The 128,303-nt window shown below is 43.2% G+C and overlaps 3 protein-coding genes across 3 annotated transcripts; all 3 read left to right on the top strand.

The window, feature by feature from the left end:
• Window positions 1-6,158: 6,158 nt before the first annotated feature.
• Window positions 6,159-7,565, top strand: LOC309680273 (TLC domain-containing protein 5-like; the record flags this gene model as incomplete). Its single annotated transcript, XM_082493825.1, has 2 exons — window positions 6,159-6,354; window positions 7,027-7,565. The coding sequence occupies 2 exons, from the start codon at window positions 6,159-6,161 to the stop codon at window positions 7,563-7,565; spliced, it is 735 nt and encodes a 244-aa protein (XP_082349951.1).
• A 6,772-nt stretch (window positions 7,566-14,337) lies between these two features.
• Window positions 14,338-15,495, top strand: LOC309680250 (TLC domain-containing protein 5-like; the record flags this gene model as incomplete). Its single annotated transcript, XM_082493796.1, has 2 exons — window positions 14,338-14,536; window positions 14,957-15,495. The coding sequence occupies 2 exons, from the start codon at window positions 14,338-14,340 to the stop codon at window positions 15,493-15,495; spliced, it is 738 nt and encodes a 245-aa protein (XP_082349922.1).
• Window positions 15,496-27,377: 11,882 nt separating this feature from the next.
• ARHGEF12 (Rho guanine nucleotide exchange factor 12) lies at window positions 27,378-102,753 on the top strand. Its single transcript, XM_082493957.1, has 41 exons — window positions 27,378-27,412; window positions 59,934-59,957; window positions 60,668-60,756; window positions 62,305-62,361; window positions 69,692-69,790; window positions 70,241-70,290; window positions 71,150-71,207; window positions 71,923-72,101; window positions 72,843-72,920; window positions 73,516-73,635; window positions 74,234-74,368; window positions 75,962-76,033; window positions 76,841-76,933; window positions 77,467-77,577; window positions 78,093-78,191; window positions 78,772-78,814; window positions 79,200-79,305; window positions 80,073-80,210; window positions 80,637-80,669; window positions 81,418-81,532; window positions 82,639-82,744; window positions 82,973-83,185; window positions 83,645-83,774; window positions 84,105-84,140; window positions 84,748-84,902; window positions 85,452-85,598; window positions 86,405-86,490; window positions 87,963-88,088; window positions 88,898-89,012; window positions 91,470-91,570; window positions 91,824-91,901; window positions 93,427-93,502; window positions 93,907-94,074; window positions 94,581-94,668; window positions 95,597-95,686; window positions 95,839-95,915; window positions 96,298-96,525; window positions 98,382-98,867; window positions 100,542-100,855; window positions 101,655-101,727; window positions 102,330-102,753. Exons 1-41 carry the CDS (start codon window positions 27,381-27,383, stop codon window positions 102,338-102,340), a joined length of 4,635 nt encoding a protein of 1,544 aa, XP_082350083.1. The 5' UTR covers window positions 27,378-27,380; the 3' UTR covers window positions 102,341-102,753.
• Window positions 102,754-128,303: the final 25,550 nt, after the last annotated feature.

Genomic DNA, 128,303 nt, shown 5'->3' with positions numbered 1-128,303 from the left:
TTTTTGTAGGTAAATGTGAGCGCTTTTTTTTAAGTAAAAAATTATCCTTTGACACTTCTGGGGAAAAAAAATATTTGATCCATTGTTTCTCATCCTGCTTATCCAGTCCTGTGTGATGAATTATTGCTATAGGGAGTCTGTGGACCTTGAGAGTTTCTCGGCTACCTTCACACAAAGTATTGAGCCCTACATGCACGTTGTATATAGAACCGCATTTGTTGCTTTGAGTGAGGTTTTGTTATAGAAGCAGACACCGATAATAATGAGAGAGGACTGGAAAAGATAAGGTAACATTTATTGAAAAATTGAAATTAAGATAAATATTTCTTTAATATTTCTTTTTTTTTTTAATACTAAAATAAGTTTTTTCAAAATGCTCTAACAAAAAAGGGAGAAACTGTATTTCTTCTTCCTGGACTCCCCACCACCACTCATTTACCTCTAACTGGAACACTTTCATCATATCTGTTTTTCAGTGGAAACATTAAAATTAAATGAAACTTTTTTTTGACAAAGTTTGTTGTGATTTAAAAAAACATTTTATGTTGGGAAAGCAAGAAATATAGATGGGAAGTATTAATCTAACTCTCCTGATTGCTGTGGCCCTTCTTTCTGCCATTAATTAAATTTTCTTCGTGTTTGGAGGGTTGATTTCAAGCCTTGTCCTCCATTGCTTTCCAACTATATTTAGAGGTGTGAAATGAATTATTTGAATATAATCATTCTAAAGCTAAGCTGTGACAGGTTTGGTACAGCTGCACAGGTGGGTTTTCTTGGCAGATTTCTTAAGGTTCCCATTACTGTCTCTAAGAGGGACGTCCCCGCGAGAACTGCCTTCTACAGCATGCCTTAATCACAGGATTCTTGAAGAAAAAAAACCCAACAAATTCTCCTCCAGCCAAGAGAATGACACTACAACAGTATTTAAAAGAATTGTTCTATGACAACTGCATTTAAACTCAGCTAGTTGCTCGCCGGGCCAGCTGCAGGGACAGACCGTGCAAACGTGCCCTCCCTGTGCCAGCTCAGCCCTGCCGTTTGCCTCCGCGGGATTGCTCGTGCTGGGGGCTCGCGGAAGGAGCAGAGGCAAGCTCTGCAGGCACAGAGCAAGACCTGCTCAGCTCCCCGGCAGCGCTGGCTCTGTCCCGCTGGGAAAGCCCGCGTGATCGCTGCCCAACGCTAGCAGTGGAAGATCTCTAGAAATGAATGCACTCACATGTGCACAGCCAGGGACGGGTAACAGCTTTTAATCGCACGCAAGAGCTTTGTTACTGGATAGAGAATTGGGGTTGATATTATATTTAAATATTTCATCTGATTCATTTCCAGTAATTTCATATAAGCAGCTGAGTTAAACTGGCTGGGGGGCTGGTGGGGTGAGATGAAGGGATCTGTGCTAAAATGGTGGAGGGCAGAAGAAACAAATCAGCAGAAATTTGTTTTGCTTTTTAACTAAAACATGCCAGTGCTTTATTGGTTTTGTTAAAAAGAAAACTTTCCAGAGCTGTGTTTCTCTCTTATCTGGTCTAAAAGATTAGAAAAAAAAGTATACTTTCACATTAAAATTTCAGTTCTTTCATAGTTAAAAAAAAAAAATCCATTCAGAAAACAAAGCATTGACCTGTACTCACGTGCAGATAAAGCATGTGGGAGGAGAATTTTCCTCTCCTGTCTCTGGCTGGGATGGCATAAACCCCACGGTGTACTAAGATGAGCCAGTGTGCGTTGAGGACTCAATCATACCTGCTGCGGCTGAACCCTGCCAGGGGCGTTGCTGTGGGCTTGTGCCTGTGGAGAAGAGATGCTCAAAGTCCTAAGGGAGAGGTGTAGGTGATAACTGGCCAACTCATAACCCCTCCCTCAAGGAGCTGCCTTTCCTCAGGCCTTTCACTGAAACACCTCACTCCAGCTCCTGTGAGGGCCAACCAACACGATGAGAGGAGGATGGAGCATGAAACAAACAATCTTTTTTCATGCCAGCCTGAGAAGTGATTTGCATGTGACTGTTCACTGAGTCTGCTGCAACCCCATGGATAAAGTCAGCAGGATTTGGATTCGGACCAAACAGCAGCCCTGGCTAGGGATGAAAAAGAAAGGTGGTGGCTCTTGCCTGTAATTATAAAGACCCCTTAAGAAGCTTCCAGCTTTTTAAGCAACAATTTTAGACTCCTTATTCAAAACCAGTTCCATATGAAAAAGATGTTTGAGTGGCATGAAGGGATCTATCTCCTAAGATATAGACCTTCTTAAAATTAATACTCTACATAATGGAAACAAGTGCATCACAGGATATCATGGTGCTAAGACAATGACGGTCTCTTACTTATTTTATTTTTCCTTTTTTTTTTTTTTAATTTTGGCTACTACGAGTATTTACAGATTAGTCAATAGGAAGAACAAATTTAAATCACCAATCTGTACCTTTGGGACACCCTGTCTTATTTTACTTCCTGCATGACCTCGGGCAAATCACTTAATCCCCATCAGGTGACGGTGATGATAATCCTTCCTGTCTCCCAGTCCTCACTTGTGCTAAATAGTGTAGTTCACGTGTGATGAACGTTACAGCTGATTCTGCTGCCAGCCATCATAGAAGGCAAAGCTCTAGTTTCCAGCTTGTTTCTACTGTAAAAAGTTGTTTCATAGATTATAAGCAGTTATTTAAAAGCTCAGAAGTGACATTCTGATATCCTTCATAATCCTAGCCTGCAAATTTTACCCAGTAGCTCCTGCATTAATCCTATACCTGGTAGCTGAGCTGTACCTTGGCTACCGATTTCAGAGTCAGTTGACTGTCTGCTGAAACACATGGCAAAGGTTTCCAGAGGTTTGTGAGCCTCTGAGACCAAAAATAAAGTTGTGAAAGGCAGCTAACTACGTACAATAATATATTTACAAGTTACTGTACCTGTATACGCTTTTAAAGTATAGGGAAGACACATCAAGATCAAAATCTGGCTCTTAACTGACGATGGCTGTTCCATTTAACTTCCAGAAATTCCTCTTATGTAATTTGCTCCCAGAAAAGCAGCACTGCATAAATTTTGGAATATTATGTCTGAAAGCTGGGAGAGAAATTACAAATGTATTAAATGCCAAATAACGGTATCTGCACATCAGCATTGCAACTGAGATCAAAGCCAAGCTTTGTGCCAGGTGTTGTGCAAACATATCATTAGAGTTGATCTCCACTGAAAAGTTTATAACCGCAATAACAAGTTTCTCAGATTTATTGACAAACTGGTCCCGAATAGGAAAACAAACACTAGCAGCTTGTTTGTTTCACAAAAAGCTACAGCTGGAAGGAGAGGTCTTCATTCCCCTGTCTTCTAGGAATACTTCCAGTCACACAGGAGCATCTAAGGGATTAAAAATATACAGAGCAGGAAATTCCAGCTTTCCAAGACTAAGAGTCACCTCCCACAGCCATAGATAAACAATGCAGGGAACAATTGCTCACAAGCAGATGTGCCTCACAGTGCCTATAAGAACTCACATAATCTCCTGAACATCCTGATCTGCTACCAAAGCAGCCCTCGTCTGAAAACTGTCTCCATGCTCCCTGTCCCTCTCTTGAGAAGAGCTCCTCTGCTCCTTCACCATTAGGACTTGGGCATCAGTGACGTGAACCCCAGGAGTGAGTGAAGAGCCAGCCTGAGTCCCTGTCTAAAAACACCTCTGTGGGTCCCATCCCTATCGCTTGTGAGTATAAGGGGTGCAACCCCACTCATGTTTTATTTTTATCTGTGGTCTGGACATTCTCAAGCTCTTTGGAGAAATGAGCCAGATCTCACTCAGCTCCAAAATCTAATCAAGGACATGGTACACCTTTGGGAGTTACGGTCTGTCTGTAGGTAGACCTCTCTATTTCCTGCTCTTCTCTGCCGGAGACAACTGAACTGGCATCCTCAGAATATAAAATGGGCAAATACTCCTGACTTTCCTCCCTGCTGACAGATGCTAGAGTGCATGTAGGAGGTGCACTCCAATTAATGACTGGCATCAAGGGTGACTTTTCCACGTAACTGCTGTAGCAACTGCAGAGCTCTAAGTGAGCCTGCAGACCAGGTAGGAGATGGGGTACCTGATACATCCACAATGTTTAGCAGTGCCCAGGTTCAAGCAAGACTGGGAAGGATTGGAAAATTAACAATTTACTGTTGGTATTTGATTTCTTTTGTTGTTCATTCCCCTTTCTTTCCCTTTCTTCCTCTGCTTTCCACCTGTTAGGAGAGCGAGTGCAAGCTGGGAGAACAGGGCTCTGTTCCTTGCCCTTCCCAGTTTTCCCTGTGGCCTGAAGGGAGACTTTGAGCATTTCTAAGTGTCCAAATGAACCCATCAAGTGCCCTCATCATTCCTGATGCTCACAGCCTTGGGACTTACAGTCCTGGTAGAATTAGCATAGATCCTAACACTCCTGTACAATGCCTTCAGTAGCTGTACTTCCATTCAGGCTCATCTTCACAGATGCCAACAGGGACTAGTGCCTGAGCTGCCCTGTTTTCTGTGCCTGGGGCTCCCTGCCCTCACAGACTGCAGAGTAGGGGCCAAATTGTTGGCAAAGAGGAGAAAATCAGGAAGTTTTAGCCCAAATATAAGAGCAACATATATATCTACAGTCCAACTGGAAGCATATTTTAATGTGTTGCCAGAGCTTTTACAACAGAGAAACATCCTACGGAGCGCAGCACAACAGAACAGACCTAAGTGACCATAGATGAGTCCTCACACGCTCCAAGTGATTGGTTTCACTCCCAGCGCAGAGCTCTGTGGCTGTAGGGAAGGTTTGGGTTGTTTGGGACACACAATTTCCTGTAGGCAGTTTTTAAGGGAAATCTAATAAACAGAAATTACACAGTACTGACCCCGAGTTCACCGTCACGGCTTGTAGGAAGCACAGCCCTTTCCCGGTTACTCACTCCTGCCGCTGCCCGGCCCCAGTGCTCGGCCCCAGCTCAGCTCCTCGCTCACTCAGCCTGTTCTGCATGTTCTGTGTCACATCTCCCTGCGCATCCCGCACCACTCCCCAGCTCCGGACCCAAGCAGTCCCAAACTCACCCACCCCTGCCCCAGCCTCCCCTCCTGGCAGTCAGCAGAGGACAACACAGAGGTGGGCACCATAAGCCCGCCCACCGGGCCTCTGCTTTCAAAACCAGGTACAAAACTTGAAAGAGGACTCCAGGACACTCCTTAAAAACAACAACAGGAAAAGGACAAAAGCACCTCCCCGCCTGCCTGATCCAGCTTTATTCTCCACTTCATTCTCTTTCATCAGAGAGGAAAACATTCAGCCAAATTGAAGTCTGGGGGCCCTACGGGGCTCTTCCAGCCGGGAGGGCTGAGGCTGGATGGAGGTACCAGCCCTGCTGACACATTCCCAGTGCCCGTCCTTATTTCTCCCACCCAGTTCCCCCTTCCCCGCAGCGTCCCCGGCAGCGCGGCGCTCTCCCTGCCCCGGGGCAGGCAGCTCCGCTGCTGGCAGCCCTTTTCGCCCCCGGCGTAGGTGAGCGGGGCCGGGCGAGCGGGGCCGGGGAGCGGAGAGGCCGGGGGACCGTCCTGCGGACCGCCGCGGGGGGAGCTCGGAAGACCCTCCCCGGCAGGAGCTGCCCCGGCCGGGGGCGGGGAGGGGAGGGAGGGGAAGCTAAAAGCCCGTCGGGGCGCGCTGGCACCGCCTCCTTTGCCGGGCGGCCCCGGAGCCCGCAGCCGGGCGGCGGAGCCGGGGTAAGGAGCGGGCGGGCGCCGGGCTGCTGGGGAACTGCCGCTCCGGGGGCGGCTGCTCTGCCGCCGGCCCCCTGCCCTGCTGGGGAAGGGGGTCCCGGTCACCCCCCCGGGCTGTGCCGGCGTTTTGGCTGGGGAGCGGTGCTGGCGTCCTGGTTTTCCCCCAAATGCAGTGGGGCGTTGGAAGCGGGGAGGGGCTCGCAGGGAAACGGTGCTGCGGAGGGTCTCGGGAGAGCACCGTGCTCACGGGGAGGGTACGGGGCGTGTTTTGGTGGGGTTGTTGGATTTGTCTTGCTCGTGTTGTGTTTTGGTGGTCTGGGTTAGGTGGTTTGGTGTTGTTTTTTTGCTTTGTTTCCCCCCTGGGGTTCCCACGAGCGGGCTGGGGTGGGTGCTGAGGCAGACGGCCGCGCTCGTAACATCCTCGCTCTGTGTTCAGCAGGATGGTTTCCGTCGCTCTCGAGGTGACCTGCAGCCTCGTTGCCTGGCTGTCTCTGTATGCCTGCTTCTGCCGCTGGAACAAGCGCCGTTCCCACGAGTGGAACTGCCGCTTGGTCACCCTGCTGCATGGGGTGATTGTCACCTGCCTCTCGGGTTACGTTGCTCTCTCGGATGGCCCCTGGCCTCTGACCCACGCAGGTATGTTTGAAGGCTTACCCTGACACATGTCCTTGTCATGTAGTGTGGACACCTCTGGTTACAGGTGGAGTGGGGGGCTGATTGCTTTTGCTGTCTCTTCTCTTCTGTGTATGCTTTTGGGGCATGTTTGGGGCAGGATTTTGTTTAACTCCTCTGCTTCTTCTCCAGCCCTTACCACTTCTTGCTGTTAATCTTTTTGTTTGCTTTGTTTTATCCGTGTACATATTGAAAGTTTTCAGGTTGGCAGCTTGAGTTTATTGCAGCATTAGGTGTAGCAGTGTGTTGAGAACAGACTAAGTGCTGTTTGCACCTTTAAGGGTGTAATAATTCCTGGCATTTGGCTGTGGTGGTTTGTTTGCTGTTTTCTACCATTAAATCTCAAATAGTTCTGCTGATGGGGGTCAGGCTTTCCACCCCTGCTTTTTAAAATGGTGGAGGCAAAAAAGAGGAAGAGAAGCATGGCAGGATGGGATGGCCTCCTGCATCTGCTGGGCAGGCTGAAGTGTAAAGGGAGAGCGGAACCAGACATCCAAGTGTCCAGCCTGGCACTTGGCCCATAGGATAAGGCTGGAAACTAAGGCGGAAAGAGGCATACTTACAACCTATATTGCTCCATGTTGTAGAAGAATGTCTTAAGTAGGACCCCAGGCTTATGTGCATCTTTTATTTCAGGTTCACCAAACACATCTCTTCAGATCCATGTGCTGTCCCTGACCTTGGGTTACTTTATCTTTGACCTGGGCTGGTGCCTGTATTTCCAGACAGAGGGGGACCTAATGCTGTTCCATCACACGCTGAGCATCTGTGGCATGATCATGGTGCTGGGACTCGGGAAGTCTGCTACAGAAGTCAATGCTGTTGTATTTGTTAGCGAGATCACCAACCCACTGCTCCAGACCCGCTGGTTTCTGCGGGAAACGGGGCGTTACCACACTTTCCTGGGAGAGGTGGTGGATTTCTTCTTTGTGTTCCTCTTCCTGGTGCTGCGAATTGGAGGAGGAGCTTTGATCATGTATGCGATGGTGACATCCCCTGATCCCAGCTGGCTCCTCAAGGCTGGAGGCCTGGCCATGTACATTGTATCTTTGGGGTTCATGGTTGAAATCGGCCGCTTTGTCAGGAGGAAAATGTTGAAAAAATATCACTCCTGGACAAGCCTGAGGAGTACAAATGCACCTGTGAAAACTAATGGGCATTTGACAGCTCATTGATGGGTTGTGGATGATAATCCCTTGCGCTAGGGTCCTGGCTACTGATGCCTATTCCTGTGAAAAGAACTCCTAAAAGTTGTGTGGAATTGACTTTCTGGCACTGGCAGTGGTCTGCTACACCCGGAGGAGATGAATCGGCGCTAGGAACACAGGAAAGCTGGCAGAAGGGGCGGGTTGAGTGGAAATCTGAGGAACCTGGCATGTCCACTGAGCTCTGATTCCCTGACTTTGCCAGCAATGGTACAGTCTCAAGGAGGGTGGCCATGTCAGATCTATTCAGTCTGCAACCAGTAATTGCACCGTCTGTATGTTCTGTAATCATTTTGGAGGTAGAATTATTTTACAGTGTAGAGCCAGAAAATCAAATCTGAAAAAATCCCATCTTCCTGCCAGTGGGACTGGGTATGGGTGTGACCTAGCAATGATTTACTGAGCCTTGTTCTGCCTTAATCCTGGAGTTGGACAACACGCTTGACTAACTACTTGGATGAAAGCCTCTGAACAAGGTTCAAGTGCTTACAGGGGTATGGTGGAGTTGTCCTTTGAGTGTGTGAAGTTGTGGTACTTGAGGCGAGGCAATGTTTTACCTCATTGTTTTTAATGATACATTTCTTTTTTTTATTTTTTAATACTTGCATTCAAGCAGATACTGATCTTAGAGCAGTGTGACTTCACTGGGATTGACTCAGGCCCTTGCCACCAAAAGTCAGGCATTAGACTTGTGCCAACAAACTCCACAAGCAGGTGTTCACCTAGCCTTGGATTGCTTTAAAAGTACATGAGACATTTTGTGGGTGAGAGATGATAGAGAAAAGCCCTCTCTGGATCCTTTTTCTGTTCTGGGGTTGGCTCATTTACAAGCCACTTGAGCTGAATGCATGGCAACCAAGTCTAATAAGTGATTTTCTGGGGTGACAGTAATGTTGAGGCAGATCTCAGTGTAACATCTGCTCCATACCAGCAGGTCTTAGAGTATGGACCAGTTCTCTTGTGTTCTTTACCTCTCAGAATTGTGTTCTGACATTTCCCCTTGGCTTTTAATGTGAATTTTCCCCCTATTTAAGGCTGCAGTTCAGACTTACTCTCCCATAAAAGCCTCGCTTACAGCTGAGAAACAAATGGCCTTGTGTTGCCCTCAGGCTTAGCAAGGCCGGTTGCCTTTCCTTCCTGCTTTCAAAGACCTTGTTTAGGAGAGCTTCTTCATGGAGCTAAAGAGCCCCTGAGACAGCCTGTGTGGCTCTTGCTGAAGGGAGGTGTCACCCCTGTTGCAGAGGTGAAGGAGGGGAGGTGGGAATACAGCTGCCGTGGGGATGCAGCCTTACTAGCTCCTCCATGCCTCTTATCTCACTAACTTTGGCACTGTTCAGGGCAGATATCTGCCTTGGCTGGGGGTTGGAATAAGGTGTCTTGAGAGATTAAAAATGACATGAAATAACCCAATGTTTTACGTGCTCTCCAAATGCATTGCATCTGTGAATCCAGGCAAGTGAGCAGGCTAATACAGTTAGAAAAACAGGAGCCTTGCACTCCTGATACCTTGCCAGCATGGCTCTGGGGGCCTGGCCTCTTGCCAGAGTCGCTGTGCTCTCCTGAAAACTCCTATGAGTGATGAGACTTCTAATAAAGTTATGTTCTCTTTTAAAAAAGTAATGATTGCTGTAACGTTCTTTTGCTCTGGGTCTTAAGGAGGCAACTGAAGTTAATGCTGAGGAAAACAGGCTTGAGGGTAGCCTAAGCATGCTAAGGCTAGTAGTCACTGGCAAAGCTCTGGCTCATGCCCTTCAGGAAGGAGTGAGCTGGTGGGGAAACGAGCACAGACTGAGCCATGTGCTCTGGAGCTCAGGCTGGAGAAGGTCAGCCGAAACTCAGATTTGTGACTAATGTACCCATAACCTGCCATGCCAATGAGTCATGTTGCGTATCACAGGGATGTTAAGAATGGGACATTAAACAGAGGTGTTTGCTCTTGATCATTTCTGCATTGATGCACGCAAGGTCACAGGGTGACTGTTAAATTCTGGTCATGGCCTACATTCCAGGTTGCCTTTTTTTGATCTGCAGCACCAATGCCTCTCTGCTGCTGCGTTTCATCCTAGGAATGACCAATTTGGAAGCCTTGGGTTGCAAGGTAGTTTGTCTACACCATCTTTGGAGAACCAGTTGAAAGTATGAGAACATTGTTGGTGTTGTGAGATGCCCTAAGCCACTGCTGAGTGGCTGTTTCCTGCTGAGAACCTGCTACCGCTGGGCTAGGACTCTGCTGCCTGGAGTGGAGGTGGGCCTGGGCTTGGCTTCCAACATGAAAACTCTCTCCCTTCAGCTGAGGGACAGTAACGCAGTGCACTCAGCCTGCCTGCCTGCAAAACAGAACTGATGGTAGTTACCCTGTGAGATTTGAAGCAAAGTAACTGCCCTCAGGTGGTAATGCACCACATCTCATCTAAGGATAGTTTTAGTGTTAAACCCTCTAGTCTGATGCTAGAAAGGTAACTGGCTGTGCCCTCAGTATCCTGTTGAGCTTCTTATTTGCTAATGTTTCAAATAATGTATTTTTTAATACTGGTGCCTGATTTTTATTTGTCAAATATCCTTGAGGGCTTTTACAGTCACAAAAAGTGTCAGTCTTGGCCTATCCCTGGGCGAGGCTATTGGACTCTTGTCTATTTCCAGTTCTTGTCTATTCCCAGTTTATTTTTGGACAAGAAGTTTCCCAGTGTTGGCAAGCTAATACATTCTGTGACCCTTCAGTGTCATAAGCTCTCGTTAGAACAGGTACAGGAAGAAGACAAGAAGAAAGCATGTACTGCTGGGGGAGGGTATAACTGTACTAAAATGGGTAGCAGCGTGCAAAGAACTGTTAGCAGAGGTTCCTGTCCTGAGCTGTTTTGCTGAATGCTGTTTGTCTGCAGGCAAACCGAGCCAGCGCAGCTCAGCCCAGCCTGCCTATTTAAATGGCTGACTCTGCACAAAGCAAACAAGAAAATTAGTGTATAAGCTGCACCTAACTTCTGGTACAATCCACTGGGAGATGATTTAACTTGCCACCTTGCATCTCAGTAGATGCAAATTTTGCACATTGTATGATCTAGAACAAAAAAAAAAACAAACCACCCACCCACAACTCCTCTATATTCTGCCTTGGGCGTTAAATGGTCCTTGCCTTGCTAGGGCTTTTGGAGGGCTTTTCTGTGACCACCTCTGCTGCTCTTCCTGGCAGCTCAGTTTCTGTGTTAGGAGTCAACGTTAGCCCTATAGTTTTCTGTCTGTCGATGTTGTTCTGTATCCAAAGCTAAGTATTAGAGCAGCTCCATCTCAGTTGTTACGGAGCCTATTGGAGGGGGCCGGTGCCTGGCCCAGCAAAAGCGGACAAAAGTGAGATGAGACCCAAGGTTTATCAGAGAAGCATACGCACTATTAATGTGAGCAGGGATGTGCTGGTATAGCTGAAGAATGAGCATCTTATAACAAGAGGAACCTGTGCCTGGCCTGAACTGGGAAGGTAAGATAGAGAGCTACCCAGCTGAAAACAGGCTCATTACGAGTGCTGCAAGAAGCAGGACAAGACACTCCCACCACCTGTATTTCAAAAGGTAAAACTTGACAGGACGAAGGGGAAAAAACCCACCCTATTTCTGGGTGTGAGAGGTTGTTTTGATTGCAGCTTACGAAAGGAGTAAGCGTGTTGGTTGGAGGAACGTTTCTGCGAGCTACTTCGTGTGTCCTACTCTGTGGACGTAGATGAAGGGAGGAGGGGGAAACGATGCAGTTTATGACTGAATGCCCGCAGCGGGAAGAAATGGCTAGGCTCCCTAGCTGCAGCATGAGCACTGGATGAGAGGGTACGTTCAGGGCAGGGCTCTGTAAAGCGTCGGTTCGCACCGGGCGCTGCCTCGGCCGTGAGCAGAGCGAGCCTGAGACGGGCCGTGGGGGCGTGGGATTAAAATTTCCCGTGCCCGCAGGGGAAAGCCGCGCTCTGTACGTCTGTGCCCGGCGGGAACACCGCCTGCCCCTTGCTCTGCCGCCGGCAGCCGGCTGGGCCTTGAACCGCGCTGTGTCCCCCCCCGCCGGAGAGGCCGGCGGACCCGCGGCCTGCAGTGCTCGGGGCCGGCGCCGAAGGTTCCCCCCTTCCCCCCCCGGCTCGGCTGGGCTTCGGAGGGATGCGCGAGAGGCCTGCGGGGCGAGGCGGGAGCGGCGCTCCCTCCCCCCGGCCGCTGCCGTCCCTCCTCCCCGCCAGCAGGTGCCCCTCGGCCGCCGCCGCTTCCTCTTCCCGGGCGGCGGCGCGGCGGCGGGCCGGCCCCAGCAGCCGCGTCCCTGCAGGTGGGTGCGCGGGGCCGGGCCGAGGGGAAGGGCGCGGCGGAGGAGAGCGGGCCCGGGCGGAGCGGAGCGGAGCGGAGCGGGGCGGGAGGCCGCGGGCAGGGCGAGGGCGGCCGCATCCATCCCCGGGAGCGGGGCGGCCGGAGGGCCGGGGCGGGCGGGCTGTGGCACCTCGGGTGGGCTCCTCCATTTTCTCATGACGGAAACAACGGCGCGTTGCTGCAGGCCCCCATCTGGTTTTTTGTAGCTCTTTCGGGGAGAGCAGGGCTGTTCTGGACTAGGTGTGTAGGCACGTTTAACTGCTGTAGAGCCTGCCTTCATCCACGACCCTCTTGCTACTGGTGCTGCAAACGTTATTATAATTACTGCGGTTTTTAAAGGATATTGCCCTTTCTGGAGTGCGAGGACGGGCATAATTCACAGGTGCAATAGACACTTGCATATGCTAATGACAAATGTTGAGCCTTGATATGCAATTGGAAGATAGCCCCCCTTTTTTTTTTTTTTTTTCCCCAGGGGATGGAGAAGTAGCTTTTTCATAAGCAGGTGTGGAAAACACCTCAAAATGTTTAAAAGGTCATTCCTCTTCCTCCTGCCAGCCTTCTCCAGCTGGTTAGTCCCTTTTGTCATGTCAGAATTCATCCTGCCTTATCTGCCCTGACTGAATGCGTGCAGACCTCAAGTACCAGGGATGTCAATGGAAACACCTGGTCAGAGCAGTTAATCACATCCTTATTTCATCTTCCCATGTTCCCGAGGCCCATTATACCATAATGGTTTTGTTTACCCAGCTTCCCAGGTCATTCCTGGTGATACTTGCAACAGGCCAAACAGGAAGGTTGGGCATTGCAACGCTGACTCCTCATCACATGGAGTCCTTTTGGTGTTCCCCAGCCCTGGGTGTGAATCCAGCACGCTGGTCAGCAGGTACCAGCAGGACCAGTGGCGCTTCTGCTGTTGCACAACTGGAAAGTTGCGTATCCCAGAGCGTGACTCAACTTCTGATGCACTTCCCTGAATGCTCAGGAGTAACGAGGCACATCTTATATTTCATGGAGAGGTGTTATAAGTATGAATGAGATTTAGATATTGGAGTATTATGTATTTGGGAGGCTTTTAGCAACAAGAGCAGTATCCTCCACAGATGTTTATGCGCTGTAATTTTGTTCTGGCAGTATATCTGTGCTTGTTTGAGAGATTTTTATATTGCGCTGTGAGTAAAGGAAGGTGTATGAAAGAAATACTACTGAAAAATTCTTTATGCGCATAGCTTCTAATGCTTTTATCTCAAAAAGATTTGGAGGTCTTGGTGGCAGAAAAGGTGAAATGAAGTCTGCGGTTAGGAGAGCTAAGTGGTTTTCACCTTGTCTCACTCCTCTCAAAGTGCAGAGGCGGGAGCATCCAGCGCCTTGCCCAGGGGAGGTGTGGGGTGGCAGGGGGCTGGCGGAGTGCAGTCAGGGGTAGGAGAGGCACTGGCTGTGTGAGTGCTTGGCTGCTTCCAAAGGTGGTGGGCTACTCTGTCCGATCACCATTTGCTGGGAGATGCTTTGTTCTAATCTGAGCTTTGTCCTCACATGCTCGTGAAGAAGCTTTAACTGTATGTTGTTCCACTGTAAGGTTTCCTGGGTAGGACAAGGGGATTTTACAGTGTTTTTTTTCCCCAAATTGTCCTGGAGATGTGTTAATGCTAGAAAGTTAAAATTTAGTAGCAGGATGAGATGGCAATGCCTTTGTGTTTCTCTTGACTTATTTGTAGTTGGTGTCACTACACTGGGAAGATTGATTAGCAGCAAACTTAGCAAAAGACTGTGTGTTTTGTTTTTTTTTTTTAATTTTTTTTTTATTCCAGGAGAGGAGGAACCAAGCTAGCAAACAGCATGACAGGATGAGTAGGTCAGGTGGGGCAACACAAGCAGAGCAGTGAAATGCAGATATATGGGAAGGGAAGAAAAACAAAGGGGCAGCAGTAGCTCTGGATCAAAGCCTTATTGCTGGATGTGGTACTCCTCTCAGCCTGTCCCTCAGGCAGTGTAGACGAGCACTATCATATCCCAGCAGATCCTGTATCATAGACTGGCTGGGGAAGTCCTCTGAGATGTGTTACCAAGTTGTGCTGTTTTCTGTTCAGCCAGGCTAGGAACTCACTGCCTTACAAAGACATTGCTTTCAGTGCATGTTCCCACAGCTGAGGTGACACTGGTGGGGGCCTGCGTGCTGGTGGCCACATGGTCAATCTGCCCTAATTCTCAAGGATACCCTTCTTTGATGTAGGCCTTTCCCCAGAGAAACTGCAGTTCCTCTGCAGAAGAAATTTGTCAGGAGCAAGCAACACCATCAGGAAGCAGCAGAGTACTCTCAGTGCTGGGATGGTTATGGGTGAAATGCTGCACTGGGTTGTGCTAACACTGCCGAAGGCTAAATCTTCTGATGCATTTTGTCTTTCTGTTCCTGTGACAGGATGCTGTTCTCCCTGCCTCTGCGGGTAGCCTGCAGTCTGCTTGCCTGGCTCTCTCTCTACGCCTGGTTCTGCCATCGCTACAAGCACCGGAATTATGAATGGAGCTGCAGGCTGGTCACACTGACGCATGGCATCCTTGCTACCTGTCTCTCTGCTTACATTGGCTTTATTGATGGTCCCTGGCCTTTGAGTCACCCAGGTAAGTCATGAAAGTTGTGGTCCCAAGTCCCCCAATGGGTGGTGGCACAAAGTGGGGTTCTCCTGCCACCTCAGTATCCAGCCCACTTGAGGAATGATGATTGTAATGATATCTGAGCTGCTTTGTGATGGAAATTACTAGCGAAATGGAGAGACTGGTATTGTTTTTTGCTAGTGTAATGGCCCTCCCCAGCTGCAATCTGGCAGTGTGTGATCACGTTGTGTGGCCATGACGTGTGTGCAGTTGTTAGACTAACAACTATAGTATTGTGACTTGTCTGACTTCTCCAGCTGAACTGCGATCAGTACAAGCTCATATCAGCCTGCCAGTGCTGAAGGTGAATGCCCCTTCCTTGTCTTGGATCCTGCCTGCTTGTTGCCTCCATGCTTTAAAGCTCTGTCTGGTGTCTGTATGTTTCAGGCTCACCAAACACAACTCTTCAGGTACATGTGCTGTGCCTTAGCTTGGGCTACTTCCTCTTCGACCTTTGTTGGTGTGTGTACTTCCAGACAGAGGGTGCCCTGATGCTGGCCCACCATCTGGTGAGCATCTTGGGCATCACAGCGTCATTGGCACTCGGGGAGTCGGCTGCGGAGGTCAATGCTGTCATCTTTGGTAGTGAGATCACTAACCCACTGCTGCAGGCCCGCTGGTTCCTGAAGGAGACGGGGTGTTACCACAGTTTCACAGGTGATGTGGTGGATTTCTTCTTTGTGGTCCTCTTCACTGCAGTGCGGATTGGAGTGGGGGCCTGGCTGATGTACTGTGAGCTTGCTTCTCCCAAACCCAGGTGGTACATTAAGGTGGGTGGCGTCATCATGTATGCTGTCTCCTGGGTTTTCATGGTCAGCATCTGTCGCTTCGCTAGGAGGAAGAGCATGAAGAAGTATCACGCTTGGAGGAGTCGGAGGAGTGATGAGTTATACTTGAAAACTAATGGACATCTGAAAAACCACTGACTGGATGCAGAGTAAAGACTTCCTTGAGCTCACAGTCTGGCAAGAAGGGGATCGTGTCTGAAATGCCACTGTCGGGAGAGGAGCCAACACACATTAGCAATTCTGGAGCCAATTTTATCCCTGGCATAACTCCATTGAAATCCATGGAGCTATGCCATGGATTCATTAGATCTTCAGTGTTTGGCCTCACAGAGGCCGTAGTATGTAGAGTGTGTACGTAAGAATATACTAAACGATACGAGTGAAAGAAGGGCTAATTTTACAGACTAAACATAACTAGTCCAGCAGTGCAGGTGTAAGTAGTAATGTTAGTAGCTAACTCCTTCAGCACTGGCAGAATCTTGGAAGAGAGGAGAAAATAATACTAGATCTTCATGTTCGGTGTCCTGTACAGTCTAGACAGCTAGAGTGATTCTTCATACTGTTAGGAAGAAGCATGTTCTAGTGTTTCATCAGAGTTGAGATCCCTGTCTCTTCCACCAACTCGTTATGTGACCTTGGGCAAGTCACATAACTCTTAACTCTGTGCCTAATTTCCCCATCTGTGAACTGGGGGGTGATGGAGCTGATCCATCTTTGTTATGCACTTTCAGATCTTTACTTGAGAGGTGCTATATTAATGCAAAATGATGGTTGTTATCTGCACTTTGTTTGTTATACCTGTGTTTCCTTTGGGAGAAACAATTTTGGTGGTTGAGCTAGAGTGTGACTCTAGAAAGAACAGCATTTTAGGTAGGTCGTTGTTTCCTACCCTTGCTAATTCCTTTTAATAACTTATTTAATAACGTATTGATAACTTATTTTTCAGTAGTCCAGAAGCTCTAATCAGCACTGGCGCCTTGCAGGACTAGGTGCTCTGTGAATACACCCAAAGACAGCCCCTAATGTGAAACACTTTTCTGACTTTTTCCCTCTTTTTCATCCCTGACTGTTAAAATTCTGCTCACCCCCTCCAAACACTGCTTTTAGCTCCTTGAGTGACCAACACTCTCTGTTAGGAGAAGCCCCATCAGGACTTGCCAGTAAGTGGTTTTCTGGCTGATGGACCAAACCCTAATTTGTCTGCAGAATTCCCTCTGCTGTGCTTATTGACCCAAATGCAGGCATAGTGTGGAGCCAACCTGAGACCAAACGACATGCCTTGAGATTGTCAGACCTTCCCCAAGCTGTAAGTAACTTTTAAAAATAAAAACAGTAAATGCAGAGTGTTTTGCTGCAGCAGTCTGCAAACAATCTGTACTTGCCGGTTTTGGCAATCTAAAGGGAACAGGGGCCAGAACCTGGTTTGTACTGAAGGCTGTGTATTTCTGTTGCCCTTGAAGTGTCATCCCAGATTCAGATCAGTGTATCTGAACCCAGAGGCTGCCACAGTGTTTGGGCAAAATGGGAAAAATGATTGAAAAACACTTGAAACTAGCATTGATTTTTTTTTTTTTTTTTTTTTTTTTTCCCCAGGACCGTAAATACCGGTTTTGACAAGAGTGTTTCCTCAGATTGAAATTGGGATTTCTGGTTGAAAAGTGGCCAATGTGCATCTTCAAAACTTGGTGGCTAAGGTGGAAGAGCTACCCAGCTTCAAATCTGTCCTCTGCCCTGCTCAAGCCAGGGACCTAACCTTGGCACTCCTTCATCTGAATCGATGCCTTGATCCCTGGGCTTTAAATTCACTTCTGTCTCCCTAATTGGATCCTGGGTCACTTTATAAAAGTGAGCATTTATAGGGTAAGAGAGACTTATTTTACGGCCTAATAATTAAAGAAGTGAGAGGCACAGAATCTGGCCTTTTTTAAGCAAAAAAGTGAACCTGACTGGGAGAAAAAATAAGCATTACTTATCTGGTCCCATTTGCAGTGAAAAACTGTCTCCCCGTTGGCAGCTTCTGGTGTTTATTTCACTGTGTGTTCTTAGGCACTGTTCCTTTGTTATTGCTGTCATTATTATGACCATTTATTTTGAGCCTCGGCCCCAGGCCCCCAGTGCAGCTTAGGTGCCAGTTCTGCTGTGAGCCTTGCCTGTTGCAGCCAAAGACCTGAAGAGCCCAAAGCACTGCAGATTAGCAGAGCCAACTGATGGGCGAGCTGGTCCTGAAAAGGAAACTTAACTTATTTAGCACAGCGCAGTGATGTGACTGTTGAGCCTTGAAGGGAGACAAGAAGGGCTACTTGGGGCTTGCTGGTTCTTTCCCAGCGCTGCTGCTGCTGCGGGGCCTGTCAAGGAGCCTTTTTGCCTCAGCTTACCCAATTTATTAAGTGGGTACAGTATTATCTACCTCGTGGGGTGTTTTCATTTGTTAACACTAAGCCACCTTTGATGAATGCTTGGTGGTCTGTGTCAAGCTGTGCTGTATAAAGGCAAAATGCTGTTGCTTTGAGTGAAGCACTTCTCACTATGACCCATCATCATTATCACCTGAACATGGCACTTCCCAGTATCTAGCTTGCCTCAACAAAAGCAGGAATTGAAGATGTTTTGCAGTACTGTTTGTAGGTAGGAGTCCAAGGAGTATGCTAGACACGTGCATAAGGATCAGCCATGCTGCCTCTTATCCTTTCTTCAACTTGGGAGTCCACCTGAATGTGTGGTGGATTTTCCCTCATACAGATTGCAGTAAATCTGGAGCCAAAACAGTTTCAGCAGCCAGCCTGGCCCAGGGAATAAGGGCTTTCAGCAGTAAGTCCTGAAGAAGCGTAGGTGAAAACAGCCTGTTAATTTGTCAGCGCAGCTGTTCTCTTGCCCACCAAGAAGAGTTTCCTGAGCAGTCCTGATGATTTGGACTCTGACCTCTGGTGAGGTTTGGTGTGCAGCTTAATGCATGGTTTACAGCCCTTCTGTGGGGGCTGTACAGCCCATACCTGCCCAAGTGAATAAGGATTTAATTTAGTGACTGGAGGTATCTATGAAGCACCTTGTGTGAAGATGTTTTGAAAGACAATGCAAACTTAATGGCTGAGTGGTCCCCTTCTTTGAACTGGGGGGAAACTTGCTTGGAAGAAGTAGAGCACTGTGATCAGTGTTGAGGCTTTAGAAATTAAAACAAGGGCAGCAGAAAACAAAAGAGAATTAGGAATGGCTTTATGAGGTAGAGCTAGCAACGATGTCTCAGAGCAAGTCCTCGTAGTCTCTCTAGCGGGCTCCAGCATAGAATCACGGACCCAGAAGAAGTATAACTTTAAAGCTATGGAGCACATGGTGGGACCTGTCCTCAGGCTAGTCCATAGTGGCTAGAGCAAATTATAAAAAGAAACTGCAGAACTAGTGTGAAATGATAATTTGTGTTTGAATTACTGTGTAATAGCAACTAATGTTCCACCAGTGAATGGTGTAGATGCTTTGTATTATGTTTTATAAAATAAAGATTATTTAATATACAGGGAATTTGTTTTCTCTCTCTTGGATGAAGGTCTTAAGTTGTATCATGCATTACTGGATGCGTTGGCATTGCCAGTGTAAATGAAGAAAGTGATGGTCAGTGGGTGCTTTTTAGGGACTGAGCCAACAACTTGTACAGCTTTCACCATTATTGCTTCTTAGACATGTTAACAGGCAGAGAAGCCACTCTTTGCAAGGTTGTCTGAGGAGTACTTAGTAGTTTGGTGTTTGCTAATAGATGCTTTCACATTGTTGACTGGCTGAGCAGGGTGCATTTCTTCCATAGAGTTTGTTCCCAGGCCTTTCACGCACCTATCCTCAGGCAACTCATGGAGCAAAAATGTTTCCTTTGTTTTCCATGCCCTGTATGCTAAAGGAGAAGGTTCTCCTGTGTTTCCACACCAAGAACCATGAGCTCTTTTCGTTCATAAACTAAATGTTGTGGCCTAGGAATTGCTTCATTGCAAAGTCTGATAGGAAGAGTATGTTTTAGCATTATTTAATGTTGTCTTGTGGGGGGGTACTTGAAGCTGTAGAGATGAGCCAAAGTCAGCACTGTGCAAAGGTGCAGCTTTAATCTGGGGTCCGAGTGGTGCTAGTCTGTCTCTCCATGTGCCTGCTGTGATGTTATTGCTTATGTACTGGGGGCTGCTTTCATTCAGAGCCAGAGGGAAACTGTGGGGCTGTGCAGCTGTTGGGAACTGTGTATATCATGTTCTGTCCATGCCCTGAATCTCCCCTGGGCAGGACTGACTGTGCCACATAATCTGTTGTGCGAGGTGTGAGCTGCTGGGAGATGTTGTGCAGGGCCCTTGGGTCTGTTTGCACAGGGGCTTCTTTTGCCCTTGATGCAACAGCTTAGCACTGGGAAAGCCACCAACAGACAACAGCTTTGTCAAGTGATGCAGAAAGTTGTGTGCTCCTTTTAAAAGCTCTGCTTCAAAGGATGCTCCTAAAATAAGAGGATAGGAAAACATCTATTTCATTGATGCTTTTAGTGATTGCAGTAAGGGACCTAGGCACCAACAAGAATTTTTGTGAGCCAGGCACTGTACAGACCCAGAGCAAAAGATAGACCCTGCCCTGCATGGCCTATATCAGCAGCTCTGAAACTGTGTGCAGCCAAGCACTGTTCAGGAAAGACCTGAAAGTAGTGTTTGTGTGTTATGTTGGTAAAGAATAGCTACTCTGCTTTGCTTATGGTCACAGCATTTTACCAGAGGTCCAGCATGCCAAAAGTCTGTTTTCTATAAATAGTTAAACCAATTTCGTTGTTTGGATGTAACCCTTAAATGTACCTCAAAATCCTCCAGTGCTGGGGAGCAGCTGTGTAGTGTTGAGCTCTCTAGAGGTGCTGGCCTGTTTATACTCTATAAGCAGCCTGGCTGCATGATAAAGGGGTCTCAGGGACTGCAGTAATTTATCCTGGGAATTTGTTTAACCTCTGAGGTAGTCCAGAAGCAGAAAAGAAAGTACAGCAGCATTCTGAAGCTTTGCTGTAGAGCTGCAAGCATCTTCCAAGTTTCATGTCTTCAGGAATGCCATGCCAGAATCTAGCCTTAAGTCAATGGGCAAATGTGCTTTGACTGCAAAGAGAGAAATCTGCTCCACCCCCCAATTTATTCCATTTTTTATCTTCCCATTATTTCTTTTAAAGGCATTCCTTCCCTGCTGCCTGCCTTTTGCTTCTACTGCTCACCCTGAAGAACTTTATAAAATTAACCTCCTCTTTCAGTCCTCTGCCCTCTTTTTCTAGCTGAACTCCTTATTTGTATTTGAAGAAATTGCAATTTTTTTATATTCAAGGCTTTATTTCCTTGCAACAGTAGTCCAAGCACTTATGTAAGAGCATAGCATTTTAAGTCTTTGGAGTCTGCTATTAGATTAATACCAGCGCTGTCAGCAAGTCTGTTTCTTGGACAAAAAAGATGAGAGAGAGCTTTAAGCTTCATGGAAGTCGTGGATATGTTCCTGATACTTGCAGGCTTTGTATAGCTTGGTTGAAAGTAAAATAACACATCTGCTGCCATTTCCAAAGAAATCCAATTTCAGAGACTGAGAGAGAATCAGTCAGCATTAAGCTTGTGTTGCATAAGCAATTTCTGGGCAAGGAGCAACTCTGTTTTGGATATACCAATATACCAGCACTTTTTTCTTTCCAAGTCAGCTTCAGTATGTGCTCTAGTAAATCTGTGTAAGAGAAGGTGTTAGCTTTTGCTGGCTTTGTCCTGTTTCCCTCAAGTTCCGGGGGGAGTTTGGCAGCTGGTAAATTGGCAACATGGCAGATCTTTAGAAAATGACTTTAAGAAGGAACTGAACGGTTCAAGGTGTATGGAAAAGCTTTTGCAAAGTGAGAAGGGTTTACCAGTAGTTAATTTCCTATGGAAAGGAGAGCATCAGTTTCTGTGGCTTCTCAAATGTTACTGGGTACAGGTTTTCAGCAATGCTTGTACTATGTTGCTGTTTGAATTGTGTGTTGTGTCAGAAGGTTGAGTACTGCTCAGTGTAACTGATAATCCTCAAACGTGATGAGAAATACCATCTCTTTAGATCTTTTTAGATTTTAGATTGAGAAATACCATCTCTTTAGATTTTACCCTAATAACAAATACCTCTTTTTTTTTTTTTCTTTTTCTTCTCCCCGCTACCCCTCCAGTCAGAGAACATTGATTCTAGCAGAGAGCGAGAAGGAAACTCATGACAGAATGTACAGCAGCTTCATCTGTCCTTACAAAGGTTGCTGCTTTAATTATGCTGATATGGAAAGAAAGCTTAGTGCTATAAAAATGCTTACTGCAATGTGGATTATCCAGGTTTAGAAACTAATAAGCTGTCACAGTAGAAGCTCTGATAGATTAAGCTATGTGTGTCTCAACAAAGTCAGCAAAGCATTGCATTTGTGTCCAAGTGACTTAAAAGCATAGACCGACCCTGTATGCATTTCCAGTGAACTGGATGCAGAACACGCTGCCTGTCTTTAGGTAGCAAATTATGTGCCTATTTTAAGGTATGAAATAGTAAAAGGCTTTGAAATTGTATAGCAATGTGGAGCACAGCACAAATTCACGGTTTGTTTGTTTGTTTTTCACACTAGAATTGCATCCTGGCAGCTGTTAGTGGCCTTTTGATCAGTCGTATCAGTTTCTGAAGCAGGTTGCATCCACATCGCAGTGAAGCCAGTTAGCACCAGCCCAGCACCTGGCTGGAAAATACAGTGGATGGCCAAGGAGATGGGCATGTGTCTGGATTTGAGTCAGGGTATCATTAGTATCTCCAGCTCCCTCAAAAGCAGAATCTCAGCAAATCACAAAATCTCACACACATTCTTAGCTGGCTCAGAAGGATCTCATGCCAGAGCAGTTCCCTGGGATCGAAGGATGCTGAACTAAGCAGCAGCTGTTAGCGATTAGGTGAGTTTGATTGGATGGAATTGCAGGGCACTACAAAAAATCAGTAAGGCATGAAGGTTTAAGGTACGCTAAGCTTGAGAGCAGACCCAGGCTCACCCCAGTCCTGACACACAGTCAAGGTCCTATCCATTCCTCAGGAGTCACAAATTCATATGCGCATTTGGGAAATGGGGTGTCTTCCCTATTAGTCTTGGGAATCGTTTTCCCTGTGTCTGTCCTCTCCAGCTGTCCAAGGCTCAAAGGTTGGCTGTTGCCTTCCAAAAGCAGCTGATTTTTTTTTTTTGGCCAGAACAGCAGCTGGCATAGCAGTTTATGGTAAGTTTACTTAACAGTACAAAATACTGGTGCGTTCTATCACTGGTTTAAATTGATTACTTTTAAGTAGCAAAAGTTAGAAGACTCTTTGTCCATTTTATTTTTATGACAGCGGTCAGCAAAACTCAGCTAATAGCCCATCATGTCTAACCTACAGCACACAGTTTTAGAAAGCTATCCGTTACTTGAGGTCTGCAGGAGATCCATTGCACTCACAGGTAAGTTGCTGTAATGGTTGATAATGGTATCTGAAATGTTGTGAAGGGAAGTTTTCCTGAAAGAAAAATTATTACATTCACTGTTTGTTCATCTTTAAAATCTGAAGTATACCAGCTATCAGAGCCAAGGCAGGATGATACCTCTGGCATCGGGGAGTAAAAAACACTATCATCTTTTGCTGATTTCCTACCTTTGATTACGCTGAGCCCATAGTGGTGCAAACCCTGATCAGACCGCCACATCTGAACCCTTCGGTGGTCAGAGTGGAGCAAGCAGAGCACCCCAAAGCTCCCCAGTCTGGCACCGCTTTCAAATGCTTGTTTCAAAAGGGGACCGAGGGTGTGAGCAGGACCTCGCTGAGAACTGCCGGTGGGGACGGTTTCAGACGAGAGGTGCCACACAAGGACTTTCCAGCAGATGGCAACAGCTCCTCAGTGAGCTTCGGGTGCGGGGATGGAAAACTCGGTCTTTGCAAAAAGAACATCAATGAAACCTTTCTCTATCAGCCTGCCTTTTCAGGAGTCCCGTGTAAGGCACCTCCAAGGATCTGTCCTTTTTGCGCCGTCCTTTAAGGCAAAGGAAGAAGTTATCCTTCGTAGGACTCAGCCTTTGCTGCAGGGTCCCTCTTACTTGAGCCACTTAGCTCTGCTCTGGACTGTAAAAAATAGACTGGTGGGGATGTTGGTGCTTTGCCCTGGAGATATGGACTGATGAGGTTAATACGCAGTTTCCACTTCTGGCATCTATGTCTGTATGACAGTACTCTCTGTAAATTCAGGCTGAGGACTTTATAGCTACCAAAAAACCCCACCTATTTTAATTGGTACTGCACAGTGTAATTGTTTATTGATTTCCCCATCCCTGACCCTGGATTTCACACTGTTACTTCTGCTGCCTGGGCAGTTTATCATAAACAGGCATCTATAGTAACATGACTACGCAATCAGCTCCCACCAAAAAAATCATTTGGAGAAAAGAGAAGCAGTTATGGTTTCAGAGTCTATTTTTGAATTGTTTTATTAGTGTTTTTTCTTTTTAATTGTTGCATTAAACCTTTAAATGTGAATGCAGCCCATTATGAGCAAGAGTTAATCTACTGAACCGTGTGGCATAAGTGTTTTATGCTTCCATTTTGTCATTGGTGTAGTTTTGTGTCATGCTTCCTCTGGCAATACTGAGCAACTTTTTGGCAAATGTTAATCACTCTCACTCCACTGAATTTTACCTCAATTTACTGCAGCAGGGGATAAGTTTCCTTCTCGTTCCTTTTTTTTTTTTTTTTTTTTAGGATTTCCTCCAGCTAATTGTTATTGTCATTATGTTGTCGTGCACAATAAAATATAATTAAAGTAATAAAAAAGCACCGAGGCCTGATATGCAAATTCTGAGCCTGCCATGAAACAGAAGGTCTCCCAGGAGCATTCCTCTCTCAAAGCACAGTACTTGATGTTCCCCAAATTAAAATTGGGGAGAGATTTATAGCGGAGAAGGTGCAATAAAGAGATATATAATAAATATAGCTAGAGAGAGGTATTCAGTCACTCTGTGATCACTGACCGATGTATTGCGTACAGCTGCAGAATGAGTTGTGGTTGTGTGTCTTGCACCCCCCCTTTTATTTTCTTTCAAGCCTCTATCTTCCTCAACAGGAAACCAAAAGAGGAAGTGTAAATGTCCTGTGTATATATGTAAAGTATCATTTAGAAAATTATTTCATCCCACGCTTCCCCTCTTTGCACTGAACTTCTTCAAAACAACAAATTCTGCAGACTATCAAACAGTCTCCTGGCTTCCTGATTCGTGCTCACTTCGCTCCAGGGAGGAAAAAACTATATAGCAGCAGGGTCCTGGATATATCTTCAGGCAAGGTATGGTCCTGTATGCTTAATGATCTGGTCCTGAGTTCCTAGGAACCTGTTCTCCAGACTCTTTACAAGTCCGGTGTCCTGGCTTTGAAGAAGTATATCAAGGTAAGCCTAATTAAAGGGAAGGGGATGTTGTCCTGTATGATTTGGATTAGCTAATAAGATTATTTTGGTCTGTTGGCATTTGCTAGGAAAGGCTGATGTTCCATGAGTTCCTCTGCGCTGGGCGGTCAGGTATTAATGCCCACCCTCCCTGGCAGCGGAGCCGTCCTGCTTTCCATGCCACTTCTGTGGTGCTCATGAGCTTTAATTCCTGGCAGCATGAGGCACAGTAGCATGGGGGGGTTCTGAACTTCTACTATATAGATGCTACTCCTAGGTGTTTGGGAACAAAAGTGCCCGGCTGGAATCTTATTTATCCCCTTGTGTCAGCAACGAGATTTTGGGATTAGGTACTGTACCTAGAACTCCGCTCCTGATCTGTTACAATTTGCTTCGTTCATGCACGGTCAGAAACAGGCTCTGCTGTTTAAATGTGCGTGGAGTTGAGACAGGCACTTCTGACAGCTGTGTTTTATGCGGCATAAACGGCGGGGAGTTACAGCAATGCGTGTTTCTGTTGTGAGCTGTGGCCGAGGAGAGGGAAATCCACGTGTTGAAATTTGAATCTCCAAATAGTCTTTATTTAGTAGGTATGGTAATATACAGTCACCTTTTCCTATCGGAGGGAGTTTTGCATTAAGAGATGGGGAGCAGGAACAGGCCCTTGGCTGCGGTGTTTCTGGCAGGTCGAGGTATGCGCAGGCAGGCATCAGTTCTCACTCCTATTTCAGACCTTTGTTGACCTTCACCTGTGAAAAAAATTCCTAATGAAATGTGTTGTGGAAATGCAGGGAACGTGAGATTCAGTACGGAGCTCTGAAAGGTCTGGGAGGAAGCAGTGACTCTCCGAGGCTCCAGAGCTGCACAGCTCCCGGCACGTTACTGTTCTAATTTGCTGCGTATTTTCTTTCTGTTACAAGTTTCTTCGGAGTCATATTTTCCACAGCGCATACCGTGCAGATGGAGGCACGGACACTCCCTGCCCCCAAGAGCTTGTGACAAGACAAAACAGAGGAGCGGGCGGGGAGGGGAGGAGGAGGATGGCTGGCGATGGAGCTCCGGCAGGGAGGGAGGGATGGGGAAATGGAGAAGGACACCACGGCAGGCCCGAGTAGGAGCAGGAGTTGTGACGGGAAGAGAAGGAAACACGCCGCTGGCCCGGCGAAGGCCGAGGCTGGCCCGGCAGGGCCCAGCGAGTGCAGGGGAGCCCGGCCCGGCCCCCGCCTCCCCCCCGCGGCCGGGGCAGGCCGGGGCCGGCACGGCGGCTGCTGGGAGCGCCGAAGGGGGGTGGTGGGGCCGTGCCCGCCGCAGACGAGCCCAGGGAAGTGAGGAGAAACCCCTTCCTGCGCCGAGGGGGAGAGGAGGACGACCCCCGGCACCCGAACAGCCGCAGAACCCCCGCGGGAAGGGGAGGGACGGCGGCACCACCCCGCGGCAGGGCGGGAGGAGGGAGGGAGGGGCGGCCCGCTCGCTGCCGGCGGAGGGGTCGGGCGGGCGGAGCGCCGGCGGAAGGATATCGCAGGAGTGGCGGGGGAGGGCGCGAGGCGGCCGGAGGTACAAGCTCCCCCCGGAGGCGCAGCGGCGGCCCGGCCCGGCCCGGCCCGGCTCCCATCGGCGCAGGTTCCGCCCGGGCGCGCCGCTTCCGCCTCGCAGCAGCGCAGCTGGGCCGGAACCGGGCTGGGAGGAGCGGAGCGGCGGCAGGAGCGGGCCGCGCCGCCAGCGCTCGCCGCGGGACTTCGCCCCGAACCGGGCCGGGACCGAGGCGTGCGCAGGCCGAGACCCGCCGGCTCCGCGGCTGCGGGGACCCAGCCCGCCCCGGGCCTCGCCGGCAGGCCGGGCCGCCGCGCCGCGCTCTAGCTCGGGCCGAAGCGGGGCAGGCGGAGCAGCGGGGCATGGACCTGCGGGCCTAAAGGCGGCGGCGGCGGGGCGGCCGCCCTTCCCGACCCCCCTGCGGGCGAGCCGGCGGGCGGGGGGTCGGGGCGGGCCGGCGGCGGGACATGGGCCCCTGCGCGGCGGCCCTGAGGACAGCGGCAGCCGGCGGGGCGCGCCGCCCGCCCCCCGCGGGCGAGAGGCCGTAAACAGCGGAGGGGAGGGGGCACCCCGCGCCCGGCGGGCACCCCCTCCTGCCCAGCGCCGGCCGGGGAGGTGGGCGTGCGGCCCCGGGGAGACCCGCCAGCAGCCGGCCCCGCTCCGGCGCTCCCCGGTTTTCCCTGCCGGCCTGCCGCCTGCGCGGACAGCTGGGCTTCCCCTCAGCCCCGAAACTGCGGACCGGTGAGGATTGGCTGCTTCGGAAGATTTTCTTTCTCGGCCTGCGTTACTTTTCCCCTCTTCCTTTGGGGAACAGCTTGTTTTGTTGGTTTTCTTTTCTTGGAGTTTTTCTTGAACATCCCCCACACCCCACTTCCGTGGTCTGGATATTCTGGGTGACTGCAAGAAGAGGGTTTTTTTTCCTGCCCTTGAACTGAATTTGCCCCCTGTGCATGCCTCTTCTGGAGCAAGGCTGGATCCTGAACCTCAGTGCATGTGAGGGGCAAAGCCTCATTAATATTCCTGCAGTAATAGTAAAATGTAAATTGGATAATACGACTTCTTGCCAAAGGCTCCAATGAGTGGCACACAGTCCACAATCACGGACAGGTCAGTATAAAATGAGATTTTTTTTTTTTTTTTTCTTTTCTGAAGTCTAGGCTTTTCCCAGAGCTCATCACTTTGCGTTTCGACTTCAGTGACAGCGTGACAGATGGGATCAGAAAAGCAGGATTAAATCTGAGTTTCTGGGAATCAGTACGTACCTGGGGTAGCTGACTGTCAAGGCGACTGTGGTAACTTTGAAACTGGAGTATTTCAAGTCCAACAGCTTTCAAGCCTTCCAGGCTCACTTTGTAAGAACCAGGGATTGTAATTCATCTTACAGGATGGGTTGGTGCTGGGAGGAACACCAAAAGGAACTGTTTCTGTGAGAAGTTAAAGCAGGAAGAGTGACGAGTTTAGGATACAGCTCAAGTCTGAACTCAAACGGTGTAGGGGATGCACTTGCTTCTCCTTAGGTCAAGCATTATAGCCTTCCAAAGAGAGGTCACTTCAGGTGAGGGCAGGAAGGATAATTGATGAGCAGGAATGTCTGCTGGTGTCTACACTAACTTAGCAGTAATTCCTTACTTTTAGATACCTGCTCAGGCCTCTGGGTTTCTCTGCAGGTGCTGCCATGTACATTTCAGTAGCAATCCATGATTCTCTCGCTTGTACTGGGATGCTTCAGAGGCAGGGGGAAAAATGTATTTTCTATTGTGAAAAAAAAAAAAAATCTAGTGTGAAACTTCTTGTGCTTTTGAAACAGGTATGCAATGAGTGTTTTCAGTTTTTTTGATGAGAGGAAAAGATACCTTTTTGTAAGCTGAAAAACCTCTTTTATTATGTATTTTATTATATTCTCCATTATTGTGCATATTTGGGGGTTAAAGTGTGAATGTCTGTGACAGAGGCCTCCCTGCTTAGGCGTTTCATGACCAATACAAGCAGTTCTGGCACAGGAGAGAAACCAGAGCTGGGACAGGGGGATGATGCTTTTGGGTGCCTGAGATCACCTTTTAGACTCCAGGTGTGGGCAGGAAAGAGGAGTGTAGTTCTCACACTTAGCCCTTGTCATGACTCCACAAGTCTTAACAGACAGTACAGTGCCTGAGCAGTGTGGAAGGGCGCTAGGGTGGCTAGGAATCACATATAGTCTGTGTTTATGACTGTGCTGTTCATAGAGTACTGAGTCTTTGAAATGCATTGTGTACTATGTTTGTACTAGCAGAATAGGTGACAAAAGAAAACTCTTAACTTTTGTCTCCTCTGCAGTGCATGTGCATGAGGTATTCTTGAGTTGAAGGATATTTTTCTTCTGTACCAGACAAGTCAGTGACAATAAAAAGAAGGTGGTATTTCAGATGCTTTGTGAGAATTTTGTCAGCACTTCAGAGCATATGTCTCACGGCAGGTTGCAAGATATCAAAAAGAATGACAGGTGATGCATGGGAAGGAAAAGTACAAGGACAAGGAATTTAGTTGGCTTGTTCGTAAAACAAAATACTTTCCGTTATTGAATTGGAGCAGCCAAATTGAAAATGTAGTAGAGACAAAAAACATCTCAGTTCCTTTTGCTTTCAGTCATGTCAAGAGGATGTTTCTGTTTGGTATTCCATTAAGGTTTTGGTTCAGAAGACTTTTGATGTCAGGTAAGGAGCTGTCTCCGCAACCCTGGCAGCTGGAGCTTTCTAGCAGCAGGGTTGTGTGGTGGTTGGGGGAATGCAGGGAAGCAGGGCCTGGCTTTGCCACTGCTCTTCCCTCTGGCCTGAAGGAACCCCAGCTCTGGGGATGCGAAGGGAGTTCAGTCGTCATGGCCCATTTATTCCTTGGCTGAACCTTTCAGCAGAGTGCCGGATGTGGCGGTTGTGCATGTTCTCATCATGTGGACGTCTGCTTACTAATGTCTGGAGCAAGGCTGCTCCTTTTCATCTACAGCGTTATGCAGGATCTGGACGGGGGGTGTTTTTCGGTCACTGTTGTCCTAGCAGTACACTGGTGAAAAGCTTCCTTTCCCATTAGGCCCAAGAAGGCTCTGTGTTGCCTCTTTAAATCTGGCTCTTAAGCTTGGAATGTAAAGCAGGTGCAATATAAATAAACTCAATGCTTCTAGTGTCATTAGATCTACATGGTATAAATCATAAGACATGTTCAATTCTCTCGGTATTTATCAGTGACCTTCCTTGGTGGGATCAAATTGGGAACTGCCTTAAAACAGAAGAACCCAGCTTGCATCTGTGCCAAATGGTATTATGAATATAATAGGGTGGCATGGGCCTGCATTTTTCTCCATATTAGCTTTACATATTTGCATTTTACATATGTATAGCTGCTTAAATCCTTGCTACAGACAGCAAATATTTCCTTTTGTATCCCCTGAGTTTAAGATGGCAATTGTACCGTGTGTTTTGATAGCTGTTTGACATTTCTTTGTCCAGGTTGCACTTGTCCCATCCTTTGTGTTTTATGTCTTTTACCTTCTTGTTGATGATGTCATCATTTCTAGTTCCATTTCTAGTAACATTTCTAGTACTATTCTGTAAGCGGTATGATAAATGATGTTTTGATTAAGCCCCCTTCTTTTTTTTTCTTCTTTTTTTTCTCTTTTTTTTCTCATAGTGTTTTCTTCTTTTTCCCAAGAAAGTTCAGTGGAGTTTAGTGTCTTAGACTATGCTGAAATACAGTCATGCTGGTTCACATCTCGCTTGTCTGGGATAATTTTCTCTGTGGACCAAACCTTAACCCAGTTAACTTAGGTAATGATTATGCTTCATCCCTGAGTTGAATTCTGTTATCAAGATGGCTCATGAAGCAACGTCGTTTTCTTGCACTTTTTCCTCCAGTGTCTTAAGACTGGAGGGAATCGAGTGCCTGGGGGAATACTAGGTATTAAACAAAAAGATGGAACAGTTGTTAAGACTTCTTAGTGTGTAATGACTGTTCAGCAAAGTTACTGAAGAAATGTCTGACATGTACTGTTCCCAGTCTGCTACTCAGCATTTGGAGAAATGTGTGAAGGGTGCTGGCAGAAAACAGATTATCTTGTGATGTAGTACTTGAGATTTAGAAATACATAAGCAAAAAGTGGTCCAGGATGCACAGTGCCCTGCATGGCTTCTGATGGTACGAAAGAGGTGGAACTTTAGGCAGTGACATTTACTTCCTCTTCTTTCTTTCAAGATGTTCTTTTACTTTGTCAGCTGCTTCTTTTCATTATCCTGTTGCCCAGTGGACCATATCAAACAATTAATCTTCAGCCTTATTGCTCTGACACTTTATGTTTGTAAACATTTACACCCTCTTAATTTAATCCTCTCTTAGCTATGCTGTATTTGTTTAGAGGCCTCATAAGGTGGTGTTTATCTTACTTAAGTTAAGTCTTTGAGGTAGACATCTCTATCTGAGCTGTTCATCTAGATTGCCTTTATAATGAGTGGAAGAAAATAGGCACATCTGGAGGACCATTTCTTATCCTAAAGTAGGTCTCAGAAACTGGTCAGGTGAATGGCAAAATGCTTGCTTGTCTTGATCCAGCCCTGGATTTTGGTGAGATTTGCCATATCTTTTAGCCTGAAAATTTCTATTTTTATTCTTCCTCAAATTCCTGTCTAGTTACTAGTGCTGGGTTGGATGTTTGTTGCTGGATGCTGTTTTGGGTTGTCAGCATGAGGATTTTGGAAGGGGAAGATTGGACTACAGGAACTATTTAAGGCTAGCTTTGGGACCTCGCCGTGGGTAGTGGGTGGCTGGGTAGGCTAAGTCAGAGGGGGTGTTTTCCTGTTACTTCTGTGAGACTGCATATGAGTGTGCCTGCATTTGCTCGCTTCAGAGCTCTTCTGGCCCAGATGCACTCGGGCAGGCCGGCTGGCTTTGGGCGTTGCTCTGTTCTGCTGTTTGTGGCAGGCGACACATGGCTGAGTGAGATAAGGGTTTTATTCTTTGCAAGGACATACCGGGGCCGGGATGAAATTTGGCCATTTGCAAGCTCTGGTTGGCCACAAAAGGATGATCAGAACTCTGCTGTATCCTGTTATGACACTAAAGAAACATTTGTATGCGATTAATTTTTTTCTTTTTTTTAATCTCATAGTTAACTGTATTTTTCTTCCTGTGACCATTCCAAACACGCTGCAGAGTTGAGCAATTGCACGGCTACATAACTTGCTTTATGTTTCTTTCTGTTTATTAAAACACAATAAAAGAATGGAAGCTCTTGCTGCTTTTGCAGTACCTCATTGAGGAACTGATGACTCTTCCTATGCAGTTGCTTGCAAATGGGTGTTATTTATAATAGTGCTGTAGTTTCTGTTGCTATGATTGGAAAATAGGAGAGGTAGAATTTACACATAATTACCCTTGAGAGGTTTTAATTGCCAATTTGCTCCTGACTTGGTACTAAAATAGACCCTAATTGTTTCTTATCTGCTTAGATGCACTTTCCCTCTCTTTCGCTATTTGTAAGTCACAGTAGTAACTGGGATTTCTTTAACTGTGTGGTGGGAAAAAGGTTGTGGTTTTTTTTTTTTTCCAGCAGAGTAAGGGTAAGAACTCCATAGAAAGTCATGCCTTAGTGTTATTGAGTAGCTAGATGTTATTTTCATGCATTTATTTCATTAGTAGAGTTTGTAAGATCTAATATTTATGGAAAGTGGGCTGCAGCACAGCATCTGTTTCTATGGACTAAAAAGCGTAATAGTCGTTGAGGCAAGCCTCTTGTGCCTTCCACCATTGTGCCTTCACTATGTTTGCAAACCAGTCGTTGACATAGTCTGTGCATACATTCATTTTTTATTTTGCTTTTATTGAAGCTGTTAGAAGACAGTACTGTCTGTAATGTTTACTATTGGCTAGGAAGCAAATGCTACCAGTTCATGCTGCATAGTTTATTAGGGTTTTTTACTGGAGACAGAAGTTGAGGTGAGCTTGATTTTCTAGTTTTGAATAGAGCTGTGGGCGTCGAGATTATTTGGGTGGAGGCAGGAGTGATATTTCATCTGTTAGCCCAATTGTATAATTCTCCCTGTGCACATAACTCCTCTTATGGCATTTATTAGTGTTTTGAATGGATAGATTAGGAATGGTACTGGGATGTAGGCTACTTCAGTTTTAGACTTTTTAAAAATCACAGGAGTCACGGAGTGATACATTTAGCAACCAAAAAAATACTTGCCAGAGCTAATTATGGAAAGCCTAAAGGGTGTGAGGGATTGCATGAAAAGTCTGAAGAAATGGCCTGATGATAATCTGAGCTCTCAGATACTGTTCCTGTCAAAGTGATATCCATAGGGGCCTAGGTAAATGTGAAACATGTAAGCCCTGCTGAAAGATGGAGGGACCTCTGATTTCTTCAGCCTTATATAGTCTGTTCTACATAGAACTCTTAGACTGACTTATTACGGTAGTGTTTGAGTGCTGGTAGTGCATTGACACAACTAATGGCTGTCATGTATGGGTTGTCCTTCTCTGTGTTGTGCCCCTCCCCTTTCTTCCTGTGGACAATTGTTTGCACATTGGAGCGCTTTAAGATCACTGTTCTGTTTTGTTAATGCCTGCTGCTGTCCTATTTAGAGATGCCTGAGAAGAAACGTGCATCTTACCCTTGGAGCAGAAGTTACTGAAGTCACCGGTGAACTTTGTGGGTGTTCATTTGTTATCTTCTCAGGCCAGTCTTTATAAAAATGAATTCTGTATCGATGAGCATGACCCATACAGGAGAAGAGGTCCTTGAAGGTGGCAGCATTGACCACAGTCTTCCTACTGGAAATCAAAGTAGTCTTCTATATACTCTCAGAACTATTCTGTGTCATATTGTAAAAGTAGTGATTAAGGCATTGAAGATTATTTGGCAGCCCGTCTGAAGGTAGTGTAGAACATTCATGTATTTACCTGGGGAAAAGCAGTGCAGACACCTGTACCAGTTATTTTACATATTTCATGACTATATCCCAAGGTCTTTTGATTATTTCAAGAAGTGGGGTATCCTAGTGAATTTGTGCCTTAAGCATTTTGTGTGAATCCTGTTCAGTCAGTAGCTTCAGTGCCTGCTTCTGTTTCTGTGCTTTCCCAATAAGATTTGTATTATAATCAACAGGATTTTTGACATTATCTGTTTGTTTTTTTCTCCATTTTTTTCCACAGTGTTCTGTGTAGTATTTTTTGCCTGTTGTGGTTACAACCTTCAACCCCCACCCTGGCCAGCCCAGTGTGATAGCTTGTAGTTATGCGAAGTGCCTCAAAGAAGAGCAGTGTTTTCCTTGATCTGGAGACTGAATTCTCCATTTAAACCTCTAGGTGGTCATTCTGGGTCACCAGGGAAGCAAGTTGGCTGTGCTGCTTGAAAGATAAGCTTAGGCTCTTGCTTTCAAGGCTTTATCCTCCAGGTTTCTCATTGAATACCTCTTCCCTCTGAAAATTAGCAGGAGACTTACTAATGAATCCCATTTGTGTTATCCTTGAGTTTCTAGACTGGGTGATCTGAGATGCTAATAAAAATGCTTCTTGTAGCATTCCTAAGGCTCCACAAATATTCCTCTGCCTAAGTACTCTCCCTTCTTTCACTCTATTCCGTATATTTTATCTGCTTTGAGATAACTAGATCTTTCTTGTGCAAGAGATGTCAATAGCAGTAACAGAAAATAGACCTGAATGCATGCTTTCTGGTAGGTGATGCTACGTTCTGTTCTGTGGCCCTGTTCTGGATAATTACTAGGTTTAAAGAATAGAAATGTCAGTTCATGTCTCAGCTTGATTAAACTAAGCATCAGGAGCCTGGATGTAGATAATGTCTTAACGTCAGAAGAGAGGTCTCAAAATAAGGACAGAGGAAGCAGTAACAAAGTAATTAGTAAAATGAAAAGGGATGTAAAACCTGCAGTGTTTGATTAAGAATGTACAAGGGATAAAGTGCAAGGCAGGATACATACAAAATAGGGACAACACACTTAGAAAAAGACAGGAAGAAACACGGTTTACTCATTTTTCTTTTAAAAGAAAACATTTTAAAATAAATGTATTAAAAATGACAGGAAAAAGCAGTGTCCTTATGTTTCAAATGTAAGCATAAGTATAAATAGTAAAAACAAAACAAACAATGTTCAGACATTCACAAATCATCTACTAAACATCGCTTATGCTTTGTTGTTACTCTGCATCCTTTCCTTGAGTATTTTCAGTATTGTGTCTGTTTAACTTCTAAGACCAATGGGCAGGAACTGTTTCTTGCATAGTCGCACCGTTTAGCCAAGTCTGATGGTAAATTAGAAACCTTGCTGTTTACATTTGTTGGCAAACGCTTAAATATTATCTGTGTGGCTATTTTAAGCTTTGTTTTGACAACACTGAAACTTCTGGGCTCTGTGATGTCAGTTGGTAAGGTACTTCATTAAATAGCTCTGGCACTGGAAAAGCAAATGAATGGTGTCCTTCCTGGGGCTGAATATGTGAGGTGGAAAGATCCTAAGGCATAGCACATGAGTTCCTGTACTTGAAGTGATTTGGTTGTAGTCTGTCTGGATCATTGTTGTATTAGTTACTTGGGTACTGTCAGATGTCCTGCTGAAGACAGGCAGTGTCCCTTGCAGGACTCTGGCCTGCTAACAGTGTGCTGTCCTCGAAGTGGCACTTGGGTCTCAGTTCATTTAAGGGTTCAGAAAAACTAAATGTTCTATTATTGGGGGACAGAACTATGTAAAAGATGGACTGAACTGTGTGAATTGAACAAAAGGGACTCTCTTGGTGGTTATAAAGAGGTTGCAGTGTTGATGCTAGAAAGCTAAGGGAGAGTCCCCAGGTTAGGGGAGTTCTTGGTTGCTCTCAGTTGGCACGAGAAATGTGTGTGCAAGGGCAAGACTTGAACTGGTTTCCATCTGCTCCTGAGCTCTTGCAGTATGTATTGGAAGTTTTCAGAAATATTGGTGGAAATCTTAATTTTATCCTTGAAACCATGAGTAGCAGCACAATTATTCTTGTTTATGTGAGAAGCTGATCTTGAATTTATTTGCGGATTGTGAATCCTGGTTTGTGGTATCACAGGGAATCATTTTGCCAAGAGCTTGGGTGACTTCCCAAGATGAACCAGTAACCTATGAAGAGTTAGATGCTCTTTTATGGAGTCCTGAGTGAGCTGTACTGCTGGCAGGGGGTTGGAAGGCTTAGGTGGGATCCGAATTGACCTGAGCAAGCATTTCCCAGTCTGGAGCAAAAGACCCATCTATTTAATAAGGCACTAGAGTGATCCAAGACAGGTACAGGATTCTGAGTCCACCACTCCCATAAACATACAAGCCTTAACCTGCAGGCCTACCCAAAGTGTCTGATGGCTGCTTGAAAGTCTTTTTACCCTGTATGATAGTGGCTGTTAGTGTAGCTTATTGGCAGCACATCAGACAAGGCGTCTCCTCTCAGTACTCCTGTGGCACAGAGGCACCGTTGCGTGCCTCTGCCCAGCTGCAAAAGAGTATTCTGATGAGTAGGGACTGAAAGCAAAGCTACCAGAAAAGTGTTGGAAAAAGGAGAAAAAAGAATTGAAGGAGGGAAGCTATAATGAGCAAGGAGAAAAAGGAAATAGGAAAAAGCTGCAATGTAAGACATGAGAAAGTCAATAGGAAATGAGCAAGAGGGAGAGAAATAAGAGAGGTGGTGGCAACTGCTAGATAGGAGAGAGGTTTCCTGTCTACCAGTGTGTTCTGAAGGCACGTGTCAGCCGTAAAGGATTAAGACGTGCTGGTGTAAGGCAAAACCCCCTGACGGGCCATGGCTACAACTGTGCTGAGTTTTCTGTGGACTGGAGGTATGTGCTTGGTGTCTGGGAGTACCCATCTATTTCTTGAGGAGGCTGAGCAGATACTGCTTGGGACCAGAAAACACTTTCAGCCATTGTAATGCCTTTTAAAATTTTGCTCTGGTTTGAGGGACAGCAAGTCTCATGTGACAGTATTTGACCCATGATGATAATAATTCCTGCTTTTCTGTTAAGTGGCTTTCAGAGTTGGTGCTTGCAAGTAAGAAAACAATGTGGTTTTCTGATCTGTGTCGATAGGATAGCCTTTTCCGCCTTCTGAAGAATTATGATTATGTGAAGTCCCAAATTAGGCAATGACTTCAGCCCAAAGTAAGCTGTTCTCCTCAGGTTGTTTGTGTTTATAAAAGAGTGATTTTCCCCGCTGCTGCACACTGCTGTATTGCCATCTAACCTGACTTAGGTCGACAGCATCATAACAATTTGACAAAATATCCAGGGGAACTGTAATAGAGAGAAGGCGATGAATTTATATAATGTGACTCCCTAAATGTAAGGGGGGGGGAAAGATGGTTTATCAGAAATACTTCTGTGTCAAGGATAAAAGTTCTTAGAGATCTCAAAATTATGAACTGCAGCACTCAAGTTGGCAATTTGTTCTTGCTGTCTGTTGAGAGACACAAAATGATAGGTTGTGGTTTGCCCTGCGTAGTCCCTGCGGTTTCAGTAGCGGAAGTGGTTCATGTGGGTGCAGATCTGATCTTAACAAACCAACAAGCTCAATCACTTTGGGTGGTGAAGGTGGTATGGGGATACTGCAGAGAGCTGTTCGCAATTGTTGTGGGATTTTCTTTGTTGTAAGGATGCGTTGAAGTCTGTAGGGCACTGGTAAAATGAATACCTTTGTCACAGACTCTTCTGTTCCCCATGAGTTATAATAGAGCCTTCAGCAGTAAAAGAATATCTTGTAATAGTTTGGAAATAGGTGCATGATCTAAAAGAACTTTGCTCTGTATCTGGTCTAGTTGCTTCAGCAACAGGTGCCTTGGTGTATGAGTTTGATAATACTTACTCAATGGTTGGTAAGTATAATGTTGCCAAGCTCTGTAGCCCTTTGAGTAGTATTGAAAGCCCAAAGATTTACACTCAGATATGTCAGGTATATGAAGTTATGTAAAATGTTCGCCCCACTCACATTATGGAAATTGTTGTGAGAATAAAACACTAATACTTTGGACAAAAAAAAAAAAGCAAGCATACTTTTCTGTTCTTCCAGTGTGGAAAGATGTAGGAATGTTAGTGATAGCTTTAAACGCTAGAGTGTTATTTACTTTGGCTGTTAACCAGTGCAACTTCAGCTGTATGTATTGCATAGCAAACCTTGACCTCCTCTCCCTTTTCCTTTTGGTAGACTTATTATCAGGTTTTGCACTCATCAGTGAGACATTAACTGTGTTTTTTGGTGTCTGCACCTGTTCACCCCTGCCTTTGACTCCCCTTCTGTAGGTGGGGTATCTCGCTGTGCTCTGGCCCTAGTAATCCAGACATGCAGTCCCTGGTTTAAGCCAGAAAAACTCTTCTTTCCTGGTAGTGTGAGACATGCTTGCCCGGTTGTGAGCTACAGTGATGCTGCCTGGCAGGTGCCAGGCGAAGGGGAAGAGTCACTGTGTGCTGACCAGGGCTTGTTTTGACAGTTAGCACCAGCCATACTGGAGGAGGCTCTTTCTCTCGGCAGAGCTCCTGGTCATGTGTAAAGCAGAAGCAGATAATTAAGCTTAGCTGGAAAGGGGAGAGGAAATAGCCTTGCACCAGGTTTGAGTTTTGGGCAGCCTGCAAATATAAATGCTCTTGTTGGAATTCAGCCAGATGGAGAGAACCTGCCCCTTTCCCTCTCTTTTTTTTTAATCATCATGGCACTGTGGCTGCTGGGAGACAGCTTCACTGAGCCTGCTTACTGCAGTGACAAGAACATCACGGTAGCTCAGAGTGTGCTGAAAATCTTGCTCCATCTGTTGCTCTTCATATATGGAGAAAATGGCTCCTTCAGATCTATAACATGCGGCTTGTAATACTGATACGTTTTGATCAGCTGTTGGATCAGCAAATGACTTCAGAAACTTGCTGAAGTTTACTCCACCAAAATAAGTTGGTTCCTCTGCTTTTATTGGCAAGTGGGAATATATTTTCCCCAAAAGTGTTCATTTTGAGTGTATGTAGGGATTTAGGGTTTGTTGTTTTGTTTTTTTGGTAATGAAATGTCTTTCAGATCAAAGCTGTAATTGGCCCCAAAAAAGCATTTCAACAGCTAGGTAAAGAGGAAAAGGAAATAAAAACGAACACAGAAATAATGAGATGGGCTTTAGTTGTTTTTTTTTTGTGTGTGTGTTTTTTTTTTTTTTTTTAAATATTTATAATTGGTTGTGAGGACAGGCACAAAGGGACTCTGGACACTTCAAACAAGGACTGTTCTGTTCAGGGACCTTGTTTATTTAAATCCCCATGTGAAATCTCTTCATCTTCTTCTCAAAGTTGTATTTGGATCGGTTTGCTGTGGTAGTAAATTTGAAATACAATGATTAGCTGTATGACAATGAAAAGCCTGCTCAAATATCTGGGACCCAAAAATGGAAAGCTTGTTTCCTGTGGGATTTTAAGAAATACTTTCTCAGTCATGCTGAAGCAAGTAGCATTCTTGAAGGTGGTCGCGTACTCCAAGAATCCATGAGCGCTGCATCCTCCCTTTGTCTCTGTTACCTCTCCAGCTGTGTGTGCGCTGGTATAGATGTCAGGCTGCGTGAATCTGGCACAGGAATAACAGATCTGTGGGGCAGCCCTTTGTCAGTGACAAATACTTTGGCTGTCACCGTGGCCCCAGGAGCTGTTTCTCAATGGCAGTCAACCCAATTCAGTTGCTTGATAATGGGCAGGAAGAAATGCCCAGCAGTAAATGAATTTCATCTTGTAAGATAGCGAGCTGCCTCTGCTCTCCCCCTCCTCTCTCTTTTCCATCACGTGGAGATGTTTGCTTTAGATTAAAGCACTTCTGTTGGCATCCTGGTGGTTTCCATGCTGCAGTGGGTCTGATTACATATAATCCATTTCAGAACCCTGAGGCAGAAAATACCTTAGGAGAAACTGCCTTACTGTGGGCCATTCACAAATTTAACGAAAACTGTATTTCCCCCACTGATGTAATACACTGGGTACTGATGTTTTGCTGGTGATCAGTACTTAATTTTTGTGTTTGCAAGTTTCTTGCGTATGTAGTAACTTGAATCATCTCAGTTACTTAAACTCAGCTGTTGGTTACGGTGATAACAAAACATTTTGTTTAATCCTGTGAGGATATTTGACTGTGAACAGCTGCTGATGGGTAGTGAACATGTTCAATTAATACAATATAGTGGAATTTGGAGAGGGAGGTGTGTATATTGGCATTTGAAGCATGCTTTGATACAACATTGAGGGAGTTGTGGTTTCTTGCAAGCATGGATGACTCAGATTTAGCTGATAAGAAGAACAAGTACATTAAAGTTTCTGTAGGTAAGCTGCATGCATGCTGTGCTTAAATGGAAATGATAATACTTAGTTTTGTATACCTGATGATCAAATGTTGTCTGAAAAGTAGCTGTGATTACTATGTGAAAATTTGCCTGGTTTTAGCATTGTTGCCCCTCCAGAGGCTAAAGCAGGAAGCGTCTCGTGAAGCTGCAGCAGTGCTCAGCTTGTGAGCAAATATTAAAAAATTCAGATGAATCAGCTACCAGGCCCCACTAAAGAGCTGGCCTGCCTCTTTGAGGAAATGTACTGTCATAATTACACTGGTATAACTAGCTATGTGAATGCTCTTGCTTCGGAATTTCAAAGTAAGGGGCAGGTGCGCTGCTGTAGTTACAATGTTAAAGCTTTCTGGGAAGATCTAAAACCTGCTTTTGCTCCCTGCCCATCTCCTGACCCCTTGCGTGGCTTCGGCGGTGTGCGTTAGGCATGATAATTGCTGTGAAGGGGGAGATGGAGAGCCCTGGAAAAGACTGTTGATTATGCATTGGCTTTAGGGCAAAGGAGAAATTGTCAATAGGACAGACTCTGAAATAAAATTAATTCTAGGGGAGGTAACTCAAACTGGTATTTGGCTTATAGACAATGTCTGGAAACACTGCGAACTCCAGTATCAGTGGTTGTATGTTCCTTGTCACACTGAAGTGATGACAGAACGAAAGTACGCCATAGTGCATCAAGGAAATGGATCTCTGCATTTTCAGAGGCTGGGGCTATGAATACAGGTATTGCTACCTTGCTTTTATTTGTAATGATAAAGCCAGTGATGACTTGCTTATGGGGTCAACATTTTGTTGCAGTTCATGTCTTACTTTTTTGCACTGTAAAGCTGGGGTGGGATGAAATCTATAGTCAATTGAGAATGACCTGCAAAATCCTTGGGAAAGAATGAGTCAAGTTCCCCACCCCCCCAGTTCTCAATAGGTAGTAAGCAGTTGGTAGAGGTTTTTTCTCTAGGCCTGAAAGTGTTTCTTGCTGGAAATTTCTAGCATTAGAGTGTAGCATAACAAAGTGTTGAATGATAAAGCCATGTTATTGGTCTTGTGTTTTTATCTCTTTGAATCATGAAACAATTTTAGCAACTATGTACTTGTCTCTCTCTGTAGGTTAGAATGATGGTTTTGCATTGATTCAAGTTTGAATTTAGTGACTGGCATAAATATAATTTTGGAGCTGTTTTGGGGGGCTTTTTTTTTTTTCATAGCAGGCTTAGTGGAATTGGTTGAACTTAATTCTATAACAGAATAAGCAAAAACTTGTTTAGATAGGCTGTCCTGAAATGTTTAATGCTTCTAAAATTGTTCATGGTAAAAGATCAAGGAAGGAAACAGTGTGACCTTTTAAATGAAGCTCCATATATCCCATTTTCCTATGCCAGAAGTCAGCCCAGACAATGAGAGACTGAAAGAATTAGGGCTCTCTTTCATAAAGGATCTTTCATTTTCTGCTTTTACAGATAGGGGTTTTTTATTGCATCGCAGATTTTACAGCTGTCTTTTTAATCAGTTTCCATATTTGTACCAGGACTTTCTTATCTTAATTACTGTCTGTAGGAAACTGTCCAGTAGCATGTTGTGTGTCACAGTAGAAAATGGTGGGTAATTTTTTCTTTCATTAGCAGGTTCTTTACTTCAGTAATATCTATTATTAGTAAATTCTTGCAATTAACAGTTGTTCTTAAAGTTTTAATGACTTCAGTGTTTTCTTATTCAAAGATGACTTTTTAAGCACTGCATTTTGCTTAGGGTTGGTGCAGCCATGCATTAAAAACAGACAGATGTGGTTCAGTCTTGTAATGATTGACTCTGTAAAGTAGGTTGCCAGTCTAATCCTAACTTGTGCTGATATGTGATTTTTTTTTTTTTATTTTTTTTTTAAGTCAGTTGGTTGGAGCTTGGTAGGTGGGTTTTGTTCAGAGCACTGCTGGAGGATTTATATGGTGAATCATTCAGTGAGATGCATAATGAATTGGGTTATATCTCAAGCAACAGAGAGCTGTTGTATTTTCTTTTCCTCTACCTCTGCTTTTGTATTTTCCCCACTATGCTCAGTTAATCATTTTCTCTCATGCCTAAATCGTCCTTGCTTTTTCCTTTGTGGGTAGTACTTCTCTGGATCTTGTCCTACATTTGATTGGATCTCCTCTTGTTTCTTCTATGCCAGTTTTTAATTCAAATTTTTCCTGGCATTCTACAGATGCTGTCCCTTGAGTTTCACATAGTGACTGCTGAAGCTGTGTCCACTAATGTACTTAGAAAGTTGGGGATGTTTTTTAGGGGGTTCTCATCTGGTATCTAGGATCCTAAAAGCATTTTGTTAACTTTCATGTATCAAAATGCTCTGAAACCTGAAAGCTTGCAGGTCTTTTTGCTTACTTGTATGTGCATTGCTAGCACTCGGTTCAACTTTCCTTCCAAAATATGTTGTATATGCCATGTATCTGTGATTTGGTTTCTGTCCCTCATAGGGTGCCACGCAGACTTCTCTTAATAATCTTTTAAAAAGGGAATTATGGTGTTGATTTAAGATAGAATGGCTGAGTACTCGTCAAGGTAATCTGAATAGTATTTCTCCTTCAGCAATTGTTGATCTACTTTTTTACTGCAAAACTAATTTCCTGTTTCTGTTCTTCAGTTTCCTATTTTTCAAACTAAGGTCCAGTAATTTAAGACATGTTTCTAAGGAGCTGAAATAATGAAGGGTTTGTATATGTGAAGCAGAGGTTTTGTAAAATTATTACTTTATCTGACGCTGGCTCTCCTTAAATTGTCTCCTCTGGCTTGCAGAAATTCCCAAGAGGAAGTTTCTGTATCTTTAACTTCCACTGCCTATTATGTAATGCAGCATACTTCAGATACTCAAATGAAAGATTAACTCATTTATTCATCAAGTTGTCTTCTGTTTTCCATAAAGCATGCCCAAAGTAGTCAAACAGAAGACTACATAGTCATATGCCACTTGTGAGTTGTTGATGTTTCAGGCCAATAAAAGTTCATGAAAGAACGTGATCTGTGCTGTGAAGGCAGAGATGGTGAACTTACCCACTCCATGTGCGTTGAGTCTGCGCAGTTCTGCCTGTGGCAGAAAGGAATCGTCTGCAGGCGACGGAACAAGTGTGTGGGTAACGGCTTCAGGTCAGGCAACGTTTATGTGCTACTGCTGTCAGAAACTGTATTGAAGGATCAATATCAGTTCTGTAAAGACAAAAGGTCAAAGACCAAGCTGCATCTAAAGCAAAAATGAAATGTCTTGATGTCAATGACTTGAAAATAAGAAAGCAGAGGCATAGAGGGCAAAAAAAAGGTATAATTTATAGTTCTCTTCATGACAAGAAAGACGTGCCATTGTGAATGAAGTATGAGTTCTGACCTTTTCCTTTTTATTAAAAAAAAAATGACATTTACCATACTTTCTACTACTAAAGTGAAGTTCAATGTTTCTAATGTCTTTGACTTCACAGGAGGTATCTACATTCTAAATACTGGCCCACTATTTTTGTACTTGAAGAAACTCAGATGTTTCTCAAATGTGTCTGAAAGACACAGATCATCCAGTGGACTCTGTGTTCTCACAGTATACTGCGGAAATGTGAGAATTATTGCATATCTTCTTGTCTGTACTTTTATATTTACTCTTTCTCTCTCAAAAAAGACACAGTAGCTTTTTGCTAGTTCCTTTTTATTTAAGATGCACAGGATGGGTTTTGTTGCTTTATATAAAAGATAGGAGAAATTAACATCCTGAGCCCATCAAATGAAAGAGAGAGAATGAAGGTCAGTGTTCATAACATATGGCTGTATAAAGTATTTAGATACTCTGGTGGGGGAACTGGACAGCTCTTCTGCCTATCGTTTATGATTTTAGGGGCTAAAGAAGTGCATTGGCAAGCTTTTTGTATATTGATGTGATGTGTTACAATGTTAGGGATTGACTGATTAAAAATGCATGTATCCATCTATCCCATACTCTGACAGTAACTGAAATAAATCCATTTTCAAGAATAGATTTTTTTCTTCCACGACTCTCTGAATTTCCCAAAAATGGTGAGTGAGGTTTGCCTCTTCAGCTGCAAACAGGCTGCTTAGCGCTCAGTGTGTTGAGGCCTTAGGTTTTGTTGCAGAAACTCAACCAGCAGTGGTAGTGATTAGATGCGGAGCTGCTCTTGCGTCCCCATGGGTTTTTTTCACAGGGGTGTGGACTCCATTCCTTGGGGACCACTTTGCTTCCGCTGTATGGAGCTCTGGGAAGAAAGAAAGCTGTTCTTTTCCCATGCTTGGCTCCTTATTGGGGTAAAGGTCTGTGAATTCTGCATAAATATTTACCATATCCCAGCCTAACCAGCTGAGAGCTGCTGATACTGTTATTGAACAAGGAGAAGAGCTTTGCTTATGTTGTTTGCAGGGTGTGTGGTTTGTATATGGGCAAGAAGTAAAGCATCCCTTAATCAATAGGGAGTGTGAGGGAGGCAGTAGGGACCAAAATTGTGGTTACTTGACAAAGAATGATGGAACAAAGAGATTTGAAAATTCTGGAAAGTGAAATCTGAAATATACAGGCTTGTAACTTGCAGTGTAATGTTTTAGAAGCACTGATTTAACTTAATTGTCTTATGTTTTATTACACTTTTTCTAAAAGGACAAAGAAATCTGTCTAAATGAGGAGTATCTACTTATTTTTTTTACAATCTTTATATGGTCTTAGGAGAGATTTCTTTTTTAATGATGTGGAAAGGGGCATCTCTTTTCTGTGTTTTCTTTCCCTATCCTCCTTTCCTGCTGTTGTCCAGGACTGTAGAAATCCCCGCAGATTTAAAGTAGCAATACTACCTTTACAACCCTAGCCATATCTTACCTATCTCTAATTTCTTCTAAAAACCTGGTTTCACTAGACTCCTTCTTGCCTTTTTTTTTTGTCAAAGATTTTTTTTTTTTCTCTCCAGATTGTTTTCTTCTTATGTCCTGTGGCTGAGAGAGTACAGAGGGAAGGAAATCTGGGAAATCAGAGTAGGAAGCAAGATATAAGCTTCCATTCCTGAATCTTTCTTGTTTTTACACTATTTCCTGGCAGCTGCATTGGTTTGTACTTGAAAGAAATCCATTGTGTTGCTTTTTCCCAAAAGCTTTAGATAAAATATAAGTAATAGTTCTGCAGTGATCATACTGGATAATAATCCTGTTAAAAATCAGTTATTCATAAGCCCCTTCCCATTCTAAGTAAGAAAGAGAACTTTGTCTCAAGTTGTGATACATACCATATTTCTGATATTTTGAGTCTGGGGATAGTAGGCTCCAAAAGGTGGTCGGTGCTTTAGAAAGCAATGTTTTTTCATAAATTCAGTATTTCAGACAGGACTGGCCCTGTTTACTTACACCAGTCCCTTCTCTATTGTTTTTGCAGTGTAAAAGAAACTTTAGAGCAAGAAACAAACAAATTCAATGTTGAGCTCAAGAATTCATTCTCATTGCTGTGTCGTGTGCTTAAATCCTTTTTTTAATTGATACTTTTCCTGATAGACTGAAATTTCTTTTGGATTCCACAAAGTGGTTTTGGCTGTGTTATAATGAAGAGAATATCTATTTTTGAAGATTTTAAGATTGTTTCATGGTACAAACGCGTTTCTTTTCCCAAGTGTTGATGCCAATAAGAGACTTTTTATGTTTAAGGGTAAAAAAGTCCCTTCTGAGGTAAAGGCATAACACAGCCTTGAAGCGTACTCCTGTTGTATTCCTCCATTTGTTCAGTGACCTGAATGGTCTCAAATATTTTACATGCAAATTTTATAAAGCAAGCACTCTGCTTAGAGGAATTTGAGTTTTACAATGGTACAATAAATAACACTCTACAAAGTTGTATGTATTTGTTCTTATGATTGTAAAGCAACTTCAAAATCTTAAACTTGTGTTATTTCCCTGCAGTAGGGTAACATGCAGTTTTACTGAAGGGTAAACTGAGGCATGCAGCTGGGGGTAGGAATTTGTGTGGAGGGGAACAGTTGTGGGACCAAGTGTCTGGTTCTGACCATCAGTTCCAGGCTCTGCTTGTTGGAGTGCGTTGTTTGGACTTCTGCAGTCAGGAAAAGAGCACTCTGTGCAATGAAGGAAATGGGAAACAACAGTGTTTTAAGCAAAATGTAGTGTAGTAAAGTAAGGCAAATTGGCCTGCTTACGTTGTTTCATCTATGTTTCACTTAATGATGAGGAGCATTAGGGAGAAGAATTAGGAAATACTTGATTTTCAAATGTAATCCAGGTTTAAAAATATCTCTGTTTTGACACCCTCTTTATGCCTTAGCAGTGGCTGTTTGGTGCACGTGAACCTCACTCAGGCATGAATAAACTGGAGATGAAGCTCTGCTCTGGGATTTGCAACGACTTTTCCCTCGCTTCCTTAACTTTGTGATTTCATGTTTGCCTAAAAAAACATACTGTTCTTCTGTTCTTTTTTTTTTTTTTTTTTTTTTTTTCTGTGCTTCGGGTCATATATCAGGACTCTGAAAGGAAGGGGTGGTAGCCAGTGAGTATCTGAGCAGCTGGCTATATACTGGTGTTTTTTTGCTTTCCTCCGGTTACCATTTTCTTTTTGAGAGCTGACATTTCCTTTTCTGATTCGTGAAATTCCTAGAAAATTATGAGCTGGACAAACGTTTCAAAATATGAACCAATGAAATACAGCTTACTACTATTTAGAAAATGATAATGCATGCCACTGGAAAAGATAGAAGCATGGAAAATACAAGCTCTGGTTGGGAAATTATTGCATGCTTAGAACCATGGGGCAGAGAGATGTAGGGGTAGGAGTTGATTTCTTTGGCTTCCTGTCTGCTGTGTAATTGTAGCCTTGATGCAGTTGTGGCTTGGAGATTATATTTGGTACCAGCACACATTGGACTGGGCAGCACAGAGGCTGGGGTGAGTGTAGTCTAAAAAAATTTGGTCGTAAGAACTGAGGGAATGCAAAACAAAGTAACTACTATTAATATATTAAGTGGTTTGCTGCAATTTCATCTTTTTAATAGGCCCCATGATTTGGGAAAAAAATGGAATTTAATTAGGAATGGTAATTCAGATGAAATCACCAAAAATTATTTTGATTGAGTTAGATGGTTTTATGGCAAAGGCTAAAATAGAGACCTTGCTTTCTCTCTCATTCAGCTGTACGTGGGGGCTCGGCTGCTTGTTAATGGAGAGCCAGGCATCTCACTGCCTGGGGCATGGTTAGAGCCCTGGGAAGATTTACATTAATCAAACACAAACAGACAGTGTAGCGTGAAGAAATTTCTATCCCGCTAGCAGTGCTCACAAACTTAATTAGGTTATTGGGGCAGAAAAAGAAAACAGTCCCTTCACCCTCCAATCCTTCTTCCCCAGGGCTTGACCAGTCGTATAAGCTGTAAGAGCAGTAAGCTCATTGCCCCCCTGTTTTGACCTCCCAGTTTCTTTCCGTGGATAACAGAAAGAGGCATGCTTTCATTCTCGCCCTCTTTCCTGCCCTCTTCTTTTCTAAAACAATACAGAGGCTCTGTTTTTCTGAGACTATGTGCTTTTCAGGTGCCACGGTGGTTGTGTGTTTTCAAAATGCCGGCAAACAAAATACATTATGTGGCACAGTGTGATCCTGTGAAAGGCCGAAAGTGGATTGAAGGAAAAATTATGCTGCCCTATGCCAAGCCTTTGTTCGTGTGCCTCGTGTGATACAGTTTCTTTGATCAGTGATCTGATTTGATGATATGCATGCACACATATGTATGCTTATAGACATGTACATGCATATGTACAAATAAATACATAGACGTATGTATCTATGTATTGTATATACATAAATACATATATAGATATATATTGTTCTGTCCCTCGAGGCAGTTGGAAATGCTAAATTTTAAAATCCTAGCGCTCTCCTGCTTGCTTGTTACATGCCGTCTCTGTGGGATGTACGGGGATGCTGTTCTCTGTGTGTCCATTAGCAGTGCAGCATTGGGCCACAGCTGATGGTGGCTGGGAGGAGGTAGGAGAGAAGAGGTGGAGTTTCTTCCCTTCCCTCAAGTGGTCAGTGAAACAATCAGGCAGATGCCTCTCAAGGATATCGGATAAGCGTAAAAAAACCCAGAAGGCTTCCAAGAGGGGTAGCTTGCACTCCTTGGAGAGGACTTGGTCTCGGTGTACTCCCCCTGGAAACAGGCCTTTGGAATCTCCCTGTTCTGCTGACTTTGTCTTGAGAAACAGGTAATATCTGAGAGTCTTTGTTCCTATTCTGTGATAGATGAATGTACTGAAAGATGAGAAAATAGCTTCCTTGAATGCAGAGGAGAGAGAAAGGATTTTTCCTTTAATATATATTGGAAAAAGGGCGGGGGATGGAGGTTTTTCTCTTGCACGGTTTGGTTTTGTTTTTTTTTTATTTCTCTCTTTTAATAGCTGCTCTGTGAACCTTAGTTACTCTTTTGTATTTTCATTGTGAAAATGGCCAATTAAATATGCTTGCTGTGAAAATCTGTGCCTCAGTGTCTCAGCTCAAGAACAAAGGTTTTGACAGCTAGGAAAGATGCCTTAGATGTACATGCTGGCAGCGCTACCTTCTCTCCATTTCTCAATGCTGGATTACATACCAGCATGTTAGCAGAGCCTTCTCACCAGCTTTTGCAGTGTTAAGTGAATGTGATTTTTTGATAAGCTGATATTTTATGCGTGTTGATGTTAAATTAGCTATTGGTGTTGAAGAAACCATCTTTCAGTGCTCTGGGTGGTTTTTTTTTTTCTGAATTTAACTTTCCTTTTTTTTTGTTTTAGATTTTATTGTAAAGTGTTCTAAAAATTAAGCAAATTGTATCAGTGGAGGATAGTTGCAATGGTGGTCTGGTTGGTGCAGAATTGAGATAGCGTTAATACAGTGACAGCCATCAGAGCACTGAGAGACTTCTCTCCGTTTGCGATAGTTTCTGTATGGGTATGTGTATGTGATGTAGAAGGGCTGTGAGATGATTATCACTGCTGGGGGGATTTGGTTTTTACATATATATAAGTAAGTATGTAAAAAGTCTATTTTTTCCTTCTTTTTTTTTCTTTTTCTTTTTTTTTTTTTTTTTTTCCTGAGTGAATTTGCTATAAAGTAGTTACTTCCCCTTGTGAACCGATGCTTATTTTCCAGGAAGGCAGTACTATAGGTGGCTCTGACATGAAGAGGTAACTCTAAAATACTGAGTGACAGTCTGCAAGTTACTGCAGGCTCTGCTCTCACCAAAGTCAATGAGAGTTGGCAGTTCTCAGCACTGTGCCTGTATGAGGAGGAGGTACCAAGAACTGGTGTAAGTGAAGGGGATGGGGAAACAACTTAAAACTAGTATTGATATTTCTGATAGCTTGGTTATCTCTATACCGCTGCCATATGTCTTCAGGAATTTTGTGCCATCACTTCTTAGCAGCTGGTAGGTTTCCTGAGTAAATGTTTTTTCCTTTCTTGTATTTTTATTTATTTTAAGAGACCCAAGAGGAAAACACTAATACAAACATATTCAGAGGCCTATTAATAGCAATGTATTTGACTCGCATGCTGTTCTCAGGATCTTGAGCCTTTTTACAAGTACCATGGCTTCACTACTGTTTCTTTCTCTTCCATTTTATAGCAGAAGAAACAGGGCTTGATGTCACTGCAAGACCCTAGTCCTGTGTTCTGCTCCAGTCCTTTACAGTTGATCTTTCTGGATTTATCCTGTAATTTAGATGAAGGGGAAGATGAAAAGTGAAGGAGCAAAGCATGCCATGAATGCTTGTGTAAATTTTTTCACTTCTCATGCAATGTATGCTATGTGCATCTTTGTCTTGTTTTTTATAGGCGAATCTTGCATTTCAAGGGAGAAATAATAGGTTTACGTATCGCTGAAGTCTCTCTATTTTTCTTAGGCCGTGTAAATAACTAAGATAGCTTTAACTTTAGTATGTTGCATTGCTAATCTCTTTATACTTGAGTTTAGATTGCATATTGCCTTTTTTTTTGCAAATTCTAACAAACTGAGATGTATGGTTGAGAATTTTTCTGTGGATACTTTAAAATAAGTGTTAATGCTAAGATAGAAATCTTCTTGGGAGGTGTGAAGCGCATAAGGCAAAGTTGCGTATTTTTAATTTAGTCTCAAATAGCTTAGATTTCTGTTGCCCTTGGTGTTTGCATCTATATGACTAAAACTTCCCCAGCAGAATTGGCTACACTGGAAGCTGTGAAAGGACTAAGAGCTAATAATATGCTCTACAGGTTAGGCAACAATGTGGTAATGATTTTTTTGGTCCTCTCTGTGCTACAGCTTTCGTTTGTATAATAGTATGTGTATCCAATTTTTCATTGATGTAAATTAGGCCAGTGGGAGCACTTTGCCTTTGGGTAGTTTAAGACATATTAGTTGTAAATTAGTTTATTGCAGCTGGCAAATATCTAGAAGCTTTGCAGAGGTCATAAGGGTGGATGTTGTCTGCACATCCCATGCAGAATGGGTGTAGGTTGACCAAAGGTTCATGACTAGATGGCAGAAGGAGAGGCAGGGATGAAAATGTTTTTTGGTTGAGTGTCTGCTTCACTTTGAACTGATAAATTCCAAGTTCTGATGAACAGACAAGTGTTGGGTTTGAAGTGTTGTCATTACGTTTCTAGACCAGTAAATGGGCATTAACCTTTAAAATAAGATAAGAAGTGAATGGCAGGAAAATTTAAATTAAGAGAAGGTGTCTTTCTTGGAGCTGAGTGTTTTAGTCATGCTGACGTTATTTATCCTAGGAGTAACAATGAAATTCTGTGTTGTACAGGTCAGACAAACTAATAATACCTTTTGAATATATAAATCCATTAGTGAAAGTGTTGCTGAGCTATGTACTTCTGTTACTACAATTTGAAAACATTAGCAGCTGTATCGAGGTAAATCTGCAGTGAGATATTAAGTCAGACATGAGTTCATAATGCTGAGGAGTAGAAGAACAACATAGTCTCATTGATATTTTAAAACATCGTTTGAAAGACATGTTAGAGGAATAGTAAATATGTCTTAATGTGGATACTTTCTTCCTGGTATCTGGTACGCGAGCTACATTTATTAGTTACAAGCTATAGAGGTGTGGTGTTCCTGTGCCAGGCAACTGTACTCACTTACTCACCAGAAATGTGAACTCTGGGCCAAATAATCAAATGTGTCTCTGAACCTTGTACATACATTTGCAAAACTTAAAGAGGGATAATTGGAGTTAGTGTTACAGTATTTTGAAAGCTACATTTCCAGTTGTATTACGTTCACTGTGTTTTTTCTCCTCCCTTTCTAATTGCTGTCTTTTGCTGTTTTTAAGAAGTGTTTCCACACTAGTCTCTTTGCTGGTTCATAACAACCACAAGCTAGGTATGGCATTAATAAGGAACTAGGCTGTGTGCCTAATGAAATGCAAAAACTGCTTGACACGCTGGGGCAACACGAGTGATCTCCAAGCCCTTATGCGTGCGTCGGGTGAAAGCAAATCCCGTGGCAGTTGATGGCTTTAGGTTTCTGTGGTTGGTTTAGGAAAATAAAATTGTCTGGCACGGTGCTCTTGTTCCTTTGTCTCTTGCTTTGATTTTTGTGCATCTAACTAGAAAGCTTTTCCAGACGCCGTGTAGGAGGAGTGGTGGTAGGGAGGCGGGGAGTAGGGCTGCTTCCATTGAGCCAGTTCTGTATTGCAGTTATTGGCAAGCAAAGCAAACATTTCATTTCCCCGTAATTAACTCCAGTTTAGGGAGGCAGGTTAATTTTGACTGCCACACCCTGTCTGTGCAAGAAACCTTGTTGCTTTATTTGATCCTTTCATAGAGGAGCAGTTTGTGGGCAAAGGGATTTAAAACAATTTTCAGAAATGAAAACTGGAGAAAAGAATCAGAACGCACATGTTATGCACCTTTTTTTTTTTTTTTTTTTTTTCACCCTGTCAAAGAGCTGAAGCTCAGGTTGCCAGGATGATATGAAAATCTGGAGAAAAGGGCTATTTTGAAGCTCCGCTAGTATGGCCGAACTGTGCATATTTCAGCTGCTTTTCCTTGCATCAGGGAAGTTTGAGCTCTCTGTGCCTGGGAATATTTGTCTATAGCCTACTTAAAAATAAATAAGCAAGAGAGAAAGCTGGGTCCTAACTTCAGAAATCACAAGGCTTGACCTTTCTCCTGTACCTGGTCAATTCTGTTAAGTGGGTCATGCAGTAAAAGCTCGCAGCAAACGAACAAATTGTGGACATTTTTTCTCTGCAGTGCAGTAGAGTTTTGCTTAAATTTTTGTTACGATAGCATTTTCTGAAGGTTTTTTTAGAAAGATACTTGGCCTTTTTCTGTATTTCTGGTGTTTAATCAGTTTTGTTTTTTCGATTTCAGGGTTTTCCATTTTTCTTTCCCAGAGGCGGAAACTGGTGGATTTAGTAACTTTTAACCAGTCACGTTAGGAAACTAGTAGGAAATCACCTGTGATTTGGCAACCTCTGTGCTTCAGTTTCTGAACAGAGTTTATTCTGCTCTGAGCTACATTCTGTGGGCAAACCTCATCCCTATTGCTTGAATCTTGCTTTTAGGTTGAATCTAAAAGCGACGTTAGGGAAACATGAGCAGCTTGGTTTATTTACGTTCTCTTCCACTGCCCCCTCCCCAGTTTTAGTTTGTTTGTCTGCTTATACCCCATTGTAGAGATACTGAAGAATAAGTGTCCTTGTTTTAAAGGGATGTAACTTCAGGCCCTGTAGATGGTAAGCTGATGCTTCTCAGCCTTGGAAGTCAGACAGGAGTGGAAGAACAGTACTGGCTGCTGAAAATGTCTCTGTCCCCTCCCCTTTGTAGAGTTTCTGCGGGTACTAAAAGTTCTTGCAGGGTCCTGGCTTCAGTAGCAGAGCAGCACAAAGGCCACATTGAGAATAGCTGCTGGGGAAGCCCTCCTTCCTTGCCTGCCCTGTAAATGCAGTTCTTTCTCCATGAAAAGCCCTGACATCAGCTCTTGGAAAAATCCAAGTGCTTGTGTCATGGAAAATAGCTGAGGCACTTGCTTGGGCTGGGACTGAATGACTGAACTGTGGATGAAACTTCTCTAGAGATGCTTTTCTCCTACCCTCTCCAAATGTTACTGTTCATAGAGAAATATAAACCCTTCTCATCTGAAAGCTTTACAGCGAAAGGGTGCTAAGGAATGCACTACAGCTGACTATAATATATTCCAAGTACCCTGCTTGTGGTTTTTCTTTTTAATTTATTTTTGATTTGCCTGTTTGACAGACAATGTTGCAAGCTCCTTTTAGACCTGGTCACATCTATCTGCAAAGGAGTATTTCCCAGAGTTCATTTGGATGGACATGCTACCTGTATGATCAGGAAATGCCATGTACCTCCTCGTGTGGAGGCAAGAGCTCCATGTTCTTTTATGAAAAAACTTACATTTGCATTCTGTTTTTTTTTTTTCATCTTTTTAAACTGATTTTTTTCCTCTTCTTGCTCCCTTCTCCACCTGCCACCTTCTCTTCATCTCTCTTGATGAAACCCTCACCCAGAATAGATCTCTGTTTAACTACAAGAATGAAAGACATATCTAAATAGATATAGATACTTATTTTTTGAAGCTCAAAGAGGAAACATCCCGATGATGGAAAGGTGCTCTGACTAGCACCAGTGGAATGCTCTTTCCCTGTAGAAATATCTTCCTCTTGGAGTCCCGACCTTCTCTTCTTAAAGACCATTAGAAAACTGCTAGCTTTCCGGACTTGTGAAAAGGCATAATATTTTCTTCCTTGATTTTTATCAAATTTATCTTAACCTAGTTTGCATTAGGTGCTTCACTCAGCAGTGTAGGTTGCTGTAGCACTGGTCCGTTGCATTGTTTCTTTTTGCTGATCCATCAAGAAGTACGTTTATGGGCTGTATTTACTACTCTGTATTTTCTAACCTAAAAGGAAAATTGAATAGCATGTTCTAGTTATGGATAGAGATGTTAGTGGGCCAGAAAAACAATATAACGTTGACTGAGTTGGAGGTATTCATTGAGGCTTTATTTGGGCAAATCCAACACTGAAGTTGCTGGGAAACTTTAGGTGAAGTGTGTGGAGTTGACCCAGAAGGTATTAGCTATATGGGCTCTCCAGTCACTTCACTAAACTTTCTATGTGCCTTCTCAGAAGGCAGTGACTAGGCCTGTTCACAAAGCTGTCAGTAATCTAAAGCTAATAATGCCACAAACGATTCTTCCATGAGTCATTGCGTCAGCTGTGGTTGCTGCCTTGGACTCCTACAAAAATAACATGGAAACTTTTATTGCCTAGCTCTGTTTTGCCTCCTTGTGCACTTGCTGCAAGTTCCTAAGATCTGTCTGTAGGCTCTGACGGCTCCCAGGAATCTGTGCTGTTTGGTTCCCTTCTTCAGCCTGGCTGTTTCTCCGCACCTTGGGTTGCAATCTGTTGTCGTCAGTATGCAGTGGGGTTTTTTTGAGGAAGAAAGCTCTGTGGTTTCCTGAGCTTATGTACTTTGATACAGGGAAAAGATGACACTGCATAAAACTGCTCTTTAAGTGTGTTAATGCTAAGGTAAATAGACTTGATGTGTTGAATCAATCTTGTCCACAGAGTAGCTGATGTGGTTGCAGCTGTAGTTTGTGGGCAGTACAGTGAAACAGCAGACTTCTGTCTGTGTTTTTTCTTGGTTGCTAATAGTTGCCCGCTTGCTGCATCTGTGTTTCTCTCTATCCGCCTGTCATTTGCTATCTCATCAGTTCTTTTTACTCATCCCCTGGTCTATGCAGAACCCTTTTTGCTGTGACAGAAGACTGCCTTTAGCTCTATATTAAGGTCACATTGGTACTGCTTTTGTTCAGGTCATGTCAGCATTCTCCCATAATACCTTTCTCAGGGCTTTTAAGCCCTGCAAAAAACTGCTTGGTGGATATGTGTATCTGCAAACCGGGAGAACAAACAGACTTTGTGTTTGGTTTGCTTTTTTTGTTGTTTCTTCCCATCTCTTTCAAGATGAAATTCTGAGAAATATCTGCAGAATGACATTTAAGACGTCTGTGCTCACTCTACTTTCAAGGCACTTACTTAAACCTACTAGATTTAGACAGATTTCCTGACTACTGTCAGTGCAGGTCCAATCAGGGTGATGAAAATGAAGCTTAATAGGTACTGAAGGAGTTGTATGCACTAGAAATAGTCATTATTTTGTTCAGTAATTTTTAATTGTCACCCAAGAACATACTTCAGTTCTTCCAGTTATAGGGTCTGTTTGGGTACTTATGAGCAAGAGGGGAGTACAATCCAGCTCAGCCTTCCAGAAGTGTAGCTGCCAGTTACATAGCTCGCTTTTCCACCAAAATCCATGGAGGTGGTACTGGCAAATTAACTAATTGCTTGGTGAAAACCTCCTGAAGTAGGATGATGTCATTTTAAATAGACAAGGCTTGGGCTTTTTATTGGGGGGCAGATCAGACTTCCAGTTAACCTTTGGTTTTCCTCTTCTTTTTCTAAATGTGTGAAAAAGGTGAATGAGTGAAGCGGTAATATTTCTCATCTCTCCTGAGTTTGGGGTGGTCTTGTGTTTTTGCTGCTTTTCTTTCAAATGTAGAATTCTGTAAGAGGGTTTGTCTGTAGCAAGCAATGTCTTATTTAAATGAAACTAATAAAGCAATGAAGAAACTTCTATTGCAACCATTCATCTCATAATTAAAGATTAGTTTTGTCAAGCAAGCGTTTTTTGGCTGTTCTCTTTTGTATGGGTTTCACAATATTTCTTACTCATCTCAGTACAAGTTGTAGTAATTTATACTTGCATCGTGCAAACGCACAAGCTTAATTTCAGGCATGAGAGTAAACAGAACTAAAGTTAGGCACATGAGTAAATATTTCCAAGGTTGGGGCTCTTGTCTGAATTTAAATATTTTTGGTTTTGATCAGTTTTTGAGATAGCAGATACTTGAATTCTGGTAATGTTTTAGCATGGGAGGAAAAAAAAAACCCAACATGGTTATCTGAATGCTGTGCTATTTATGGTCAGCTATATTTTCAACCTCCCGGGCTAGAATGGAATGCTTTGTACTGTTGGAAGTTGGGAATCCTTCCTCGCTCTTGTGTGTTTTGACACATTGCGTCTTGAAACTATCTTTTTCTGTCTTGGCTTCAAGGTAGTTGTTAGGCACTGGTCCAGTAGTGAATGGTGCATGCATGTGTGAGCTAATTTGGAGAAGTATAATTTTTAATCCACGGTGTTACTAGTTGTAGGTGTATTTTTCTCACTTGACTTTACGGTAAATAGATTTTCCTAATGCAGCATGACTAACAAGACATACTTTTAGTAATTTGATGCATTTAAATTACTTAAATTATTTGACCTAGTATTTTAAAAACAAAATGTGACTTGGCTTTTAATTGTTCCTGGTATTTGGGAGAGTGGAACAACTTGTTTGAAAATGTGCTGATGTTCATCAGTTATCAGACAAAATGTCTACAGGGTTTTATCGTGTAGCCTAAACTTGCCAGTGAGATTTGGAATTAAGTCTCCAGCTGTTAACCGCACCCTGCTGTGCCTTCAGCTTGCATGGTGTTTACAATAGTAAGTGAAAGACATTTTACATGGTATCTAGTGCTGGATGCTATAACACAGGGAGGGAAGTTTCAGTGCTACCTTCAAACTTAATACTATTTCAAAGTGAAGGTAAGTTGCACTGAAATGCAAATAGTTGCTGGATAAATTCATGGGAGCTCTTCTATGTTCTGTGATTATACTCCATTTACCCACTTATAATATATAAGCAGACTTGCTTTCCGCGTTAGTATACAAGCGACACAGTGTTTGGGAACTGAAGAACTTCTCCAGCAAATCAAGAAGTGCTGGGTACTATTTGGGTAGGAAACTGGGAAAAGAGAAGGAATTTCTATACTGAGTGCTCCCCACAGTGTGGCTAGCGAGGATGTTAAGTCACAGTTGTAGTCTTCGCTGAGCCAACTCCTCCATCTCTGATTTCTGTGATTTCGTAACTCAGTGGCCTGGAATGGTTTCAGGTCCAGGAGGGAAATTTTTCTGGGGAGGCTGGGGAGCTCCACCTTCAGCCTAGCTGAACAAAGACCACCCCCTTCCTACACCGTGTGTTTTACAGAAAAAAAGCAAGTCAAGCAACCGCAGGAGAGGGCCTGGAGCTCCCTCAGCCTCACCGCCTCTAGTGAACGTGCCGCATGTGCCTGAGAGGCTTCGCTGTGATGGTGACCTGCTGCCTGCCTCACTTCCCCACTACGTCCCTCCCTCCCCGCTTTGGAGAAGAAAGAAACGCAGGAAGCTGGCGGGCGGCCAAGGGGCTCCAGATCTTCTGGGATCTGCTCCCGGCGTGCTCCGCAGCCGTGCTCCGCAGCAGTGTGCCTGTGGCACATGGGGGACGGAGCCCAGGGAGGGCGAGCGCTGCACTCGTGTCATGTCATCCCAGGCCTGGGCTCGGGCACCTCTTCCTGTGGGTGTCAGCGTCAGTGCGGAGGGGATGCTTTGGAGCTAGCCGGCTCCTTGCGAGTCCTGGCCGGACTAGGAAGCTGGGGGATTTTGGCTTCCACTCATCGGGACCATTAACGTCAAAGCAGAGAAAAAACCTGTGATTATTTCAGTGCCATTTTATATACAAAAACTTTAGGGTTGTCTTTCTAAATAATTAAAGTCAGTGGCCTACATATAAGTAGAAAGGTTTTACACAGCTTTCTAGACCTCTAAAATAAAACATTTGCACTTCATCCTCAAACAGGAAGTAAATAACTCTGAAACAACCAAAATGGTACAACAGTGAACTAACTTTATTTTGTTAACAACTGGTTTCTTTTGCTGCAGGCCCATAAGCCTGGAGTTTTGAGTGCCTGATAAGAAACACTATGGGATAAAGATTTTCACTTAAGTGCTTCACTGAAATATTTGTTAGTAGTGTTAGGATTTTTCTATGCAGCTCAGAAGTTCAAGTGCATTATAAAAAAAATGTATAATTCATCTTAAGCATCTTGTTCTGCCTTTGGAGGGAGGATAGATTGTCTTCCCCTGGATTCCTTTGTCTCCTCTTCTGCTTTTGAATGAAACACTTGATTACTACTGCATCTGTTTACCATACAGTGTTCAGACAGGGCTAGGTTGGCCTGAGATGACTTTTGTTTTCTTTGCTTTGGGATACAGGTTGTCTGTCTTGTACGAAGTAGTTTTTTACTGGCCAAAATTTGTAAATGGGAGGACTGAATGCTAAAGAGATCTGGCTAGAGCAGAATGAGGAGAGGCTTGATTAGCTACATGTTCCTTATTTGATTAAGAGTGGATTTCCCAGACTTGTGAGATTAAAATAGTGCTTTTTGGGGGGAGGAGGAAAGAGGACTACCACTTCTTGTGAAGTATGTGTGCAACCTTTTTTTCTTCAGTTACTTCTGTGCTGCTCTTCCTGAAGGTTCCTAAGGCTTGTGCAATCAAAGGCCCTGTCTATCCCCTTAATTTTGAAGTCATTGTTGTATTACAACTGAATTTGATATTGTTATCTAAAAGATGGCAAGTGTCTTGATGTGTATAATTATTTTCAGTAATAGACATTTTAATTTCACTTGCCTGATGTGTCATCAGATGTTTGTTTCAGAGTTGCTGTATTAGTGCACGCTTGCGTAGGGGTTGGCGTGCATAAGCTGGCCAGCGTTTTGGGTGTATAAGCATTTGATGGAATACCTATTATTCAAAGAGAGGGATTAAGTTGAGTACTTCTGCTGTGTATCCAGTTATGTTTGTCAGGTAATGGGGAGGGAGTTACTGTAGCTTTAAGACGGCTATTTCTGGCTGGGCGACTCTATGTATAGTTATTGAGGAAAAGAGAATAGGTGACAAGGTGCCCCTCCTTTGGAGAAAGGGGCTTAAAACACAAGGTGTGCATTTTGGGCAGTCTTCTTGGCGGTGCTCAAGGAACCTTTGTTGTAATGCTCTCAGAGAATGGTTTGGTTCTGCGCGTTGGACCAATTGGTCGGACAGGGCTGTCACTCAGCTCAGTTGAGTCTGAGTTTGGAAGTGGTGTCCTTGGGACCATCCTGTACTGATGATGTCTTTTTCTAATGCAGACTTACCATGAGACTATTAATCTTTACCAAATAGGTCTGCTTAAACTAAGCTAAAAAAAACGCCAAGGTTGAGTTGTTTAATGCCCTGTTAACTTTCACGGTATTGTATTTCTTTTTACTTGAATCTCTTCTCTGCTTCACCCTAACCCTCACCCCATTACTTCTTGGAAAACCTGTATAAAAAGGAGAAACTGAATGCAATAAGAATAACTATTATGTATATAGAGGGAAATTATCAGCTATAATAATGATAGATGTCTTCATTTAAATCAAAAATCTCTTCTTTTCTTATATGTACACAGACAGCTCTAAATGTTTGTATTGCTTTCTAGTCAAAGGATCTAAAAACATTTAAGAAGGAGGAATAGAGCTAAACTTTAAAAAGTTCTGAGAAAAAAATAGTTCTGCTTTATGAAAGTAAAAGTTGGTGCCTTAAGCTGGATGGCATACACCTTGCTCTGTCATTTTTCTGTGTTAATTCAAGCAAAAAAAAATTCCTGGTTTCATAAGTCCCACTTCTTTTCCTTACTTAAAAAAAATGCATATACGCTGCTTCCTCCCTTTAACTGTGGGGTTGCATTACCTATGTTATCTGTATGTCCCAGTAATAATATTTAGAATAGTTAATGTAATTTCAACTTTACTCTGTTGTGCTTGTCTCAAAGGTGGCAAGTTCACACAATTTCATGAAAATAGTTAAGAGATCTTGTTAGGAGGAGATGTCAGCATGAGGTCCCGTGTTACCAGATACCGCAGAACCCACATAGAAGGGAGACAGCTGGAATGTCTCAGCTGTAGGAGAATTTTCAGTTAGAGTTTGGACCTTCATTAGGTATCAGGTACTCAGTCCATCAGCAGGACAAAAAAAACAAGCTACGTTAATTTTTAGTGTATGGAAGTAGTTCTTGTGAGAGGCAGGTGATCCATTAGCCACTATACTGTACTAAGAAGGAAAGAGCTACTAGATGCTGGATTTGAGAGCACTGATTCTGCTTCTGTTCTTAGCTCTGTTTGAAACCTTAAGCGTATTGATAATAATTCTTTACCCAGTTGAATCGACTGTAAATGGACTAATTGGCTGAAGTAGAAGAACAAAAAAAGGCTTGCACTCTTGTGAAGGTATTACAGAGGTATAAAATAACTGTTTATATTTAAGCATTAATGTCAATATCAAAGTTAATATTGAGAAACAAAAAAAGTTTATTAAACTTATGTTCTTTCTTCTTTTCAGGTTTCCTCTCAAAAAACCTACAAGGTGAGTTACTGAAGTTTGACTGTTTATCTGTATTGCAAATTATGATACAGCATTTTTGAAGGAGGAATGCTTTTAAAAGGAAGGAAAAATGTACAAACACAGATTGCAGTACCCATTACAGATAGGAGGAAATTAATATCCAGATTGCGACAGGGTACCAAAAATATAGTTGGTGATGTACTTAAAGTGCATGGCGTAGTGTTACCGTTTGCATTTCTGTTATGTACACTGGTGGGTTGTCTTACCTGAGATTTGAGATGTCAGAGAAACTGACACTGTGTTGGCGCGTGATGTACAGACACTTCCTTTTGTGGAGGGCATTCTAAATCTTTAATTTTTGCATACAAAGATGTTTAAGGTTTGCTGGGAGAGGAGGTAGAGTTAAGATTTCAGGAATTTTATTTTGCTTCTAAAATATAATATGGCACAGTGTTGAATGATAAAGAGAATTCACTTGCTGTTACTAATTTTGAAGATTAACGAGACTGTTTCTAGAACCTTGGATACACTGCCAAAGATTCTGAGGGAGATCATTTTTCTACTTCAATTCAGTCTGGGAATAAATATTTTAGGTGAACTTAATACGTATGTTTTAATCTAAATTCGTTGTTAGCCAACAGAACTAGCTAAGGTTATTTCCAAAAGCCTTGCCAGTTAGGCAATGCTTCTGTGGTATGGTAGTCAGGATCCTCTGCTTTGCTTTGACACAGACATGGCAGCATTCTGAGCAGAGAGTCTCCAGCTGACAAGAAACAGAAGGTGGAACGCTGCAGTAGTACACACGACTTTGATCCGACAGGTAACGTCTTAAAATTTTACAGGTGAAAATCTAGACTTCAATTTGAAAAGTACTGGGGATTGGAATAAAAATTATTTTAATGTATCAGAAATGCGGTTTTCAGAGTTGCATTGTTCTGCGATTGCAGAGCCTTTTTGAAGCATGTGGGCATTGAAATGAATACGGGCTTGCTTTTAAACATGCTCATCTGCAAAGCAGCTGTTAACTGTGCAAGAATAAACCTAGATTAGTGGTATTAGTGAATAATTATAACTACTTCCTCTTTCAGAAAAGTTAGTCTGGAATTTCAGTAGGCAAATACTGCAACTAGTTGTGGGTAGTTCTTTTGGCTGTTTTAGTTGAAGTGTGAAATTGGAGATGTTATAGGCTTGGCTAGGGCTGGTATTCCTTGTTGGGCTGGGTTTTTTTGAGCCTTAGTGGATTTTGATCCATTTCTGTCACTTATAAAGTGAATTTGTACTTTCCAACATGATATATTTCAAGATAAACGTCTATTTTTAAAGGATTTTTAGCATCAATTCCGTAAGCCTGTCCAGTGCTGTCTTGGAAATTAGGATGCATGCAGGGATTCTTCATTCTCTTTTTCATTCTGAAACACTAACCCAGTGACTACTGTGTATGTTCATGAAATGCTTGACAGGCTCTCGTCTAAGGCTCTGTTTTTCATGTCTGTGCATTCTGCTGTTTAGTCCAGTCTTTTCCCTGGGGCTTGTGGAAGACATGAGAGTTGAATGTAAGGGTGGTCAAACTTGTAGAATATGTTGTTTGCAGAAGACATTTGAAGCTGACGTTTATAAACCATACTGTTTGTTAATGCTTTCTGCCACTAGCTGCATGACGCCTTCCTAGTGTGCACAAAATAAATTAAAATGGGCTTTTAATGTTTTAAAAAAAAATCATATAAGGGAGAAAATCTGAATTAGTGCTTGTCTTCCTTTCCTTTGTCCTTGGGAATAGGTAATGTAAAATTTTTTCAGGTTGGGGGAGGTCTCAGGCTATGAACCTGTTTGTAGAAGGAATTTTTCTTTGGAAGCAAACTTCAGGAATCCTCTAATCTTAATTTGAGGAAAGGCATTCCAATTTTGAGAGCTGTTACCAGGTACCACTGTTATGATGCTTGTGATCTGATCTGATAGATGAACTCTCTATTGTAGTCTTCATAAAATTCTTTTATATTTAAGGAGTGAATTCAGAATGCTGAACTACCATGTGTATGTCTCCACTTACTCTGGAGAGAAACATTACCAGAGTTTCTATGCTTGGACTGTTTTTTTTATCCAGAATACTTTCCATAGGTCATTGCAGAGAACTTCTTTTATTGTGTCTTAGATTCTGTAATAGATTCTTTGTGGTGTTACCTGTGTCTCTATGCTCGTATTATTCACCCTTTATTCCAAGTGTTTCACCTATGTTTTGTTCACATCTTACTTGTGTTTTGCACGATTTAACCTAATAAATCAGTCTGTGTTTTTTCATGAAGTTTTTTTTCTCATGTTTGGTCTCCATATTTTCTATATCTCTCTCTCCTTTTCTCCTGCTCTTGTGCAGATAGCTCCTCCAAGAAGACAAAGTCTAGTTCAGAGGAGAGTAGATCCGAGACGTATGGTAAGCTAAAGCAGCTGCTGCAGCCTTGCACCTTTGCAGTCTGCTCCATGCTTTCTGTCTGTGCACCCAAGGCTTTTATCCTTTACATGATCCGCATGGTTGGCTCTGCAGCAGGGAGTGGGAAACTGGGTTTAAATGTTGCTATCAGCTTGTAGTTTTTGTAGTGGCTGGAAACTAACCTGTACCTGGCAAGCATAGGTTGTCACCTGGATTCTCCTGTTAACTATTGATAGTTGGGAAAACTTGCTGGGGCTGCCCTTCTTTAAGATTTTGTGCCCCTATATTTGGCACTGTATGAGGACACAGCTCATGCTGGACTCAAGAGTTTTTGTGGTTGTAGAAAAGTCTGTGTCTTGCTCTAACTGCGGAGGTTAATCTGGATGAGGCAGCCATTCATCTTTTTGCTTTATTTGTAGAGGGTCTCGTGTCAGTTCCCTTTCATGTTTCACAGAAGTGGAAAAATGTAAAAATATGAACTTCACCATTCTTTGTCCTGAAGAGGGAGTAACTTCCCTGGGTGTCCTGTATTGCTGTGTATTACTACTGTGTTGTGGGCTTGTAGACTGGAACAAATTGGCATATAACAGTCTGGGGTGGGAGTAGGCCCACCCATCATTATGTTGTCAGTACACCATGATGGATGCTGTTGGAAAGAGTGTCTACCAAATACAGCCTGTTTGCTCATCCTTCTTCTTTAATTTACGTCAGATATGTCAGTCTTTGAGCTGTAACACTCTCTCCATCCTACCTTTATGCTAATGACTTGTTGAATTTCTGATCTGTAAAGATATTTGCACTCATATCTTAGAAACTAGAAGTCGTCACAAGTTGGTGGGTGGTCTTTTGGATCCCACCAGCTTCTGAAGACCCTTGGACCTAGGCTGAACCTGGCCAGTACTGCTACATTTCATGTTTCTAAGTGTGCACATCCAGCTCTGTCTTGACTCCAGCCATGGGTTGCCTTTCTTTTCCTTTCCTTTCCTGTTGGTTTTTTTTTTTTTTTCTTGATATTTAAAACAGTCTGTGATACTTTCTGATTTTTCTCTGATAAGAAAATTGCTTGCTGCATAACCTGTTGTGGGCTTTTGGACAGGTGCAATGACTCTTCCAGTATCAGCTTTATCATTTCACTAGAATAAAACTGCCAGGTGTTAATGGCTGTGATCCAACTTCTTAAACCACCTGTGTGTAATACAAAATGATGCTGTCATAGCTCTGGTTGTAAGGAGCATTAAAAACTAAAAGAAAAAAAAAACCCAAACCCAAATAATACCAACCCTGAAGAATTCCTTCTAAACCAACACAGGCATGTTAGCAAAAGCCCTTTAGTTGGTGCAGTTTAGGGAGATGTGATCTGTTCCTTCTGTGAAAATTAAATGTCTTAACTTTCCCTCTGTCCCTGGAATTTTGAATCACGCACTTTTTAAAAAAAAAAAAAAAAAAAAAAGTAATATGACAGTCATGTTCCTCAGGGTGTGAGACTGTTCCTCAGAAACTGTAAACAGGTTTTGAGAGTGCCTTGGTTTGCTTCAGTAGAGCTGGAAACCTGTCTTCGGGAGACCTGGCTTGCTACAGCTTGTATGTCTTCCTCCCATGTTCAGAGAGAATGAACAGGAAAATGGCCTGCTTGAAAAGCATCTATTTTGGGGTGGTGCTTCCAGCGAGCTTGTGTTGAAGCCTTGACCAGTTCTTCCTCTTGCAAGGTAGATGCTGGTTAGTGACAGTGCAGTTAGGTTGACTAGATCCCTATGTCTTGAACCTGCATTGATTTTTGCCTAATGCTGCTTACTCATAATATACTGGAGGTGCTGTCAAACTATCGTAGGTTAATTACAGGAAACATTTGGTATGCTTGATGGAATGTATCTGTGTTTATACTTCTCCCTCAGTCTGTACAGTGTCCTGGTTTTTCATGTATGGCAGAAAGAAACATGACTTCCTAACGTAAGCCTTTACTTCCCCCAAAGTTTCCTGCAGATGCTCTATCCATGGGCAGTATCTATGGGAGCAGTTTCCACTCATCCTTCCTTTCCAGCGGCCTTTGCTGTGTTGGACCTTGCCCTGCCTTTTGTCTCTACCCTCTACTTTTCTCAGGTTCTCTGGTATGTGTAGAGAAGTCTGCTGTTTGCTTTGGATGGGACCAAACTATTTAAAAACCTACAAGTAGAAATACTGTACTGATATTTTTCTTGCTGGTGACTGGATGTTAGCTGGCTCTTTCTATGGCTAGCCATTGGAAAGTGAATAATAGAAAAGTCTTGAATGACAAGAGGAAAATGAAGTGTGGCTTTTGTGTATGTGTTTGTTCTTACCTCTTGAAATTCTTAATTAAGGAGCAAGAGTCCAGAATGTCTTGAAGTACATGAGTGGCTTGGGGGGCAGAGTGGTTAGGTAGGAAATTGTTCTAATATACAGAAGTTGATTTGTAGTGACTTGAAACTTAGAGTGTGATATTTTCTTCCATAAATCCAACCATCTCATATCTGTGTATTCAACAAAATTTAGATGATCAGGAGAGAGATTGGGTGTAGTTTCAGATATGCCGTAATTTACTAATCAGTGCCATAACCTCCCACAATACTTGCGACCTGTTTCTCGAAGTAGAATTCTTGTCTCTTAAATGAACTTAAAATTGAAATTAGCTTTCAGGGTGTGGTAGGTGAGATATCACTTACTCTTCCTTTTTCCCCGTGACTTGGTTGTTCTCCAAAGGTATTTTCCTTTATGTTTAGTAATGATCAGTTTCTGGCCTGAATATTAGCCTAGTTTCTCTACATATCTTTCATATATTCTCTCCAACTTTGGGAGTTTTTAAATTTTTTTTTTATTGTTTTGAAATCCCAGACTTTACCTCTGTTGAGATGTTTTTAAATTGAACTTACTCTTCCTGTCTTGTTTCTTGCAGTTTTTGTCAGCCTTTTGTCTTTATGTTGTGGCCACCATTTTTCCAGGCTCTTAAAAGAACTTTTGGGAACCTCTCATCACTACCGTTACAATAGCCAGAAAGGGCTGCAAGTGGACTTGGCCACAGGGGCTGAATGTGTCGTTGCCATGGGAGCAGATAGTCTTATTTATCATGGTTAGAATACATGGTGGTTCTTTTCTAGAAGGGTTACCAAGCCTTGTTTTATGAACGGTATTCAGTGCCATTGCTACTAACAGTTTTATCAAGACACTATATACTTCACTAATTTCAAACGGTAGTTTTTGCACTGACTTTACATAACTTCTGTTACCAGGTTAGTAGGAAGAATCTGAAGAATGTTGCTAATGTGACATTTGGTATGAAGATCATGGTAATACCTAGAACTAAGTGAAAATCAGAATTTCATCCTATGAGAAATTTTCTTTATAAAAGTTGATAGTTTTATTTATTTTGTGGAGCAGCATTTCTGAAAATGTTTTATAGAAATAAAGCTTCCCAAATGAAGTGAAACATTTGGACATTCTTAAAACCCCAAGGAGTTTGTTTTTGTTTATTGACTGATTCATTTCAAATCACTATATTAAATTGCATTTTCCCATTGTGGTCTCATGCCTCCAGGGAGGTTATAGTTCACAAGTCTCCTCCCATGCCATGTCCCACACAGTTTCATCAGAGGAGAAGCTACGTTGCATTATGAGAAATGTAATTCATGCCACCTTCTCGGTAGTGAGTCAGGTTTTTAGAATGAACCCTGCTCTGTTTGTTGTGCTCTGCTAGGGATATGAAATTTCTGATTATTTATTTCCAAATATTTAGGATGTGTAGAAGAGAAGGTGGTAAATGATCTCTTTACTAGAGAAGCTCGTGGACAATCGAAATGTATCTGGCAAGACTGTTGAGACAATAATTTTTACCATGGCGTGTCCGTGACCTTGAGAAGTTTGGACTTTACCCTTCCCTGTTATCCAAAAGGCATGCTTGTAACTGGGCTGAAGAACTGAGCCACGATGTCGCAGAGGGAATAGTGCCACCTACTGAAGAGCTGATAGTCTTAGCTTTCCTTGCAATTCCTTTTTTCTGAGACTGGTAATTTCTAACTGCTTTTGTTTTTAATCTTAAGCCTCTTTGACTACAGCACATGGTTGGCTACTTTACTGTACTCTTGGCTTGAGGTTATACCAATGAGGTCAGGGAGTTATAATATGCATGAGGATGAAAAAGGATTTTTAAGATTTATATTTTTTCTCCATAGAAATTTATGAATCCACTCAAGACATGAACATGTAGTCTGATTTTGCATACTTAAGCCATAGTTAGTGATGCCTCCTCATTTCATGCCATCAAGATACAGTCATTTGAAAGTGAATGTGGGAATAAGATTATTATTGATTTGATTTTGAGTACTATCAATGATGGGTCCTGTTGACCGTGTAATCTTTTCCAAGCTCCAGCTGGAAAAAATGAAATATCATGGTAAGATACTTCTAAACAAATGACTCATGATTTCCATTCAGGGAATGCTAATAATTGGAAAACAAAAGCAAAAAAGGTGAATGAAAGGCTGATTGCCACTTGCTAACATGGACTTTTCAGTGTTGCCCCAAACTCATAGACGTTAATTAAAGTGAAGTTGGTTTAGTTAGTAATTAGTGTAGGAGTTCCTGTATGTACTTGTGATATCCAGGTGTGACAGTAACAGCTATTGAAAACTTTACACTGCGTGTCATTGGGCTCTCAGTGGTTTGCGGCTTTCCTTTCAGTCCATTCCAGAGTGTCTAATGAGGTGTTCAAGGTACAAGACGTGGGTTATGAAAACATTGCTCCTCTGGTTTTCAAATTCCATCACTAAGCAGATTTCAAATTAAATGTGTTTTTCTTAAAGAACAGAAGTGAGCAAATAACAGATTTGATGGCTTTCTTTGCTAATTTTTCCTCTCAACAGAGTAAAAGAGAGCACTTGAAGGCTGCTGGTTTCAGTCTACCTGGTTCAGACAGGGAGTGCTATCAAAGCTGATCTAGTTCTGCAGATAACAGTGTTTCCTTCTGAAAACTTTCATATAAACTTCATTAAAATCACTATAAAGCTGCTGTGTATCTCTGTCAAGCACGGTATCTCTCAGCTGGCCTGCTTAGACCTTGTTCCAGCCTTTCACATTGTGTTTGGAGAAGGGTTAAGTGCCTGCTTCTTGTCTGAAAAAGAACAAATACAGGGAAAAAGCAATTATGGATTAATTTGGGTTTGAGTCGTCCTAAATTCAATTTCCTCACCATTCTAAAATTAAAAGGTGGTCTTGGGTGAAATTGAGACTTGTGGTCTGAAACAGTTTAACTTGATTGTTTTTGAAACTTAAATTATACTCTGTAAGATCAGTTTATGTTGCATCTCCTACTGCATTGCCTCTGCTTTGGCATCAGGTTCATTCAAGGAGGAAACTTGTCAGTAGATCCAAGGGCTATTGGTTCTGGAAAAGAAAGAAATTAAGTGGAGAGCAACGAGTACATATAGCTATACTGTGCCTTTAAACAAGGATAGTTCTTATGAGTCAAAAGATTAGTTAGTATCTTACTCATAAAACCTGTACGTCTAGCAACACGGTTTAAAACGAGCTGTTTTTATGAAATAGCATATGTTCTCTTTCCCACACCCCACCCTGGGGCATCATTCTTGTGAAGTGAGACTTAAAGAAGCTAGGTCACATAGAAAAAGGGGAGGTACAAAAGGGAGAGGCATGTTCTTTCACTTAACCATATAAAGAGGGTGTGAGAGGTAGTGGGTTTTTTGCCTCTTGTCTGCTTTCACCTTGCATCCATTCCATCAACTCACTGCAGATCACTATGTGTAGCATAATTTGCTTCTACTTGATCGCAGAAGGGGAGTTACTGGGAAATGATACTGTGACCAGACTGCTGCAGAAGTGCTTGGAATGCAACCTTTTCCACTACTCCCACACCCATTTCTCATATATGCCACACTCGAGGAGAACAGGGCTGACTGGGCAGACAGTATTTTCACTTGAGGCTCCCTATTTCCATTAGAATTTGCTCCAGAGAAGTGAAAGGAGTAGTTGTGGTGCGCGAGTAATTTAAGACATGAGTATGACTCCACACTCTGTTACAATTAATTCCTTAAAAATTATTCCAGAAAAGACAGTCTTGCTGGGGCAGCATCTTCACAATTCCATTTGCCCCCCTCCATACTAAACAAAACTGCTACAAATTTGGTATCTGATTGTAGAGAACTCCAATTCTTTCTCAAGATGCTGGTGTAAGAATTTTGCCTGAAATGGCTTTAGAAATGAAGAAGTAAAGCAAGCTGTTAAAAATAAGGGTGATGATTAGTAGCTAGTAATTTCTGCTGTGTAAATAAAAGACCATCCTTGAAGCATTTTGCAGAGTTCCTAAAGTCAATTTTTAAGATAAGGGCTCCATTGTAGTAGGCTTTTTGCAGATGCTTCTAGGAAAGTGCTCTGCAATGAATATGCCAGGACTGTTGTCTTGTTTTGGTTTGGTTTTTTCCCCTTATTTCGTTTTCAGGGGAACAATAGACATACAGAACACTTCACCTTTTCAAAATGCTGCACCTACTAAGTACATTTATCTCTGCAACAGTATTTATATTCACATTATACCAAGTAATCCTAACACTGGGAAACAAAATAACTTGCCTTTGATGTCACACAGTGAGTTAAAGGAGGAGCAGATTCAAACTCACATTTCCTGGGATTTTGGCCCTGTACTTCAGTAGCTCAGTGGGAAGCATGGTCTTGATTTCAGAAGTCTTGTTCTGTGTAGTAAGTGTGGCTTGTATTTCTTTACCGCTGCTGTTCTGGTTCTGTGTGATATTCTCATCTGGAACAGAAGGTGCCCCCGAGATGAGATATTTGCTGAGAATGGGGAGAGCTTTTCCTGATCAATAAATCTGTTTTAGTCCAAACCACTGGTGTTAGTCTGAGAGATTTGTGAAGTCTTTTTTAGAGTAACTTGTAAAAGTGGTTCGGTTTTCGATGGTGTGCTGGAACATGACAGCCCTCTGCCGTACTTTGAAGAACTATTAATACAGACAAAGGGAAATTGGTTCGTGTACATAGCTGTTCTTCTTTAAAAGCTGCTTTTACCTCAAGTTGTGTCTGATGTGCCAGAGCTGTCTGCATCTCTGCTGTTGTATATCTCTGTTTTGTGTAACTGAAGCAATAAGCTTGACCTGTCTTGACATTCCTATCTGTTTCTGGACTGATGCCCTGTTTCTGTCTCTCATACATTTTTCCCTCTGTTGCATCGTACCAGTTTCTTTCAGTACTCTGTGATTATCTAGAAGGATAAGGTTTTGGACTGATGCCTAGCTTGTGTCTCTTTGTATTTCTCTCCTTCTCTTTCTTCTGCCCTTTCCCCACCTTTCTTATGCAGGTCTTGTTCAACGGTGTGTTGTTATCCAACGGGATGAAAATGGATTTGGGCTGACAGTCAGCGGAGACAATCCAGTCTTCGTGCAGTCCGTCAAAGAAGGTAAGCAGACTTGCTAAATGTGCTAGCCAGAGAGCAGCCTAGATGGTTTTCATGTGAATCAAAGAAACATGCATGAGCTGGAGGAGAAAACTCCAAATGCCTTCCTCACGGGTGGGATGGCTGTAGCTTCAGAATAGATGTGCAAGGACTAAGAGTGTCGCACCATTGTGATGATCCTCAGTGACTGATGTATTTGGAAACTGACCTCTTGCATCTGAGAGGAAGTAAATGACGCCTTGAAACCTGGTAGGATTGTGGCTTGATGTATCCACTGCAAAATGAGAGAACTGGCTCTAGTCTAGATACTCAGAGGTTTTAATCTGATAGACAGAGGGAAAGCTTGGGTGAGTGTGGGAAGTAGCCCTATGTGGAACTACAGAAGTGTTTAAACCATTTTTGCTTTGAATGTTTCTATTGAAATTGGAACAAAGTCATTTCTTGCCTCTCTAGATGGAGCAGCCATGCGGGCTGGAGTGCAAACAGGTGATAGAATTATCAAGGTAAGGGCATTCAAATCATGAGAGGAATGGATTCTTTCTATTAAAGGATCTCTTTTCCTGGAAGAATGTCATTGATATGTCTGCTGTGATGTTTGCATTTACCTGTGGGATAGAGGAATAGTCCGAGTTTCTGTGTTCTGGGGATACCAGAACAGTAACCACTGAGAGCCCACTGCTGAATGTTAATTTTGTTGTGGAGATCACTATTATTTCAGAACTTTATGGGCAAGTTTAGCATCCTACAAGGTTCAAGTGCCACACGTACAATAAAAACAGAAGTGGCAGGGGAGGGAAGGAACAGAGAGTTATTAATAATCACCTGTAGATAAATAGTCTTTTTGGATTATTGTTCTTCCCCTAACTGCCCCTAGGTCTATTTTCTCTTTTAGTCCCAAACAACTAAGAAATCAAGTCAGTAACTAAAAAGACTATCTAAACTATTGCTGAAAAATTATGGTTGTGCTACAGCAGCTACTGACACAGAGCTGGGATTTCAACAAGGCATTTAAATTAATGATTTAAATTAGCTACCCTATTTTTCTGCCCAGTCAGAGTTGGATTTTTTTTATTATTGTTTGGTTGCTTGGTTTTCTTTGTTATGTATAGTTTGTGTTATAGTTTGTGTATAGGTTTTCTTTGTTGTGTATAGTTTTCTTTTTGCAGAGCTCTGCTCACCTAGGTAAACTGTTAGAAGGATAAGTTGTTTATTTGCTAATGTCTTGAAAGACATAGTAATGGAGATGGGGGAAAAAGAAAATATTGTTCCTAATTCTACATGCTTATTTTGTAGTGTGTGGGTACCTTTGGTTGGAAATCAGTAGCTAAACACTGTTAACTTTCTGTTCCTCCCAATCCCCAGGTGAATGGCACTCTTGTAACACATTCAAACCATTTGGAGGTGGTAAAGCTAATCAAGTGTAAGTAAAGGCAGGTTGCTATTTTTGTAATTGTGCTCCTTTAAAGCATGAAAGGCATAATTTTAAAGGACCAATGACCGATTCAGCTATCAAGTGACAAAGTCTAACCATGCCCCGTGCTGAGAGATAAAGGGTGTGTATGGAACAGTGAAGTGAAGTTAAATTGGGGTAATTTTGACATCTCAGACTTGAGCTGATACATGCTTCTGCAGTTTTTCCTTAGCTTGATGTTCGAAGTTACCATCAAACTTGCCTACGTGTCTTCCCATCTTTTGATTCCACCTTAAATACCATAGCTATTAAGGCACTCAATGTAGATTCTGGTATGATGTTTGCAAAGTACTGGCCTTTCTAAAGGAAGTGAGTTCTTGGTTGATTTTCTTTTACAAGGAAGAAGGCGGTAGTGGTTTCTTGTGCCCCAGCACAGTTTATTTTGTAGCATGAGAATATGTATACTGTAAATGCAACCTGATAGACTAGAAATTGGATTGTGTGCTTTTATTAAGGATGTTTATCATGAAAGTTTTTGGATTACCTGAAATTTAAATGGAGATCTCTAAAACAGAGCTAGCAGTGCTCTCAGGTTCTCTGAAGAATGAATGGGTGAAGAATGGTCTGAGCTTTGTCTCTAGGGTGAAATGGCAACCAGAGAAACAGCGACCATAGAAATCTGCAAGTGTGTCTGAAATGTGAATTTTTCTTGGTTTCCCTGCAGCGGGTTCCTATGTAGCTCTCACTGTTCAGGGGCGCCCACCGGGGTCGCCCCAGATTCCATTAGCTGATTCAGAAGTGGATTTGGCAGCATTTGGGCATATGTCTCCCATCATGACATCTCCCCATTCACCTGGCACATCAGGAAATGCAGAAAGGATAACTAGCCCAGTGCTTGTGGGGGTAAGATTTAAAGCTCTCTTTCCGAAGAACCAGTGTAACAGTGGAAGAAACATAGTCATGTATTATGACAGGACCCGCCTGGATGCAGTCCTGAGTAATGTGCTCTGGGCAATCCTGCTTTGGCAGGGGTGTTGGGCTAGATGATCTCTAGAGGTCCCTTCCAACTCTGAAGATTCCGTGATTCCATGATTATTTTTTCTTCAATTGTTTTCTGCTTCTTGCACAAATCACAAGTTGGAATTGGAATATTTATCTTTCCACCCAGTGAGCATTTAATCACATGGGAAAAACATTTTGCAAGTAAAAATATCCAGTCCCATCCAAGATAATACAAAGACATTTGAGGAGTTATTCACAGGTTGTCTTTGAGATACACTGCAATGTGCATGATGTGAGTTTATACATTGTCTGGTCCAAGCCAGTAATGCTGTAACTTCTATTAAAAAGTGGATTATAAGGTATGCAGACATGTGGCAAAGAAGAGTAGGGAAAGCAAATCAGCAAACGCTTCTAGTCTCTCTCTCTTTTTTTTTTTTTTTTTTTTTTTTTTAAATATTGATAGCTATGCTCAAAAGTAGGAAAGAATGCACAGGGATAGGATTTAGAAACTTGGTTGCTTCTTGTAGGGCTTCTCAGAGGCCATGTTTATGTAGCAGATGAAAAGTGGGCCTATCCATTTTCCTTACCTTTCCTCCCAGCTCCACCAAAAAAACTGACCCTTAATCTCTCTGTGTTTTCTAGGAGGAGAATAATATTGTCCACAACCAGAAGGTGGAGATTCTGAGAAAGATGCTACAGAAAGAGCAGGAGCGGCTGCAGGTACTTGGAGCTGCGTGAGTTTGAGAGGGGCTGGAGAAAAGTATGATGCAAATACAAAGATCGGTTGTTGAATCACTACTTAATAGCATCTTCAACGTTCTCTTGCATAGCTTGTGTTTCAGCTTAGTTAGAAGAAGCTTAGCTAAAAAGTAAAGTTGCTGAACAGAAAACGGGTTCTGTTTTACCTCAAACCAGGACACTTTTCTGTATAACAACCTGACAGGAGAGATCTAGTCACTCTTACTGATCAGCTCTTGAGTTTTAAATCCTTGACAAAATAAGAAAAAAATGGTGGGAGCTTTCTGAAGTGGAAATGTATGTATCTGCCAATCTGGTCTAATCCTTGGGCAAGTAAGCATTTTTCGCTCTTACTAATAAGGTACTTCAATAAATCTCTAGAATGTGGTTATTTTCATGTGGCACAGGAGAGAGAACTATATAAAATGGACATTCTGTAGCATCTACTTGGTAGGTGTGCAGATGTGGTGTTTATTATTTAAAATGTCTAAGTGGAATGACGATTAGTAGTAGGTTGTAGTTCTAAGCTTTGATACTGAGGAGGTACAGAGTGAAAGCTTATAAAATTATTTTTCAGTCTCTGCAAGAAGAGTATAGCCGATCACCCACCACGCGACTGCTCAAAGAGATACAGGAAACGAAAAAGCACATTCCTCAGCTGCAAGAGCAGTTGTCCAAAGCCACAGGCTGTACTCAGGTAACAGAATGTGTCAGGCTTCTCTGTGGTATGTTCTGGGTAAAAATTCTTGGGGGATGATGGTGTTCTGGGCAAGCAGCAGTTCCCTGCCGTGCTCTTCTGTGCTTGTACAGGCAAATTGCACCCTCTAGAGTTGATACGTGTAATTAAGCTTGTAGAGGTTGTCAAGCAATACAGTACAGTGTAGGTATATTAAGTAGACTTTCCGATGGACTTTCAAATCATCTGTGAAAAACTGCCTTTAAAACAGTAAGTGCAAACTATTAGTCCGTCAATACAACTTAAAAGAAACCTGTGAAGTCATTCTTACAGTGGAGAATGAATAACTGGAAGCTTAAAACAGCTTTGCTTTGGGGAAAAAAAAAAAAAGTACGTGGTATGCTTTTCCCTCTGCCTGTAATATTATAAGTCCTGAAAACTTGGTGTGGTTTTCTGTTGTCTTCTCTTAGAAAAGCATTGCAGCCTTTTCTAGATACCTGAAGAAAATTTTATAAATAATGTGAACTAACTGGGTTTTGAAACAACTAATGTTTAAGGATTGCCTCTTGAAATATTCTACTTGCTCTGTGCTGTCTCCCAACTTACTTTATGTTTTCAGGATGGAGTCTTGTCCTCCAGGTCTGCGACGGAATCGCTGCAGATCAGCGAAGTGGAGGCAGAGAGCGGGGATGGTGTGAGCAAACTGGATTACAGTGGTGACAGCTCCTCCCGACCAAACAGTGACATTGCTGATGTGAGTCTTAAAAAGCTCCGTGACTTTTTGATTTGGTTTTCTTTTGCAGATTCTTTATGTTTGTGTTGTCCTGTATATCATACATATGTACCCATGTCTTAGTAATGCTGTGTATTACTAGAATAGGCTTCTCAGTACACACCAGAAATATTTCCCTGAGGAAGCGTACTGTATTGTACTTCCATTAAGGACTGGAAAAGAAATAGTGTGGGTTTTGGGTTTCTATCCAGGGTTAGATTTTCCTGGCACAATCCCTATAACCAGACAAAGAAAGATGGATGCCAGCATCTTTCTCAGAACTCAGAGATGCCAATTAGAGCATCTTTTAAGAGTATGGTAATGTTCCAATTGCGGTAGCTGTGAGTCAGATCCAGTCAGTGGGCAAGTTGCCCTGAAAGTGGGGAAGAGCCTTACTTCTACCAAATAAGCTTCAGTTACTGCCAACAGTAAAGGATCTTAGTCTGTTCACTCATTAGTTATCAATTTGTGTGCTCGTATGGTCTCCCTGTTAGAGTGCCTTAGCACCTAATCCTTAATTAAGTCACTACCTGATTAGTGCAGAGGAATTGAGACTCTGTACTTGGGTTTTGGCCTAAGTTTGTTGTTTAAACCTAAGGATGTAGGAGCTAAATTTGTACTGGCCACTGGAAGTGAAAGGAAGGTGGGTCAGATATACCTCCAAAATGTGAACATACGTGACTGTTTTAAAATATTCCTCCTCCAGCTCCAAATCTGACTAGATATTGCTCATGTTTGTATATAATAAAAGCAGAACAAAATTCATAGCTATCTTCCTAACAAACTTAATCCTGTCAGTATTGTGGATGGTATTTGATCACTGGAGGTGATTAACACACCAAACATTCAAGCTTTTTAATCCAAATTGATCCTGAGAAACTTAAGGACTGGGTGCAGTATAAACATCTTGGAGTTTAACAAGAAGTCCAGAGTTCTACAGCTGGGGTGGAATAACTCTATGCATCAATACAGGCTGGAAACCAACAGGCTGAGTATTAGCCTAGCTGAAAGGACCTGGGTGTTACTGTGGATGCACTGAACATGAGCCAACAGCACATGCTTTTTGCATATAAAGCCACGTGTCTACTGGGCTACATGAGAAAGAGGATTGCTGGCAGGTGGAGGGAATTTACTAGCCCCTTCTGTGCACTGGTGTGACTATACCTGGCATACTGAGACCATTGCTTGGAGCCCCCTGTTCAGAGGGGATGTTGAAAAAAGAGAGCTAGCAACATGGGTACTATGTAAACTGTGAGAAGAGGTGGAGAGAGCAAAGAGAAAGCTAAGGTGCACTAGTAGATTTTACAGCTCTGCTGTTGTTCAATATCACTAGCTTTCTTACCAAAAATGCTCCTGCGTTTGTTTTTTTGGGTTGTTATTTTTTTTGTTTTATTTTTTTTTTAAACAGTGCGTTTAGGTCACACGTTTTAGTTTGGCTGTTCATACCTCAGCTGTTTAACAGTTCATTCTAAGAAAGGAGAAGTTTTGGCTGTTGTGGCTGAAAAACCTACTGTGCAGTTCTCATTTTCCTGGATTTGCTGGTACTTACCAGAACTGAACTTCCTTCTTTCCCAGAGTCCTCGTAGTGGCTTGAAGGAGCGGATTTATCCGGATGAGAGCCCAGAAAAGACTGAGTTTCAAGATACTGTGAGTACAAAACATAAAGTGTCACAACAGCATCTCCTGTAATGGGCTCATTAAAACCTTGCTGTTTTTCCTCTGCTTTCTAGATGGAGCATGCATAAACTTTGCTTTAGAAAATAAAATGCAATTAAAATTATGCATGGAAAGTTAATTAGCTGACTAAATGTTTATGGAGCTTAAGAGCAGGCCCATTTAGAGGCAAGAAACATATACACAGCAGTAAAACAGCTGGACCTAAAATAGGTAGAGCAGTTGTACATATTTTATTCATTGAGTCCAGCAGTAAATGAAACAGTCTTTTCTTTAGGATATTTAGTCATTGCGAGGCTGGCATTATCAGGGATGGCTTCAACAGTAAGTAAAAGTTTAACATGCTGCTGAAAGTGCAGACCTATCTGAACATATTACTACTATCTACCTTAGGATGACTTCTGAAGTTTTTTTCCCCTCATCTGCTTGAGTTTCCAAAATCATATTTCTCTGTTTGTACTAAGATGGCATTTGTCATATGCCACATGTCTAGTGGGCTCACTCCTGTAAATAATGCGTTTGGGTTTGAATCATCTGATTTAACGTTTCTGAATGGTTGCAACTTGGGAGGAGCATTCGTAAGGGGATCTCGCAACTGCAAGCTTGGACAAAGTTGAGTAAAGACACGAGTTTCCATTGACTTTTGAAAAGGAGAATAAGAATGATAGTAACATCTCTAACTTGGTAAAGAAGGTTTACTGTGCAAAGAGAGTAATAGTACTGTATATTTCTTCCTTCCCTTCCTTCCCCTTCTCTTCCCGTGCTCCTGACTTGCACCAGGATTCCCAGTCCAGTGTTGGAAGTCCTTTATCCCGAGTGGGGCCTCAGATCATTGGAGCAGAGGATGATGACTTTGACACTGAACAGGAGCAGGTGGGAATGACTTTTAGCCTCTGCGACCCCTTTTTCCCGTCAACCAAAAATCTGTTCCTCTGTGTCTAAACTACAAGTGCTCCCTGACTTGTTTTCATTGAGCAGTTCTTGTGTGGTGAATTAAGAATTAGAGAATGTGATTCCTGTTATGGTAGATCTTGCCAAATAAAAACATTTGGAGAGTTTTTGACGATATGCCGTCTTTGATTCTTTCTGTTACTCTCTTTCTTCTCATAACTTCAAGCTTCCTAGAAATTAATTTGCCTTATTTAATTGACGTATTTATTCTGAGTTATTCTAGCTGTCCCTTGCTCTGAATTATATTTAATTATATTGTACTCAGTGTTCAGGAGAGTATTTAAAAGTAGTAAGCTCTTCCTGGGATGTTAGAATGGCATTAAAAACGTTCTGGATTTGATCAGGTTTTATTTTAATTAAACAAATGAGGAGCTAAGCTGTTAGAGCAAAGCTTCTTGTTCTTTCTCACAGTAGCTTTCTTGAATAATTCAAATAGTTTCCATGTATCTCTACAGATTAATGGACAATGCAGCTGTTTCCAAAACATTGAGCTCCTGAAATCTCGCCCAGCTCACCTGGCTGTTCTTCTGCATCATGTGGTGTCCCAGTTTGACCCTGCAGCGTTGGTAAGATCTTCTGCAATTATTTCTGTGGCCCAAACTGGTAGTCTTAACCAGAGTGGATCAGAATCTCCTTGTTCTTGTGTAGCATTGTCAGTGACGTGGCTGGATTGGCAAGGAGAGAAATGCAGATCCTGTGCAGGCACAAGAGTATTTCAGATAAATGAAGAGAAGCACAAAAAGAACTGTCTCCCTTACATTTAGCTGTTTACAAATAAGTATTTAGCTCTTGAAAGGACTTTATTGCACCGTAGGGTGGTGGGATTAGTTGTCTGTGGGGAAGGTCTGATCTCTCTCTCCCCTGCCACCCCCGCAACCCCTCTGCCTTTCCCTTCTCTGCTGATTACTGAGCAGCCTAGCTGAGGTTACCTGAGCAATATAGATGGCTAAAGGGAGCTAGGAAGAGTGTCAGTCTAGCAATGCTGAATTCCTTGAAATATTTGAAAGAAAACTTGGAGTTTAGGGATGTTAAAAGAATTCTCATGGTATCACTTAATTTCTTCCCCTCCTGTTTCCCACAGTTGTGCTACCTTTACACAGACTTGTACAAGCAGACCAACTCCAAAGAGACTCGGCGTGTCTTTCTTGAGTTTTACCAGTTCTTCTTGGACCGAGCTGCAGTAGGTTCCAGTCATTTCTCTCATTCTCAAGCATATCTAGCAAGTTGACTTTTACCTTTCTCCACTCTCCTGAACTGGAAAAAAAAGAGGAGTTATTTAAGTCCTCCAAAATAGAAATGTTTTTTATTTAAATGTTACCAGTGAGTACACCAAAATGAATGTTGTGTGGCCTCAGATGCCTCGTAACTCTATAAATCATGGAGACTGTTATCTGATAGGAGAAATAACTTGTGATATGTAAGCAAGCTCTAGCTGTTATACATTGCCTTTTAGTTAATAATTGCTGCATATATTGATGTGGAGATTTTACGTATCTGTTGAGAAGCCTGAGAAACTTCTTCACTGTCACGAATTGGACTACCAGATAGTGTAGCAGAGGCTAGTACCACATGTTTAGATGAAATAATCCTGGTGTAATAGAATATATATTCAGAATAGGAGTCTCCCCCTTAATACCACTAGGTGTTCAGGTTGTATGATTTTAGCTTTTTAGGGGATTTTCCTGTATGTTTTGTACTGTGTGCTTTATTGGGGTGGTGTTTGTTATGTATGTTCTCCCAGCCTTTCTTTTCCTTTGCAGAATCTAAAAGTTCCAGTTCCAGATGAAATCTCCTTAGAACTAGGTAGGGTGCTCTTGCCTCATATATCTATTTCTGCAGTGTCTACTGTCTGAGCAAGATTCTGAAATGCACTTGGGGTTACTTCAAACATACTGTGTCATGCGTTACAGGGAGAGACAAATAAATACTTGTTACGTTTCTTGGGTCCTCTGATACGTGCGTAAGTCGTGGGAAGCATTGGCCACATTGGCATGTACGTTTTTTACCATGATAGTGGATGTGACCAAAGCTACTTGCACTTAATGCGCTGAAGTTTGTTATCAGCAAGTGAAAGGCAAAAGGGTACTCTTTGGATGGATTAAAGTGTACATGTGAGTGACTTTATTCTAAGGTTGAGAGGACTGTTCTCAAAAGAATAATCTATTAACTTTTCTCTTCTGACTTACAGAAAGAAGGCGGCCAGAACTCCTTCCTGAAGAGCTTCATCGCCAGTTTATACAAACTATGCAAGATAAAGTTTGTCCAGAAGTTCAAAGGAATCTGGAAGATTTCAGGTAACAACAGTTGTCTGTGTAGGTTTCATTTAATTCCTACCTGCCCTCAGTCAACATGTCCAATACAGGGGAAGCCCAGACTCAAGGGATATAGTAATTAATCTGGGACTGAATAGGAAGATACCACTGGAGAGGGCCTCCAGGGTCACCCTGTGACCAATCCTTGAATGTTTTTTGAGACTGTGTTGCAAGTAATCAATCGCAAGATTAATTTTAGAGCTTGGATTCTTCATTCCTTGAAGCTATTTGAGGCAGTTTCAGAATATTGTTACTTAGGTTATGTTCTCCTTTTTTTCTTCCCTCTCCCCTTTGGGCACCAAATAATCCACTTTAGAAAGCTGTCGTGGGCATGTAGTAGAATTTGATAATTAATATACCCTTTCCTGGGGAGTCATAAGAACTCTGTGCCAATGTGAGACATTATACCATGACAAGTGTTCAATAATAGACTTTTTCATACCTAACAATGTCTCAATTCAAGTATATGCTTCAAATACACAGTCTGGGATGCTGCAAAAAGAGTAACTACTTTTTGTTGACCCTTGTGATGGCTGCCTCTTGATAAATATCATACAACTTTATCCCTCCAAAGGCTATTTTAACTATGTTTTACAGTGAGCACAAATGATATGGAGAAATGTCAAGACTTTTTCATACAGAAACTGTTAGTGAAACCTATTTGACATTCTGAATCTCAAGAGGTTGGTTTTCCTTGTTACAGGTCAGTATTCAATTTCAAGTGATGCTTCCGTCTTCCGTTTTTTCAGGCAGAAACGTAGTATGGGATTGACCCTGGCAGAAGGAGAGCTAACCAAGCTGGATGCAGAAAGAGTTCGTGACCGGAATGCAGTGGAGAAGGAAAGAGCATGTGCAGAACAGATTATTGCTAAAATTGAGGAAGTCTTGTGAGTAACAGCAAGTATAATTGTGAGGTAAAAAGGTCCTACCCTGAACCTGACAGCAGCAGACCAAAGGAATTGGGAACTAGAAGCAATTTGACATCACTATGTTTACATTGCTTCTCCTGTTTGCTGTCAACGTATGTTTGAGTAATGTTAGCTAAAAGTAAGCTAATAGTTAGGTAAAGTCCTTATATATTTTCAAGGAGGCTACTGTTCAAATAGCAGAGGAAACGCTTCCATTGTCAGCTTGTGCATTATTAGATCAGAGTCTTTTTTTTTTCGGTTGTAGAAACCTGTAGCTTTTTTGTTCCCTGGGACTTTATAACATTCCAAAGGACAGTTTGACCACAACTGCTGATGCTGTGGGTGGATGTGACAGGGTGTTATTTGGCTTTTTAGTTTCGTTTTTAAATTCTTTCTTGTTTTTAGGATGACATCTCAGCCTTTGGAAGAAGACAAGAGGTAATGGAAGTTGTGTGGGCTTAGTCTGTAAAGAACCCCGTTACTGATGCTTGTTCTGCTGTCTCTGTGTTCTGCTAAGCAGAACAAGACAGCCCTCTGCTGGCAAACTCTCATTTTCTAAATCCCCTGCCATAATTAATTTGGATTCAGAGCATCAACCTCTTGCTCTCAATCTCTTCTTATTCTGAAGTTTGTTGCCTTTGTTTAAGATCTCAAAAAGTTACTGTCGTTGAGAGCTCATGTTTCTTTTGGTTTTGTTTTGTAGCTGTTTCAATCTGGTTTAACATTTATTTTTGTATGTGACTTGCCTTGTTCAGCTTGTATGTATACCACCGTCTGGGTAGCTTTTACCATACTCTTTACAGCAACCATACCTTTTACTGTTACTCATTTTACCATAACTCAAAACTGTAATGTCACTTCAAATATGTATTTAGTATATCATTTTAGGACCTGTGTAATTCCCAAAATTTTATTTTTACTTTCTAGGCTGGTATGCTTTTTATATAGTTCATCTTTTGTTTGCAAGAGGACAAATTCTGATATTGGCTGAGTCTTTCACATTGTCTGTGATAGTTTGCTTCATATTAAAAAAAAAAAAAGATGCCAAGTTCTTTTAATCTAAAAATGGTTAATTTCTCAATAGAACCTTTGCATTTGACCTTTTTCATTTTCTTGACGCAATGTATTTTCCCCAATACATTTCTCCTTATCCTCCATCTTCTTTTTTTGTGTATATACTTGGCAGTTCCACAATGCAGTATGTGATTCTTACTTACATGAAACACCTTGGAGTCAAAGTTAAAGAACCTCGGAACCTGGAGCAGAAGCGTGGTCGTATTGGTTTCTTGCCAAAGATCAAGGTAGTAGTGTTGTAGCCAGAGTGCATTTGTTTAAAGCTACCTAGCATGGGTGCTTTGTTAGAATTTAAAATCCACTTTTGCATGACACATTAGAAGTTGGTATGATTTTACAGCCTTCATTGCTGCATCAAGAGGATGTGGGATTACTGAGTTGCACAGAAAACCTAACGGTTGAAATTGGGTTCAACATAGGTTTTCAAACACATAAATTAGAAATGAGTTGCCCTCTTTCCTTCTTTATCTGTATGCCTGAATTCTAACTGCTTTTTTTTTTCACAGTTGTAATCTTATTAAAACTTGGGGTGAGACATGTTTCATGTAATACAACCTTGAATCACTTGAGGATCTCATTAAGGCTAATCAGGCTGTTAGCCTGTATACTTTAGTTTTCTTTTTGAGAAACTTGCCCAAAGCCTCATGCTTCGTGATGCAGTAAAGCTACTCTTCCTGCCACCCGCACTTTCCCAGTTACATAATGAATTTTTCCACCAAAACTCCATCTCTGTGGGTGTGTTCAGTTGTCTCCCACAATATAGGGGTGTATCTGGTCACAGTAGTTACTTATTTGCATCAGCCTTCCAGCTTTCTTTGAAATGTTAAGATTGTTACAAGCAGTCCTGCACTGACAGTGCAAAAAGGTCAGATCAAGCGTTCACAACCTTTCTGAAGTGGTAAGATAAGTTGTATTTATCTCTCCCAGTCTGTATGCTTGTGGAGGTTGGAGTCACAGGATGTTGTGCCTTAGGGAACTGAGGTGCTACTGGTCGCTGTAAATTGGTCTCTTGCCCTGGGGAGGAGAGTGGTTTCTAGCTCCTGCTAAGTTAAAAACAGGGTGTGTGAGTTTTTGCTTATAACAGATGTGTCTCTTAAGATGCTGTGACTTCCTGCTGCTAACTCTGTTATGCACCACTTGTAGTCTGTTTGTAGGCTGTCTTTGCCTCTGATGCTGCAGGATGTTGACCTCTCAATAACTTGTTAAAAATAGAATTCTCTTGTACCAAACTCCTGCATTTTTAAAGAATTAGTCAATATCTCACTAAATAACTGAATTTGAAGAAATGAGTGACCTGCTTGCTTTGCTTTTCTTTGTTGTCTATTAACTGCAGCAAAGTATCAAGAAGGAGAAAGAAGGAGAGGAAAAAGGAAAGAGAAGAGGCTTTCCCAATATTCTTGGTCCACCAAGGAGACCGAGTCGACATGATAGCAGTGCAAGTATGTTGGACAAGGAAATGTATGTTCCCTAACTATTAGTCTGAAAGCCAGATAAAGTCTCTACTGTCTTTTAAAAATCTATGCTAAGAAGACTCAGTAAGCTTTTTGGTTTTGAAACGTGTTTTTGAAGACACACATACCTAATTTTGTCCTGAAATGCTTCCTCTCTTCATCACTGAAAATAGGTAAAAGCTCTTTCCCCAATATAATGACTCTGTGTTTGTTTAGTTGGCAGAGCCATGGAAATGCAGAAGCCCCGGCATCCAAAGCACTTACCTACAGCATCTTCTGTTAGCCCAGAGCCACCAGATTCTAGCAAGATGCGCCAGAGTGGGTCCTCCAGTGATGGAACAGATGCGCCATACCCTCCTGCCAACCCAATGTCTCCTTTGGCAATGGGTCCCTTTTCCTCTCCAGAGGGAAGCAAGGACAGCGAAACAGGTAGGATGGTACTGGCAAAGAGGAATGAGTAAAGATTGTGTTGTGGAAGGGATATGCAAAGCACGTTCTGATGCAACAGACTTGACAAATTAGGAAATGTTTTTATGCCATTAACCTGATCATCTTCACCTTAGTCATCTTTTCTGATGTAGTCCCTGGTTCAAACTAGGAAATCTTATCATGGCCAGAAGTTGTTGTTAGGTGGGTTCTATCGCTGTGCCACTGGATCATCTAGGAGGACAAACACCAGTCTTGGGTGCCTGCTTTTGAAAGCACAAGTTGGTGTCATCTGGAAACACTTGTCACTGAGATTTTTCTTATCAATGTAGGGATTGAGTTCCTCCAGCTCTAAGCTGAAATGAGGCTGGGAATCAAGAGGCTTTGAAGAAGCTTTGAGGTCCTTTAATGTAGTCTTAATTTGGTACAGTTCTTGACATTTTGTACTTATTCTCTGTTTAGGTTTGAAGCAGCCTGGAGAAGCTCCACCTGCTAATGACTGTATGGATGGCACACCCCGCACACCTAATAATACCTTTGAATTCCCACCCCCTTTGGAAAACTTGCAGGAGGAGGAAGGAGAATCAGAGAGGTACATATGGTGCCCTGGTTACTTGAGCCTTGGAAGATAGTTTATGTGACAATGGTTGTTGAAGCTTAGTCAGTAAAACTATTAGTGACATTATTTGTATTAAACATTATTGGTAGAAGTTGTATTAAACATTATTGGTAGAAGTGGGAAATGGTCTGTGTCTGCTGCTGTGATAGTACTAAAAAACTATTTATCAGGAGGGTGAGGCTGACAGCTGGACAAAATGTTCTAGTTAGAAGGTTAGGCCTTTACTCTGAAGTTAGGCTCAATGTCTGAGTGGGGTGAAATTCTTGCATAAGTTTCCCTAAAAATTTATTTTGTTCTTTGCAGAACGGTTGACATGGGAACACCAAAGCCTTTTCGCAAGTGAGTGTGCTTATAAATGTTTGAACTGAATTTGTTCAAATTTTAATAGGTGAAGATGTAGAATGCAGTAGTGTTTATTGTTCTGAGCCAGTACAATTCTCTGCATGATCATTCCTTTCCTTAAATAATGCATATATGAAATGAGACACTGGCAACTGTATATAGGACAGGTGGAGTGAATCATATGCAGATTAAGCCCTTTGATCTGTGAGTGAAGTATAGTGATTGTTGTGTTGACTGATTTGAGTTGATGGGTTAGGGAGTTGAGATTGCCACATTTTCCTTTTAAATCTGTGTATTGCTGTTACCTCTCTATCTGCAGATAGATGGAGGAAAGAAATTGTAACCTGCCCTTTCATCAACTTAAGTTTGACTTCAAGCAAATTATTTTGTCTGTCATTAAAATGAGAGTGATGGAAATACTGTGAGAACAGTTACTCACTTCTAGTTTTTCGGTAAAGGGCAAAATTAGAAAACGTGCCTGTAGGTTCAGGCATCTAACATCCCCCAGCTATTATGGAGAGCATATTCATAATGCTTTACAACTGATACATATATACTTAGATTTTCTCTTCTTTCTTCCATACATCCATGCCTAAAATGTTAGGATGGACAGTGTTGGTTTCGCAGATGTACAAAGTGAAGATGAGCTATATGATTTTGACATGGACACAGACCCTCCCAACTGGCAGCAACTCGTGAGCCGAGAAGTGTTGATGGGGCTGAAACCCTATGAAATCAAGCGTCAAGAAGTGATTAATGGTGAGATGGATGTTTTTTCCTAGCTCAAGTTGAAACCTGTCCTCTGGAGTTCTGAAATTCTTAAAATTTAAAGCTAGGTCTTTCCTCACTGATCCGTTCTAAGTAGTGGCCAGCTATTACTTCTGGTTTGCCAAGGTCATGTGTGTGAAAATTCTACTTGTTACTGAAAAGTATCCTGAGATGAGACTGATCCAGTCCCTAGAGAGGAAATAGTGGTTTAACACTGAAAGGCCAGTTTGCAATATTATGTTTTCTAAAAGAAAGCAAGAGGCACTGTCTAGACTGTTGGAAAGCACATATGCAAATGGAAAGCTACTACCAAACTTCATCATGAATCAATTGACTTCTCTGTTCTTTCAGACATGGAAGTATAACAGAGCATGGGCTCCATTCTGGAGCAAACTGGAATATGGGCCAGGAAGGGAAGTGTTGGTGAGGGAGGCTTTTGTAATTTCATACTTCTGACTTCTGTTTGCTGCACATTTGGATCCACGTTGCCACACCTCTTTAATTAGGGAATTACAATCCTGCTCTCCCCTCTCTCTTCAGAGTTATTTTACACCGAGAGAGCTCATGTCCGTACACTAAAGGTTCTGCATAATGTCTTCTACCAACGTGTTACCCGGGAAGGGATCCTGAGTTCCAGTGACAAACGGAAAATCTTTTCAAATCTGGAGGATATTCTTGGGCTTCATGGTAAGAGCAGCTGAGGTGGCTTTCAGCTTTGTAGACTCAACTGAAATTCTGGATACAAATATCTGAAAAATTTAAGCAAGTGACCGTGAAACAAGAGGAGACCTTGTGCAACACTTTAGATGCAAAAAGAACGCTACAGCTGTTCTTCCTTTCGCGCGCAGTTTTTCCATTTCTGATTTACAAAGATATTTTGATTAAGAATGCGTGTGTCCACTGTTTCAGATACTTGCTTTTCCTTATCTGTGTGCACAGGCGCTCTCGTGCTGATTCATGCTTTGATAAAAGGAGCAGTGCTTTGATGAACGGTCTTTATGGGTCAACGTTCAAAATATTACAACTGTTGTTGAAGAGAATATGAAAAAAATCTGAAAAGATTGGTGTCTTGCAGGTCGTTTTGAAGGGTGGCCCTTCCTCATTGTTTAGAGAAAAAGACTGCTCAGAATCAGAATTTCATCTCTGCCACCGAATAATCACATGCATAATTTTATGCAGGTGGCTTGAAGCTCTACATTATTCCTATGTTTTTAAAAGGGCAGTGATATTGAGCCTCAGAAAAGATAAGACTGGAAAGGTTCTTAGGGGTCATTTGAAGACAGGTGAGACAGAAGTGCAAAGGACTTCTATAACATTTTCTTATATGTTCTGCTAAATTCATTGTGTTGCAGGACACTTCATTTTTTAAATTTAATTAAAATCTTTGCAAATCCAGTCTTCTCCTAGAATAGCTTTTATTTTTAAAATAAATGCTGAAAATTAAGCAATTTGAGCAGTATTAATAAAATTTACTTTTTTTTTTTTCTTTTAAGTTGCATTGAATGATCAGATGAAAGCAGTCCGAAAAAGGAATGAGACTTCCGTTATTGGCCAAATTGGGGAAGACTTGCTTTCCTGGGTAAAATCCTTTTTTGCCTTCTTGTACTTGAAAATAATGTTTCGTAGAATGACGAACAGTGCCAGAGGTTAGTGAAGTTAATTCCCAGCTAATAGGAACTAAAGGTCTTAGAGTTGTCATTTCTATGGAGCCAATACAGAGCTAGAGAATGAGGGTTGAAGGAAAGCAGGAAGAACTCATAGGATTTTCATTTGGCTAGACATAAGAGTAATTTAAGGAAGAAAAAATAATTTCCTTATGATGTGTGGGTAGAGTAGAAAGGTAGTTTTGGAGACATAAATGTGAGAGTAGGATTTTGAAAAATGTAATAGCACAATTTATTTCAGTACCACTGAAATACAAATCTTGTGTTGCCTGTGGTGCAGTTAGAAGATAGTTAAAAATACTGGTTTCCAATCCTGGAATTTATATAGCTGAACCTTTTCAAATTTATAGCACTGTTGCAGGCTCCCTTTCTGAGATCTAATTGACAGGAGCAGGAGTGATGTAGATTCTTTAAAAAAAAAAAAAAAATTCTGTCTCAGGAATCTCCCAGTTTATTGTTTGTTTTCAAGCCTACTTAATTTAGGATTGAAGATTGATCTGCTTACTCTTTTTAGCTTTTCATACAGAAGTCTCTTGTGGTATATTTTTTATATCCCACTGTTTGTCTAGTATTCCAGAAAAAAAGGAAGAAAATGAAAATCAGATGTGGCTGGTAAAGAAACACCTCTAACCCTTTCAGTTCTCCTGTATGTTATGAAAAAGCAAGAAAATACTTGCTAGAGCAAGCTAGACCTTAAGCTAATAGTTACATGCCCTTGTGTAGTGTTTTGGCTAAGTGGCTAGAACAAAAACCCACAGGATCTCATTCTCCAGCATATTTTCAGGACTTACTACGCTGCATCACAGACTGGGGAGCAGGAACGGGAAGAGTTGCAGTTGCAGTAACAGACTAACCATCTGTCATCTGCAGCACATTGCTCAGCCCTGTTCGTGGCTATCATTTCCTTTAACCATGTTTTTGTAATACTTTTGTTTAGGAAATAAGATGTTATGTTATATTCTGGTGTTGAAACATAATTGTCCCTGAGAAACAAGATGACCTTTGGTCTTGGCTTTGCTGACTAATGATCTGGCAAATAATCCCTTGTCATTCATGTGAGCGTAGTTTTTTCTGCTCTCCTTGTGTTTGACAACGGAGACATGGCACTGTATTCTCCCTGTGAATCAGCAGTGCATTTATGGAAAGGATCGGATGTGCAAGGGCTGGAGACAGGAGAACTGTAGAGTTTGAGATGTAAAGGGGTTCCCCAGTAGACTGGCAAGACAAGGCCTTATAAAACAGGATGGAAGTTACTTCTCATATTTTGCCAGTAATTCCTTTCTTTCCTGATGAGACCAATTCTGCTACGTGGCTATATGTCTGTTGAAACTGGCACGTGCTGAAGTTGAGTCTGTCTAAATTTGGCTTTCTTGGCTTTCTGGCACAGTTTAGTGGACCAGCAGAGGAGAAACTGAAACATGCAACTGCCACTTTCTGCAGTAACCAGCCCTTTGCTCTAGAGGTCATCAAATCACGCCAGAAGAAGGACTCTCGCTTCCAGACTTTTGTGCAGGTGAATTTTATGCAAGGGTTTGAGTTGCCTGAGGATGTGGCTGGTGGCCAGTATAGCATAATGAATGGTTGTAAATAAAGTTATTATATTTAATGACATCATGTCTAACATTGTTTTCAGATTGGGATCGTTTCCAATACTGTATCTCTGCTAATAGTTTCTGGAGGGAGGAGCCTTTAATTCTGGGGAACGCATAATGTCCTGATAGAACGCAGAAAAGCACATGCTGTCCTAGGCAGGAGATGGCATCTCACTTGAGGTGGCTGTTTCCAAGGATGAGTACTTCTGTGGGGAAAACTGCTTATAGTAGTGCAGTTTTGATGCATGCCACGGGCAGAAGACAGATGATCTATATCTATTTTGCCTGCCAGGAAAGGGACTTGAATACATGTGGCATTTGGAGGAGAGAACATTATCTTCATTACCACAGGCTGGGAAGAACTCTGGTAATACAAGGGTTGAGGCTATATTGAAAAGTGTACTGTAGTTTTGCTGTAGTGTGAAAGCCCAAACTGATGTCTTCCCTGTACAGTGGTGACTGAGATTGATTGGAGATGGTACCAGGCCTCTGTGAAGTAATGAGGGAAGGAAGGTGCTGCTTTTATGATGAGCCTTTCCTGTGTGTAATTGCAAATGGAGAGGGGAGGGAATGTGTTGTCTGAATGATAGATCTTGGCATTTCTTGTCTTGTATTTAATTACTGGAAAGTGAAGTAATAGATGTTTATGTGATGAATAGATGTTACACGTTCAGGTAATTATGGTCTTAATAAAAATGACAAATGTCGTTATTGTGCTGTTTAATTTTAGGATGCTGAGAGTAATCCACTGTGTCGCCGGTTGCAGCTGAAGGATATCATTCCCACAGAGATGCAGAGGTTGACTAAGTACCCCCTTCTGCTGGATAACATTGCGAAGTACACAGGTATAGCCTTTCCACTAGGGTTGGTGCATGCATCTCAGCAGGTTTTCTAGGTAAATGTGATTTCAAAACGTGTTGAAAAATAGTTCAGTCTTAAGGGTCACTGTCTGTTTTCATTGTGACCTTGCTGCTGCCTTCCACACAGGAGGGCATGTTGGGGAAAAAAAAAAAAAAAAAAAGTCCAGTCTTTGTTTCTAAATTAAACTCATTTTCCTTCTTACAAAAAAAAAAAGCAAATGTGAAATAACTGAATGACATTCTGCATTGGGTTGTAGTGTATGTAGAGTGCAATATAATCACTTAAATATAGTTTAAAAAAGTTAGGGGAGGGGAATGCTAAAGTTTTGAAGATAAACCAAACCACTCTGCTTATGAAAGTTACTGGCAAAACAACTTGATTTGCTATTAGTTTTTGGAGAAGGAAACCAGGAACTCCTGTTTCCTCTCCGCTCTCCAGTTCCTAGCCTGTTCTTAGTTTTACACTATTACCGTTATTAAAGGTTTTTAATGATTATGACAACCAAACAGAAGTGAAGAAAATATTTTCTCTGCACCCTTATAATTCTGATTGTATAAGAGTATGTGATAATGTCAATAGCTGGAATTACATTCAGGAGAAAAAGAAACAGAAGAAAAAGAGCGGGTATCATGTAACTCTTCCTTATTACATGTCCTTAGCATCCAATCTTTAGGAACTTACAGAGAGGCAAATTGCATTTGTGCAATTGTTTTGAATAGTCATTAGCATGCCTGTTCTTTCTGTAATTTTCTAGATATATTTAACTCCTTTCTACAATCTTGAAGAAGGAAATAACTAGAAAGAATTCAGTCACTACAGGTGGTACTCTATTTGTTTCAATAAATTGGTTTTCAATAATAAATATGCTCTGGCGAATACATTTTTTTTCTTGAATTCAGGACACTAAGTTAGCTAAATCAAACTACTGAGAGAAAACATATTTACATGAATTCCAGTTTCCATGTAGATGCATTTGAGAGAGAAAAAGAATAAGATCTTCAATAACAGAAATCCCTAATCATCCATTACTAACATAAAAATGTGAAGAATGAAAAATCTAATAAAAACCTATCAAGTTATGCCATTGCTTAAACAAGTTTCGATAGACATAGGGCATGCTTCTGAGCAAGGAAGCAAAAAAGGGAAGTATTATAGAATCTAAGCAAAAATCATATAGTGTTAAGGCTTATGGCAAATCAACATGTTCTTTAAGAAGAGAACAAAAAGCAGATAATACAGAACAAATTGATTTTTTTAAGGCCAAGGTTTTCTTGTCATCGACCAGGGGTGGTTTTTTGTTTTGTTTTGGTTTTAATCATTCCTCTGTATTGTTTGTTCAAAATTCCCAATATCTGGGAAAATAGTGCGCTCAGAGTGCAATGTGACCTACTCCCCTAAAGTCTGATATGAAACAAGCTTCGTATAAAAATCTTGGATGTTATCAATATAATGTCAACTAAGAATTTGAAGGAGATTGAACTTGGAAAGAAATACTTTCCTGCACAATAGACACCAACAGGATCTTTATCTTCCTCATCTGTTGAATCTCTAAAGCACTACAGCATGTTTTCATGTTCTTGCAGAAGGTGGCCTTTTCGGGTTTACTAGCGGATACCTGCTGCGGTGTAATTTCATTAGTCATAAAAATATATTGCGTTTATCTAATCATAATTAGGAAAGCGCGTGATACTCCATTATCCTTGATGTACTTGTTTATATGCCTGCTAACTAAATTCTTAATGTGGCTTCTGGTAGTGTGAATTTGTGGGGTTCACCTCTGTCTGCATATGATCAAATGACGTTGGCTGGAAAGATAACTCTTGTTTTCTCTTGCTGTAATGAAAGACTGTTTTTTCTAATCAGGCTGCATGAATCAAGTCAGAGGTACTTTTTTCTTAAGCTGTTAAAATAAATACAGTCTATCTAGATGGAAAAAGTTATTATGTAACACATTTTTGATATTTTGCGTTATGTTTCTTTGTCTGTTTCTCTCTCGTCCAAAATAAATAAAAAGGATTGTGAGAAATGCAGAAGCTAGTAGTCAGTTGCCAAATCCTGGGACTTTGACTGGCTGTGTGTGATCTTAAATATCTACCCTGAGACTCTCCTTGTACCAGAGTTACTAAACTTTTTAGATTTCTCAGATTGATGTTTGTGGAGTGAATAGTTGTCACAAGCCCCTCAAAAAAGGGAGAGTAACAAGTACTGTGCTGTGTACAGTGATCATCAGAGGCCGGTGTCTTGTCTAGGGCAGAATGAATTCTGTCCTGTCACAAATCTATTTTTGTCACTTCACCTTTGAAATGCAGTGCTTTTGTTGATAGGCTATTCTGAGAATTTAAGTTCCCTTTCTCAAATTTGAGGTCAGCAAACTGCACTAGATTTCTGACTTTTTCAACCTTTGTTGGGAACCATTATTACATTTCCTTTTTCTTTTGCAGAACTGCCTGAAGAGAAAGAGAAAGTGAAGAAAGCAGCAGATCATTGTCGTCAGATCCTTAACCATGTGAACCAAGCTGTCAAAGAGTCTGAGAACAAGCAGGTAGGAGGTGAATGGAGTGAGCATCGAAGGTTGGGGAAAAGAGAGTTGGAGGTCAGCAACCTGTTTAAGGCACCTAGAGTCTCTGTACCAATGACTTCATATTGTGTTTAAAGATGTTTTGCAACACAAGTATTCCTGTAAGAGGAGGAATCCCAGGCATTTGGGAACGTGTGGAAGTATTCATGACTGCCTGCACTCTGATGCTAGTGAGTTTGGCTAATCAAAGTGACCATCTTCATTGCACTTTCTGCAGCATTTGGAAGATTATCAGCGTCGTCTTGACCTGTCCTACTTGAAGCAGTCTGAGGATCCCATGATGGATGAGTTCAGGGTGAGTGATAACATTGAAGCAATCTCTTTGTAAATTGTGATTGCAACGCTGTTGTTCAGTTTGTGGCTCTTCCTGCTACAATCTTCTGATGTACAATCAAATGGTCTTTGGAGATAAATATTTCTACACAAAAATTAACACCATTAGTCTCAGAAATTTGAGTTTTGCTACTTTCCTGAAGATCTCTGTGAATGTAACAACTTGGTTCTGCACACAAGAAGTGTTGATGAAGCTTGTAAGTTCTGTGAAATAATGGTCTGCAAGCTAATGCCCTTCTGTATTACATAAGAGACAGCTGGTGGATGATAAATCTTATTATGTTTATTTATCTCACGTGATCACATCTTAGGTGTGCTGTTGGAACTGGGGAGGCCTCAGAGAGCCATGAGTTGTAGCATTTCAGTTGGCTTTAAAAGAAGCAGCTTGTACACAGGCTGATTTATATAGGACATCCAAGGTATAGCCAAATAAAGTCTAAGTCCAGTGTTAAAAGTACCGTGTTTCAGGGCCCTGTAAATTCTTGCCATTACATTAGTGAAGCTGGTTACTTGCTGTCAACATCCTTGGAGCTGAAACTATGAAATTTTCATGTTTCAAGTGAATGATGAGCACCAATAGGCACTTGCAACTTGAAACGAATCTTTTCATTTTTCTTTCATGCATGTTCCAAATAGGTAGCTTCGGCACAAGGACTCTTCTCTGTTCACTTCTGCACTTTTTCCTCCTGATTTGATACTTTATCACTGTTCTTAATTTTTACCACTTTCTATTACTGTGTTTTGTATAGATTCTCTGTTGTTTGTTAATTGCTCCCCTATCTTCTCCAGAGTCAGTGTGTATCCAAAGAAATTTTTATATGAACACTCCTCTATAAAGCTGTATCGTGTAGCTTTCCACAAATAAACTTGCACTCATTTAGTTAGGAAATGAAGTACTGGCAGTTATGAAATCTTGCTGTCATTGATTGTAGACTCTGCGAGTTGGAAGGAATGACTTGTGAAAATTGTCACTTCTACTTGCCTGTGGATCTAAATGTCACAAGCACTGAAATGACTGAAGAATCCATTGACATTATAAAGTCCATCAGATCGTTGGAATGATTTGTATATCAGTATATCATTTGTAGGCACACTTCACTTGCAAATCAAGTGCTGAAGCATTAACCAGTTGTAATACTAGAACTGCAAACTTTATATGGATATTGGAAAAAGTCCTCCCAGAAATCAGACAGCATCCTAATGCCTTAGTAGCTTGACTTAGTAGGAAAATTCTCTACTCTGTGACCCCTGGCATCTGCAAAAGAGCAGTGAAAGAGGAAGAGTGATAACAAACACCTCTCACAAGAGTTTGGTATACAAGCATATGCCCCTCCTACTCCATGTTTCTTTTTCCAGACTGGGTTTAGCTGCTCATCTCCAAACTGGATTGCCTATCCTAGCCTTCCTTCTGACATTCCCGTGCTTTACCATTACTTGCTTCCACAGAATTTTCATAGTGCTACTTATTTTCTTTCCCGTGGTGACAGAACTTGGATCTAACAAAGAGAAAAATGCTTCATGAAGGACCTCTAACTTGGAAGGTTAATCGTGACAAAACTATCGGTGAGTCCTGTTCCATCAACTGACTTAGTTGGGTTTGTGTGTGTTTGCGAAGGACAGAAAGAGAAAGCATTTCTGCAGTTTCCAATTATGATTCTTAGTGCCACCTATAACACTGCCTGTGTGTTTCTCAGGGCTGATTAAATTATTCTTGTCAATTCCAAAATGTGCTGGAGTATCATTAAGGCCATGCAGGGACACAGCAGTCAGTCGTGAGATGATCCAATTCCATCCGTAGCTTTCTGCTGTAGTTTTGATGAGGAAGATTTGCAAGCTTTGTCTAGAATGGCATAGCACTGATTACTGCCTCTGCATGAGTAATCAAAAAGCAGCCTTTTTCTTTCTACAGGGGTGTGATACAAAACTATGAATCTTTAACTCATTCTGAGTTCTTTTGCACTCTGCAGATCTCTACACTCTGCTTCTGGAGGACATTCTGGTGCTGTTGCAGAAACAAGATGATAAACTGGTACTGAAGTGTCACAGTAAAATCTTGGCATCAACAGCTGACAGTAAACACACCTTCAGTCCTATCATCAAATTGAACACCGTTCTGGTTCGTCAGGTGGCAACAGGTCAGTGTAACCAATTAAAAAGCAAAAGAGGAAGCCAAAAATTAAGATGAGAGCAGTTGAGGATAGATGGTTTTTGTCTAACGTTCCAGAGTAGAACATGGAAAAATGCGTAGGCTTAATTCTTGGTTGTCCAACATCTTGCTTTGTATGTATGAGCTGTTTAACTTCTTTGCATCAGTAATGGGTATGGCTTGAGTTTTAAATAGACTTCTAAATTAAAAGTGCTCTGATTGTATTAGATGAAAGGTACTCTAGAAATTATTAGGAGGGAAAAGAGGAGAAATACATCTGTTTCAAAATGGTGTGGGCAATAATAGCTCTTTTCTTTCAGGACTAACAGACAAATTTCCTGGGTAGGGAAAGATCAATATTTGTATATTACAGCATTGGAGGGTTATCTCATGAACTCTTCTTTCATCGCATCTGGTTGGAGTTATGCCCAATTTTCAGAAAGCTATGTTGGACAAGGCATCTAGTTAAATTCTTCCCTCCCTGTGTTGCTACAGATAACAAAGCTTTCTTCGTCATCTCCATGTCAGAAAATGGTGCTCATATTTATGAACTGGTGGCACAGACTGTTTCAGAAAAGAATGTGTAAGTAATTGGTTCAGCTCCATCTGCTGCTTGATTTGTTGTACTTGAGAGATCTTCTATATCTGCTTGCCTGTAGTAACTGTGCAGGTGTCCCTGGATTACCTGAGTTTCTTCTCTAAGCTTAGCTGAAAACATAGCCATGTTGGCCTATGTAGGAAGTATCCAAGGGTAGTCTCTCCCAACTTATGAAAATCAGGGGGAGGGTGTATACGCATGTTAGTATATATACACACATGTATAAAACTCCCCACCCCCCACCCCCCCAATACTTTTGTTGTTGCTTGCTGTCTGGCTCGCTCCAGAGTCTTTTCTGACCTCAAAAATGCTTCTATTTATCCTTGCAATTCTGGTCTTATGTGACTGACTGCCAGATAAGTAGCTGAAATAATTCTGCATCTCCTGCAGAATCAGTTAGCTTTGCAGACTTTGATACTTGCATCATAAGCACCCCAATGCATACATTTGATTCCCTAGCGGAATGCTTTTTTTCCTCTTTGGTAGAAATGCTTTTCTTCTGAAGTATAAGCAGGCCATAGATTTATTTGTATGTTACATAGCAACTGTTCTAGTGTGTGTCATATATGAAACTCTTCAGTAATACCTGAAATGTTACTTAATGCTTTCGTATATATTTATATATAAAATAACTGCCTCACCTGACAACTCCTGCTAAGGTCGTGTCGTTCATTTCCTTCTGCTGAAGAGTATTCTCATGAGGTGACTGTTATGCTGTGGTGCTTCATTTGTGGCTGCAAGGTATTACTGAGGAGTTGAATGTAACAGAATTAAAAAAAAAAAAAAGAAAAAAGATATTACTGCTTTTCTTATTAAGAGAAATAATATTAGCTGGATTTAAGAGGTGTTAAACAGAGAATTATTCATTATGCTTCACGTCTTGCATGGTTTTATTTGATGGTTTCTACTGCAGATGGCAGGACCTTATAGCTCAGATGGCAGGGACTGTAAAAATGGGGAGTACCAGAAGAGTGATTCCATTACCACAGTCAGGACCTGGCGAGTAAGTAAAAGCAGCTGGAGGAAGAAGGGCTGGTTTTTCTTTTTCCAGTAGCCCTTCTTCTGCTCAAAGATTGCCAGCCAAAGCATGGATTCTCATGCAGTGATTCAGATGTATATGACTAAAAGAATGTGTTCGTTCTTTCCTCCCTGCAGAGAAGAGCGTGAAGAAGAGGAGCAGCAGAAGCTCAAAGAGCAGCATGACATTCCTGCTCGTAGTCTGCAAAGTCCAGGTAAAACAGCAGTCTAGGTAAATGGTGTCAGTAGATTTGCTACACGGAGTCCAAATGTGCCAAGCAATATTCCTTGTGGCTTGGGGATCTTTTGGTAGCTTTGACATCTTTCTGGACTGGAATGATTTATTTACAAGTCCATGTAGAGAAGTGATACTGAACCCCTTGGAAACATACCTCTTACTTTTTCCATCTGTTTTATAAATTGCTGGGAAAGATTCTTTTTTGCCCTGGAAAGAATTGACCTTTTACCAAGCACATGCTCAAGAACTGTATTTTTTTTAGTGTTTTCAGAGATTCCTGTGTGAAGCAAGATTTTCTGCACTTTATCATCATATTTGACATAATTGTTTAACCTGAATGTATGTTTTCTGTTTACTAGATAAAGATTTGGGCCTTGAGTCTCCCTTAATACTGACTGCTCAGTCTTCTTCGCCCATCATGTCTGAAAAGTCCAAGGTGGAAAGTCTTCTTGTGTCAGAAAGACAGTTCGATAAAGTGCAGCAGGCAGACCTTACACTTAAAGATTCTTCTGCATGCTATGAACACACGACCACCAGTTTACCTTCAGTGTCAGAAGGACAGTGGGCACTGGATGCATTAAGGAACTGTAAGTATCTGTGGGCAATGTCTGATAGGATGTGATTTAGAGATGGAAATTGTTAGGTCAACCATCTAAATCAATGGGCTAAAATAAAATCTAAAGCCTGTTTCTATTAAATATGAATTCTCTCTGTGCTGTAGATCACAGCATAGCAAAACAAAATGGGTCTGACAGCAAGGAATTCTAAGTTATGAACTCGTATACCGGCCCTTTCTTTGGCTTTAGGCATCCCATTGTTTTTCTGTGGTTTTCTCATGTATAAAATGATGGTGGTAATGAATTGTTACTTCCTGTCCATGAAGTGCTTTGATCATGAAATTATATCGCACAACTTTGTGCAGTGCTGTGCAGTGCCGTTGCTAGTCAGCAGTTTCTTAAAAGACAATGCAGTTCGCCTGTGGATGTATTTTCATAGCACTGGAGCAGAATAGGAGAGGTTGCACTAGTTGCAAGAATATGATTTTGCATTTTTTTTTTTGTAAAATCTGGCAAATGAAATTAGATATATGTGCCCTTCACAAAGTCTAGATGCAGATCTTCTGAGGACTTGGGAGGTGGTTGGATATAACTAGATCAACACTTCTGTGTGTTGAAACGAACTTTTCCCGATGGACAGATAATTCTGTAAAATTGTTTGTAGATTTTTAATCACTTCTGTTCTCCAGTACACTTCCTTTCAGAGGAAGAATGCAGGGCTATGCAACCTACTTGATCTGATCTAGCAGTGCAATTCCTAAATACAACTTCCTAAAATTTGAATTAATTCATTAATCCGTATATATCCTCCGGGCAACTCTGAAATGGCCATGAAGTCCCTCTGTTGCACTTGGAGGGAATAGTCCGTATTGCTTCTCTGTGGGTCATTTGCTTTTACCAAAATGCAGAGCATTCATATCCTTGGCCAGAATTCCCTCTTCCATCTCTCTCTACAAGTAGTGACAGTTTTCTGCAATCTAATAGTTTATCATGGATCTTTTGATCCATTTATGCATCTGCTTCTTATAGGAGTCAAAGTGCTTTTCTAATTCTGAATGCTGTGCAAGTGTTCCTGGTACTTGTTTTCGGAGAACAGTGATAAGATAATCTTAGTCTGTGGGGTGTGTAAAGATAGTATTAGTGACCTAGCATCTCATGACTATTCAGACTTAAAAGAGCAGCCCTCTAGCAGCAGCAGCGGGTCACTCACATTTTGACAAGAGCCTTCCACTTAGATGAGCGACTGTTCTGTTGTATGAAATCATGGCTTATCTTGGGTGTTACATGAGCATTATATGGTGAGAATGAACAGTGTTCTTATGTTCTTGACAGTATCATATTTTTGTTTTGAACAATGTGTCCATATTATGAAGTGTTTGGTTGGGATAATTTGAGAGCTAAAGGAATGTGGGTTGAAGTTCAAACAAGCATAAATTTGCATGAAATTTTAGGGAAAATATGTTTTCAAATTTTTTGATCTGTCATTTCAAAGTTGAGTGGAATATTCTCAATATGCTTGTTTCTCGGGTGGGAATCCCCTATTATGGCCAGAGTTTTTAGTTCAGTTGAGGGCATGGGCAAAACCTGGGCACGCACCTGCACTCCAACTCATTTGCTCGGTAATTTCATTAGATGATTTCTCTGGTTTTCCCTAAGCAAGGTGGAACTTGTACTGACATGTTTGCTCTCGCTTGTAAGGTAAAACGTGGAGTAAAGCTTCAGACTTTATATATTTATTTTTATCCCTGTTTTTACGACCGAGAACAATGAGAGGGCTGGCTGCTATGAGCTATACCTTTTTGAAAGGGTGGCCTTTATGTCTAGTTTAATCATTGTTAGGGAGGTTATGGTCTGTGAAGCCTTGTGAACGTTATCTCTACTTGCAGTGGGCTTGCTGAAACAGTTGTTGGTGCAGCAGCTGGGCTTTTCCGAGAAGGGGACCCTTGAAGGGCGGCAGCGCTTTCCCAGGTTCAGGACTGTTTCTCAAGAAGCCCAAACGGAGAGTGGAAGTGAGCCTGGACTACAGCACTCTGACAATAACAAATTTCACCAGCCGGGAACAGACAGAACGCTTCCAAGAACCGGAACTAATGAGTCCACAGCTAGTTATGGCCTCCGGACTTCAGCTGAATCGCCACCTTCAGGGGACGCCATGCAGCTGATTGTGAGAGACCCCAGATCAAGTAGTAACTTAGCAATAGACCGCATGAGTATGAATCTGGAGATCTCAACCACAGAGCTGGAAGGGGTGGGTGCTGATGAAAGTGGGGAGCATTTTTTTGATGCTCGAGAAGCTCACAGTGATGAAAATCCATCTGAAAGTGAACTAATGGAAAGGAAGGAGGAAGAGGATGTGCAAATACGGATCTCAGGTGAGCATATTCCATTCATTGGTTGGTAGTCTGTCCAGATTCAGTATTAGACTTGAGCTCAGTTTTAAATAGAAGATACTAAAGAAAATCACAGTATGTTTTCCTGTCTTGCTTATAGGGTATAGGACATATAAAGTTAACTTTCTAACCTTGACAGTCATTGTAGCCCTGAAAAGGGCTGTGCAAACATGTACCTAATGAATTCTCTATTTTATGAAAGGAGAAGATGAAATACTGTGGGGTTAATACAGTGTGACAGACTGTAATTACAGAGGCACAGGCACAATGCAAGCTCTTGATTGCGGTTGGCACTGGACCACTTTATCTCTCAACTGACTGTTGGGACCTGTAGGAAAAACGTTTTCCCTGAAGGCAAAGCGCTTCCTTCGCCTGTACACACCGAGCCCCCCTGACTCATGCTATTTTGTCTCATGCTATTTTGTCAAACTGTGTTGGCTTCTCCCGATCAAGCTTCAGAAAAGAAACTTACAGTTTAGCTTTACACTGTTAATTGTCTCCTTATCCCAGTCTGAAGCTCTTAAAAGTTTATTATTTTTTTTTATTTCTATTGTTATTACTACATATGTTATATTTGGCAGTTACCTGGGCAGCATCTCAAAATATATCTGTTCTAGTCTTCAAGAAGGTTGTAGAGCAGAAAACTGGCTCTAAGACAGCAGCTGTGAGCATTTTCATGGGACTTCATGCGCTTTGTGTTCAGAAAGTCCGTGATTTTGATCAGCCATCATGGTGACACTGCATTAAATTTAGCACACAATTTTAGGTTTATCTCATGCATGTTGTTGTAGAAATAGCTACTAGTAGGTATATTCTATATGACTATTAGTCTTGAAATCGCCTATTCATAAATATGCTTTTGTTTAAAAATTGGATTCTATCAATGTGAATAAGCCATTTTGAGATTGTCTGAATGCTGCCTTCCGACTACATATTGAAAATCATTTTTCTTTCCTTGAATTACTGAGACATTTTAAATTATCAAAACTGTGACAACAACTTGAAGCATCTAATTTATTTGTCACCTCTTACACTGTCTACTTTCCTAACTGTGCAGGGTCATTAAAATTAGGTTGACCCGTTTTTAGTCAATTCTGACTGCACATGCTAGCTTTGCTGTAATACTGTAGAGAAATTATTTAATATAATCCTACTGCTAGGTGCAGGTGGTGAAATCATTTCTATCTGTAATTGCTTTATCTTTTAACATATGATCAGCAAGCTAAATTTTAAAGCTACCCCATCTAAAAGCATCGTCAGTACCATAGCTAGTTAGTGGAGGTTAGAAATCTAGCAGTCTGATTTGTCAGGTACCGTTAGTGTAAGTGCAGGATTTTCAGACATTATAATAGAAACATATTTTGGAAAAACAGAAAGGTAGGTGATTAGCTCATCTAATCATGTAATTCTCAAACTGCAGTCCCAAAACCAGTCATGATCTCTGAAGCCCAATTGAGAACCAAACTAGTCTGGTCTGATACAATCACTGTTCTGTGTAGTGTCCATAAATGCTTTTTCTTATCCATTTTAAAATGTCTCGGGAGATGAGCCTCTCACCACTTATCTTTCTTAAAGTCTGCTTAAACTATCTACAGTTGAGTGGTTCTTGGTGATTATTGAGCTAGAGGTGTTAGTAAAAAGCTGTTCTCTTAACAGGAAATTATTTGATCCTTGATGGATATGGAACAGTGCAGGAGAGCTCCACAGATGAGGAGGTATCGTCTCTAGTTCTCCAGTGCACTGCAGGTGGCCGCACCTCTTTGGACTCTGCACAGCAGCAGCCACTTTCCCCACGGGACACCCAGTCGGATGGAGGAAGCTCCCCGTTTGCTGAGGAGATGATGGCCTCACGCTGGGGTGGAGTGGAAGAGTCCTGCTCATTTGTAGCAAGCGCTCACTTCTCTATAGAGTCACGTGTGCAGATGATGCAGTATATTCAAAAGATAGAGGATGACCTTGAAAAGTTAAAGGTATAGTATGTTTCTATTTGCACTATCTGGGTTTTCATATTCCTTAAGTTTTGTTTTAGAAAAGAGCTTGAAAATAATTTTTAGCTGGAAGAAAGGCAGCCGTGCCTTTTTTTGTCTTTGGCTTTTGTCTCTGGAAGCTTTTGAAGCAAAAGCAGAAATTTGGTGCTCTTTTGGTTTGGTTGCATTAAGTTGTGGGTTACAAGAGGCAAGTAGTTCCATTAGAGCTAGTGGGTACGTGTATTGCTTTGATTTGAGTTTGGAAGAGATTCCTGAGGGATAGGACAAAACTGATGCACGTATACAACAGTGGAGCTTTGAAAGGGCCACTGGCCTAAGGAATATGAATTTCTGACATAAAAAGACTTACCAAATCTGTTGCATACTGGTGCTAATGTCAAATGAAGTTGTAAGTTGCAGTAGACCAGTAACAAGGTTTTCAGCTTCATTGTATTAAAAATGTTGTTTTTTGTACATGATGGGGATTCACTACACATAATAGCCATTGCTGTAGAAGGTTTATAGCATTTTGATGTATGAGACATACCAATATGTTAAGTCAGTAGCTAGCCTTTAATTTAAATGAAACCTGAAAAGAAAGTGGAGTATTGCTTACAAATGGAAGGCCTGACAAAGATGCTGATAAAGGAGTTGAGATCCATTGTGGGTCACTGTGCAACATGGGTGATTCCAGTCCACTCACCTGTAGTGAAACTTCTCTTTTCCCATTTGAAGCCCTCTTTGTTCACTAGGTAAATAGAGAAAGAGCCACTTGAGTTTTGGGGTTGTTCTTGTTTTTTAGGAGGTTGAGGAAGACTACACTAATCTCCGACGCCAAGGGCTGGCTGGATCAGCCTCCACGGGAGAGCACTCAGGTATGCAACCAGACTGTCTATAATTGGTACCATATACCCCGTTAGCTTCAGACATTAAACAAAGAGCACAAAGTAAATTATTAATGTTTCTCACACACACAAAGTAAGGTTTCACCTACTTAAGCAGCTCTCACAGGGCTGAGACCATGCTGATTCCGGGAAAGGTCAGTTGAATCCATTGAGTCTCACGTGTGCAGAGGAGCTTGTTCCTTCCTCTGAAAAGGTTGTTTGCAACCTGTCTCACCCTTACCTGCCAAAGAGCTACATCTCAGGATTTACAACTTCTCTTTCAAAGAAGGCTGGATTGATGTAAAGTCCCAAAGGCATATTTTTGAACATGTGAAATGATTACAATCTTCTTTTCTTTCTCTGTGGTGTCTCTGATGCTGTGTAAAGTGGTTGCCATGGGTCCTTTAAATTGGCCTTGGGTATCCTAGAGATGTAATTGCTGGAATTACTAACAAAGGTCTTAAGGTTAAATGGGTGTGCTGTCTCTCACGTAACACGGTTTCTCTGCTAGTGTTCAGAAATGTTAGATGTTCATCTCACACTGCACTCTCTCTCTCTCAACAACTTTTTTTTTTCCCCCCCCCCTCCTTCAGGTAAAAGCTAGTCAGGAGTGGCTGAAGATTGGATGAAGAGTATCAGGACACAGCACCTGCTGTCTTCCTTGTGGACTCTGAGACAAGAGGGTTTGGACCATCCAAACGTGAACCATACTCTAGCAAAGTGGGCATGGGGTGCTTTTCCTGTGGGGCATCTGCACTATCTTGTCAGTGAGGGAGTCAACTCTATTCTGCTCCTCTCCTTGCTACCAGAAATTCATTTTTCAGAACAGAAAAACCAAACCAAATGTACAGAGCTTTGGGTGTAGGATATAAAAATGTATTTAGACGTTTAAAAAAAAAAAATCAATGTATTTATTTGACTTCATTCCGTGTATCAAAAGCACATTTTAATTTTTTAATCTGCCTTTTTTGTTCTATTTTAATTGGGTAGTGACAGTTCTAGCCCTCTGCATATAGTACACCCTGCCTGCCACTGTTCCTGAACCAAAGGTCAGGTCTGAGGGGAGAGGGTGTGCCTATGTGCAAGTGTATCGTTACTTCACTGGACTGGACTCTGCACTCCCTGCTGGCAAACTGCCATGCGAAGAGCTACTTATGAAGGTGTTAGGATGACTTGTGGCTGGAACTATCTTTATTCAGCAATTGCATGGGAACTGCTCATGTCACCACATGAGTAACAAAAATTTTCCATGCGCTAAACAGCCAGGCACTTGAGATGAGCAAATTTTCTTTTTCCCCTCTCCCATTAGGGGTCTCCTTTGTTGACATGCAAGATTAGACTGGGAGAGGAGAAAGATAGGTTTAATTTTTTCTTGACTTTGTTGGCTTTGATCATTGTCTCCTTTGTAAAGTGATAAAAATACTTGGACCTGCAGCACTTTTATAACTTTTCTCTGGATCAAAATGAAAAAATGCAAACCCAGAAGTGTTTCAAAGGTGTGGGGCACATGTGCCCCTGATTCACTACTGAATGAATAAGGGCTGCCATTTGAGTTAGCCACAGGTACTGCTGATTATAGGGCCAGTAAGTTTTAGTACCTGAAAGTATGTCTTGCTGAGGGCTTGGGGTGGGTTTGGGGTTTTTTTTGGGGGGTAGGGTTGAGTTGTGGTTTGTTTTTTGTTTGGTTTTTTTTTTTTTTTTAAACTGATTTGTGCCAATGTGTTCTCACTGCAACAGAGGTGTGCAAAACAAAGAAGGCTGAAACAGCTCTCTAGTACTTCCTTAGTCCTGGTCAATGGGTTCTGCTGTTGGAATTCCTTCCAGTCTGGGAACAAGATGGTAACTATCAGACTGCCAGCAGAGCTAACACTGGACAGCCTAAGCTGGCTGTGCCTCTGCTGTGAAGCTGGTCCTAGGACAGGCCCTTCCCGCTTGGCATAGGGTGGTTCAAGCTGTCCCTGATATCACAGACACTGTGAATACAACTGCTAGTGGAAGGTGTGTAAGGCAGTCTTTTTTTGCAAAGCTCTTCCCAAGTTTTAAACTATTTAATGAACCCAGACTGAACTGAATGCCAAACCTGTAAATCCCATTAACACGTCAGAACTGCTATAGCATTGTTTTCATCACTGTGTGCATCATGAAGTGCTGAGAGTCTGTCTTTGGTCAGCATAAAGATCATACTCCCTGCTCCTTTAAAACAAATGTTTTCTCTTTAGCTACTGGCAAGAAATCAGATCTGTCCTTTGTCTACTCACGTAGGAAAAAAACAGTTCTTTTCTTCCCGTTAGAAATATGCAAGGGTTAACTTCTGTAAAGATAGACAGAAGTTGAGAGGATGTGATTTTGGGCCTGATGTGAAAGTTGGAATCCTGAGCCCTTATGGAGTAGGGAGGAGTTGCTCTTGTTTTAAAAACCAATTGCACAAAGTATCATCTTCCACCAGCGGAGCATTACACTGCCAACACAAGCCAAAGTGTTCTCTTCCAGGCTGGCAGGAGCTTCCTTTTGAGACCCACTAAGGCCTGTGCTATTGCACCTGTATGAGTATACTGTCAGTATTAGCTGAGCACTTCCATTCTTACATGGGTGGGATCTTCCCTCCTCACCTTCAGCCATACGGTTCCTTTGGTTATAGCATCTAGACTTCCTCTGATAAGCCCCCAAACTAGAATGTTGCTTCATGCTGATGTGGCATCTTTCACCTGATCCTGCCAGAAAGAGAACTGGGCTATAGCTGGACTTGGTGTTTAAGGTCCTTCTTCCCTTAAATAAAAGGACCCTTGTTCTCCCCCCTAAGTCCCCTTCATCCGTTGACATGTTGCTTGCCTGGGTCAACATGCTCCAGAAACAGGAGCAGCGATTATGACCTTAGCTGTCTAAAGGCTTTCCAGCAGGCTTCCATAGTTGATTGAAAATTACCACTGAACTCTATTAGAGAGAGCTTACTCTGGCTTCTCAAGAGTATGGTGGAAGACCAGGAAAGACGGGACCTGTGGAGGCCTGGTTGCTTAATACTCTTTTCTTGTGACTGAAGACAAAATCCTTGGTTCTCTTGGTTTTCTCCAAGCTGAATTTCAAGGTTCATGGTGAGCAGCATACTGCAAGAGAAGCATATAGCCTTTTGGAGGGGCCATGGGGGAGCAATCTGCCCCTGCTGCCTCTGACTTTTTCACTTTTGTGTAAGCATTTTGTAGCATCTACTCTAATAGAGGTAGCACCAGTGAAAAAGCTGGGAGTGCAGAGTATTTATGTTGCCATGTTATCTTTACATTTCTGCTGCTGGAGTGGAATTTTCCCCACTGTCCCCTAATGCTACTTTAGACATAATCAAGTGGGAGGTCAGGTGCAGTTTTGTCCCTGTCGCATCTCAAGATGTGTAAGGGGAAAGATCCACGCTTTGTGCCAGGCTAATGAGGATGGCAGAGAAGCCTTTGTGCTGGATGAAATGAACAGTCTGCAGAGCAAGAGACTGCAGAGAGCTTTAAGGGGTGTTAGAGAAGACCAGTACATTTGAACCCAGTTTTATGGGCAATATGAATGATACACTGTGCTCTGTCCTGTTTGGTTTTTGTTTCAGCTGGCCTTTTTATGCTACATTGATGATCCTCACAAATAGGGCATTACTCCTCTAGAAAAATAATGGTGGGGTCAGGGACCCATTATCTTCTGAGAGCAGTAACCTGAAATAATGGGGGACTCCTTTTTCCTCTCTAGCACATCTACTGTATGGCAGACCTTAGGCCACGTCTTGCTGCGTGGAACGAGCTGGAACTCAAAAGCATTATTCAGGAGTCTCACTTTTTTTCCCCTCTTTAAGCCATACGATTACCCTTTTTTAAATTCCAGTTTCCAGTGTAAGGAAGCATTTTAATTTCCCCCTGGTTGGTGACTGATTGATTGTACATTCCCTTATTCAAACTGGATAGCAGAGCAGGACAATGTTCTCTGGTTTGTTTGCCCCAGCCACTCCTCCCTAATGTTTTGTTGGGGTTTTGTTTTGTTGGGTATTTTTTTCCCCCCAAATAAAAGATGAACAAGGGTTTCTTATCTTGGGAACAAAGATGTAGTGTAGCAAGCATTCTTTCATATCCTCCTGAGAAGTGATTTCTCTTCTGCTGTTACGGGATATAGTTCATGGACAAGCAAAAAAAGTCAGATGGGTACTTTCTGGAAAGGGAAGTTTCCTTCTTCTCTAGAAGGGTAGAAGAGCAAATGCTAAGCTGATGTTTGATCACTCAGGTTTCTTGAATGTACCCTGTCTGTAGGGAGGGGAGAGTTCTTTAGCATCCTATAGGTGGGATCAGAAAGACAGATGAGGAATGTAAACCTCAATAGCTAAGAAGTCTAGACGGTTTTGGTCAGCTTTCAAACAGCACTATGCCTATTTCCAGTGTTTTCATAAAACTTAGATATTCTGATTTACAGATACTGTCCCTGTTGTTAGAAGGGGGGTCTGATGCTTCAGCAGGTGACCCTTGAATATAATCTCAGTGCTTGATGGTATCTGGCATTGTTTTCTCCCTCTGTTCCCCAAAGAAATCCCTTCATTCCTTCCCTGCCCGCCCCCCCCCAAAGGTGCCAACTGACAAGCAGATGTACTGCAAAAGGGATACTGCAGCCAAAACACTGCTGTTTTATTTTGAATTAAGTCTTGTGGAGCTCTCTTCATATTAGAATATTTTTATTTTCTTTGTACAACATACAATCATGTACTCTTAACAGAGATTTACTTTAAAGAGAAGAAAAAAATCTGGAAGTATTCTTTAAAAAATACACAAAAATCTTTATTAATAATCCTGTATTTTTACTGATCATGTTTGAATGTCTAAAAAGACTTTATTGTTCTAATTATCCAGATGTATGTTTGTAAAATAGCTCTTTTATGACTTAGCTGATAAGGTTGTATGTTTCTGGAATTAAATATTGGTCACTTAAAAAAATATCTGTTTTCAGGATCTGGGAAATAGAAAATTTAAGCGTTTCAAATATCATTAAATAAGCTTAAAGAAAATAAGTTTTGTCTGCTGGATTTTTTTGGAGATTGTTTTGCTTTAATTGCCTAGAGTGTTTGGCAGGACAAACTGTCTTGATCGGCAAAGGAAGCTTTCATTTGGTACAAATGCCCTTTCAAGAATCTGTTGCCGTTGCAAAGGTGGGACCCCCAGTTCTCCCAGTTAAAACAATTCTTAGTGATCAGTCACTCTTCCTTGAGGAGAGCACGAGAGTCTCCTGCCAGTGGCAGTGGAGATGTCTGCCCGTGCCGAGCCGTCCTGTGGGCACTGCCGGTGCCCAGCTGATGGGCAAAGCCGGCGAAAATGCTGTTTTCATTGTCTGGTCGAGGTAAAAGGGTCCTGTAGTTCCAAATGCCGACTGTTTCCCCTCCTGCTGTGCTGTCTCCTGCTAATTTCAGAGGAAATGCTTGGGCCACTTGAGCAACTTCGGTTCTAGTTGATGAGTTCACTCTAACCATCTGTATCTCATCCCCACGCTAACCTTGTGAATGAACAGTGCAAGAAATGGATGTTTCTGGACTTGGCGGTCTATGCTTAAAGAGCTGCTTCTAGCAGTGTATGTCATTTAGTGTGTCTTTTCCAAAGCTCTGTGCCCAAAAGGATCCTTTAAAAAAGAAAAAGACCCACAGGGAAAAAAACAAACAAACAAACAAACAAAAAAACCCCAAACCTATTGAATCTCAAGAGATTTTAATCAAGTCTTAAAAAATTCTGACATTGAAGGCACCATGTTCAGCACCATGTTCAGACTTTCGCAGATGCTTAAGCACCTTGACCAAATTTCTGCTGGTCAGAGTGAGTTAGTGAATATTTAGTCTTTTTCTAAAGTCAAATGTGCCTCCTGAAAGAACTGAAGTTCCAGATCAGTAAGTAAGCAATGCTTCTGCACCCATCACATTCTGGACTTGTACTTCTTTACTTCTCTCTGTGGATCTCAACAACAGTCTTACATGAAGGCTATAATCTAACAGGGGTGTCTGCGTGTGCTATATAATAAAAATGAGTATCATGCTAAACCAGAGCAAAAGAAGGCTCACAAAATAAAACTACAGCAGAAGAGTGCTTGTTTGGGAGCTGCCTTTTAAAGGATGGTGGTGTTTGGATCCCTGCCAAATGTAATCTTTATTGTACAGGGAAGAATGTCCCTGTGACATCCCTTTAGTGTTGACCAGTAAGGAGGAATTAGCAGGAAACATCAACTCCAAGACAGCAAACAAATCTGCTGCTTGATCTAAGCTGAGAATGATAGTTCAGGACGTTCCCCATGGTAAGTGATGCCTTGGTTGAATTTTGCACAGCTTGTAGTGCACCTGTGGCCATTCTGTTTGTTGCTGCTATTGCCAGATGTGATTTGGAAGTGGAATTTTGCCCTTTGTATTGAATTTCCTACTTGGGTGCAACACCCCCTATTGCATTCACCGGAATGCTTTTTGTTCGCTGATATTTCACTCTCTGTGTCACTAACAGCAATTTAATGAACACTTTAAAAGTCCAACGTAGCTATCACCGTTAATGCTTTGGCTCGCCTGATCATGTTTGACAAACCTGAGCAGTGGGTTTCGCTTTCTACTTCAAGTCGGTTTTGTGTTCCCGTGCTCCAGCACTTTCCCTGCTCTAGGGGCTGCGCTTAGGTTTCTGGCATTGTAGTTTTAAATCCAACCAGAACCATTATCCAGTGAAATGAAATAAGTTGATTTTATTAACTTACAAGCTTATTCTTATTTTTAAAATGGGATGTGTTTTGACAGTTAGGAACTGTCAGTACGTAGCCTTTCAACATGATACGACGCTTGCAAATTTTTATCTTTTAAATCTTGCTGGACTAATTTTTCCCCTGAAGCATAACTGCAAGTGTTTGCCGTTCAACTAAAAGGCTGCGGCTTTATAGCAAATGTTAGCCAGAGTCCATTGGGCTTAAACGATAGTTTGCTTGTGTTCTGTAAAGTGAATCTTCTTCCTTATATACGTCTTTTGGTTTTAAACTTTATACCTTTGAAGAAGTTTGATTTCTTCTAGCAAGTTCTTTTTGAGACTGCCTTCTCTGTAGTGTTCACAAAGACGGTGCATATGTGCGAAGTGATGTGTGCAGCAGAACAAGACACTTGTTTTTCCTCTCTAGACTGCTCTGTTTTACCGAGTTTGAGTTTCTAGAAGATGAAACGTCACCCTTTTGCTTGGCAGCCCTTGCCTTCCCAAGCTGTGGGATGGAGCACCTGTGGGGACAGTCAGGTAACAGAAGCTGTATTGTACTGCTTCGTGTATCAGTGCATGGGAGCACTTGAGGCTTTTCATTTCCATTCCTTTGCTGGATATTATTCCCTCCACTAGGATCAAATAGGAATTTGAAAGAGAAGTGAAATTGAAACTTGCTGTTGAGGGAACTTGCAAATTTTTAATAAGGGAACATCTGTGCTAAGAGTTTTGTGCCAAGGCCTCTGTTTTGTTGTGTTATCTGCAGAGGGTGCTTTACACAAATCCCTATCATTTAGTGATATTCCTGTCTTTAGCTTTTGACTTCCCTGGAAAGTGATACACTCACATTTCTGATAGACAAGCTGATAAAAATAAGTGAATAAAAACCAAGCACCAAAACAGAAAACAAACTAAATCAGTTATATTTCTGAATATGTTGAGTCCTTTTTTTTTTTTCTTTTTTTCCCCTTCTGCAGTATGTATGTGAAGCTCCTTGAGAGATTACTTTATTATAATTGGTAATCTGAGCTCTATTATGCTTTCCTAATGATGCTGTTCGTGTTTTGCCTATTTAAATGTTATTTTGTATATTCCCTTTACTGCGCTGCTGTAAATAAATGATTGGGAAAAAAAAAAAAAAAGCTCAGAAAAATCTGAGCTTTCTGTCTTCTGCAGCCTGTGCCCTTGAATCCCAGCTAGAGACGCGAGAGAACAGTACTGCATCTTTTAGGACTCTTTCCCATACACGATCGTGGAATTAATCTCTCCTTGCTGCCTGCCATAGATAGGGAAGGAAGACACGAGAGAGGATTCAGAGTCTTATTTCAGATGGGTTTGTGTCATTTCTGGGTTATGTTATTTAAAGGATTGTGGTCATGCAGCATAGCCCCCAGAAATGTTGACGTGTGTGGTAATACCTGTCCATGACCACAGCATATGTGATAGTGCCCGACAGTTCTAGCTGGGACTGAGGACTTCACTGTGCTGCCGACTTCACAGAAGCAGTTTCTGGGCCGGAGAGCTTGGAGTCTGAGTGAAGTTGCAGTGTCTTCTGGGATCCTGAGGTGCAAGCAGTGCTAACTTTGTAACACACCTCCTGTGCCATTCACCTGCCAGTCCTTTTTGTGAATTGTCTGTCCTAGGTTTTACCCAGGTCTAGGGGTATTCACCCAGAGGTATTTGCTGCTGTTGCTCGCACACCCAGTGATTCCAGAGTCTTTGGGAGCAACTAGGATGGCAGCTCTATCTACCCACCACGCCCCCGCAAATGGTGAAAGATGACTATTTTTTCTACTTTGTTCAAGGAGACATGTTTTGGCAAGAGTGGCCTTGGTATTTGCTGAAGACTGTCTATAAATTACCCTTTCTTTTTATCAACTGGTCAAGGAATTTAAGATTATTGTTGTTGTTTTTCTTCTCCCAAAATATTTATGAAGGTTGACCTAAAATGGAAGTTGTCCAGTCCCTGGCATGTATTCGTTGCCAGTTGGTCTTATTATTGGGAGGGTAAATGTATCACCAGAGAAATAGACGCGGGCAGGGCATGGCTCACAAAATGAAAGCTTGGATGCATTTGCTCTAAGCGTGATCTAACATTTAGGCAGTAAGCACGTAAGTGCGATGCTAGAGTATGGGATTGATATCTAGCGAATGTCTGTGTTAAGGGGTTGGCTTAACAAACCTTCAAAACTTCTTAGACACCTGTGATTGAAAAAGGAGGGTGAGGGTTGCATCTAAGGAGAGGCTTAGGCAGCCAAAACTTTTGGTACAACTCTCAGCTCCACTCTGGAAAGCTCGGAGCAGCGCTGCCCAGAAAGCACAAGATGCTACAGAGTAGGAAAATACTCCCGCTACTGTGCGAGAGACTGCAGAGCCATTCTGCGGAGCTGGCCGTGCCGCAAATTGGTTTCCAGCCCCATTGACTGACTTGACCACTTCTTGAAAACTAGTTCTGGGAGCAGGGTGTTCCGTGCTTGAGATGACTGCGCAGATCCCTCCTGCATTTCTCCATATCGCAAACCGATAAACTGACAGGGCTTCCTTCTGCTGCTTCAGCCAGCGAGCATCTCTCTCCCTTCTTCCTCACCAGATGGGAGCTTGCAGCTGCAAATCATCAGTTGGGCTTTTGGCAGAATAAAATGCCCAAAATATCTCTGCCGCTTTCTTGCACCAGTTTGTTTGTTTCCAGATGTCTGCAGCTTATTCAGCATGAAGTATTTTCCCCAATCAATATTTTAACCTTCTTGTTGATATTTACTCAGTGCTGCTGAATAAACTGTATGAAGTGGAGCTCCATGGATGGGAGAGTAAATCTACATTTCTATTGGCTCTCTGGAGGTTTTGCAATAATTCATATTATCTGAGGTTATTGTTATACTAGGATATTAATGAGCACATCTTCCTTCCTCCTGTCTCTTGAAGCTTCAATTCAGATCCCACTTCTGGTGCTAAAACAACATCTCAGTTCTGAATTGGCATGGAAAGGAGAAATCTTTGTGTTGGCCTCTTGTCAGCTCCAGTTTGAAAGAACACTTTCTCTTTAATTTTATAAAGATGTATGTGATACAACTCCATCTGTTTCCCTTTGACCTTTGTGATGAGAAGGAAATTAAACCCTTCTCTGTGGGTCTTCATTGCATTTTTAAATCCTGCTGGAGGTTTCTACTCCTCCTACTTCTACCCTCTCCTTTTCAAACTCCGAAGTCTAATTAGACAGCGCTGAGCAGAAGAGATGCCCTCCCTTTTCTCCAGCAGTTCTGGTGTTTGTTTACTATTCAACACAAGAACTTGATTATAGAACTGCCTGCTTGGTGTTCTGCTGTGCATGCCCTTTACCTAGTAGTTCACCTCCAAATAATGACTTTTTTTAGCTTTTTGTTTTTTTTTTTTTGGGGTAACCTCTCCTGGAAGAAACAGGTTCACAATGTTTTGAAAGCCCCTCTGACACATTCATCATCATCATTTTAGTGGATGCATGCAGCAGAAGTCAAAGAGCCTCAATTGTATCTTATATTGAACTCATCCTTTTTTCTCTGCAATTTCTTTATTCCGCTATAATAAAACTACCCCTGTCACTGCTGAGCTATTGCTCATCTGTCTCTCTCCATAAGTGGGGCTCTGCATCTGGTCTGGAGTTGGCAAGAAACTGCTTACGTGAGGTGGGACAGTATCAGTCCACCTTAGACACAAACAAATAAAACCCCCAAAAGTATTTCTTCTCCGCTGCTGCTGTTGTTGCAGGTGGCAGCTGCAGCCCACCCGGCATGGCAGTGACTGTGGATTGCCCCCGTTGGCCACATACATAGGAGAGCTCGTAGTAGCTTAGCCAGTATTAGCAAAGGAGCAGGGAAAGACTCCAGTCTTGGCTTCCCTTTCTTCTCAGTAAACCAGATCCTCCCATGGCACATGTTCCTGCGCCGACATCTGCATCAGGGGTGTGTTCCGGGGTGGCTGCCTTGCTTCAGCTGCCCCTCTGGGACTCCGCTCTGCACTTGGAAGATGCGTACGAGACTTGGCGGTTGAATTCTCAGCTGGTCTAAGTCTTGCTGTTCTGGTGACCGTGCTGGCACGCACCATCCTAGGCCTGAGCCTTTGTCTTCTCTCCCTTCCTTTCTTAACTCTCCAGACAAGTATTAGTGCCGGAAAACATCGCCCACTGTGTCAATGAGAAAAATCAGAACAGGACGCTCAGGGCTCAGCTCAGAAAAGCACTCCCTGGCTCAAGACAGCCTGGTACGTGGACTGGCCAGCCCTGAGGGACAAGTGAGTTTGGGACATCTACAGTTCCTTCAGTATTTCTCCTTCAAGAGAGATAAAACGTGGCCCTGCATTTCGACACGCTATTTCCCTGAAGACCAAAGGCTTTATAAATTGGTGAGGATTTAAGGGCAGGCTAATTTTCTCCGGAGTGAGTCACAGCCTGAGCAGAGACTCCAGAGCTGGAGTTCCCTGGATCCATTGCAAAGCCAGGGAAGGTGCAGGGCTCCTCCCCGCTTTGGAAGGTGTGTCAGTTGATGTCAGAGCCCAGAGCAGCTAAACCGCCATCTCTTCCTCTCTGGGCTGTGTCCTTAGTCCTTGGGCCAAGCTCCTGATGAGAACTCTGAAGTCAGTTTCATTCTTCATTACTCCATTTTCTTTATTATTTCTCACCTGAAAGTCTCTTAATCTTTTGCTTTTACCACATTTCAAAGAGAGGTGGGTTGTTGTTTTTTTTTTGTTGTTGTTGTTGGTGGTTTTTTTTGCCTTCCTTTTTAAATGACTGCTTTTATTTTTCTCTAGTGTGTGAATGGAATACATACAGGAGAAAACATCCTTTGATGGCAGTAATTAGAAGGAAGAGAACACCAAAAGGCAAGGAAAACTAAGATGCAAGTGAAGATAAACACTTTGCAAATAGTCAGTCCAGTATTTATTATTGTCTGAAGAGGACGGATCTTCTTGTGAAAGCACAGGGCTGTGACAAAGGTGGTCTGGATTTAGGTATGAGATTTGCTACGCAAGCCTTGTGACCTTGCTGAAATTGTGTCATTGCTTCGCTGTTTCCCATCTCTAAAGTGGCAAGGCACACGCTTTTTTGAACCGTATTCAAATGCTCTGATCTTCCAGGATTGTCTCACTGTGTGTACAGCACCTCACCTGAAAGGGTATATAATCAATCTCTTTTGGAGGCGCCAGGCACTAATGATATGTATATATTTATGAGAGTAAATGGTAGTTAATGGAATGGGTTGCTTTCAAAATCAGGAGTAAGCAGAAGTGTAAGCATTGGAGGCTGTTAATAGGTAAGATATGGCCTAGAAAGGATCTGAGACCGAGTGCCCCAGCTGTTGGTTGGAGCCTAAAGGCGCTTGCCAGGGATTTCGATGAATGGGGGCATACCGCTGCATTTCAAGCAAAAATGACCGCTGTGATGGTGGCAGTGGCCGTTCAAAGGTTAGTAACGCCAGTGCGGTAGCAGGGCTCCCACACCTCTGGGAAACGGGCCTGTAGGGCAAGTCATCTCTCACCCGCAGCGCCTGGGGAATTCGCATTCCTGGCTGCAGAACAATGAACCGACGAAATGCCAGCGGTGGCCTCCACGTTTCTTATTTCACATAGCCCAGATCCTCCAACCACGCGTGCACCCACTGGGTTTTACTGCCGGGAGCCATCTGGCAGGGCACATCCTCACCCAGCGGAGAGCTTGCGGCCTTCACGTGCACCAGGGAGGGCGTTACACAACACGGGGTGTGGACCAGCCTCTTCACATGGGATTACTAGTTATCCCCCTAAATTTTGCATCAGGATCGCAGATGCCATTTCTGACTTTAGCAGTTTTAAATTCACACACATTTTCTTTTGCATAAAAAAGAAAGCAAACAAACTGTTCCACAAAATGTTCCTTATTTATCGAACTCATCCTACTAACTTCTTTGAGCCATCTATATATATATATAATTAGATGGGCTTTTTTATGTAACTACCACAGGATACTTATTCGACTAACCGGTTCCTTCAAAGCTGTTCTTATCTATAAAATTATCTAATTTGGACGTTTTCTATTACCAACAGAAAGTTGTTACAAACCTGAAGAAAAAAATCTGGCACATATATAATAGATTTATTTTTTTATATTTCAATCAAATGAGAAATCTTGCCTTTTTCAATGTCTTTTATCCCCAGAAATCTCTCAGTACTTCATGCATTTGACTGACTCTTTTTTACAGTGGTACTGTTATTTACTTTTCTGCTGAAACACAGCCACCTATGAAGATAAATGTAGCACTTTTTTAAATGATTCACGACTCAACTTCACGTCAATTTGAGATCAGAGCCCCTCTTAGTGCAACTGAGAGGGAAAAGATGATTTAATTGCTTAGATATATAATATGCCATGAGGTAAGTAGTATGATTACTGACGGTGGCTATTTCCCCCAGATGTTTGGATCTATAGCTGTTAGGTTATTCCATGGAACAAACAGCCTGTTGTTTGGGAAAATAGGGGCGGACTGAGCCACGTGCATCACTGCAGGCTTTCTTACACCCCGCGTGGGCACAGCTAGTAAAGCTGCTGCTGGGGAAAGCACGTTTTGGTCTGGATTGAGCTGGACCTGCAATAGTACAACTATTGTGTTGAGCTCCTGTTTTGAAGAGTTAACTCATTTTCTAAGACCACTTGGTTTCCCCCCTGTGCCTTGCTGACCTTGGGGGGCATCTTAGCAGTGACTCCCGGAGAAAGGAGCTTTCAGGGCTGGCTGTTGCTCTGCCCTGAACACCCTGCAGGGTCCTTTGCCTCTGAGTCCCTGGGACAGACGCTGCCTCTGTGGCTTTCTGGACTACCAGTGTCTCTTCCTGGTCTTTCTGTGCCCCTGAGTGTAAGCGGGATCCCATACCCTCTGTAGTCTTTGGACTACTTTGTCTTACAACAACAGTAGTTCCTTCCACGAACAGGATTTTCCAGGTCATCAAACTCCCTTGCTTTTGCAGGCAACTGTGTCAGATAACCTCATTCATAAAATGACCAAACTCTATTTTAAATCTAGTTGGATGGCTTCCCTCCCCCTGCTCTCCCCACATACACTTCGTATCGGAAGGCAGTTTTGAAACCTCTCTCTTATGGTTTGAATCCTTTTTATTTCCAAACCAAACCGGATTTATTTGCAGACAGTTGCTACCCCATTTGTTCCCTTGCTGAATTATTTCAAGCACAAAGGTCCCAAAAGGTTTTAAATAAAACACAACTGTCTCAGAAACGGGAGAGAGCAAATGAAGTTGGAAATAATTGGAATCCAGCTATATTTGCTCAAACTTAGTGGTGAGACTTGCAGCAGAAGAGCCTGAGCTTTCCAAGAGCCGGGGAGGAGGAAAAAAGGGGGAAGGGACACGATGACAGGACTGAGCTCAGCCATGCTGTCCTTCACTCTGTCTTCAAGACTCATGGGACGGGACCGGTGCTGGTGATGTGGTAAGGGCAGGTGTGCAGCCACACTGCGCTCCTCCCTCGCCTTACCTTGGCCTGGAGGTTTGCCCGTCTCGGGTGAGGTGGAAGGACGGCTTCACACTGCCCATCCGGAGAGCAGGGTCAGGCAGCACAGCTGCCTCCTGCTTTCCAGGCCCCTGGAGACCACAGGCAACTGTCTGGATAACTGTCTCCTCTGGATTGCTTTCTCTGAGGTAGCTCTCACCTGCTGTGGGCTGACAAGGGTGCCCTAACTTTTGTGATTCTGCGCTGATTTATATCACGCCAGAGTGTGGCTCATGGAGATTTTGAGGCGAAGGCCTTGTATTAGCTTTCCAGCTCGTAAGTTACCTTCTCGGAATACAACAACAAGGCTGAGGCTCCAATAATGGCACAGAGGACATAGGGCCATGCGGAGATGTCCCTGAACTATGCCAAAGATGCAGGGAGGTCGCCCAAGCGACCCCCTCCAAAGGAGGAGGTGGGAGGAGCGGTGAGGAGGCCGCAGCGCCTGGCAGGATGGTGCCTGTGCGTGGCACGCAGAGGAGGCTCTGCCTGGCCCAGGCACGGTCAGCGCTGAGGAAGAGGTAGGCTCCGTCTGTCTCGCTTCTGGAGTTTGAGCAGAGGCAGCACTTGGTCCAGAAGCAATCCCAGCTCTGTCCGCCAGACCCACGTGTTCCTGTCCCCCAAACCTGCACTGCCCCTACTCAGACGTGAGCAGAAAGCACCGCTCCCTGCAGTGCTGAGCTGCGGCCCAGACGGGTGTGAGCCTGGACCTTGAGGGCCACAACCATAAATTAAAAGTGAATGCAGCCCAGGCATAGGGAAATGCTCTTCTATTCTGAGAATAATAAATGCTCGGCACAGCCTGGTGGGAAGGGTCACTGGTGCAGAGGCACAGGGATCATTCACAAAGCAATTGACTTGTAGCTGTTGTCCTAAGGGAAGTGATGTGTAGAAGGGATGAGCTCAAAGCACCCCGTGCCTGTTACCTATGTATCTTATGAGTAATTTCTCTCTGAAGCAGAGGCGTTTTCTTTTTCTTTTTCCTGTGAAGCTGATTCTGTTCCTCCAGCTTATTTCTTCTCAGCAGGAGGGGAAGACGAATTTCTGTCAAATAATAGTTCGTTGCTCCTAATGCAAGAGTCCGGTTAATTAATGGTTTAAAAGCATAGCTTTTCTCGCTATTTAAAACAAACAAACAAATAAAGAGGAAAACAAATCTGCAGTGTAGCAGAGGAGGTTGGAGCATTACAGCCTACGGGGCCACGTGGCTTAGGGAACTGACTGGCGCGGCGTTTCTCAGCCTGGCACTGTAGGGCAGGTCCTGCCTGTCCCACTCCTGCCAGTTTCCCAGCGCGAGGTGGTGGCTCTTGCCCGGCATGCGTTACTCTTCAGGGCGCAAAGAGGAGATTGACGTTTAATGTGAAGATTTTAGGAGCTGCGGGCAGGAGTATCTCACCCTGTGTCCTTCTCAGGCAGCGCAGAAGGAGAGGACGCGTGTGGAGAGTCAGGGCCCTGGCTAATAGCAGGGCGTCCCAAAGCAGTTAGGGATTTGCGATATGCGGGGAGATGGCGCAGCCTTTCCAAAAATCGAATATCCCTCCCAGGAGCGCTTAGCGGGGGCTTAGGAAAACCGATCGCTTTTGGAAGCAATAGTTCCAGCCACCGACTGCTCCCTCCCCGCTCGGTCCCCTGCGCTCCCCCCATCCCCAGCCTCCTGCCGTGCCGCCATCCTTCCCCTCTCCATCCCCGACCTCCTGCCCTCCCCGCATCCCCCCTCCCTCCATCCCTCTCCAGCACCCGCGCTCCCTCCACCGCTGCGCCCGCCCCCGGCAGCCCCTTCCCGCGGCGCCGTGCCCCGGCAGCCGCCCCCCGCCCCCTGCAGTTCCCCCGCTCGCCGCCGGGGACCCGCCGCCGCCGGAGCGGGGCCGGAGCAGCCGCGGGCAGAGCCGCCGAGCCCAGCCCAGGTAGGAGCCGCCCGGGGGCCGCGGCGGGGGGGGGGTCGGTCGTCCCCGCGTCCTGCCGGAGGGAGGGAGGGAGGGAGGGGGCGGCGGGTGTCCCCCCCCCGCCCGGCGGCACCGCTCCCCGGGGTGGGCAGCGCCGGCGGGGGTCCCCCGCGGGATGCTCGCCGCGGCCCCGGCCCCGGCTCCGCCGCCCGCTCCGGCCGCCGGGGAGGAGGCGGCGCAGAGCCGCGGGGCCGGAGGCGCCGGCAGCCCCGGGCGGGCTCGGCCCCGGCTGCCCGGTGCGGAGCGGAGCCGAAATCCGCCGGCCTGCGTGCGGGTGGTGGTGGGCAGCGGCGGTGCCCCTCCGCCCGCTCCCGGCGCAGCACTTGCTGAAGGACTTTCCGAGCAGCCCTTTTTGGGGAGGGGGTGTTGGCGGCCGCAGCGTTTTTAGCCCAGCAAGAGTTGCAAAATGTCACGCTCCGGCTTTCAGGAGAGCTGAAGTTCAAAGAGTGCGGGGAGCGGGGGGGGCTCGGTATGGCTGCGACTCCTATGGATGAGCTGGGAGCGGTTCCCGGGATGCGGGTGGCGGTGGGCACCTGTGCGGGAGCAGAGGAGCGGGGCGGGCTGGCATGGATGGTCCCCGGCGCTCCTGCGGGGCTGCGTTCGCAGCCTGCGTGCCACAGTCACAGGCGGTGAGGAAAATGCTGCTTGGCAGATAATTTTTCTGGGGCTTTGGATTGCGAAGAAAAGGTTCATTGTTCTGGAATGCGTTTCAGTGGAGTTGTGCTTGCGAATAATTTGTCTTAGAATATGTGAGGTACTCATTGTGTGCGCAGACGTGCAGGTTTGATGCTGACACGCTCTCTCCTTTAACGAACGAGCAGTGCTGTTTCTGGGCTGTGGGGGAACGCTCCATGCAGAAACCTCTTCCTAGGCCCAACTTTATTCTGTGTTATCTATGCATAAACTATGGCATAGCCTGCAGCTCCGACTGGGAGCTCTGCATAGGCGAGGGATGCTGCGAGTGCTATTCAGCTCTCATCATCTATCAGGTTTCTTTCTTTCCCAGCCCGGTAGGCGTGAGACCTCAAGGTTGTGACCCTCGGGAAACTTGCCTAACACCCATGAGGTTTGCCTTGTCTCCCACACGTGCCTCCTTTGCGGCGAGGTGCTGCCCGCTGGAGGATCCAGAGCTGTGCGCTACCTCCCTGGGGACCTTCTGCTCGCAGGAGATGCTGAGGGTGCGGGAGATGCTCACTCTGCCACCGCATCCTGGGCAGTGGTCCTCTGTTCCCAGGCACCGGCTGCCCCACGCTGTGGCAGCGGGAGGTTCCCCTGTTTGCCCCCAGCAGGAACCGGTCCCTTTGTCTCTCTGAGGCAAGGCAGCCTTTTCTGTGAGAAGGTGTTCAGCAGCCACATCCCGGCTGGATGTGACCGCTGCAGTTAGCGGAGAGCAGAGCCTTCCCTGGACAGGGAGCTGAGGGTCTACGGCATCGGCGAGCGAGCGTCCCCGTGGAGTCGCTGGCGCTCCTGTAGAGCTGCCGGCAGCAGCCAGCGGCTGCTTGTGCGAGCGGTGCCGGGGTGTCAGGAGGTGTGTGCTGGCAGGTAGGAGGTGGATGTTAACCGTACTCGGTGCTTTTTCTGCCGTGGCTTGCTTTAGTCTTCGTTTCGCACAGGGGTAGAAGTGCGCTCGCTCTCTGAAAGCAATCTGTAGTGAGGTTCCCACTGTGCCAAGGCATTTTTAAAGTGTCTTAATGCAAGTCTGCTTTAGTATTTATGCATATTAGGCTGCGTATTCGAAGGGAACCATCTGGGTAGAGAAGTAGATGGTACACGCCTGAACCTTTCCCCGTTGGTTTCCATTTCAGGGTTGGGCCTGATGGGCAAAGCCAGAAGTTGGGAAAGTTGCTGTGTGGCTCTTTCTGGTTTGCAGGTGCGTCTTTCCCCGTGGCTGGTATGAACGGACACCCTGAGAGGAGAGACCTGTACCTGGGATGTGGGGAAGAGGGAGCTGACAGGCTGTGCTGAGCAGAAAGAGGGCTTTAGAGTGTCAGCACAGCAAAGGAGAATGCTCTCTCTTTTTTTGTTTTCTTCCTTTAAATGGCCGTTTCTCTTAACCCTTTGTGGGCCAGCTCCCGTGGGGATGCTGCCTCTGCTCTTGGTGGTGGGAGCAGGGTGCCCGAGGAAGGTGAACCCTGAAATGAAGGGCTGTGGGTGGGGGCAGCCCAGTGTGGCTCCCAGAGTTCACACTGGGGAGTGGGAAGGGCAGAGAGCAAGGCTGAGAAGGCATCAATGTCTCCCTGAGAGGAGTCACCTGTCAAAGGTTGGCTCTAAATGGGGGGTTTAGGGCAGCTGCCTGCGGCAATGAGAGAGACATAGGGACAGTGCTGCTGCCGCCTGCAAGTTTCTTGCTGGAGATTTCTTTTGCAAGCTGTGCAAGGAAAATAAGCCAAGGAGTCATGTGGGCTGGCAAAGGCCTAAATACCCAGATGCCAAGGAGCATGCAGTAATCTGTGGGTGAATGGCAAATGATTTGAGGGAGCTGGTCTTCAGAGAGCTCATCAAAGGAAGAGCAAGGCAGGTATGCGCGGTGCTGCCTCCAAACTATCTATTCTGAAAGCTGAAGTGTGTCAGGAAATCCCATCTCCGCTGCTGCGTGTGTGCACTCACGCTGATTTCTTTGCTTGATGGAAAAGCGGCGAGTGAGCTGAAAACTCACCCAGGACTTGGGGAAGATCCTCGCTGATTGCACGCGTTCTGGTGGGAGAGCATCTGACGGCAATGTAGGATCTCTGCTTTCTGCCACAGCGGCTGCTTTGACGGCGTTGTTTTATATCACTCGTTCTCTGGGAGAAGCAGCTGGTTCTGCGTGTGCGCGAGGGCCAGAGGGGACCCGGGAAAGGCCTCGGGCCCCTTTGGCTGGAGGAGCAGCTGTGTGTTTTTACGGGGTGTGCGTGCAGAGCGGGGGATGCTCGAGCCTGCACGGGGAGCGAGTGCCTGCCCGGGCGGGTGGAAGGATGGGCTTTCGTGTCGGTGGAGGAAGAGGAAGGAGGGAGAAGCAGGGTAGAAGGAAGCAGGGGAGAGGAGGAGCACGGGGTGACAGAAGTGATAAAGGACTGGGAAGGAGCAGATGCATGCTTAGAATCAGATAGTGCTGGGCCATATGGACAGAGGAGAACTCCCTCGTCCAAGAAACTTAATTTTCTCTGAAGGTGGTTTAAGCTTTATTCTCCATTCAATCGGGACTAAGCACACGAAGGCGGTCAGTGCGTCGCCCTTTTTAAAGGCTTGCTGATGTGCCTGGGTTGTGGATATTGATTCTCGCTGACTTCCGGGGGAGAAATTCACGCGCAGCACTTGTTAGGGTCAGAATTTACTTATTTTTCATGCTTGCAGGCAGGCAGGCAGGTAGGCAGGCAGAAGGCGAGACAAAAGTTTCTGCAAGTCTTCTCAGAAATGTTTTCTGCTCTGGGCAAGAGGCTTCCAAGGCAGCAGATACAAAACTGAGGTATCTGTTAATACAAGGAACCGCTTGCTTTGCGTGAATAGGAAGAAGACACTGACAATGTGGTCTAACAAGATGAGAACCACTTGAAGGGTGTCTCTTAGACTTGAAGGAACGATATGGTGAAATCAATGGGATATTAGCGACTTCATGACGAAAGCTTTATTTGGGAATGGAAAACTTAGCTTTCAGCTTTGTGCAGAAAAGAGGCTGTGGTACTACTGCAGAGCTGTTGCTGTGCACGGGAGACCAGAAACAAGAGTTTGCCTGGCTGTACCCTCTCAGGGGAACTACCGACACTGGTGTGGGTTCTCTGACAAGAAAAACAGGGGACTGTGAGAGATAGCAGTAGTTGTAAAACCTGTGAGGGGGTAACAGAGCAGTGTTGAGGATCCCCATAGTAACTTTTCGTCTTCTCTGTGGAACATGGCTTGGAAGGACAATTTGTGGTGTTAATGTAACAATGCTTTTCATGTTGTTTGTTCCGGTGCCCGTGGAAGACTCAGCGTGCTACAGTAGATCGGAATGGCAGTTACTTTTAATGAAAGTGGAGCAAAATGCAGTGAGGACCAGCCTGAACAGGGTTATTTCCACGTTGATCAACAGTGAGTGGCTGATGGCTGGAACAGAGCTGGCAAGATTCAAGCAATTCGAAAGCTATCAAGACAGTAAAACCAGAAGTGTTTCCTATACCTTAAAATGCTGAACTAGTCTTGAATAGGAGCTAATGTAAATAAAGAAGTGAGCATGGGCCTCCTTGGGTACTTTTCAGCATCTGCGGGTGCCTTACAAGAGAGCTGAGAAAGAAGGGGTAGCTGTGATTTACGCAGCTCTGTCGGTATCAGCTTCTCTCTATGACTATGCCAAATGAGGTGAGCCGGACACAGGACCTGTCAGCTGCGATGTTGTCCTCTGCTTTGTTTGTTCATTGCCCTGTCTCTACGGGAGACCTTGCTGGGGCTGGGAAAAGTCTCCTCGTGTTCCTGGGTGCAGCGTGGCATAAGCAGCGCTGCGTAGGGGGTGTCTAACACGGCTAAGCAATCGTAGGATGCCGAAACGCCTCCAAGGGCAGCAGTAGTGAACAGAAGCTACCTGAGCCCCAGGAGGTATGAGGAGCTGTGGCAGAGAGAAAAGTTGGCTGGGGAAAAAAGGGGAGTCGTTTGCCTGCACCAGGATGTTGAGGAAACCCCCGTGTACAGTAAATTAGCAGTGATTTGAATTGTTTAAAGAGGAAGTAATGGACCAAAGGAAGAAACCTGGGTGTTGTAAATCAGCGGGCTGGGGATAGTTCATCTGATGGCCCTGAAGTAAATAAAGTGTGAAATAGGAGCAGGTGTTACCATGAAAGGGATGACTCCTCCTCCTCCTGGCCGGGAAGTTACCAAGGCAGGGCCCAGGCGGTCAAAGGGAGCTGCCAGGGTAACAGCAGTGGTTTTGCCAAACGATACCTTTACAGAAATCAAACCCGAGGAAGAGCAAGGATATTGGGCAGGTGAGTTTTGTTTCTGCTGTGTGCCAGCTGGGAGGAGCTAATTATCACTCAAATATTTGGACAGATTCAACCTTGGAGGTCTAATTGCCATAGCTTATATGAAGAGGGTGGGTGTGCAGTAGGGAAACCTGCCTCCCTAATGCTGCCTGCAGTTTGGAAGGCTAATAAAATGGGAACTGAAAATGTACCAACGCACCTAATTTATTTGGATTTTTCATTGGATCCACCCAAAAGGGAATATTTTAGGAAATAAGTAGCAGAATGTGGGCAATAAATAGCTGTAGGGTAAGGGGCAGAGTTTGGTGCTGGCTTTCCTTGTTAAGCTGTAGAAAATGGGACTGTAATGGAGGAGTGCTGATCAGAGAGTAGATAGGTGATTATGTGAAGGTTCCTCATGCTGAGGCTAGGCTTATTTATTATCTTTAATGATTTGGAGGTGGAAATAGATCAGAGGTGGGTTACAGAGAGCAAGCGTGCCAACAAAAAGGGGTTGCTTTTACTGCTAAACGTGTGGAAGAATTAAGAGACGAGGCTGCTGGATTTGAGTGTGCCAGCGGTTCGGCCAGTGTAGCAGCAGTCGGGGCGTAACTCAGACTTGAGCGTTACGAGCACGTGAAAAAGGGAAAAAAACCTGAGCGAATCTTAATGCTGTGGCCAGCGGGGCTTCTGCGGGATTCTACCAGGAGAATGCGCAGGGGCGTGAGGTGATACATGCGGTTTGTGTGCACAGCTGACGATGCCCCGTGGTGGCGTGGGCACGCTGCAGGTGACGGGGAGCCCCGGGAGATGCTCTGCTCTGGCAGACAGTGCTCTCCATCTCGGGTGGTCCAAGGTGTGGTCCAAGGGCTCTGTGGAGAGCGGTGTCTGCAGTGACATAGCAGTGACAGCTCTTCCCAAAGCTTCTCACATCAGACCAGGGGTTTATTGCTGCTGAAGCAGAGGCTGTGGGCATCCGGACTGTGCTGGCATCCAGCTGGACTGGCTGGCTTTAAAATGAACCAAGGGGAACTTTGCTGAGTCCTGGTGAGCTCCTCCGTGACCATCTGGTGGGACCTTCCCCTGGATTTTCCAAGGGGATAGATACCGTGTTACTGATTTGTCAGGGAAAAAGGATCTGGGTTATAAACTGTCCATCTACATGGATGACTTCCTACCCAGATCCACAGTGCCTCTTACCCGGAGACTTGGGAAGTGTTTACAGTGTTTGAAGGGGAGTGTTACTGTGAAGTGCCTGAAGTGCAGTTTTTGAAGAGGCTGTGGTCTCGCCATGGTGGGAGCGAGATTAGAGAGCCCAGAGGGGTCGCGTTTCTGCTTGATCGCAAATCCCGGAGCTGGGTCGCAGTCAGGTGGCAGGATAACAATATTTATTCTGACCATCCTTTGCATGGAAGCGGCTGCATAATGCAATACCCGAGCAATGTCTCAACTGAGCACCCGGTGAGCCATCCAGCACAAGGGGATTTTCATCTCTGCTGAGATCTCCTGGCTTCAAAGTCTGCAGAATTTATTTGCATCCTTCATGAGAGAGCGAGCCAGGCGTACGTTTCTTCCTGAGTCTCTCCGTTCCTCCCCCTCTTCCCTACTCGCTTTTCAGTTTGTTTATTTGGTTAGCTTAGCATCAGCACAATGATGTGGAAATAAAGCAAAGGAGCTTCGTATTGGCCTTATTGCATATGCATAAATGAGAGAAATGGATCATACTGGCAATCCCTAGCTAGGCTACAGTTAATGGAAATTCTTCTGTGACCTTATAAACCCTGCTTTGCAAGGATTTATAATGAGTCTGCAGAAATTCATTCTGGGCACAAACAAGTCATCTGAGGTCTTGGACCCCGTGAGCACAAAGTAATAATAATACTAATTTCCCACCCACTCAGGCATGTGCTCAGGTCCTTAAAGGTTTTGCTATTTTTAAAAAGCAGGTTTTTCCTTTCTGGGACTGTCATAGTGTGTGTGTGTCGGGGCGGGGGGAGGAGGGCTGGCAGCGAACAGCCCTTTCTGTGCAGTGTAACGCCAGTTCCCCTGCATCGCCTCCCTTGGGAGAGTCACTCTGGGTCCTTCCCGTGGCTCTAGCTGAAGCGGTTTACGTCATTAACATTGCAGACTGATGAACTGTGTGATCGCACCTCAGCTGTTTCAGCAGAAAATCAGCTCTTTCTACATGATCCTGGCTCTGCACCCTTCTCCCCCTTCCTACATGGACATCTGAATCTGAGATCAAAGATAGCCAGGGCCTGATTAGGAGGGGATGGATTGTTAAAAATCCCTGCAACATTTTGTTCAGCCTTAACGTTTTTTTTTTTAACTTTTTGCTGAAAGCCAGAGAGCTTTTGGTTCAATGACAGAAGTTTACATTTTTTCTGAAGAATGCGTTGTGTTTTGATGCTGAGGTTTGTTTTTTTTTAGTGTGTCTCTGGCCCTGCCCAGAGACAGAGGGATTGCAAGGCTGGTTGTCGCTGATGTTTGAGTCTGTAGTGGGATTCATGTTGGGCATCAGCCCTCTGCTTTCTCTTTGCTGACTATGATGTAGCAGCAAATTGCTGTCTCTGATGGAGTTGCTCTTAACGTGGCTCATCTCGGGTGAAGTGGCAAAGCTGGGGGGCGACCGAGGCACGGGCAGAGGCTGGCTGCGAGCACGCTGGTGCAGTCTGGTACCGCTAGTACGCAGTTCATTGAAGCCAGTGCTGATCTGCAAACTGTTACACGTGCCAAATCTGCTTTTTTCACCCCAAAGGTTGATCAAAATATATTTTACTCTACGCATACTCATAGTTTGCTCTTGCTCTTTTCTTGTTTGGTCTCTGCTTGTTTTCCATTTTTCCTTCACCTTGTGTGTGATCTGGTAACATCTGGTGTTAAAAGATTGTATGTGTGCACGGACAGCTTTGAAAGCAGGCTATCACATCTCTTTTTAGACTGAAAAATGTTTGGGGCAGAGACTGTGCTAATGCTCACAGAGCATCTGGTCCTCTCCAGGTCCAATTCATCACTGTCTTGCAGTTTGCATTATTGTTCACACCAAGGGAAAGTGGGTGTGAAGCTGGAATAATAATGTTTCACACTTGCTTTACATTGTTTTTGATATCCGACAGCATTGTGACCTATCAGAAACGGCATAAAGAAATTGGGTAGTTGTAGACCGTGTTTTCAGCTTCCAAATAACATGTTAATTACCCTTACTGAGAAAATGACCACTGTGCTGGATCCTTTGTCAGTGGCAAATTCAAGATCAAGATGGGATTTTTAATTCTAACGGAAGGGTTCAAATCATTGCGCAGGAATTAGTGGGTGTCAGGCAGCAGCAGAGCTCAGTGCAATGGTTCCCTCAACCTTGTCAGGCGGTACAAATCTTCCAAACGTAACTCCAGCATGGCCGGGCAACAGTGGTATTTTCCCTAGTCTGCAGAGAGCCCTCAACAATACCTCTGTATATACCCTGCTTGTTTAAAAAGGGGATGGTGGGAGTGCTAGCCATTAAATGTTGGATGTCAACGTTGTACTTTCTTTAATGAAAACTAATGGCATAAACATAGAAAGCATTTAATGCTACACGGTGTATCTGAAGTTTTGTGTTTGGGAAACGGGGCCTTTTGGTATCGTGGTAGTGGGACTTCCCAAGGGTCTTCAAGGAGACATGTCTTTCAGTGATTTGGACTGACATGCCTTTTGTTCTGTTCCTGCTGAGTGTTAAATAAGATTTAAGTCTGCTCAGTCACTATTTAGTTATTGAAGAACGTCACAGCCAACATAAATGCAAACAAAACTGTCTGGATGTTTGTTTATGCAACAGATCGTTAGAAAGTCTGTAGGAAAAAAAATGTTCTGGTCTGTTAGATAATTAATCTGCATTTTAAGAATTGTCTAAAGACATATTTGCAAGCTAGTCCATTGAGCTGCTGCTCATCTAGTCAATAATCCCCATATTTAATAGTCCCTAAGAATGTATTTCCATAATGTGCTGTGAACAGTTGAGAAATCTGCATCTTTTTTCTCTTAAGATGTCAGTGCTTGCACATTTTCTGTGACAAATTTTTTTCTGACTGTTGGTGAAAATTCCAGACGCATTAGCTTCCAACTGGTAGGGCTGGGGATAAGGAGAGTGAAGGCTTCTTAAAGCAAACCCCTGGGTCCAGGTCCCTTCGAACGCTGGATGAGTTTGCAATTTCCATCTGGCGGCAGACACCAGTGTCAAGGCGCGAGCCTGCGACGTGCTGGCAGCGTTGCCCAAAGCGCACCTCGTGGCTGGCGGTGTGGGGAGAGGGGCTTTGCCCGGCTCCTTGTCCCCTGGGTGTCAGAGAAGCAGGAGCATGTCTCAGGAGGGAGGATCTGAGGTACGTCTTGAGCTACGGCTGACCCGGCGCTGTGTTGTAGGGGTAGCTCTGTCGGAAGGGGTGTGAAAGGCTGTAGTCCTTGCCTGGTGGATTCATTCTGGCAGGAGCCTGGGGCGCAGATATACTGGCACGGCGTGGCTTTGACTGATGGAGCTTGGTTGGCTCCTGGGAGCTGGCTTTGCTGCCGCAGCACAGAGTGCGGCTTGGGACCTGCGGCTGTGTCTGGGCGATGAACGCCCTGTTTCTGCCCGGGATCCTGACAGCAGTCAAGTTCGCTCGTGGATGGTGGACCAGGCTCTGGTTTTGGGGTGTCTGCAGCATAACCAGCTACCCGTGTCGTCTGAGCCAAGGTAACCCGTGTGCCCGTATTATGACAAATGAGAGGGTTTGAGAAAGGGTGTGAAGTTTAAGTCAAGTTAGCTTGCATTTATAGTGGAAAAAGGGAAAATGTACACACAGGTCTTGCAGCATGGCTGGCATGTGATAACTTACTAATCCACATTAACGAGAGCAGGGAGTAAAACCCACACTTCGAGAGAGGAACCCCAGGGAGCTGCTGCATGAAGGTGAGAAGTTGGAGCTTAATTTCATTATCTTATCAATAACTAGCTGGTCTTGTGCTGTGTTGTGAATACTCAGGAGTGTTAATGCTATCTTTGGCTGTCTAAGCAAAGAAATAATGAATACAAGTAGGAAGAGCATTGTGTGCAGTCATGGTATCTATACCTTAAAAATTATGTCGGCAAATTGGTGAGAGATAAGAGAAGAGCTACACAGATGATGTGAGGTCTGTAAAACATGCTGGAAAGAGAGAGACTGAAGCTCAATCTGTTCCTTTTAACAGAGAGAAGGTTAAGGGTGATTTGATTATTGTCTGTAAGTACTTAACCAGGGGAAGAGACTTCGCCAGCCAAAGGTACGAAGGCAGGACATGGTTCTGTGGCTGGATGCTCAAGCTAGATAAATTCAGATGAGAAGAAGGTGTGTTTTATTTTTGTACAGTTCTATATTTAAGCACAGGAGCAATTACCCAGGATTTGGTACATTTGCTGTTTTTAAATTGAAATGATACATCTTGCGGAGTTCCTTTAGGTCAATTGCAGTCTGCGGAGGCTTGGTGCGGGAAAACTCAGCATGAGTCAGTAGCA

Source organism: Vanellus vanellus (assembly GCF_965231255.1).
Source record: "Vanellus vanellus genome assembly, chromosome: 21".
Classification (NCBI taxonomy): Eukaryota; Metazoa; Chordata; class Aves; order Charadriiformes; family Charadriidae; genus Vanellus; species Vanellus vanellus.
This window is presented reverse-complemented; position numbering and strand designations above follow the sequence as displayed.

Bases quoted from the DNA above. Each gene is read 5' to 3' on its own strand.
- ARHGEF12 (XM_082493957.1), top strand. From the start codon at position 27,381: ATGAGTGGCACACAGTCCACAATCACGGACAG. The intron at 83,775-84,104 runs GTACATATGGTG...TGTTCTTTGCAG, and splicing joins GAGGAAGGAGAATCAGAGAG to AACGGTTGACATGGGAACAC. The intron at 100,856-101,654 runs GTATAGTATGTT...CTTGTTTTTTAG, and splicing joins ATGACCTTGAAAAGTTAAAG to GAGGTTGAGGAAGACTACAC.